Source organism: Vigna umbellata, chromosome 3, assembly GCF_029865625.1.
Source record: "Vigna umbellata cultivar VRB3 chromosome 3, Vumbellata_1.0, whole genome shotgun sequence".
Lineage (NCBI taxonomy): Eukaryota > Viridiplantae > Streptophyta > Magnoliopsida > Fabales > Fabaceae > Vigna > Vigna umbellata.
The window spans coordinates 34,787,032-34,930,340 of NC_142167.1; the positions used below are offsets into that span (position 1 = coordinate 34,787,032).

Genomic DNA, 143,309 nt, shown 5'->3' on the forward strand with positions numbered 1-143,309 from the left:
ATATTGTGAAAACATCAAAATGGCCCGAAAGTATAAGCATAGCACTTTGCATGTGATTGAACTGTGCACAGCAACTGTCCAAACAAAACCCATGAAAAACTGAACAACCGAATAATGGGACACATGACTAAGTTGTTCATGCAATGGCAGAAATTAGATTAGCCACTATTGGCGGCCAATTATTGAAGATAATGTAAAGGCACACAAAGTTGAAAAAAATTATATTAGAATAAAAAATCTATTCAACTCTATATTTATGTGAGGATGGACAAAAAATATAAGAATAATTATATCATAACACACATTTACATTTATTTAACATTCATTTAAAAAATGATAAAAAAAATGTAAACTTTTATATTATTTCAAGAAAGAAGAGAATAAAAAGTGAATAAGAGTACTGTCAAATGAATATAAAATATTTAGGTGTGTCAAAAAATTTTTACTCAAAATATAAATAAGAATTTCCATTACTTGAAATAATCCCAAGAGACACAAAGGATGCAATATGTGTCAATGATAAAGTTCCTCCTATCAAGTCTGAATCCTTCCTCTACTACATACTAAACTATTTTTGTGAATTAAAATGATTGCATATCCTTTCTAAAATAATAGAAACTAATTTCATAATTGATCAAAACGAACAAACTTCTTCTATAAAGAATATAAACTCTAAGGCTTTGTTCACTTGAATGGATTTGAGTGAGAGTGATTGAGGGGATTTAAGAGGATTTGAAAGTAAATTTTGTTGTTGTTTATTTGAGTGGATTTGGAGGTAAGTGAGAGTGGATTTGGAACTAAATTTTTTTAATTTGTTACATCAATCAAATCTTACACTAATTCTCAGAAACTTTACTTCCAAATCCACTCTCACCTACCTCCAAATTCACTCAAATAAACAACAACAAAAATTTACATTCAAATCCTCTCAATCACTCTCCCCAAATCTCAAGTGAACAAAGCCTAAAAGATTATATGATATAATTTTTACAAATGACCATTATGAAAGAATTTAATTTATTTTTATTTTTATTGTAAACATGTTGAATTACTCTAATTTACATAATTAAGACGATCATGATCAGGGGTAGGAAACTTACTTCTCTTCATTTCCATTAAATGCACAAGTTTATTGTCATATTCAAATTTATAACTTATCATTTTTAAAAATAAAATTAACTTAATTTTGTTCACTCAACATTTATCATATCCAAATAGAATTAGATAATAAACAAAGAAAACGTAAACATTAAAGAAGGAAAAAAAAATCACTTTTAACTTAAAATTTGGTAAGAACTACATAAATATATATGATTATTCTTAATTAAACATAAGGGTGAAAAAACAAAGTTGAGTCTGACGGGTCAGCCCACCAGCCCGGACTAAAGAGTAGATGGAGATGACATTTTAATTCCGTTAATTTGTTTTAGTTCATTCTGCTCAGCTCGATAGTTCGATAGGTCAATCCAGCAATCCGATATAATTTAAAATCTAAACGTTCATTCTTTAAAACCCTAATTCTATGCTATTTTCCATATCCACCATTGTCAACCTAATTCTCCTCTCATATCCTCCAGACCAGACTAATTCTGCTCTGAAATCTTTCAAACCAAACACGTGACTGACAAACACCACCTCTCCTTGCACTGCATAGCTTAACATCACTCTATTTAAGGTTAGTATTTATTCTCTGCCTTCCTCGAATGTGTTTACAATAATAGTTGTGTTATTCTTTATCAATAAACTGAATTAATTTGTGTTATTGTTCTATTGTATTAGGATTTAGTAACTTTTGATGGATGAGTCAATTAGTAAAGATAATCTGAATATTGATGTCAATGACAAAAAGGAAGATACTTCTCTCAATGAGGTTGAAGATGATAAGGAAAATGTTTAACTTAATAACAAAAATTGATAAATCAACAACTTCTGATGGCTAGAAATATTTTACTAGGATTGAGGTTGGTGATTATGGAAAGGAGAGTGTAAGTTGTAATGGTTGCAACAAAAAATACATAATTGGTTGTAAAAAATATGACACTTTCTGTTTCAAGAATCACATTGAAAAAAGTAATAAAGTTAAATATGAAGATTTAAGGTAAATGATAATGGACAAGCAAGGAAAATTGAAAGCTAGAAAGATAGATCAAATGGTTTCGCATGAGATGTGTGCCAATTTAATTATTCAGCATGGTTTACCATTTAACTTTGTTGAGGTAAATTTCAAATAGGATTTGTTTGGCTTCTGATTTGTGGATGTCTTTAACTAGTGAGGGTTATATTACTTTGACAACACATTATATGAACTCAAATTGGAAGTTGTGTAGCAAAATTCTCAACTTTTGTCACTTTCCTCCACCTCACATCAAATTTGAGTTGTCAAAAAGAAGATAAATGAATTTTGCATGTCCAGGAAATTGAGAAAATAATCTTTTCTTTGACTTCGAATAATGTTTCTAGTAATGATGTTATGAAAACGAAAATAATTGAGTTTGTTTTACAAAATATTTTGGTATGTGATGATGAGTTTTTGTACGTGTGTTGTTGTGTACATATTTTAAATTTGATTGTGCAAGAAAGATTGAAAGCTCTTGGTGATACTTTAGATCATATTAGGGAGAGTATCAAGTATTTTACATCAAGTATATTAGCTAGACATCAGCTCGATAGTCCAGTATAACCTATTTTAACCTGCCTGTTTCCCATGTGAAATTACATTTTTGATGAAAGAAAAAAAAAACAAAAAATGGTCGACTAGACTAGCTCAATCTGACTAGTTTTTGGTGAGTTAAAGTCATGTTGGGCTTAAACAGCCCGGGTTGATCCATTTTGTTACCCTTAGTCACTTTTATAATCACGATCTTTTCAAACCAAGCTACATTTTTAATAAAGTAAAGTCTTACGTCAATGTATTTAGTTTTCTAATGGTAAATCTAATGATAACTAAATATCTAGTAGTTTGGCTCTTAGAGTTAATAGTCACACAATTGTATAATTCTTAACTTTCTTATCCTTTCCTTCAACCATTGATCAAGAGATAAAGTCACCATAGATTGTAAAATTTATATTTCAAAAAATGTAAACAAACATCTGATTGGGTTGGGCTTTGAACTATGTGTCTAAAACATCCAACCTAGTAAAGTCTATTTATCTCACTTAACTTAAGTGAATTTATTAAGAATTGAAATATGAAGTAAAAAAACACATAAACTTATTGGTTTAAGATTTTGGATGAAAGATGATATTGTTCTTTTATTTATGTTTGACTTAGGCCTCATTGTTTTTATATCTTTATGGTTTTTTCTTAAAAAAATCGTTATACCTAAAGTTTACAATGTGCACATCTTGTGGCACTTGTGAGATCCAAGAAATTTAAATAATTAAAAAATATATATAAATATGGATAAATATTTTAAGTAAAAGATAAAATGGTTTGTTAGCTATAATTTAAAGGATTTATTTTAATTTAAAATATTTATTTTCTAACAAATAAGATTTGGTGAATAGTTATTCAACTAGAAAATACAATATTATTATATATTGTTAAATATTAGGAGACATTCTTGGATATTGTTATATACTAAAAATTGTTATAAATTAAAAAAATATCCTTAGGTATGATTAGATATTATGAGATATTCTTATATATTATTGTTAGATAATAATAAGTGATAACAAAATATTGTATTTTCCTTAAAAATATCAAGCTTATAAATGAGAGGAATGTTTTAAAGGTTAAGTTTTTATGGGAAAGAAGAAAGAAGTGAAGAGTAGAGGTAGGAGAACTAACATTTCAATTATGTAGCTGTTTTAATTGTTTTAACATTTTTTAACTTGTTTTTTGTGTCTTATTTGTGAATGAGTTTTGGTGGTGAATTGATGTTGTGTGGGAAACCTTCCATGGACAAGAGATAATTGTTGATATGTTTGTGTGTGTCTCAGCAAGAGGTGAAATGTTGGGTTCTTGGTAAACTATGCGTGGTGGTACTATTGGTGAACTTCACTGGTAAGTCTCTTTAAGAGAACAAAGATGCATTCTAATTTTAATGGTAAATGAATGACGAATAAGCTACGTGCATGAGTTGGAGTTGAGAATTTGTAGATTGAGATCTTTGTCATAGTCACAACACATATGCTTGTATAATATGTTATTTGAGTTTATGAATTTTATTGAAAAATATATTTTTTAACTTACAATTTGATGAAAACTATTGTTAGGATGTTTAAGTTTGTTCACCCACCTATTAGTGGTTATGGTTTCTACATGCTTATTTATATAAGAATAGATGATTATTCATAAGTTGAGAAAGATACACATACTAGAGAGTATGATCTATATTAGAAGGTAATTGAAATAGTCTTTTAATCTTATGATTTTTTTTAATGTTTATTTTTATTTATTGATATTTTATATAAAATAGAAATAAATTTTTATTTTAAATTTTGTAATTTGTGTTAATTATAAATTTTAAGATAAAAAATATGCTACAAAACCAACGTTCGTGATATAATATTTGTATTTTTTATATCATATTTTCATAAAAAGATATTTATTTGTTTTAAATGTGGTTAGAAAAATTGAATTAACTAACTCCTTTTAATTAGTGTAAAAATTAATTAATTTGATTTATATTTGGACCTTTGTTAATAATCCATGTCACAATTGATTATGAAAATTATTACTTTTAGATTTATTTGGATCTTAGTCAATCATCAATATTACAATTCGTTTTTAGTAGACCTTTGATCTTTACTTAGCCTTTTACTTATTGCACCCACAATATCTTTGCGCACATCTTCAAATTTTTGAAACGACCATTTTACTGTCAGGAAAAATGACTTCCAGAATATACATTTTGGAAACCTTTTGAAAAAAACTTCCAAGAATTTTTGGAATGAAATTTCCAGAGAAGAATTTCTAGAACAGGATTTCTAAAATGTGATTTTTGAAACAAAATTTCTAGAACGTATGAAATGAATCTTGGGATATGTTTTCTGGAATGAAATTTCCGAATTTTTTTTTCCAAAACACACTCCTGTAAAAAATGTATTTTGAAAAGAGGAAACACATAAAAATAGTTTTCAGAAACAGCTTTCTAGAATGATTTTTATTTCTCTCTTCTTCCTCTGCAGTATACTCTGATTTTACATATATGTATCAAAAGTCCATTAGTAGAAATAATGAAAGGGGACAAACTAAGACATTGGCCTACTATTGCCTATACAAAACATGATGATGGTCCCTCAATATCATTTTTTTATGACAAAGTTAAGAACCACTCATTCTCCCCTGCCTACTCCAGTACCTATAATCTACACCTTTTTACTTCTTCCAAAAAAACACAGGGCATGCCTATCAAATGTTGGCAAGTTAATCCCTCAGAATTTGGAATAAGTTTGATCTTAAATATTACAAATCTGTATGCTCAGCTAAGTTCGTATATATCAAGAACGACATAACCTGCTTACTTAATATCGATCAAAACAAGAGTCTAATGGACTTGATATTGATTTACCTTTGTGATGACTGCCTAACACAATTAGTAAATAGCATTTGCACAACTTAAATCACTGAAATATATAATTTCAACATAATGGTAAGAAAGTAAAATCCAACAACAACAGTACAGCACTGCACCGAAAGTACGGTGTTTCACCTATGAATTATTGATACAAACAAGAACAAGAAACACACAGGGTTCTAAATGCACCTTGAGTTTGGGGAATGAAAACACCAACGTTTACAGTCATAGATTTATTTATTTTTTAAAGTTTAAGTTATTTCACACAAAATCTATGGCTATAAGCTGTTTGACCATGGGAGCACCCTGAACATCAAGGTGCATGTTAGACCATAAACACTAGCACGCAGAAGATAAATTCATATATATATATATATATATAGGAGGTATAACAGAAATTGGTTTAAGTTAGAAGCTCAGCTTCTTATTATTTTCATTGTTGACCTTCATGTAATTGTGGTGGTGGCGCTTGGCACGAGCACATAACAGCCTGTGAAAATGATTCCCAATAATGGAAGGTACACTTCTGTGAGTGATTTAGCAGAATTGACAAGCATAAAAGTGGCCCAAAACATTAGCATTGAACTCTGCATCCCAGAGAATGGTGCACCATTAACAATCATCGCTGCAGTAGCTGATACGTACGCCATGAAACCGAACAGCTTGAGAATTGTGGACAAAAACAAAATGGGGCCAGATTTTGGCTGAAGCTGGATGATTGATAACTGGCTGCACATTTCCATGGCAACCGAAAGAAAAACAATGGACGCCATAACAAAAGATGAAACACGATGTACGGTTTTCTTGCGTTTTTCAAGAGGACTGAAGAGTTCGCTATTGTTGTTTAGATCAAAACCTGTGAAATTGTTTCGCAGTTGAGAAGTCTTTAACGTTATCCTGGTGAGTAAAGGATTACCATCATATGGTTCATTGATTAACTCCAAGAACTTGTTTTCTGTGGTGAAACTTTGATTCACCTTTTGATTTTTCACGTTGAAATAACAGAAACCACTCGTATTAATAGGCACATACATTCTACGCCGTTTCTGCAGCATATAGAAAGTCCCAAGAGGGATCAGAAATGTTACAGAAATCTCTCCTAGTTACAGCAGGCTGGTTAGAAATCTCAGTATTTTTCTAAATTATTTAAATATTTTCAGGTAAGGATATGCTTAACTCCTTCTACTAAACTTTAAGAGGACAATACGAAATAGTAAAAAATAACAAAATAATTTTTCTTCAACTTAAACTTAATTGATGTGTTAGTTTATATATCCTCTTACATGATAACATAACTCAGAAAGCAAAACAACATCAAACAACAAAGCTATAATCTTACCAACTTACCATGTGGCTTTTTGTTGTGCTGTGATATCGAGCAGTACATGTGAAGAGTAGATCCCAGAGCATCATGTCTGAGAATGGATTTTCAGCTTCAAAAAACAAGTTATCCTCAAAGCGAAGGGTTTCCTTGGCATCCTTTTTCAAAGGGCAATGCACTCGTTCCTTCTCAGCTTCATAAGTATACATCTCTTTTTCAAGAGGCTGGTATTCCAACTGAGGCACGAGAAGAAGTAGAAGTGGTAATTCACATATACTTTCAACTCAATCCTTATAAACAACATTGTGCCATCATTACAAATTAAAGGCTTTAAAAAAACAAAACATAAGAAATTGGGAACAAAAAAGTGAGCTACGGATGAACAAGTGAGAGGAGTAAGAAGAAAACAGAAAAAAGTAGAAACAGTTGGAATGGATGTAAATAAAGTAACACATACTAATTCACGGATCGTATATGTATCCTTCTCCGATTGACGATCCATCACAGGGAAAGAAATGAAAGGGTTTGAGCTAGATCCACAAAACACAAGCGGTTAGTTTAGTTCCAGTCTTTCCGCACAATGAGAAACCAATATTGCAGAAAACAAAATGATAGTACCTCCTTGTGGCCTCCTAAAATGATCAAGATCGATGAATTCAAGCTAAGAAAACGCGTTAATCTGCATCCATCGAAACTTCAAGAGAGTATGAAAAATATTTAGTTTATTGCTAAAGTCTTCGGCCGGTGAAGACTCAGAATAAAAGAAGGAAGAGAGACCCTTCGCGGAGTTTGAAAATGAAACTCACTAAGCCAAGAATAATATGAGGAGCAATCTCATCAAACTTCCATTTCTTTTTATTTCAATGTCTTTTGTTTGGGTAGGAATTTGTCTGAAGGTGACGAAGGTCTGTGCTTTCAGTGAATGGAATCTAAAACTTCATTGGTAATTGACACCACACGCAAACGCGTTTGTTGCTTTGATTTGACTTCAAAATGTCGTCTTTTCCAAACCGCAACTCGTGTTTAGACAAATTCCTAAGCTTCTGCTGCTAGCTTTTCGAAGGAGTTTGTCTCTAACACAAAGGTGGAGACGAGAAGAGCGTTCCTGAAAGAGATAACAACCCTAACGTAATAAACAGTGTGACATACTTTTTTTATCCCGTAGGTTATTGTCTATGTTTTCTTTGTTGACGCTGATGTTCGCTAACTTACGTAGTACTGTATATATTGGTTAACTCTTGCAGATACTGCCCGTTAGGCACTCAATCAGGTAAGTGATGAAAAACTTCCTACTGAATCTATTCTGTGATCATGAATATGACATGTTCATTTCGCTTATTTCTTCGTCATCCTCATGTTGCACTTGTTCTTTAGTGCTAAATCTTATTTACCATTATATGTATCTTGAAAACCTTGTGCTCTGATTAACAGCACTACCTTGGGTATATGGAGATTGATATGAAGATCCAATATGAAGAACACGGGACAAAAGTAATAAATGCATTAATCTTTTACATTTATTTAACAGTATTTTTTTTCACTTTTTATTCTCTTTTTTCTTAAAAAAATATTCAAATTTATTCTTTTATAATTATTTTAACCTTGTATTAATATTCTATTATGTATCAAACAAAAGTAATAGTGTTTCATGATTTCATTAATTACTCAAACGTAATAATTACTGAAACCGAATCTGTCTGATCTTGGATAACATATATAAGCATTTCACTTGTTTTCAGACATAACTGTCTATCGTTGTGCGCTCATATGAATCTAGAAAAATATTAAAGCTGAATAAGTAATGAAAGTATGTTTGCTGTGTTTGGAGTAACTGTGGAAATTATTATTTTAATAGTTTATTATTATTATTAAGGATAATTGTTCATTATTACTTAGTTATGTATCCACCTTTTTATTTTCTTGTAAATATTTTATCGATGTTTATGTAATTAAGTTATGAAAAATGATTTTTCAAATAACTATTTTGTTTGGATAAAAAAAATTACAATGAGAGAAATAATATACATATACATTAAAAATATATATTCTTTTAAAATTCATAAAATACAAACTATCAAATAAAAAAATATTTTTTTATAGTTATTATAAATTGCAAGAATAATGGACTTAATTATGATCAGTATCTTACTCTTTGATTTTGTTGTTAATGGAGATAACATCATAACCGCATTGATTGGATTTCTTTGTTTTGCCAGGTAAACACTGAAGACCCTCCTCCTAAAACACCACCAAGAAATCCTCCTGAAACACCGCTAAGACACACTCCTATCAGCTTCATGAAATGTATAACTTTAATAGTGTTGAGCATAAAGAATATCCCTATGAATCTTCATTACATGTTGCTAGTATCAGGTGGTGCTTTTCTAAAATTTAAGGCAGAAAAGTTGACGGCTCAATTTGATTTAAAATTGGAAAATTTATATGACGTACTGTTGACCTTTGGGGAAGCCTTTGGAGAGTTTAATCCAGAGATCACAGATAAAATGACAATCATGGTGGGTTGTCTTCTAGTTTTGTTGCTGATTTGGCCACTGCAACCAGCGTATCAGATTTCTATCATGCTAATATTGATTTCTGAATCACTTCACTATATTTTTAAGTTGTTCGGCACGTATCAGGGGTTGGTGTGACTTGCGGCGTTTTCAAACTTCCTCTCCTCTGGTTTACTACTACAGCGGCTTTTGCGCTTTCTCTCATTGTTTGTTTTATGATGTTGCTCATGATTTACCTTATCCAGAGATATGTAGGTGCAGGGAGATCAACAGTGAGAGAACCTGATTTTACTTTCCAAGATTTTTCGGTAATTGTTCAGCGGATGGTTGGTGAAGTTGAATCATACAAATAGCTTTATGTCCTAGTTGATTAAGCTCTCAACAATTATACCCATTTGTTGACATATATCCAAAACTTATTACGTACCTTGTTGCATGATGTTGAAACTCATTGCTTATGATCTGCCTGGTATTGAGTATTTAGTATTGGACTTCTTAAGGTCGAATAACTCATCAGTTTCGTTATTATTCTGCTTGTATTTATATCTTATCTTGCATGTATTTTATGAACAATAGTGATCTTTTGCTTTTGTGTCTGATAGTTTGTTTTTGTGTATGATAGGCCTTTGTGTCTGATAGTTTGCTTTGTGTATGTTAGCTTTTTCGTCTACTTCCTTTTGTGTTTGTCTTTGTTCTTTCATTTCCACGAAGGTATGAATTCTCAATATGGTATCTGCATGTTGATCCTGCTCCTTTTTTCCGTTGTGCCTTCTTCTCCTTCTACTTCTTTATTTCTTGGACCTTCTTCTTGCTCTATCTTTGTGCTCAGTTGTTCGTAGTTTTTTTTTTCCCATGAACAATGGGAACATTGATCTTTCACAAAACCCTTCAAGTCTTACTTACATTCAAGTGAGAATCCTACTAATTCTTCTTGCTCCTCGTCTAAACGGAACAAATTATCCCTCATGAATAAATGAACGTGTTCTTTTATCGATGACAACAATACAAAACTGACACAAGATAATTTTATGTTTGATACATTAGTATCATATTTAGTTATGTATCGCTTAATATTATAAGAGGTTGGTTTCCATTTTGTTATATACACAATTCTTTGTAAAATTTGAAAATACACAATGAAATAAAAGTATTTTCTAGTATAGTTGTAAACATAGACATAGCCTTTTATGCTGAATTACAAATTTTTTGTTACATTTATTTTTCTTTTTTTTCTTTTTCTCTCTTTTTACTGTCTTGTTCTTAGCATGATGGTCCAAAACGAAGTAATATATATCATGGATAATTTTGACACTTCCCAGAGACACCGTATACATTGACAATGCACATATGCAAAGATTCAAGGGAAAGATTTTTCAAAGGTAATTATTTTTGGATCTTTGATCTGGTACAAGAAATAAATTCGATAAACAAAGTAGAAAGAAGAGTTTATTATTATTATTATTATTATTATTATTATTATTATTATTATTATTATTATTATTATTATTATTATTATTATTATTATTATTATTATTATTATTATTATTATTATTATTATTATTATTACACATTGTTTGGGAAGAATGTTGTTAATCATCTGGGAGAAAGAAATGTTTCTTGGCATGTGTCAAACAAAAATGATTCTCAATGGCCTTAGGTTGAAATTAATTAAGTTATGAAATTCTTACTTGAATACTCAACCAAATTAATCCTTCAATCTGTTAAAAATAAAATCAACCATATTAACGCTGCTACTGATGAGTCTTTAATTAGCAAGAAAAAAAGTGATATACATATTGATAATACTTTTTTCCTTCCAACTATGCATTGCAATTGCTAAGTTTTAGCGATTACCTGAATAATCAACCTTGAATCATTGACTGTTGTATTTACCTTGGTTTTTCTCTAATATCAGAAATCTAAAAAGCATAGCACGAGTTCATATCCTCAAATAGAGTAGTTTGTTCCGTCTTCTTCCTTTAAAGAGAGTTGATTAATCAACAAATGGTTTTATCAAAGCTCTTGATCATGGAATTTTTATCATGTACATTTCCAAGCTAGGTATGATGAATATTATCCTACAAAGAAAGTGCTCGAACAAGAGATAACTTTGTATGTACTTTATGAACAAGAGATAACTTTTACTATTTTAGATATGATAGTTTGATTTGAGAAAAATGTTATTTGATATCATTTGACACTATGTAAGATTAAATAGTCATAAAGAAAGTAAAATTTTGTACTTAAAAGGTAAAAGAGGAAGTGAAAAGTATATTGAAAGGTGTTGTGAAATCGGTATTGCAAAAGTGTTGCGTGGAGGTTGCACGATATCGGTACTGCAACAAATCCAACCCTCTATTCATGCTTTATTCCTTCCTCGAATGCCTCCTTCAATTTCAACCATGACTATGAAACAAAATTCATGTTGTTGTGTAGGTTTGTTACACCAAACGTGATCTTCATCCTTAAAATGGTCTAGTTTTTTTTGTTAAGGTTGAGTTGCAAGTTGTGGTTTCCTACAAATAAAGAGAGTTGATTGTTCCTCAGCTGAAGAAACTGTTGGAAATGTTAATAACATTCAAAACAAAACTGTTTAAATTATATTGCAATTATATTTGTTTTTGGTGAAATGGGATGAGAATGATTCCTGCGTAGCACTATTCTGGAAGAGCATTCGCTTCTTCGGTATTCTGGGTGATCGATTTGTTTGAGGGGGTTGACCTGCAGAAGAACTTCGATCCTTAAGTCAGAATTTTTCTCTGTAGGTCTAAAGTAATTCAATTATGAAAAAAATGTCAATTACCTCGAAATTAGACCTCTATTTAAAAAGTTTAAAAGAATCTGACCAATTAATTTACCTCTTAATGATCATTAATGTCAACCTTAATCAATCATCAATAGCAGTTACCATATAGATTGCGCTTTAACTTTTATCAACTGTTGTCGTGACTGAACGTCTGCGAAGTCTTTTTCTGTCTGTACCTTGCTGATTGGTTCATTCAACTCAGCACGTAGTAATACCCGGTCATATCTCACCTCATAGTAACAATATTATTGATAAAAAATAAAAATTACAATACCACTTTTCTCTCTCTTTCTTTATTTCTTCTCTATGTTGAAATTTCTTCTCAATTTGTTTTTTCCTTTACACCTTTTGTTATCTATTTCTTTTTTTATATATATTAACTTATTTTCTACTTAATTTGTTGTTTTTCTTATACTTCTCTCCTTCATTGATTTTTATTGGATAAAATCTTATTTTACCAATTCTAACAAGAGCAAGTTGGCTACATCATATTTGTCAAACAATTTTTCCGAAATACAATTATTAACTCCTTGACAAGTGCAGCAAATTATTCAAGTAATATAGATTGTAAGTTCAAGTATCATCTCCCATGGGATTTGTGTTTGTTTAAATAATTACTTATTAGTTTAGGCAATGTAAATAAATAGTGATTGGTTCAAATGAGTTCCAAACACATAAAATTACTAAATATAAAGATTATAAAGTGATACGAGTAAAGATTCATCGAAGTTGGACATCATGATCCAAATTTTATCCACTCATCCACACAATATATCTCTAACATATTCAAGTGTTCACATGACAAGTATACAAGCCCTAATTCCTTAAAGACAAGTTCTAAATCTTTATGTGAAAATATTAATCCCTTAGATATTCAAACACAATATTTACATTAAGAAAAGGTGTCTAGAATGACCAAGAGCCTTGGTCTATGTCTACAGTCAAGCCACTTGGTTGTTCTATTCAGGTTTAGGTTCCAAAGCATTTTTCAATGATTAGACACCACCAAAATAGCATAGATATTTCATCATGCAAGTGAATAAAAGGGATAGAACACAAGTAATATGGAAGATATTATACTGCATAGAAAGAACTACAAAGAGTTTAGGTACATTACATCCAACCTAATGAAATCGAGTTTAGCTACTCTTATACATCTAGAACACAAAAATGGATTGGAATTATGAAAATGATGGAGGAAGATGCACTAGAGTAGAAATGACCTTTAACGTCACCCCTTAGACGTCGGATCCCACAATATCCAACGTAAAAGATTGACCGGTGGCATTTTGGTAAATAAGTTGGCCTTGGCGACATCGGTTCATGGGGGGTCCGACGTCTATACTTTAAACCACGTCAGTTCGTACAATTAGACACCAAAAGGGAGCGCCAGAATGGGAAAAGTCATTTTTTTTCGCCATTTAGACGTCGGATCCCACCACACCAACATCTAGAGAGTCATTAAGACGTCAGTCCCCCTTACATCCGACGCCTAAATGGCCTGACAGGGTAGGTGAAAACTTGTTGTGGACGTCGACTCCCCTTACATCAGACATCTATATACATCGCGAATATTAATCTTTAAATCAAATGGACATCACATTATTGAGGTCCCCGACGTCTAGTCGCGAATAGACGTCGGGCACTGGGGGCACCGACGTCTTGATTCATGTTAAATCAGAAATCGCGAACCCGCGGTTACGCGCACTTCATCATCTTCCTCCTCGCCTTTTTCTCTCTACGGCATTGCATTTCCAGGTGCGTTTTATCTCTTTTTAACCGTTTAAACTTACTTTTACTTCGATTAAATTAGTCTTTGATGGATTATCTTCCATTTGAACCGATTAAAATGAGTTTTCGTTGTGCTTTGGTGCAGTTTTTCTCGTGTCTTTGGCTAGCGTAGTAGTACCTTCTCCCTTTGCTAGTTTTCTTGTAAGAAAAGCTTGCGTCTTTTGGATCTCTTATAACATTTCAACCCAAAACCAAACCTGGATCCTTGCCTAGTTCTCATGTCACCGTATTCTTTTTCATTGGCGGTTGGAATGGAACTAGGCAAGGATCCAGATTCGGTTTTCGGTTGAAATGCGATAAGAGGTCCAAAAGACGCAAGCTTTTCTTATGAGGAAACAAGGAAGAAGGTGCTACTACGTTACCCAAAGACACGAGCTACAGTAGACGTCGGTTAATGCCATGTCCGACGTCTATAGTGCCTTTAGACGTCAGTTTTGGTTAACATCACCCATAAAGACGTCTGATCGAGATCTGAGGTTAAAAGCCCAAAATAGCATACGTCTAAAGTCTTTTCTGCACTAGTGATGAAGTTCTTGAGCCCTAGAAATGCCTTAACCCGTGTCTTGAGCCTCTGGTTCGTTTCCACGTCTAAAAAATATCTTTTTCTTCAACTCTCAACTCCTATTCTAAGTAAAGGAAAATATCTAATAAAGCTCACAACTAGAAACACTATGGCCTTTAGTGATGTGCTACATGTGTCATTAATCAAAGTTAATTTAATCTATGTAGCCTTGTTAGGAAAAGCTGGAGTTAATCTAAACATTGTAGAGAGCTTTAAGCACACAGTTATTGATTAGTTCGGCATATCATCCTCATATTGATGGACAACCTGAAAGAACCATTCAATCCTTGGAAAACTTGCTAAGGGCGTGTGTTTTGGATCATCTTGGAAGCTGGAGTTAGGTTCTACCATTGGTTAAGTTCACCTACAACTATAATTACTATGCTAGCATCGAGATGACGCCCTTTGAAGTTTTGTATGAAAGAAGATGTCGAACATCGTTGTGTTGGTTTCAGGATGGAGAATCTGTAACAATAGGCCCTGAGCTGTTGCAATAGAGCACCGACAAGGTGAAGATGATTCACGAACAAATGAAGGCGACGCGGAGCAAGCAAAATTCTTATGCATATAAAAGGAGGAGACCGTTGGAGTTTGAAGTTGAAGATCATGTGTTTATGCGAGTGACACCAATGACAGGAGTTAGGAGAACAATCAAGTTGAGGAAGTTGTCTCCGAAATTTCTTGGACCATATCAAGTACTTAGGAGGATTGGTTCAGCAACATATGAGATAACACACTACCACCTTTGTTGGGGAACTTGCATAACATCTTTCATGTATCTCAATTGAGGAAGTATGTCCCAAATCCTGGTTATGTGTTGGAGGTTGATGACATTCAAGTTAGGCTTAATAGCCTCTTTTGTCCCCAATTTTGCTCGATTATGTCAATTTGGTCCCTGGTTTTAAAAAAGTATCAACTTGGTCCTCATTTAATAAATTTTGCGTCAACTTCGTCCCTTCCGTTAAATAGAAACAGACGGAGTTAAGGATTGATGATATGGAAAAAACTTTTTATTCTCTTTCCTCTGCTTTTCTGAACACATTAGTTTTTTTTATCAGTGTTTGCAACATTGGTGATTAGTGCAAGTGACACCTAACTCAATTTAATACATACATCTCTTATTTCTATTTATTTAATTAATGCTTCAACACCATAATTATTCACTTCCCCATTCCAAAATGATTTAATATACTAAATTCAAGTTTTCTCTCCAATAAAAAAATAAATTAAGTATACGTAAGAAGATGATAAAAAACAATGAATTATATTTCACATAAATCAAAATTATTGTATTTTTCCCAGTAAAATTTAATATACTTCACTGAGTATTGAAGTCAGAAAAATTAGAGTTATAAATAAAAATTAGAGTTATACTTCACTGAATTATATTTACACTCTTATTTTTTTAATTATATTACAGTATAATTAAAATAAATTGAAAGTCTTGCTAATTAAAAGAAATTTTTTGAAAAATTGATTAAAAATAAATCTAAATATATATTTTTAATTCCTTTAAAATAAGTGAGTTTATAATTTTTTTAAAAGGTATTTATTTCTTAATTACTCTAAAATTAAAAATTAAAAATTTAATTTTTTAATAATTTTATTGTTTTTGTTTAAATTTTATGATCAATATAATTAAGCATGCATTTAGTAAGTGAGTTTATTAAAAAATAATCATTATCAACATATTAATAATTAGTTAATTTTGAAACAATCACTAATTATTTTAAATTTATAAAATAAAATATATATTTTAAAAATTAATATATATTAATACTAATTTTACTTTTAATAAATATATTTTTTTTGGCTTTAATAATATATGTAACAATTCAATTGGATCAATAGAATTCAAACAAAATTAATAAAAGTAAAATTTTCTACTAAAACTTTAATTATAATTATTTATTACATTAAAAATAAAATATATTAATGTTGATGGTACTAAATTGATTATTTATCTAAAAAAATTATAATTACCATAATCAAATTTAAGTAACTCAAAGAAATTAAAATAAAATTATATTTAAATTTTAAAAACATAATTAAAAATACACTACTATATATGTAGTCTTTCCAGTACAACCACTTTTTCTTCCAACCTTAAGCTTCTTTTCAGGAAAAAAAGGCATTACCATGAGATTAGGAACTACCCCTCGAACCCTTTATATGCTATATAAAAACAGAAATCACGTTTTAAATATATTTATTCAATTTTTTAAGTAATAAATATGATATTATATAGTTTAAAAAGTCCTGATCATGTTTCTGAACATAATCCAAAGACAAAAGAAAAGGACCTGAATATAGGTCTGACAAATACTGTTGTTTGCACAGAGGAGGATAGGGGAGAGAAAAAAAGTTAATGGCGTTCCTGTGTACTTAACGGAAGGGACTTGATTGAGGCAAATTTTACTAAATGGAGAAACGATTGACATTTTTTTAAAAGGAGAGACTTAATTGACACAACTCACCAAAATTGGGGATAAAATAAGCTATTAAACTTTCAAGTTAAGGAGGACTTAACCATATATGTTGGACCGGTATGAGTGTTAAATGAGCAAATCAAGAAGTTGCGAGAAAAGGACATTCGTATAGTGAAGGTTCTTTGGGATGAAGCTACACAAGAGATGACTTGGAAGTTAGAAGAATTTATGAAGGAAGAATATTCCTATCTTTTCGATGTGTAGATCAATTTTCAGAGACGAAATTTTTTTTGAGGTGAGGCGAATGTAAGACCTGAAGGGTTTATGAATAGTAGTAACAAGACTTGAGTATGTTTTATTATAATTTGCGTGAGTTCACAAAATGTTGGGTAGCGTAGTTGATCAGAGTTCTTTGATGGACTAAGTGATCACGTGTTCAAGTCTTAAGTAGAATATAAAATTTTATGTTATTTATTTTTGTTTATATAAGTGCAATACATGTTATTGAGTTGTTGTTAAATTTGTGATGTGTAATATTCTTAATGTAATATGTTGGTTCTTTGGTAAAGATGATTGTATAGGATTAAATGGATGTGAGTTCAAAACTTAGGGAAAGAGGTTTGAAAAGAAATCTTTGTTTGATTTTAGTTATATTTTTGCCTAAGGGCAAGAATATATTTTTTTCTTTGTGTTTTAAGGTGCAAAAATTATAAATGGGGGTGTAGGAAGTTAAGACCTTGAAATAAAATAAGCTAAAAAATAAAAACTTTGAAATGTAGTAGTTATGTTTTTAAGAAATAGTTGAGATATTATAGGAAGCATTGTCTAGGTGGTTACTTTTAATTTATAATAGATTTTATTTGAAAATAAAAGGGATTTTATTGAACGAGAAATAAAAAGGGAAGGGAGAGAGTAAAAGGGAGACACACAAAAATTGAGAGAAAGAGAGAACACAGTGTGAGAAAAATGGACTTGAATTTTAAAGAGGAGAAAGGAATTCCTAGATAAGATAGCAGAAACACGAAAGTTTGTGGTGGATTGATCTTGTATAAATAAAGCCCTAAAATTCACGTATGGAAAGATCACCTTATTTAACTATTGATCTTTGTAGTTGTTAATTTAGTTTGAATGAAGATGGTTGGATGCTTGTGCTTTAGTTGGGGTGTTACACATTATTAAAATGTTAAACTTTGTAATTAAAATTTTATGTGTTGTAAAAATTTTAATTTAAACAAAGTTTTTAATGATTTTCATATCCTTTAGGGGTGATGTATGATTTGCAGAATACATGAAATCTTGGCATGATCTCTAGAGCACTTATAAATATTTGACATGCACATGACTTAATAAGCGCAACAAAACAATAACAACAAGAATTGTGAAGATGTATTGTGATTGATAAAACGCTAACACAGGTCAAGTGTCTTTGATTCATATAGCTTGTTATACTAACTACATTATGTGTTAAGTTTCTTAATTTGGATTGGTTTATATAGCTTATTATATTAGCTCTGGTGCATTACATCTTATATGATACTCAAGATTTTCTTCTTTCATTCTTTTCATATCTTATCTTTTTTAATATGTGATGGATTGTTATAAAATAAAGCATTGAAAAAATAATGCAAAAGCTAACAAATAGTTAGTTGTAAATTTTAAAACCTTATTCTTGATTAGTGAAAGTTATGTCAATTGTTGCTAGATTTTTTTTCTTTCTTCTGCAAGGTGTGATGGTTGTGAACTTTGAGCTATTGTTGGATTTTTCTTCCACAAACCTTGCGATTTTTGGCCCATCATAAAGCATTCCTCCACCTATAAGGTGTCCAATAGTTTTTCCAAAATCACTCAACTCACATCTCTTCTATCTCTTCCTCTCACATTTTTTTGGTTATCTCATTTCTTTTCCTATTTATTTATTATCCTTAATATATTTACTCTTTAAAAGAGTTTATCTTGCTAGATTTTGAGTAACTTAACAAATTCGAGAAGTTCTTATATAGTAAGAGACGTGCATAATATAGCACAAATAAGTCTTTAAAAGTAATGAATCTACACGTTTCAAAAATCAAGTTTTATTCGTATTTTTATCCGTATTTATAACAAGAAAAAATGTGATAAAACTTATTGAGGACACATATAGAGGTCTCTACTAATGAAAAGATTATCAACAATTATCATACATTATAAATACTAAAACAGTAATTATTTTGTTATTCTTTTGTTAGCCAAATTGTGTTGTAATTTACAATAACATAAATGAATGAAAAAAGCCGTTTAGAAAAACACACACACAGAGAGTGACAGAGTGAAAACAGGAGAGGCAACATATTTTTTACCAGAGTCCAGATTTAATTTCCCTCTTGATTTTCGACCCTTAATATATACACTGTAAGATTTCTGGATTTGACTAGGTATTGTTGCCAAAAGGTAGCTACCTCCATACGAGAAAACATTCAAAATTTAACCAAGAGTTTCTTTTTTTCTAATATTTTTGTCTATCCCAAAGTTCTTCTAATTAAATTCTTTTATGTTTTTTTATTGAATTGTAATATAGTATTGATATCTTCAAATCTTATTGATAATAAAACAATCATTTGAGAACAAATTAATATTGATATTTCTTTATGTTTTAACTTAAGGATTAATATAATATATAATATATATATATATATATATATATATATATATATATATATATATATATAATTAAAACAAAGTTCTTAAATAGGTGTTTCATTTTCACAGAGGTTGTCTAATATAATTTTCTATTGTAATATTATAATAAAATAAGAGCTAAATAATATGATAATAAAACATTCTCATTCATCATTCACTATAAATTATTTACATCAGACAATATATTTCTACAATAGATTTCTTACTACATATTATAATCAATTTTAGATTTTGGCTAAAGTTATTATTCATGGATGATGTGGAAACACTCTATTGGAAAATATACTTGATCCTTATTAAAAGGCTAAAATGTTTCTTTAGTTTCTCTTCTTATTTACACGATTCAATTCAGTTTCTTTCAACATTTACTTTTCAAATATTTAATTTGGTTATCTATTTTATGAAAGAAATATTTCAGTTGATGTGTTTCTTCTTCCTAAAACACTGCTAACATTAGTAAAATTAGATGGAAGAACAACACTGAAAATTGAAAGATGAAATTGAATGTTTCAAAAATAAAGATACCAAATTTAAGAAGAAAGAAAAAAAACATCTTTTTAAAACTTCCAAAATTTCTCAGGTGGAAGAGGAGATTCGTTTGATAGTTAAGAAAAATGTTCCCCAAAGGATGATCATTTGATGGTTAAAAAGTATTTCAAAAACATGTATAAAGTAACAAAAAAATTAACTAAAGACTGGTACTTGTACAAGTGTTGCAAGTGTACTAATGGAGGCAAGAGAAGACTTGGAGTTTTATCCATGTCGACTCCTTTACAAACTCTGCTATCTTTATATTATCTTGAGTTTGAAAAACAAATGTTCTTCTTCTCTGAACTAATCTTTAACTACGACTTTTAACTATGAAAAAGAGCTGTTTAAAACCTTAAAAAGAGAAGATATACAAATATAAAATAGCTGAGAGTGTGGTGCCTTTTAAAAAGAAGGGTTTTGATACTTTTATAAGTGGATTCAATTTGTTAGATGACGTGACATTTCTTTAGTTGAAAGATAATGGATCGCGGAATTCCTTCACATTCACGAATCAATGGTGAATCTCTTTCTCATGAGAAAGCAGAGTTTCCAATTCACTGCTGCTACTGCAACACCGTTGCATCCTCCACTGTCACGAACCACCAATGACCAGAGACTCTGCGATCTTTGAAAGTGTGGATGAAATTATTACACATAACAATTTAATTAATCCACATCAAAACTCCTTACTTTAAAGGCCCTTACTTTAAAAGGGTATAGAAGGATCGCCCAGTAAAAAGTCAGCAACTATGAAGGTTTTACCAGTAAAGATCTCACGCATGACAATCCTTTTTTATCTGATACTCTTTTGGCTGACAAGATCTCTGAGCATTCAGAGCACCTTTTCTCTCAACATGTTTTTTCGTACAATAACAAGACTATTTTGATGTTATTACTGAAACCATTTCTGAGGAAATGCTTATACTTGGGTTAAAGGAAAGATAACCCGTAAATAAATTTTTGCGCATTTTGAAGTTATCCTTAAGTTTATAATATGTTTGTATTTTTTTTTTTGTCGTCCAGTTTAATCTGATCAAGACACATGAAACATGAAAAGAGATTCATGTATTTCAGTTCAATCTCCATCTTAACTCATTATAAATGCTTCAAAATCCTCTGCCAAATTCCTTCAGTTTTTGTCCCCAGTTGAACAATTTTCTTTTAAACACAAGGCACCCACATAATTTACTACAACCTGAATTGTATTTTTAGAGCCTATGTGCAACTTTAGCTTAAGTCAAGGCAATGGTTTTGGTCTTACAAACAGAAAAATGTTATTGAAAGAGAAAATATTATATAAACATAAGGGGAGCTAAGAAGGTAATTAGAATAATGAAAAAGTAGAGAGAGTTAGAGGTAATGAAAGAAAAGTACGAGGAGGAAATTTGTAAAGAGACAGAGAAATAGCTTAAGGAGATGAAAGGCTTAAAAGCATATTGACCGAGCCTAGAGTATTGAACATGAATAAACAGATCCCAGACAAGAGCAAAAGTTGCAGGAGAAGAGTATAGAAATATGAACCTACCTAAAACAGAAAGAGAACATACTAATCACGATTAATCAAACACCTTAGAGGCATAAAGCACCCAATATTCATAATCAGGGTTGCGACGAGGGAGAAGGCGTGGACTTGCCCTTGCTCCTCTTTTGTGAAACGGCCCTGGCGNGACTATATCGTTCATCGCTAAATCTTACAACAACATTTTTACCGAAAAATTTCAATACGCTGATAATCCATCGAAAAACATTGATTACCGACATATTTTTATTTTACGACGGATATTAACAATAGGTAAATCCAGTTTTTTTTAATGGTTCTTAAATAAATTTAGAATTAAACTTAAATTAGGGTTTATGTCTTTCATAAAAAAGTCCCTAAATTCATATCTTTATTTGAGAAAAACATAACTTAAAAACAAACACCATATAGACACTTGAAAACAAACATAACCCCTTGTTCTGATAGCACATGTAAATTAATTAATTTGTAATTTTCCTATTTCCTAATTCATTTCATAAAATAACTTTAGGATATTAAGATTCGTCGTTTTCACACATTCATAGAAATAAACTATAATAGGATACTAATTTTGATTCATGAAAGATTCAATGAAAATGCATTCTTCAATATTTGTTCTTCCCAGCCTCTTTTTTTCAATCTATCTCTTTACTTTTATTTCTTCTCTCACACTTTCTTGATGATTTACTGTAAAAGAATTTTATGACAAGAGAGAACCTTAATTCCCTTTTATTATAAGCCAACGTCCATGAGATCAAATTTTATTTAATATTTATTTTATTTTTATTAAAACTTCCCACAACAATCATAGATATTTATTTTATTAAATTAATATTATAATATTTTTAATGAATCACAAATTCGAATTTAAGTGATGGTCCAACTCAAATTTAAATTTTAAGATATGAAGTTATTAGATAATTAAAAAAATATCTATAAAATTTAATGTTAGAAAAATATCACAATAAATAATAAAGAATTATAATGATACTTATTTTTTAATATTTACAAAAATTACATATCCTTTTTTAAAATATTTTGTTATACATAAAAATGAGATTTTCTCTTTTGTATTTGGTCTAACTTACACAGTGATGTTGTTCTATAGCTCACTAAGTTTTAAGTATTTTTCCTTAACTTTAACGCCGTCATAATTGACTTTCAACAACGCTGAGAATAGATTATGGTTTAGGAGTTAAAAATAAAACAACAAACAAAACTAACAATAAAAAATAAAAATATTATATATATATATATATATATATATATATATATATATATATATATATATATTTTGAGTAAACATATTGAGTCATTTTTAATGTTTTATTTATTAATTTTGTTTTGGATGTATTCAAACAATTTTTTTCATTTTTTAACTTTCTTCTTTATTGTTAGGATTTTTCAACGTGTAGCAATTAAAAATATTTTGATCAATTAAACATAGATATTTAAGTCAGTTCAGTATTAATTGATATAAAATTAATGTTGTAATAAATTAGTCTAAGCTTTTTATCTATTGTAAATCCTACCACTGTTGCTGTGTTATGAAATTTAATTATGCAAATTGTAAAGTTGACATTACTGGTAGAGACAACGTATGATAGCACAAACTCCACAAAGGTTATAGTATATTAATTCTAGTATAGGATTCCTATCCCACTAATAATAATTAGAGTCACCATCGCAAACCAATACCATGAATATCCAAATTTAAAATATATTATCATTATGTATACATGCTTTTAATATTTTATTTTGACCATATATAAAATTATATAATGTTATGTCAGCTCTAAGTCTAACTTAACAACCATTTTATTATTTTCCTGATGATCTCAGACAAGGGATGTTCAATCATTTACATCCTTTCAATAAAGATTAATAGCAATTATAATGCATTGCATGTTTGGTAACTGTTAAAAATAATAATTTTTCAAACTACTTATTCATAATTATCATTAATAGTATATTTCACCACTTAATTTGTAAATTTTATATGAAATTTCAATTTGTAAATTTCACACCTGGATAAAAATTATAAACATTTTACTTTTCTGTTAATTGATTGACTGTTAAGTTACTAATGGTTAGATTAGACAACCAATGTGAATTAGTGTAAAGTCCGCGTTATATTTTAAATTATATATATATATATATATATATATATATATATATATATATATAAATCTAACTGTTATGTATATATATTTTAATTATAACTTTTACTATTAACTTTCATTTTTAAGAATTTTACTGTTAATTTTTTTTATTTTGTGAATTTTCCTTATGGTATTCAATTTCATCAATTTTTCTATATGAATTTCAAAATTAAACATATTTTATACATTTTTTAAATGTCAAATACTAGTAACATGATTATATAACCAATCTTTTTATTCTTAAGTGAAGATTAATTATATGCAAAAATACTAATATTGTTATCGTATAACCTAATCATTCCTCAACAACGAATTCAGGGGAAATATATTTCTTTCCATTATCTAAAGATCTAAAAAATACATTCTAGAAGTTATATTAATTTAAAAATAGTGAGATTTGATTATTTTAATATTAAATGATTTTAATATAAATAGTTTTGTGATGAATGAATTTCATAATTTAAAAACACATTATCTCTCCAGAAATAATTCTTTTAGAGAGTTTCATTCTTTGTTTGTTTAATTGAAAAACCAAGATCGTAGGATTGATCTAGTGGCGAGCTCTTCAATTTGAACCAATAAGTTTCTCATATAGAGTAAGTTGGTTTTTTGCTCATCTTCTTGGTCTGTTTTGTCTTCCTTTGCATGCGAGCTTGTTGTGGTTACATGTAACGTTTGAGTCTTCTATAAAAATCTATGTTGATCAGTGATCCTAACGATGTACTCTGATCGTGTTTATATAATTAGTAGAAGTAGATAGGACTTCCTGTACGTTTGGAACTGCTATAGGCTTTGTAGAGCGATTTGGTTATTTGTTAGGTAAGGGAAGCTAACTACCATTTTTTAAGATTATTTGTATGTTTACCATCTGTTGCATGTTTGAAATGGTTTGGAAATTTGTAGTTTGGTATACTGAAATCGTGTTATGATTTCTTGTTGTATGTTACTAGTTTTGGCACTGGTAAAAAATATGAATTTTACCTCGTGCATTTGAAATCAGTTTCATTGCAACCGAAGCATAAAATTGTGCAGTGGTATTTTTGAAATTATCGCAAACATATATGTCTCGGTTCACAAATAATCAAGGCCTAAAGGGGTCTATGACTTCAAATGTTTAGAGAACCGAGGTCATAGAGTATTTATGTCTCGGTTATGCCACGAACTCAGGCATAAAATAACTATTTTTTTAGAGGCTTTAAGCAGTGGTTCTTAATATAACTAAGGACACAGAGCCTTATTGTCTCGGTTAATATGATAACCGAGGTAATAACATGTTTCTAGGGTTAAATTTGCAAACAAAAAGTCTCGCACATTTGAAACATAGTCTTCTGTTGTGCCGTTGTTGCTCTCTCCATGTCTTCCAGACCATCAACTTCCATTTCTTTCATTTTTCGTTGATTAATTGCTTTCTCTACCATTTTCTTTCGTTTTTATCGATGTGCACATGTGCTATTTGGATTTTTTTGTTTCGTTTAGTTTTTTGTTCTTCATATACCATAAGTATAGGTAAAACTAAGAGTATGGTCAAATGAACTCCAAATGACTTTAAAATTTGTATGAAGGACCAAAAAATCATGAAAGCCCCTCTCAAAAAATTTCAGCTCAAAATTCAAAGTCTAACTATTTAAATATTTTTGTAAAGTTTGAAAAAAACCAAAATAAATTTACAAAAAACAGAAAACAACGTTTTCTGGGAGATCTACCCGAAATGCATATATAATAATAGGAAAACGGTTAATCGGAATGAAAGTTAGGGTCATTTTAAGATTTTAAATGCAAATATTTCTTAAACTTCATATTGATCCGAATTAAGGGCTCTTGAAATTTTTCTCCTCAAATATGAGTTTAAAATAGTTTTCAAAAAAAATTTCTTTCAAAGATAATGACCATAGCTTTGAAACCAAAAAATCACATTAAAAATCGAGGATAATTAATTAATTAAGGGTCTACATTAAAACCAAAAATCATAGACCCATTAAAAATCGAGAAAAATCACATTAAAACCATAGACCCTTTAATTAATTAATTTTAAGGGTCTAAAACCTCGGTTGGAACCAAAATCGAGGTAATAGACCCATATTTTTTTTTGGTTTATTGCTTTGAGTTTTTTTAATTGAGACAAAATTGTAACCTTTATTTTCGGTTCTTGAACCGAGGCAAAATGTCCCCCACTTTTTATCTCATCTGAATATATCTCGATTCTATAACCATTGTCATAGATCCAAAATAATCGTTGTTGTATCCTTTCGTTGCGTTAGTGTGGTGATCTATGATTGATGAAATTGTTGGGTTAGCTAGTTGAATTGCTGTTGAGATCTGATTGTATCACATAGTTGTGTGTTGCTTGAAATTTATTAAAATAGGATTTAAATTGATGGACTGAGTATCTAGCTAATTAAGCAAATTGATATTCACTTTTACATCAAAACATCTTTTTGGACCAAGCACTGAGTTAGGAATACTAATTTGGTAATCTAGATAGGTCTCTAGTTCATGATATCATAGTTCTAGAGTTGCAAATTTATGGTATAACACTCAGTGTCAATTTTCACTGTTGAGAAGCCCATATGTGAATGGTCTAGCATTAAGTGTGATAAGGTACTGCTAAGCGCCAGTTACCACTGTAGGTCTCGAACCAATTTCACCCTTTTTCGTTGAAGGAGAGGTTGTTTGTGCTGAGTGAGAGAAAATGTGAGAATTTTGGGTGGACAAACTATTCCACCACTACAAGTGCATAACCCTAGAGTTGATATCAATACTTGTATCAGAATGGTCAAGTCTATAATGAATGATTGTATGTCTTAGGATTGATTATTTCACTTGTGTTATGTGCTTGCTTCTATAAAAAATGTTATATAATTATTTTTGGTACATTAACTTACCCTTCTTTTTTGTCTCTTTGCGTTCTTATGTTGTCTTTTGCAATGATCACCTGAATGGTGTAAGTAGATGATAATGTCTTTGTGAATCAGGTGTTGAATGTTGATGTAGTGGAAGATTCAAGTAGGATGTTAGTTTCTTTGTAGCTTAGATCTTTTGTAAAACTATGGTATTGAACTTTTAGTTTTAGTGTGATAGAACTCTTAGTAGTACAGGACTCTTATATATATATATTATATATATATATATATATATATATATATATTTGATGTTATAATTATGTATGAGATAACTGTAATAATCTTATTATATATCTTCTTGAAGTTATATGTTCTTTCAACCAGTTATATGTGATGTCTCTTTTATTAGTTGTGTATTATTAAAATGAGATGTTATACATAGAATTAAAGAAATTAGAATAAATATGAAATATTAATTTTTGTGCAAAATTTATTATAACAATAATTTCTGGGTTTTTCATTGCATAGTATGATATTTTTTATTATTTAATAAGTTAGCTCGATCTGTATTTTTTTTTATAGTTATCAGATATTAAAATAAATTTTAAAAGATTAAGTGAGATAAAATAAAATTGCGTATTAGAATAGTTTTAAGATAAAAGCAAATATTAATTATAATATATAGAATTTGGCAAAGGAGGTAGCTGAGACATGGAGAGTTGGGTGTGTTGGCGTGGGGTTGCAATGGTGGGGCAAGTAGTTAGCAAGAGAAAAAGCCTCGTTTTAAATATGTTCCTCAGAAGAGACACTTTCATTTAACAATCACACCAGAACAATTTTAATTATTTTTATTTTATTCAATTATATCATTTCACATCAAATTCAAATGAAAGACACTTAATAAAACAAAGAAAACTATTTTTTAAATATCTCTATTACCTCATCACTTTTGCCTAAAAAAACGTTGACACTTGTTAATCGTAAATGAACCAATTTATTAATAAATCATTCAATCTTAACACGTTCAACTTGTTTATTTAATTAAAATAAATAAATTAAAGTTTGATTATTTCAATGAATTAAACTTAAATCTAAAAATTTTAACATTCGAAACTCGCCTTATTATACACTTGGTTAACTAAAACTTAGTGCTATTAGGTTTGACATTAGTTTCTCTCTAATATATAAGTTTGTTGCTTCTAAAGTAAAATGATGATGAATATTTTATTTGTTTTTATTGTTTATATAGTAATTATGGAGATGTATAAATTGAGTTTTACAGAAATTGTTAGATTGATGTATAAATTCTAGGCTTCTTCCTGATTATAAACAATCTGAAGAATCAAGTAACAAAAATATATCAGACAGTAAAGAAAAAGTAACATAAGGGAAATGAAAATTCCTAGTACCAGTGAATGAACATCCCAAACTGTGAACAACTAATTTTCCAACAAACTGATTATTATGTCAAAAGATGAGGCACTCAAAAAGACTCAAACCTTTTATTATATATAATGAATATGCTGGATAGAAGAAACAAATATTGTTGGATGAGAAAGCTAAGAAATAAAACAATTGCCATGATCATTACAAGATGATTGAATACGTGACTAAGATATGCCACTTTGCTACATACATGTCATCAGTTACCGGCATCTCGGTTGTAGTACTGATCAAGAGTCTTTGCGGGAATACGATGAAGAAGTTCACGAGGGAAAATCCGCAGCAAAGTCCATGCAAGATCTAGTGACTGGAAGATGTTGCGTGTGTCATAAGCTCCTTGGGCAACAAACTTCCTCTCAAACTTTTCCAAAAATTCCAGATACAGCTGTTGATCAAAGGGAATAAACATAGTTAGTACCCCACTTCAAGGACAATATATCACTATACTAAAAAGAGAATAGCTAAGAGAAGAATAGTAAGAAACCAGATCCTCAGATGAAAGTGCTTCTTCTCCAACCACAGCTTTCATTGCCTGGACATCCTTTCCAATGGCATAATTTGCATAGAGCTTTAAAGAAACAAAAGCACACCAGTTAGAAGGTCTATAAAATGTAAATTATAGCAGTGTGAAAACAAAGCAACACCAGACCTGGTTGGAGACATCAGCATGATCCCTTCGCGTCATGCCCTCACCAATAGCACTCTGCAGAGGAAACCTTATAACTTAATTTTCGAACAAGGGTGTTGTTGCTTTAGTCAGGAAAAAGAATAGTGATTGTTGGATGGAACAAGGGTGTTGATTGAACTAACATGGGTATTGTTAGTATTTGGTCACTCACCCATCGATGAGTAAACAGAGAAAAATGTATCTTTTGATAGAACGTGACATCAGGAAGCAAGAGTTAACCTCACCTTCATCAAACGAGACAATGAGGGAAGGACATTGATTGGTGGATATATCTGCCAACACAAAAGGAATTGAATGTTCAGTTTCAAGCAAATATTTCATAAACAATTTGCAGAGTGGATTTACACTAATTTGATAGACAAATAAATCAATAATGGAGCAAATCATTTAAATAAAAAACTGGTTTCATTTAGTGATGCAAGAATGGGCATAATGATTCGCTATTGATCTTACAGGTGAGCCGTATTTGGTCATAGCATTCCATCTTATGTTTTAGCAGTGTTTGGTAAACGTGTTAAAATGAGATGGAACAACAAAGCGATTAATTTATCTTTGCTGCATTTTAAAAATAGCATGGGATAGAACACGACGCAAAAATAGGGTACATTTTCGTTCTACCAAGGGGAACCAAAAATAATAGAACAGAAACAACATTTATGATTCCAACTAAACTATTTTTCATTTATTTCTACTTATTTATCTATCTCCTCACATCTTCTTTATTTCTCTTCAACCAAACACCTTTGATTTTCACTTTATTTCTCATCTATTTTCATTCATCCTTATTATTTCCATCTCCTCTATTCCTCTCCTCTCAGTCAAAAGGACCCTTAATTTATCTATGCAAATATAAAACTAACCCATTTCAAAATATTTAAGTCAATGAAAATTTACATGTTATTCAAGTAATATCATGTGTCAAACGTTAAGATTCATTCTGCACCAAATTCTATTGTACATAATTCAGTTTACGACTAACCCAGCACTTTATACAATATAATAACAACCAAATGCTTAAATAGAACCCACCTGCCTGTTATACAACTGCCTGTCAATATATATCTGTCCCTCAGTGATGTATCCAGTAAGATCAGGAGTTGGATGCGTAATATCTGTACAGAAAAAGTTTAAGAAAGATAATCAGACAGAATTTATAGTGTATAACGCAATACAGTCGAAGAAATTCAATAATATACCATCATTAGGCATGGTTAGAATAGGAATTTGTGTAATAGAGCCTTTCCGCCCCTCAATTCTTCCAGCACGTTCGTATATTGTTGCAAGATCTGTATACATGTAACCAGGATACCCACGTCTACCAGGTACTTCTTCTCGAGCAGCAGACACCTACAGGATCCAGAAGGGATCAATAGTTCCAGGGTCAATTCTAACTATTTGCAAAAGATCTAGTTACTTATTATACTCAGAAATAAAAGTCCATTAGTAATTATTATGCAAGCCTAAAATACTATTCGTAGGCAAACAAGGAAACTATAATGCCAAGGGAATGAAATAGGCTACAAAAGATTCCATATCTCTTTGCTTTTCTTTTGCTACATCATTGGAGAAGTTACAGTTTTAGATACATTACCTCACGAAGAGCATCAGCATAAGAACTCATATCAGTGAGTATCACAAGAACATGCTTGCCACATTCATATGCCAAATATTCGGCAGTTGTAAGAGCAATACGAGGAGTGATGATACGCTCAATTGTTGGATCATTTGCCTGTAATAAATCACAAGCAAGAGATATATTTTTAATGATCAGCTGCTGCATACAGGTCATGAAATTAAATTTGAAAATAGCACTTCGATCATCCATAAAAGGAAAATAAATAGACATTTGTAGAGTCACAAATCCACCAATGGTACTTCCTAATTTTTTCTATTTCAAAGTTTTACAAGTAATTCAGCTTAACAAAACAAAAAAGGTTTTTGTACTAATCATACACATTATCAATTTGTCTTAATTACACACAACTATCGGATTACAATAATCTTTCCACACCCTCCAGATCAAGAAAAAGTCCAACATCCCACAGAAAAATCAACAAAATAATATTATATCTGTAACTTTCAATTACAAGGCATTACTGCCGCAAGGGAATTTTTTTTATTGCCTCAACCACATAGACAAAATTACAGAAAAAGAAATTGAGAAGGTAAGAAAACAAATAAATATGAACAAAAGAACAATTGCATACTGGTTCTAAAGAATACCAGATTAAGGAAAAGGGTCACTCTCTCCATCGAGCCATTCTCCTCAAAGTCACGTTTGAAAAACTGTGCAGTCTCCATGTTAACTCCCATGGCTGCAAACACAATGGCAAAATTGTCCTCTTCTCCTCCGCCCTGTATTCAGACAAGGTTTGATGGAAAATTGACTTTCTTCATGTTATTGAAAAATAATATGTTTCAATAAATGAATAAGCTGGAAATAGCCTAACTAATTTGAAGGCCATAAGAGGAAAGCTAGATAACTACATAATGTGTAAGGGATATAAAACAAAAAGCAAGATCGTTTAATATTTAAACTTCAACTTTTAAGTACATGAAGGTAACAGTAATAATATAATTTTGATTCAAGTTTTTAAAGTCCCAAGGAAACAACCAGAAATAAGCTTATCTAAAAGCCGTGTGCTTAATATAAAAACCAAGCAATAATACATGTGTAACAAGTAATACAGGTTTAATTTTTTTATAGAAATACTCAAACATAGCAAACGTTTTAAAATCCACATTTATTGATGAAAGTAACCACATCTTACAATACACCTGTTACTATGCATCATATAAAAACCTTAAAGCAACAAAACTATTGGTAAATATAGGTACAAGGAATGAACTCAACTTTTATCGTAGAAATTAATTCTTTAAAAAAAGGCACAACTCTTCCACTGCATGAAAATGAGTGACTAAAGTTATGCGCGCACAATGAGCATTAACAGGAGGTGCGAGGTAAAAAATTATGGCCAAGGACAAGATGTCAGTCAAACAAGTCCATTTTCTTTTCAAGTCCTCAAATGTGCAGCTGAATGATACATACACTAAAATTGCCAATGCTAAGAAGTAATGATACAAAATGTGAAGTCCTAAATTTATAATTCAGGAGCACTTAACATAGTAAATTCACTTTAATACATTGGATATACCTCGAGAAGATTATCAGACTTTTCTAGTCGCTTAACTAAGCCAGCCTGACGGCATATCTGTGCAGCAATTTCATTATGGGGGAGACCAGCAGCTGAGAATAGAGGGATCTTTTGACCTCTAGCAATAGAATTCATGACATCAATGGTAGATATTCCTGTCTGTATCATTTCCTCTGGATATGTTCGTTCACTGGGGTTGATGGAACTTCCTGAATTACAGCAAATATATTAAAAAAGAAAAAAAAACATGCATATTCAGACCTCCTCAGAAGAAATAGTATACCTGATATGTCCAAGTAAGCCTCAGGCAATATGGGTGGACCATTATCAATTGGTTTTCCAGAACCATTAAAGATGCGACCAAGCATATCCAGTGACACTGGAGTTTTTAACACCTGTGACAAAAATAATAATAGAGAAAAATGGGAGTCAACATTTAAACTAGTTCAAAGAAAACCAAAGACTCAAAATGAAAAAGTATTCCATAATCAATAACGTAAATAGAGTGGTAGAAGGGGATAAAGTAATCATAAGGTATCAGATTGGAAAGGATAAGACTTGGAAAGTATCCTTCTAGATCAAATTTAATATGTAAACATTACACAGAAGCTGAACTATAAATGCAACAAATTTGGCAAATCATAATTCTTCCTCTATTTTCTTTTGGAACCTTATCTTCTCAGTTATAAGACTAACCAGTAAATATATCAAGATACCCTTTTAGAAACAAACTCATAATACAAAAAATAAAAAAATAAAAAAATAAAAAATCATTTAATCAATATGGATACCAAGGAAACCACCCTTCAATGTTTTCTGAACTAAAGTTTGGACAGGCTTTCTGAACTAATGAATATAATTTATTTACTATTGTAATTTACTAGGGAGCGTATTGAAAGACTAGCCACTTATTGACCCAATTCTACATTAACAAAAAACAAAGTAAAACTCTTAAACTAACAGTTGACATGTTATCTAGGTGCAACACCATTAAAATTATAATGCTGCTAAACCAAGTACCAATCAACAGGTATATTGACAAAATAGTTCCAAACAAATTTGACTTACATAAATTTACATTTAATTTAAGTAAATAATTGAAAACAACTATACCTCTCCAGTAAATTGCACAGTTGTAAATTTATTGTCAATCCCAGATGTACCCTCAAAGACCTGTTAAATGGTACAAAATGGTAGATAAGCAAGCCCGCTGTTTGTGATACATCAGTTTCAGGATAAACAATTGACAGAGAAAACATTACAAAGTAGACAACAATGATGGGTTTCTAACTAATAAGAACATCTGGTAATAATTAAAATTATAAAGAAATAATCATATCAAAGATAAGGTGAAGTATCTCCTCATGACAACCGACTTGTGCAATTACCATCACCAGTCTCAAAAGAAGCATAACAGAATAGGGCAGTAGGCACTCACCTGAACAACAGCTTTTTCACCATCAACTTCAAGCACTTGTCCACGCCTAGTAGTTCCATCGCCTAAGCGAATATTAACAATCTCTTGAAATTTGGGTCCCTGATGCAGTTGATCGGTACAAAATCCAGTCATCATATAAAAAAAAAGTCCAAAATTATAAAATAAGCAATATAAAGCTATGACAAATAGAGTATTACACTGTGGCCATTACCTTAACTTTATCAAGAATGACCAATGGCCCGGCAACTCCAGACACAGTTCTGTATTCTGCAGCACAAAGAGACAACTCACAAAGTTACCAATTTAAAAAACTCATCAATCAAATGCCCCTTCAAAAAAATGTCATTTCTTCCATAATGACAGAACATAGCTCTTCGTTGATTTACCAATCATTGGTGCATATCCACAACATCAAAATAGCAAAACTAACGCAAAATAGATAAACAGAAACGAGACCCACCCATTCCAATCTCCAAGGTTCCCTCCTCCGCATCATAACCGTTTTGAGCCACACCCATTTCTGGAACTGGAAGAAAGAGTCAAAGGTGAAAACACAGCGAGTGAGAAATTGAGCACAGCAACAGGAAAAGCTAAAGAAGAAAAGTTGTGAGTGATTATTGATGGAGTGATTAGAGTGTGAAAACAAAAACAAGAATTGAAGGAATGAAGAGAGTAAGAAAAACCTGAGAAGAGATTGATTTGAAGAGGGTAACTGTGATGGTTTGATCTGAAGATGAAGAGAGAGAGAGAGATTCAGAGATTTGGTTGATGTGGTTGTATGTGACAGATCTAATTGATGGGCCAAACAAATTCAGGAACCATCCTGGAAATAACAATTATTGTCAGAAACAGACTATAATTTTAAATATATATGAATTTTACTATTATCTTCTTTTTCATTTGTTTTTTCATTATGGTTATTTTCCGAATTTCATCTCTCTTTTAATTTAAAGTATATATAAAAGTGTTAAGAACTCGAGAATAAAATTAATTTAAATTTATTTTCTTTCTTATTCAATGGAATTTTTTTTCAAAGAAATAAAATTATGATGAAATTTTAAAACAAATAATACCTTAAAAATCGTGGTTAACTTTTACTATAATTTAATAATTAATGTACTTTAGATAGAAACACTTCTAATTTAATTATATATTTGGTATTTTAATGATAACTTGACATAAACATTAATAAAAAATATTAATATCCACAATGTAATATAATATCAATAAACTAATTTTGGTAAATATTAGATGGTGAATAAAAGGGTGATAAATAATAGTTTAAATTTGTAAGGAAAATAGAGAAAAAGATATTTGTAATTTTTAAATTTTTAAAATATTGCTGTGTTTATTTGACCTAAAAGATAAATTAAAATAGAGAAAAAGATATTTGTAATTTTTAAATTTTTAAAATATTGCTGTGTTTATTTGACCTAAAAGATAAATTAAAAAGTGTGGTCAAATAAGACATTTTAATCTTCTTTATTATAGAGCAGTCCAATCCTACTTTATTTGAGTCATATTCACATATTATAATTAAATATCGATAGTTTAGTATTATCATACTATTATGTTATAATATTATTATATTCCTTAATTAAGTATTATTCTAATAGGATTATAGACTCACAGTTCATGTTAATCATATAAATATAATTAGTATTCCTCGAAGAATATTCACTCTCTTTCATAAACATTGATACACAATTTATACAGAGATCATAACTCTTTTAGTGACTTGAGTGTGAGATAGTTTTTTGTGGGTGTAGCATCTTACTACTTGTTCGCAAGTCCATACTCAATATTTGGATAAGAACGTTGGCGCCCACCATACATGAGATCAAAACATTCAATCCTTTAAACCCTCCAATGAGGGATGACAAATAATTCCTCTTAGAACTCAGACTGTGGGGCTTATGTTCCTATCACTTCTAATAGTACCACATCGTTTAGAAGTTAAAATCAAGGGTAATTTAAATAATTCTTTCTCTTTTCAGTCTCTAAGATACTTTTTAAGGACAAACCCGTGACTGAACTACACATCCTAAAACAAATAATACATTTGTTTCCCTAACAACACAATGAACAACCAAGACAACATGATGATCTCTATAAGTTCACATTCAATATCCGAGTAAAGAACAATTGTATATTTTATTCCATTTTCAACAATAAAACCTAAAGTATTTCACTTAATTTTCATGCACACAAAATTCTCTAAAATAAATTAATTTAATTCATCGTGGATTATCCTATGTGAGTTATTATATATGTTTATTTAATTTTTATAAATAAATATCTCATAAGCACAATTCATCAATGAAATGACATATTGGATTATGCACAAATTCATATACAAAACCCATCTTGAATTCCTATTAACTTGTTGCGAGTGAAATTAGTTTATGGTAAGTGAATTTGAAAACATTATGTGACTAAGACAAAAGTAATTAAATTCATCTTAATCTTGATCAAGTGCAAAATTGATTTAGGAAACCATTATATTTCCGAAAATATAATGATTGGTTTGTTAAAATGCGCATTCAAAGAACCTAATTAGAATGACAAGAAACTTTATTTTATGTTCATATGAACACGTTAATATTGAGAAGAGTATCAAAATATAGTTTCGCTTGTTTTTACTTAGGAAAATAAGAAAATTCAAGTGAAATAAATGAAAAAGATTAATTTATTGAAATAAAATTACCGTGAATTCAGTGTTAAGTAAACACGCATTCAGCTTTAAATTTTTAAGTATTTTTTAGTTTTCGGTCTCCGTTGATAAAATAAAATAATATCTATAAATTCCAACATTTTCCTTTTAGTTTCCGATACCAAGCTTTGTTCCAATAATATTAATTTATTGACTATACCATCACGTGTTAATATTATAAAAAATAGCGCGACAATATCATCATGTCATAATATCAAGTTATGATAAGTGGACTACAAAAATTGCATGTAAAAATATAAAAATAAAAAATAGATGAATTAAAAAAAATAAAGTGGTATCCATAGGCATAAACAAATCTTTAAACTTAAATACAATTATAAGTTGGATTTAAAATTGATATAAAATAAAAATATTAAACAGTAATATTTTTTTAATAATCAGACGTTCACTTGATCTTTCTTTACACTTCTTTTATTATAAGATTGCTCGTATATAATGAATCACCAATTCCTCGTTCATTCCTTTTCTCAGTCAACACTAGTACAATCACTTTTTTACACTATTTGTCTTTTATCATCACTGCAAGGGTGAAAGTAGGTCAAATAGTTGGTTCATGTTTACATGACTTTCACAAGGACTTATCTTGTGTATTAGAAAAATTAAATTTAATCTTTTGAAGTGAAAAAAAAAAACGTTGTTCTATACTCAAAAAATAAAATTATTAGATCCTATAATTTTTAAAAAAAAATTTAAAGGTTCTGTCGAACTTTCAAATTCGAACGTGGGTTACTCAAACATCACAAATGGCTTGGTCTATTTTCATCTTTTGACAGTAATGATAGAGTAAAAGCAACAAGGACTCCTACTATTTCTCTCTGGACAACATTCTTCGCTTTTTTTAGACTACATCCACAGCCATTATAAGAATGTTTCCAGAAAAAAATTCCAGTAATAAAATAAAAAATACTAATAGACAAACAGAAAAGCACAAAATCATTGAATTTACTTTCATGTGACTTTTTATGTTTCTTTCAGTTATGTTTACACAAATTATCGAGTAGCACATCTATGATCCATTACTATACAAGAAAGTATAGTGCTAAGATGTTCTCTTAAATGCATTTCAGTGCATTTTGAAATGAGAAGTGTAAAACAATTTGAATGGTGTTCACCACTCTGCTCTAATCATGGAAAAAAAAAATATACTTGAATAAGTTTTAGAAGACAATGTTTAATAAACTCCATAAATAGTGAATAGTTTATCATAACATTGGATAAGGGAAGTTCATAGGAACCTAAACAGCTCAACACTTTCAATGATAAAAAATTTCAATCCCTATGTATAATTAAAGACGTTTGATCTCACTTATAATTAAGTTGTTCTTTGAAAAAAAAAAAGTAATATGTATACGACTGACATTTTAAGAAGTTATTGTCTCATAATATTTAATATGATTTAGAATTACAAATAATAGAGAATAAAAGAATGTCACAATAAAATAGATTTGTTCAGACTCAAATAAAGATATAACTTTGGAATATCTTAAATGCTTTAGAAATGATATTTTATTGAAGAAAATGTTTTAATGGCGTGGTTGATTTTTTGCCAGCTGCCAAAGACAATTTGTAACGAGACCCACTATAGTTGTGCCATAAGTCACAATGGCGTATTTCTATGGCAGAATTTTTGGCCTCCCACTAATTAATAAACTGGTAAAGAAATAAATCAATCATCAACCCACCTAATGCCACATATTTTGTTCGGAGGGGTAGGGGTCAATAACAGATTTACGTTCAATCATATGAATAAATATTAAAAGCTCAAATTTGTGTAAAATCAAATGCAATGGTTTCAAATTTGAACTTAGAATTTTGTTGAAAATGTTCCTAACTCTAAACATTTTACCAATGCTAAAACTACAAGGCAAGAACTTAGAATAAGAAAGAAAAGTTTTGTGCCAGATATAGACAAAGCATCGTAACTCGCACCAGTTGAAAATGTTCATCCAGCAGAACTGAAGCCAAATGACTTGACAATTGTGCTCACTCTTTCTGCAAATGTTTTGGAGGTTATCTTTTTGCCTGGCACATGGAATGGGTTTGAAACTGCATCTACATATGCGGCATGGAACCTCCTAAAAAACTGTACAGAAATACAATCCACCAGAAGTTAACAAGAAAATAACATCAAATAGAACAATATTTCATCCATACGAGCATATTTCTGAGTAAGGAGACAAGGAAAAGATAGTAGCTAAATTCATGTATTTCTATCTCCTACAACCATAAATATTACCCGTCAGTTTGCAATTAACAAGAAAATGCACATGAAAAGTGGTATCATAACATAGTGGCACTTAAAATTGAAAAATTTTAAGCAACTTATTGAAGGAAAACAATAATATAAGGGATCTTAAATGTAGACAGCAAAAGTCATAAACAAAATAAACTACTTCATAACGGAGAAAATGACAACAGGGAATCACGAAAACATCGCATTCCTAAGTAAAACATCCTTGTCAACAATTAAAACAAGTAATTCAAGTTTTTTTAATTCTTTATAAAACAAACATATTAATAAACAGAAGGATGTCGAAAAGAACAGAGTACAACGAAGCAAGAAAATCCATCAGCAAAAGAATGTACAAATCCCTTTGCATTTCTCAGTTTAACAATGAAATCCCTTGAAGATGTGGAGTCCATCAAAGCTAAGCCTTGAAAATGAACCTATAAGAAAACGCGGTAGTCTCTCACCTCAACACACTGCATCACTTCTATATGATATATAGCCGTATTGCGCTCAATATTAAATTTAAATTCATTCACGTAGCTGTGCAGAATTATAGAAATAGTGAAAGAGAAAAAAATATACATAAACCAGTAATAACTCACCCTAGTGTTTCTTACCTCTACTATCTCCCAGCCTCCTTTTATATTCTACCGATTCCCTCCCTTACCTTCCTAGTCCTACCAGCCTGTCATGGGTGCAGCCATGCAGGGTAACTGGTTACTTTTAAGATAACTAAGGTCCTCCCTCCTTGCACTTTCCCTCATCACCACCAAGGGTTAATAATCCACTGCCACCCTTTCTATTTCCTGTAACACCCACTTTAATAACTGGGCCAAACAAGACCAGATTCTAAAATAGCATAGCAACTACATATTTCAAACATCGTAATACCATTTACTGATCATGATCAAGAAACATCAGCATTTCCTTTGTCAGAATTGATATGTGCTCCAACTCATAAAAAGTAATTGGTAACAACAGTCAACTTACGTGACAGACAAGATATCCAATATCTTTCGACCACAATATAATGATCACAGGACTACTAGTACCACCCATCAGTATTTACTTCGATATATCCTAAATACCATTGCTAAGAGAACTATTACATCACCCAGTAAGACAGGAAATTACACCCAAATGAAAAGAAATTTCATACTCACATTTCTTACATCCGCATCTTTAACATCCAGATCAGTGGTCACCAATATAAACTTCACCTTCGTATTAGTTAGATATCCATAGCTGCAAATCTCGTCACAGGCAAAGCCACAAACTTTTCATTTGTTGGATTAAGCATGAATCAAACAAAACTCTAACAGAAAACAAATGCACTCACACTTTGTAATTCTCGATGGGATAAAGCAGTCCAAGAAACGTCTCATTGAGCATAGGCCCAGACCTTTTAGGATTGTTCACTGCCAAGTAAACAACACATTACATCAGATTCAGAGTTCCACCTAAAACTGGAGGCTCTTGCTGAATTATCACCAGGCTTAAAGATCTCAAAACCCCAACCATTTGTTTAAAAACAAAACATCACAGATAAATTAAAATTTACGAAATCTCAAATAAAAACTTTGGGATCTCCAGTTCATAGTAAACAAAACGCACCTCGCTCGTCGACCACATCCAGCGAGCAATGGACGATGTGGTGGAGCTTGAGAGCATCATCGGCCTCGGTGAAACTCTGTATGTATAGCGGATTGTTCTGCACGATTTCATAGGAAAGAAGAGTTTGACTTCAGATCGGAGATCGGAAAACCGGAATTTTCGCCGGCGAAATTGAAATCGAGTATGGAAAGGTGAATGGGACTCACCTGGTGACCGACGACGGCAACGCAGACGATCATGTTGTACTCCGGCCGTGTGCCGATGACCGATCAGAATCTACCCGGTTTTGGTTGCACCCACCCAATCAGTGAACTGAAGGAAATGAAGGTTTGTAAGAAGTGTTCTGCTGTGCACGGGTCCAGTGGAATTAAACTACACATTATGTTTAAATTTTGTTATTAAATTTTTGGCTTAATTGCCTATTTTCTCGGTTTGCTCATTTTTTTTTCTTAAAAATTTCTTTGTTCGAAAAGAGTGTAAACTTGATCTTTATTTAGTAAATAGTTTTTTCGATTAAATAAATAAATTGTGTTAATGAATTGATAATTTGACAGAAGATAATGGTAATATGTTATTTTTAAAATTTTATGTATGGTAACGTGTTTAGTATTTTTTTTAATTACAATTAATTTGAATTAATGTTATGAATTTTAATTAACAATTCTGAATTAATTCCTAAATCTTAATCCGATACATAAGATTGAATCTACATTAACTTTCAAATGGATGACTCAGGTTTTTATAAGAATTTAGATCTTCTTTTCTCAACTTTTGGTTTTTGGTTTTTGAAAACCCTTGGCTCGTTTTTATTTTCTCTCAATCAAAACCAGTTTGGGTTGGTTCTTCTTCGCGCAATGAGCATGGCAAGGAGCAGGCCTTCGTCTTCTCCATTTCGATTTGAGTTCATTTTTGGCAGAGAAGGGAGACACCTTTCTTATCCCTCATCTCCGTTGTTGTTTCAATCTTGCAAAGTAGCCTTCTTCTTCTTTTTCCCATTTTGGTTCATTTCGCAAGGAGGGAGCCTAGGTCCAGTGGCTCAGACGCGACTTATGTCCTTGACGTGTGGGTTTGTTTGCCGGCATCTCTACAGCAACGAGGGTCTTAGTTAGTGGGCGTTTTCGTGGCAGTGCATGGCGTTGGATTGGGGTTTCGTTTGGGGGATCTTGGGGTTCCTTTTGGATTTTCGTTTTCTCCTTCTCTGATTCGACTTTGCAGAGGACTAAGGTTTATGAAATATGGAATTTGGGGATTTTGGAATTTGGTTCTTACGATTGGGTTTTCCTTAGGTATTTGGGTCTACGAATTGGGTTTCTTGAATCTTCTGTGCAGGTTGCGTGATTTGGGGGCGAGAGTGTTGATTTGGGAATCTTTGGTTCTTCCCTGTTATCGCGAATGGGTGGAGATTTTGTTCTTCTCTACGATTTAGGGTTTGATTGGGGTCTTGGTTATTCTTGGAATTCTTGGTTCGTTTGATGTAGAGGGCTTTTGCATGGAGAGACTTAGTGGTTGTTGTGAGTTTGGGTTTCTCTTAGTCATGGAAGAGGGTTTGGGCTAGTCATGGAAGAGGGTTTGGGTTAGATTGGCAGTGTCCATCCCTTGGCGCTAACGAGACAATGTCACCAGTGATCTTGGTTGGGCAGTTGAACCTAATTTGGCATGGAAGCCCAAAGTTGAATTTAGGATTGGATACTGAAACTGCAATGGCAGAAAAAAATAAGGTTTAATAGCTTATTTTGTCGATATTTTTCTAAGTTGTGTCAATTAAGTCTATTCTTTTAAAAAAGTGTCAATTGTATGCCCATTTTAAGAAATTTGTCTCAATCAACTCCCTTCCTTAAATACTCACAAACTGTATTAAATTTTTTTCTCTTTCTTTTGCTTTTCTGTGTAAGACAATTTGTCAGTATTTTTTCCTCTGCAACTCGAAATAAAGTGATACATTTCTATATTGTATTTTGTTTTGGAATTACTACTTTATTATTCTTTTATTATATTTTCTTTTTCGGATTTTAAAATATTCTTAGGTCTCCCGTGTCCAACAAACAACCTAAAAAGTCGTTTTCAAAGGTTTTTAATAGATGAATAATTACCTCATTTAACACGATACACTGAAAAAGTGACAGAAAAATTAATTTAAAAATATATTTTAGTTGTATAGTATAAAAAAAACTTAACTTTAGTAGCTGTTAAATCGATAAGTTAGTTTTAATTTTCTTAAATGAGAATTTAATATGTTTAATTCTGTACGAGTAAAACGATTTGACTGCAAAATGTATAAGTTGACTAATTGAGTACATTTTCAAATAGGAAAATATTTCATGTATCTCTACACCTCACCCATTGGAGAGACAAAGTAACATATGTTAAAAAAGATAAAAACTGTATAAATTTATGAGTGATAAGGGAGAGATTGAAAAGACTAGCGATGTACAAAAATAGTTTATAAAATAAAGAGGTTTATACGTATATATTTCGTAAAATATTAAAGAAGTAAATCAGGAATTTGAACGACAGTAAAAACATAATTTTCTTGATAAGGTAATATTTTTGTAGAATTCAGAATGAGATGATTGCGAAACAACGTCACGTAGCCATTAACAAGCAAAGAGATTGAAGAGTGGAAAAGAGTCGAAGTGAGTAGATAATTAAGATGATAATGATAAAAAGAAGAAGACAAAGAAAAGAAAAAGGGACTCGAGTAAACGACGTGGTTGAAGACATCAGCGGTGGTACCCCGTAAGTGGCAGGCTGGGGGAAGTTTTGCATCAGAAGCTTGCAGATGAACTTCACACTATTTCCTCATTTCAGAAAGCGAATGATGAGAAGAACCAAACATATAATGGAAACAGAAATGTATAGTAGCGGTACAGATATTACAGATATTAAGGAGAATATGAAAAACAGAGAGATAGAAGATATGCAGTAGTATATTACAAAATGAAATAATAGTGTTTTTATACAAGAGAAAACTAACTGTAAGAATGAGCTAATTGACTTATAAACTAAGGACTTGAATTATATATCCAATACACTTCCTTAATTCAAGTCACTTAGAGCTAATACACCTATTCCAGATCAGAGACATTCAAATCTGTCATGTTTGAGTGCTTTATTAAATAGGTCAGCCAGTTGTGATTCAGTTTTGCAGTAAATCAACTCAACTTTGCCTTTATTCACCATATCACGTAAAAAATGATATTTCACATCAATGTGTTTGCTTCTTCCGTGGCTCACATGATTCTTAGCCAAACTTATAGGAGATGTGTTGTCCATCTGTAGCACAAATGATCTCTCAATTTGCACCTTTAAATCTTTTAGAACTTCATTCAACCACACACCCTGACATACCGCATGACAACCAGCTACATATTCTGCTTCACAACTTGATAGAGCAACAATAGTTTGCTTCTTAGAACTCCATGATATAGGTGTTGTGTTCATGAAAAAAATATTCCCTGACGTGCTTTTTCTCTCAGTTTGATCTCCACCAAAATCTGAGTCAGTGTAACCAACTAGTTCCAACTTATCCTTCTTCACGCCGTATGGAAACAAAATACCATATCTAGTTGTACTTTTAACATACCTTAGAACACGTTTAGCAGAAATCAAATGGCTCTTCTTTGGATTGCTCATAAATCGGCTCAATAGACCAACCTCATACATCAGATCTGGCCTGCTATTACATAGGTACCGCAAGGAACCAATGAGTTGCTTATAAGCTGTCTTATCCACGATTTCTTCATTTATATCAAATTTTAGCTTAACATTAACCTCAATTGGATTCTTGGTAATGTTACACTCAGTCATCTTAAATTTCTCCAACAAATCCTTCACGTATTTTCTCTGGTGCATAACTAAGCCTCTAGTTGTGTGCTTAAATTCCATTCCCAGAAAGTAGCTGAGCCTCCCAAGGTCTGTCATCTCGAATTCTGCTTCCATCCTCTGCCTGAATTCGTCAATACAATGTAGACTGGAACCCGTCACCAGTAGGTCATCGACGTACAAACATACGATCATTATATCATCACCACTCTTCTTCACATACAGGCTATGTTCAGCAACACATCTCTCAAGTCCATAGCTTATAAAAAATTCATCAATCCTTCTGTTCCATATCCTGGGAGCTTGCTTCAATCCGTAGAGCGCTTTGAATAGCTTATACACTTGATGCTTCTTCTCTTTGATAAATTCTGGAGGTTGTTGTACATATACTTCCTCCTCCAACAAGCCATGCAAAAATGCAGACTTAACATCAAGAGCAAACAATGACCACTTCTTAGCACATGCAATAGCAACAAGTAAACGAATAGTTTCTAACCTTGCAACAGGTGCGTAAACTTCCTTGAAATCAACTCCTTGTTGCTGCAGAAATCCTCTTGCCACAAGCCTAGCCTTGTATTTTGAGATTGTACCATCTAGATTAAGCTTAGTTTTGAAAACCCACTTAACTCTAATGCATTTCTTTTCGGGTGGCAAATCGACCAGCTTCCATGTTTTATTCTTCTCGATCGATCTAAGCTCCTCCATCATAGCTTCCTTCCAGAGTGGTTGTGATAAGGCATCATCAACATTCAAAGGTTCACTCCCGACCATTAATGCTAGGTGAATTATATCACCTTCTTCATCCACACCAGCATCAGAATACATTTCATATTCTGTAAACCGAGAAGGTCTTACCACTTGTCTTCTCGATCTCGTTGAAAACTCTGCATTATTATCGCCGCTTCCAGTATTGCTAGTAACTATCGAATTATCAACTTCTTCTTTGACTTGCATAGGTATTTGCAATACTACTCTTGATTTCTTCATACTGGTTTGATTGCATTCCCAGTCCCAATTTTCATCTTCGAGAATCAATACATCTCTGCTAACGATCACTTTCTTCCTGATAGGATCAAATAATTTGTATGCTCCAGTAGGATGATAACCCACAAACATCATTGCTTCTCCTTTCTCATCCAGCTTCGTTCTCTTCTGCTCTACAACATGACAAAAAGCCAAAGAACCGAAAATCTTAAAATGCTTAACAAAGGGTATAGTACCTAACCAAACTGCATGTGGGACGTTGTCTGTCAACTTCTTTGTAGGACACCTATTCAGTACATACACAGCTGTTGCCACCGCTTCTCCCCACAATTCACGCGATACGCCCTTCTCTTTAAGCAAACATCTGGCCATATTCATTATTGTTCGATTTCGTCTTTCGGCCAAACCGTTATGTTGTGGTGTATAAGGGGCTATAATCTCATGTGCTATTCCCTGTGCCTGACAAAATTCATCAAATTCACGCGACGTATACTCACCTCCACCATCTGTCCTGATCAGCTTTATCTGCCTATCAATTTCTTTTTCAACACGATTCTTGAACTGCTTGAAAATTTCTAGAACCTCACTTTCCAGTCTTATGAAGTATACCCATATCATACGACTGTATTCATCTATAAATGTAACGAAGTATCGATTACCAGCTAGTGTTGATATCTCAAGTGGACCGCACACATCTGAATGAATTACTTCAAGACGTTCTTTAGACCTCATCTTCAAGTGCGTTTTGAAAGGTCTTCTCGTTTACTTTCCTATGATGCAAGATTCACAAGCTCTCTGAGGTATAAATATATCTGGTAACCCAGAAACTATCACCTTTTTGCTTAACAGTTGCAGATCTCTGAAATTCAGATGTCTGAATCTCAGATGCCATCTCCAATTCTCATCCACTTCCATGTAGATAAACACTGCAGATTCTCAATTATATCCATATGAACCTTGAAGGTACAATTCTTAGAAATCTTACTTTCCAGGACTAGCCTTTTGTTTTTATCAAACACTTCCACTTTTCCTTGATTGCCCATCATCACAGTGAAACCTTTCTCTACCAGTTGATCCAGACTAAGCAAGTTGCATTTATCTCTAGTACAAAAAGAACATTTTCTATCGTAGCCTTCAGTCCATTCTTCTGCTTTATGATAATATTTATGATCCCTTCAACCTTCAATGTACTATCATCGGCAACTCTGACCCTGTTTTTCTTTCTTTCGTTCAGATTAATAAGCCACTCTGTATTGTATGTCATGTGGTTTGAACATCCTGAATCCAGATACCATAATTTGTTTGTTTGGTATGACATAGCAACGCTTTCTGAAGAAGTTGTAACCATAAGGATTAATGGCTCTGAGTCAGACTCGTCTTTTACAAAATGATCTTGCTTGCTTTGATCTTTCTTCAACTGTCTACCTTTGTTGAAATAACACTCATAGGAGAAATGTCCCATCTTATGGCACGTAAAACACTCTATATTTCTTCTGTCTTTCTTCTTGTAGTATTTGTTGTCTCTTCCTATGCTTTATGCAGAATCACCTCTTTCCTCTTGTTCTTCAACGCCATCATTCTTCCACTTCCTTTGTACAGAATTATCATTCTTCCATCTACTTTGTGCAAATTATCATTCTTCCATTTACCTGGTACATTGGATTTACCTTTCCAAGTCTTGAATTTCTTCTTCCCATCACCTCTAACATGTTGCACCTTTAATGCCTGATCATCAGCTCTGACAGGATCTCTACCAAGAAGCCGCATCTCGTGAGCTTCCAAAGAACTCTGAAGCTCTTCGATTTTTATCTTTTCAAGATCTTTAGATTCTTCAATAGCAACAACGATGAAATCAAATCTCCGAGGTAATGATCTCATTATTTTCTCCATAATCAACACATCACTAAGCTCTTCCCCACAGCTCTTCATTTGGTTTGTAATCGTTAAAACTTTGTTGAAGTAGTCATTGACCTTATCACCATCTTCCATTTACAACAATTCGTACTGCCTCCGCAAAGTTTGTAGCCGTACTTTCTTGATTTTCTTTCCGCCGACATGACAACGTACCAAAATATTCCAAGCCTTCCTCGCCGTATTCGCATTTTGGATCTTCTAGAAGTGTGTATCATCTACACACCGATGAATGATCAAGAGCCTTATCGTCCTTCTTACTAATCTCCGCCTTCTGATCTTCTGTGCCACAAAACTCAGTTGCAGACTCCACCCCTTCTATCACGCTGCTGACTCCTTGTACCCGAAACAGCACCCGCATTTGCGTGCTCCATCTACTCGAATTCTTTTCGGTTAGAATAGGAAGATTTGTCGTGGAAAAATCTGCCATCAACGCTTACTTTTTGCTTCAAGAGCCTTCTTCTTTAGACGCTTCTTGGTTAACCGCACTGAACCAAACACTCAAACACCTTACGTCTCTTTTTCAAGAACCTAGGCTAACCGATACCACTAATGGAAACAAAAATGTATAGCAGTGGTACAAATATTAAGGAGTATATGAAAAACAGAGAGAAAGAAGATATGCAGTAGTATATTACAAAATGAAAGAATAGTGTTTTTATACAAGAGAAAACTAACTGTAAAAATGAGTAACAAAAATAACTAACTAACTTATAAACTAGGGACTTGAATTATATATCCAATAACATACACAACGCTTTTCCTCCGCTCAGTTTAAGCTCCTTCACTTTCTTCCCCATGCCTACACCTTCTTTATCCTCCATCACCCTTCTCACCCCGTTGCAGGATGTTCCAGGATCTTGGCCTACGAGGCTCACATGGGAACCACAACCCCCACCCCCTCCGACCTTTTCAGAAACCCTTTCGGCAAGTAACTCATTGCAGCATCACCGCCACTCGCGTCACTTTTGCAAGGTGGCCGCACCACCCAAACAAACCTATGTTGGCTCAGCTCTAACCTCAACGCCACCTCCCTCATTTGGTTCCCCGACATTGTCCCACCGCTCCCAAACGACACGTAGACCATCGACTCAGCCGATTGCTCGTCCATCCATTGCAAAACGTCACCCTTCTTTCCATCCTCCTGTTTCTTCTCCACCCTTCTCACCAACGGTCCAACCGCGTACACCTCTTCCTTCCTCTTCCTTTGTAAACCGTCCCAAAATCCCATCCTCTGTCAGCGCCTTCGTCATAGCGGGCTCCAGATCTTGCCACGTATTCATCAAAATTCCATCAAAACATACAATAAAAGAATAATAAAGTAGTAATTCCAAAAAAAAACTATAGAAACAATTTTTTACTTATTTTGTATCACTTTATCCAGAGGTGCAGAGAAAAAAATACTGGACAAATTGCTTTACACAAAAAAGCAGAAGAGAGAGAAACAAAATTTAACACTTTGTGAGTATTTAACAGAAGGGACTTGATTGAGACAATTTTTAACAAGTGAGGATGCAATTGACACCTTTTTAAAAGGAGGAATCTAATTGACACAACTCACCCGGGGACAAAATAAGCTATTAAACCAAAAATAATAATAATAATTTTAATTGCGTTGTAGGTCCAGAGTCTGTACTATCCACCTCAACCTCTAATTACTTAACACGTCATCACACATATAACCTTAAAAATGACACGTTACCATTATCTTTTGCCAGATTATCAATCCATTAACGTTGTTTGTTTCTATTTAACGGAAAAGACGATGTTGACGCAATATTTACTAAGCGAGGACCAAATTGATACTCTTTTCAAACGAATGACCTTTTTGAGAAAAATCAGCAAAATTAGGGATAAAATAGGTTATTAAGCCTAAATTTTTTATTTGAATTTTTACCAAATGTTTAAAATGTTTACATATTTATTTATAAACAGAGAGTGTACTCCAACACAGTTTTCACCCTAATTCATTGATTCCAAGAGCTTAAACAATAGATTTTTTGTGTCATGTGTATAGATTTTGTTTACATGACAATTGATTTTAAGATTATTCACTTGTGAAAATCTTTATGTATGAAAATTCTCACTTAGTTAAAAAGAACAAGTAAAGATTTTTCTACAAATATTCATGTTTTTTCTCCAAGATTGCAAAAAATTTATTTTAAACGAAAGTCGTCACTCTAATTGACGATTTAAGTGTAATTGACATTTACGATTTGTAATTGATTTTAAACTAAAGTTATTATTAACTTCAATGTAATTAATTGCCATTTCTTCTCCTCCTTGCACAACTTACTTTTACAGAATAAAGTCGTTTATAAACATGACGACTTCTTCAAAATATAATCATGTTTATATAACGCAATTTAATGGTATTTTTTTTAAAAGAATCTATATTAATAATTTTGAACAAAAATTAACCCCTTTTTGTTAAAAAGTCATGTCTAGGCGTTGTTATCCGTAAACATACGGCGTGTGACTACATTTTTTTGTTTATGAATAAAACAATGTTACAATTTATTTTATATTATATTAATTTATAGGATTGTTCATCAGTTTTAATAAACCCAACTGATATGACAATCCAGACCAATTAGATTAGTTCAAATTTGTAACTTAAATTAGTTTTATATGAATTTGCTTCAAATGGTTCAATCATTTAAAACTGAACTTAATACTTGACAATGTACAATTTCAAAAACACGATTATTATAAATAAAATTAAATATATTTTTTATTCTTTAATTTTCAGTAAAAATTAAAATTATTCACTGTTAGTCCAAAGTTTTAAAAAAACTAATTCCAATTTTCACTTAAAATAAAAAATATATTTAACTTATAAATGATAACTCCCCTCATATAGTTAACGTATTAATTCAAAATTATTAATTAAACTAAAACGATCATATAATTAGCCATGTCCAGAACATTATTTCTTGATTTTAATGTATAGTTAAATTATATAATTAAAAAATATACAACAAAAACAAAACTATGCTTTGTAGCATATTTTTAAGATAAATTATGCCAATATACATATAATATTGTGTTAGATAAAGCTTATTTATTAAATTAAGAAGTTGTGTTATTAATACAAAATATATTTTTTTAATTATAAAATATACATTGGATTGAATTAATCAAAAGTGCCAAAAAGGTAATGAGGCTAACTGAAAGGAGCCTCCTTAATAAAATAGCATACTCAATCTGGACAAAATAAGCAAATAAAAAATCAAGGAGTTTAGACATTTTACTATACTTTTAATTAAATTGAAAAATCCAATTTATTAAAGACTCTTTAACATCCTTCCAGTCCTTTTGTTTTTTTTTTTATGAAACAACTTGGATTCAATGCTACTCTAAATCTACAAAGCATCTGAAATCTCATGAGTCATCATAACCCCCCACTTGAATGAGAATATATAGTTTTATATTAGAATGAATTAGTGTAGCTAGGTCATTTTTCCCCTGAAAGCATAGAAAAACAATACAATCAAATAAAGTTACTAATGGAAAAATAAAATCAATTCAAACTTGTGCTGAATGCTTCAGCTAAGTCCTTCACAACCCACCCCTAAGCCCAAAAATATGGCTCCTAAGGCCTTAATATGACATAATATTAAACAATTTTCTGCCCAAGGAAGTTAAACAATTGGCTCGTGTTGATGAGATGAAGTGTTTGTTTTATGTGTGTTAACGAGGTGAGTTGCCATCTGAGAATATGATCCAACAGAAGATGGAGAGCATAGCATATTTTCAGTCAATCAAAATAGTTCAGAGATTTGGCAAAACAGCTATTCATGTAACCATCATACCAAGGTTTTGTGAACAAGGAACAATTGCACCATAGATATACCTTCAAATAAACCATGACAAGGTTTCAAAAAATAGTGATCATCTTAACAATTGAGGATACTTATTGTTGGCTAAATTGAAATGAGCATATGATATGATATTACTGTTCTATTCAGGACAAGAAGAACATTCTTACTGTATACACCATTTGACCTATCTCAATTTCAATCACCTAAAGGTCACCCTGATAAACTCCACATTCATCCAAGGATTGGATGCTGAATTCAATCAAAGATAGGATATATCAATTAGTCGGCATCTTGGGAAATTTCCTACTCCATATGGACTAAGAGTGCAAGAACTACTCATTTTCAATACGCCGGTACCATCTCAGTCCAAAATAAAGCAGGACACAAAATGCAACAGTTTAAACTCAAAATACAATACTTTAGGGTTAATCAAGTAGCAATCAAATGATCTTATACCCGTAACGATCAAATAATCTTTATAATCATGTCCACTAAACTATCCACATTCTTGGGATAAAAAATCACCATATATCCAGCTCTCATCACAAATAAACCTAAGCCTATACACTGATTTGGTATTTCTATCCCATCTACTTCTTTTCCCTTTCTTCCCTCTCTATTTACCTGAAACAATGCTATGTGGAAAAGCAAATTCATTAATTCAAAATTTTATTCCTTATTCCAATTTTACTTCTAAAACCATGAAAACGAACTAGACACAAGTTACATGTCTCATCATTCTCACTGTTACAAAGTATAAAAACGTAATTTTAACCAATTAGAAAATTTTGAAAGGATAAAACAGACTAAATTTTGTAAGTGCCTTTGGCGATAACCTCTAACATCAATGGAACTTTAAGTTGGCAATTTGCATCATAAAAGTTTGCATTGAGTTGCACAATAAAAGTTTTACATAAGGAGAGTGTATCCTCTCTAGTACAGGGTAAGTTAAGTTGATGAGAGATACACACAAACCTATCCCTCAAAATCATCACACTTATATTAGTTTTTGTGTGTATTTCTTTCCAACTAAGACTCCCATTCTGATGATAGAACAATATCAAAATGACCTTTTAGAATTGCACGTAAGTTTTGTCCACTCGATTACTCCAGCCAACCCAATGAATTAAACTAAGTATATACCAGGACCTTTATTAAGCAGAAAAACTAGTTCTTAGAAAAGTAAAACCCTTTTGTTATTCCACTTTCAGGTCTCAAAAAACCCATCCATGCAACAAGGTATACTAATATAAATATAATCTCACGATCCGCGTCACAAGAAAGAAGAATACACCACGCACCGAATCCAGGTCAGACACCGCTCTTGACGATGTTCCTCCGCGCCAGGAACCTTGCGATTGGGGGAGTGAGCGCGACGGTGATGGGAACGCGCACGGGGAACAGCGCCTTGTTGCAGAGGATCGCAAGCGTGAAGGCTCCGCCAGCGGAGGCGGCGAGCTGCGCCGTCCGGTTCTTAGGAGGTTGAGAGGCGTCTTCGTCGTTAGGGTTAGGGTTTTTCTGGTCGGAGACGGCACCCATGTGGAACTTCTCGAGAATGGCTTCGACGTCGACGTTGTTCTTTATGGCGACGTATAGACTGGCAATGGAAACTGTGGAAACGCTCAGGTGAACGCCGAGAGCCACTTTGCCATATTTCTTCATCAGTTCGCGGAATCGACCACCAGCCATTGTTTCTGTGTGGTTTTACTTCTTTGAGATTGATACAACGTTGTTCCACTGAGGATAGCACCGTGCTTTGTGTATGCGAGAGAGATAGACAGAGAGAGAAAGAGAGTGAGAGCGAGAACAATGGAAAATTTTAGCTAGAATAGGAACGGTGGCGGTGAAGAAGGCGGCGGCTTCTCTTCGGTGAGTGGCTTAGGGTTTTAAACTTCTAAAGGTAACTAACCCAGCATTACGACACCGTTTCAGAAATATGAATATTAGCTTTATATACACGTGGAAATACATGTGTCCTTTACATAATTAATTTAATAATTTAAATAAATAATGATTCAAAATACTAAAATTATAAAATAATTATTTTAATTTAAAAATACGTAAATTAAAATTGATAATCATTTAGAAAATAAAAATTTAGTTTAAAATAGATAAAATTTAAAATATTTATATAATAGAGAAGGAGAATTTCAGTTATATATAGGTATAATAGATACACACTCATAATTACTTTAGGACAAACTTCACTTATTACTGAATCATTAGAAGAATTTTATGCTATGCAATAATTTTTTGTATTAACATACTTATTTTATTCCAATTTATAATTGATTTAAACTAAATTAGGTGAATTAAATTTTATTTTTTTATTTTAAAACTTTTTTTAGTCTTATAAAAAACAAACAAACTATATTATTTAATACTTGAATAATTTATTATAAAAAATATACACTTAATTAATATAATAATAAAATAAAATAAGTTATCATTGTATTATTATTATTATTAATTATTAATGATATTTAATAGTTGTTTTTTTACTTAATACTCTTTCATCATATAAAACCCAGTTTTTCTTCTTACACACGTATATTGTTTCCTTTCATTCGCATCATATAATAAATTTTCAATCCATAATCACTTTGAAACTATATTCAGAATATATATATATATATATATATATATATATATATATATATATATATATATATATATATATATTATGGTGGTAATGGAATAAAATATTAAGATAGAGGAAAAATACCTATCCCCCACCTCAGACAAAATTGTATTGGATTTGATTTCATTAAATCTTAAAAAAATCCAACCTACTTTATTTTTGTTGGAGTCACTAATGAACAACAAGACAGACAAGAAATAGTAATGAACAAGTCTAAAATAGTGGGCAAGAAATAGTGATGAACAAGTCTAAAATAAATTGGTTTTAACAATTTTTCTCTTTTAGATCTCTTAAATATAAAAGAAAATTATTTAAATCATGACATCATCTTTGATTCAAAATATTAAAATAAAGTATTTATAATTTTTATATTAATTTAAATTATTTATTTCTAACCAATGGGTCACTTTGAAGGAATATTCAGATTCTTAATTAATCATTTTCATATAAATTATTGTCCTTACCAGAAGACTTTTGGTAAACCTTAGAAAAATCATTGCTAGAGGATAGTTCCATTCATACGTAGCATGTGTTTTCCATTACTTGTCTTATTCTTATCCACTCTTCGTACTATAAGAATTTTGGTAAACTCTATCCCTATTCTGCGGTTCCTCTGCAAGGCGTGTACATTGGAACTTCCTATTTCCACATTTTGTTTGCTGCCAAATTCAATATCAAATTTCTCCAATAAGAAAATTAACACCACTACTTTTCTCTTTGATTTTTCCAACCTGAAATATAGTCTATAAATACGACACTCAACTAAGCAGCTTGAATAATCTTAGACAACAAAAAAAAATGGTTACTGTTCCAGGCACAGGGAAGAATTGGCTAAGATACTTTCAGTATGAAGAAAGAAGAGACACAGCAACCGACACAAGAAACATTCTTCTAATCGTGTTTACTTTGGTTGCTGCAGTGACATTTCAGGCTGCAGTGAATCCTCCCGGTGGAGTGTGGCAACAAACTGAGGGTGATAAAAAAGCAGGAGAGGCAGTATATGCTTTGGATACAAAAGCTTACTATGTTTTCCTCATCTTCAACACTTTGGCCTTTGCTAATTCCATGTTCATCATTCTGTCACTGACACACAAGTTTCCTTTCCAATTGGAGATATGGGCAGCCACTGTTTCGATGTCTGTGAGTTATGGATCAGCCATTTTTGCAGTCTCTCCAAAGGATGCTATCCGTTTACGCTTTGTCCTTATCGCTGCTGCTGGGCCCTTTGCCCTTAGATTTTTGATTCTTATGTTCAACTTGTTCTTAAGGAAACATTTGGTGAAGGAGACACACACTACACCAAACACTGTGCAACTCTAGCAAGGACTACCTTCATTGTTTTTTCTATAGCTTGGAATGGATTTTGGATGAAATACTCCAAAACTTGTTTTCTTCTTGGTGAAACAGTGACTGTTAACATTCACGATGGATAATTATTTCTGCACTCTCCTATTTCAGTATAAATAGTTTAGTGTACAAAACTAGGTCTCAGATACTTCAAAAATTATATTATGTACTAGAAGAATTCCATATTTATTTATGAATTTGCTAGAAGCGGTTTTCGCTATAAACTCTTTCTGCGTGAGAAAAATCTCTAAAATAATTTTTTTCTAAATTTTTAGTTTTATCCATAAGTTACTCCTAGTTTATAAAAAAGTTATTTTTCCTTTACTTATAAAGTCAATTTTTATGTTTTTTCCATTATTGAAATTGTTAATTTTTTATTAAAAATATTGGTGCATGAAAATATAAATTTAGGTTTGTTGATGGATGCATTAATTCCTGCACCAGGCAAATTGGATTCAATGTTTGAGTGCTGGGAAGGATGTAATGTGTTACTTTAAATAATTATACTTTAATTTTGACCCGTGCGATTTCTTTTAAGACAAATGTTTCTATTTTTATTAAGAACACTTGAAATTGGATTGTAATTTATAACTTGTCATTGTCGACCAGGTAAGTTGATTTTTTAGTTTTAATTTTTTTTCTTACCAAATATAATATCATCAATATTTCTATGTTTGGTTTCGATGACGGTTAGTTTGTCATTGTTATAGCTATCGAACTGTTGTACTTTGGTTTGGATGCGTGTCGAGTTGTTAGTGTCATAATTGTCAAACTGTTTTACTTTGGTATGGATGATTGTCGGATTGGTCGTTTGGTTTGGTCTGGTCTAAATGAGTGTCAAACTGGTTTGGTTGAATTGAAGATCTTTAGCAAAAAATACAATAACTTTCTTCATGATAGTTGAGATAGTCAAATATTGTGACAAAAATGGTAGATATATGCACATATATGCACCAAAGAGATACCACATGCAAATATATGTATGGTGGTCAACGAAAAAAGAAGAAAAAGAAATAGTAGAATTTTTGGTGGGCTAACCTTATGTTGTATATGGATTGAGCTTGTCTCCACGTTTTTCATGTCGAGCTTGTCTCCTATCGAGTTTACTAAGGTTGTCTCCTGCCTAGCTGGTCTCCATTTTCTCCTGTCAAGCTTTAATGGAAATGAGTTTGTCTTCTTACCAACTTTGTCAATCTCTCTTTTAAGTCCAACACGGGATCAAAATTCCAATTATATCTACATAAAACAACAAACAATTAGAATAATAGAGATGAGAGGAGAATGTAGGGTTGTATTAACGGTGGAGGGAAGTTGGGTTGTGTTACTGTTAATGAAACTGGATTGTTGAGATAGTCTGACTTGACCCGTGGACTAACTTATCGGGTTGCCAGACTTGGCGTGCTTGGTTGGTACGGACTCCCGAGTTTTAAACAGGGAGTTGCTCCCTCCACCACCACCAACCTCCCTGCACCTCCCCATACCTAATTTGCCCTTCTATAAAACGGATGTCAACATCCGTTTCACCTTCAACGGATGTTGACATCCGTTTAATAAATTTTTAAAAAGTATTTTATTTATTGTTTAAATAATAATATATACATTAAATTAATAATAATTATTTTATTAAATAAAATAAAATTAATTTATAAATAATTAAATAATAATTTTTAAAAAATTAAATAACATTTATATATTAATTTAAAATATAAAAAATTAAAAACAAAAAAACAAAAAAGGTAACGGATGTCGCCACATCCGTTTTAATATATTTATAACAAATTTTTTAATTATTATTTAAATAATAATACATAAATTAAAATTAATAATAATTATTTTATTAAATAAAATAAAATTAATTTATAAATAATTAAGTAATAATTTTAAAAAAATTAAATAATATTTATATATTAATTTAAAATACAATAAATTAAAAAAAAAAAAATTAAAAAAAAAAAACTCAACGGATGTGGCACATCCGTTGAAGAATTTTTTCTTCAACGGATGTTGACATCCGTTGAAGAAAAGAGGTGGGGTGTAGGATATTTTAAAATATAAAGGATAGTTTTGGAATTTTAGAAAAATGTGGTGGTACAGGGAGCAAAGTGGAGTGGTGTAGGGAGTAACACCCTTTTAAACACTATCTTGGCCTGAATATTTTGGTCGTGCTAGCCCATCATGCCTAGCCTTTTTTTTCCATCCTTAATATTATATTTCATTTAACATAAACTAAATGTTAAAGAGTAATAATTGTACGTACCAACTAAATAATTAATATCAAACCCATGACCAGTGGTGGTAGAAAAAGGAATTTATTAAGGTTTCTTTTTGGGGACTAAGTTACAACCAACTAAAATAACTTGCGTTCCATATTGAAAGTTTATTTTATAGTTGTGTGTGGTAGTTTTATAAATCATTGTTATCAGAAACACTGAATTATTGGATGAAGTAAACTTTGTCCTCATTGATTTCAGATTTGAATTTCTATATGAGTGTGCGTCTTACCGAGACATGAATTAAGACACCCTACAGTCATATTTTCAGATAGATATTGTAAGTACAAATACCTTGTGAATAGTTTGTATTGTACTATGCCTCTTTATCTTATAGTACAATTTTCATTGAAAATAGAGGTTTGATTTAGTATAATCTTTAACGAACCATATCCTCGTCACTTAAACAATGATATTCTAATTTTTCCTTTCAAGATTCATTTCCGCTATGGAGTGACATTGTTTTTGCACAATAGACATAACCAATAGTGAACGCAACTCATTAATTTTACAACACAAATAATGTCCACAAGTTTATATACAGAGAAAAGGAATAGAGAATAAGCGCCAAACTACCCGTGGTGCTTTTGATTTTCAATTTGAATTTGGTTTATGAACTGCTACATGATTTGTGTATTGTGGTCATATATTTGCCAAAAAAAATTACAAAATTTGACATACAAACGAAGCACAAAACCCTTTTGAATATTTATATATTACTAAAATGGTAAAATATAACTGCAAAACAAATAACACAGAACAGAACGCAATCTCGAACAGAGTAGTTTCTTCAAAACAATTTTTTTAAAACAATTTTATAGAATGTAAGATGCAATAATTAAGAAGGTTGAATTAAAGATCTTTTGAAAAAAAAATACAAAAAATTTCTTCATGACACTTGACATTCACGAATGTAAAAAAATGGTAGAAATATACACCATAGAGAAAACAATAAAATTTTGATAGAAACATGAGAGAAAAACATCTACGTGTTCACACAGAAATAAACAAAATTTAGAAATAAGTAAACTTTAAACAAACCTATTTACTGGTGGCCGAGCTTATGTTGTACATGTGTCGAATTAATATACAGTAAATGTTTCCTTTCATCATATTACTGTCGTTCAACAACATTTTTTTCGTCCCAGTGATTTTTGTTCATATTTTTATATATTTTAGTGTCGAATTAATTTGGTCCTTCTTATTCATAAGTAACACAATTTATTATAATTCAAAAGATTTTGCGAGTAATTATAAGTTCGCGAGTGACATAATTTATTCTAATTTTATAAAATTTAAACCATAATTAATAAGATTCCTTTTGTAAGAGATCTTGAGTAGATAATGACTTATTTTTGTTAAACAGTTCTTTATTCTCGTATCATTTGAAAAAATATATATTTTTGATAAATTTTAAATTTTATAATTGAAACATACCACTTCCCAATAATGCAAAATGTTTATTTTACGAATAATCAGTTTTCATTTCTCAATTTATATTTGTGTTTATGTGGACCAACATGTCTTTTTCTTTATTTTTTTTGTGCTTAAAATTTGTTTTTTTTGTTGGTTTAGCATGATGGGCTACAGAAAAAAGAGAGAGAAGTAGCACAAAATGAACAAAAAATGTTTGGGTGTTGCTCCCTCCACCCCCACACATCTCTTCCTCCACCTCCCCTTTACTATTTTGCCCCTTCCTCCACCTTTCCTTTACTATTTTGCCCCTCAGTAAAATTTTATTTTTAAAATTGTTGTTTTTTAATTTTATTCATTTATAACATATTTCACTGATAACCTACGTAGTTCCTTGTATGAGTAAAATATTTTTCTAAGCTTGGTGATCGTGAAAAGAATTATCAAACAATCTTCTTCTTGTTCTCGGTGCAGTACGTGGTGCAGTGCGTTTATGGTGTAGTGTCCTTGTCGTGTGTCCTTGTCGTGGTTCCTCTCCAGGTACGTAGTCATAATCCTTCCAATAATCCTAAACCCTAAATCCTTCCCATACTTCCAATAATCCTTTTAATATCCAAGCCTATAATCCTTGCATGAGCCGCAAAACGTAGTAAAATAAAAACGAAACGTAAAAGGAACACTGCCTATGGACGGATGACATCCTTCAACGGATGACATCCTTCAACGGATGTCAACATCCGTTTAAGGCAAAACGGATGTCGACATCCGTTTAAGGCAAAACGGATGTCGACATCCGTTTTGCCTTCAACGGATGTTGGATGTCATCCGTCCAGAGGCAGTGTTCCTTTTACGTTTCGTTTTTATTTTATTTGTTTATTTTATTTACAGTAATTTATATTTAAATTTATAATTTTAAATGTTATATATGGTTAGTTTTTAAACGTAATAATTTTGTTAAAATATGAATTTGTTAAAATATGAATTTGTTATAGGTGGAGAAGAAGCTTAACGGAAGAGAGAAAGGTAAACGAAAATGGAAGAGAGGAAGAGGTGCAGAGGGAAGTAAATCAGAAGTTTTAAATAAATTAAAATATTAAAATAATAAAAATAAAAAGTTTTAACTTTTGAGGATATAGTTGTCATTTTAGAAGGATATAATTGGCATTTTAGAAAATTGGGGAGGTGGAGGAAGAGACGTGTGGGGGTGGAGGGAGTAACACCCAAAATGTTTAAGGCCCGAGTTGTTTTCTAACAAAAAAAACCCTTATGAAAATTTTTCTTTGTCTACAATATAATACGAAAAGTTTCCTTTGCGTTTTAAGTGGAAGCAGGAAGTGTGACTTTGTATTCTACATTGTATTAATCAAGAGATAAATTATTTGCTAATCATGTCACACTTGATTGACATTTTAATATGCATTAATATTGTATTAAATTTTTTATATAAATATAAGAACTGTTGTAGTTTATGAAGAGTTATGTGTATAATAATTTAAGCCGTTTTACTCAAAAAGCATGCTTTAAAGAATATTATATCACAATTGTTTATTTCTCTAATAATGCATACTTAAGTCATTTATGGTTAAGAAATTATTAAACAATGTTCAAGATCATTGGTTTTCTTTTTTAACGGGCTTTCTCTTATAATCTATTATTTTATAATATTAAAGATTATAACTGATCATATTTGTAAAATCACTTTATTAATCATCCTTTGCAATTATACCAATTTCTTCTAGTGAAGTAGGACAGATATGTTATCAATAATTAAGTATATATTTTAACCTCTTAATTTATTAATTGGTTGAACTTATTTTTCTTCTCAATTTTCTGACCTGCTGAATGTAATAATTACTCAACATGATTATGGCTTGCAGATGCAGCAAGTACCAACTATTCTGGAAGGAGATAAGAAAGATAATGTGCTCTTTAATTTGGAAGGGAGTGGTAGACATAACACATACATTAGGAATCTAGAAGAAGAAGATAGAACATGTGACTTCTATCCATAATTTATGTTAATTATCTCAAATAAAATACTAGTTCAACAGAAAAGCAAACATTATAAAAAATTGTGTTACCAACTAGTTTTAATTCATTGTGTACTGAACTATTAGTTGTAAGATTCTTAGAGTAACAGTTCGGATAACATTTAAACTATTATTTGATACTTCAAAAGAAAACATGTTTGAGTATAAAGTTAAAGTCATTCTTATAACTTTTGGACATTCATGGTAAAACTGAAAATCTACATTAATTTATCACTTTTTTAATCATTGATAGAATTTTATCGAATAAAATAAATTGTTTGTAAGACAAAATTTAGTGTCGAAATTTACTTATAAGAATAATTTTGTTGATAAAATTTATCGATAAATTAGTATATTCTATCAGTAACATGATACTAAATTTTTTGTTTCAAGCTTTGATCATTTTGTAGTAAAATCCATCAATATATCTGATGATTTAATTTCTTAAAATTCGTCAATAAAATTTGTTTGTAAAATAAATGTTAAATTTCTCACTATATCTTACGAAATATATTTATAGATTAATTAGAGATGTGTAAGAAACAAAAGAAAAAGAGAAGAAAACAAGAAAAAGGAGGAAGAAGAGAAGGAGAAGAAAGAAGAGAAGGACAAGAAAGCAGAGAAGGAGATAATTGAAAGTAGTGCAACAAGACGATGACAATGATGCGACAACCTAGAAAAGAAAAAAAAAAGAATGAGAAAAGAGGAGAAAAGAAAAAAAAAATAAAGAGGAGCCAACAACTCTACTAAAGGAAGAGTCAATAAAATTCTACAACGAGAAGAGGATAAGAAAAAAAATAGAAGATGAAATAAAAAATAAAATAAAAATGAGAAAGAAGAGAAAAAAAACAAATAACAATATTATTAAAAATTATTGACAAATTTAATTATCAATAAATTTATAGTTCTTGATTATTATTGACTTTTTATTTGTCAATAAAATTTATTGAAAATGACATTATTAACTAATTTTTATTGTAAAAATTGAGTTTTGTTTATGATTTCAAAACTTTATTGACAAGTTTTTACTATTGATAATATCAATTTTTTCTCATAGTATAGATAAAGAAAGTACTATAGAAATAATAATTATAAGACCAAACACGGTTAAATATAATAAACTTATTAGAGTTACTTTATTATCTTCTAAATATAATTCGATCATATTTGACATTTCATATTTCACACTCATAGATAAGCTTCTAAGCCTTATTGCTTGAATAGCTCTTACCACCTATGAACCAAAATCGCCCTAACGTATAATGTTCTAACACTTCTCTATTGTATTTACTACACCTTTTCATGGTTTCTGAAACAACCAACTTTATCTACAAATCATGGTCAAGCATAAAAGAAGTTTTTTCAATTTCTTTTCCAAATATATGGTTACACACCATTACCGTGGAAAAATCATCTTGATTTGTTGGTGTTGTTGTTACCATACATATTGAATCTTTAATAACTCAAATTGTTATATATATATTGAAAAAAACTTATACCAAGCAGTCAAATTTTCCACTTGGTAGTGGCACCATTATCTTTCTCTGTCTCATTCTATATACATGCAGCCAACTAATTCTGGTTGACCTTTATTGCACATGTTTCTTCACTTCCGCAGAATTAGCCCAACTGTCAATTAGCATGCACTATCTGTTTGATGTTGAATGGAATGTCGGTGATTATGCTTGTGATGTATAGCTACCATAGTATCAAAAACTTTCTAACACCCCAAGTGAACATCTATGTATACATATCAGTAGATCAACAATTCACATAATTTGTGTGGATACAAAGTAAAAGACACTTTTGAGACAAGCCACAATCATATAAAGTATAATCCCAAGATAATCTTGAATATTCTTAAAAAGATCCTAGTAATTCATATACCCACTTGAGCATAGAAAAGCAAAAGTATACAAACATGTATATAGTATTTTTTTTTTATATTATATTATGTGTATATTGTTTTTTTCATGTCAATTGGAATTAAGGTTTCAGCGGTCTTTTTCCATTGAAGTAACATGTTGAATCTGTAATTGATCCCTGGACCCTATTCCTTGTAGACTAGCACAGAGTTTCATTAAAATAGTACCTATCTATTGAACTGTGCACATCATTCTTTTGTCTTCTAATGGCCAAAATGGCCATGCACTCCTCAGTCACCACACATTTCTGTCTAAAATGTTGTTAAAAGCTTTCCCTTTGTTTAAGTGACAGTTCAATTTGCAAATCCCCTATGGAATCCAAAGGTGGACGAGAATCGGTCTCAACCATACAAAAAACCATTGATTATTATATCAGAAGAACTAAAATACTAGACTTATCTAGCCAGACTGTAAAGAAGAGACAGTTATCTGTAACTCTGTACAATACCAAATAATTTAATCAACCAGAATTCAGAAATAGAAAACAAAAACTAATTGGAGACACAAAGAAAGGAGCAAAATGATTTAATTTGCAAATCTGTAATAGGTTCACTACATCTACAGCTAGAGCACTGATTACATGCATTGAGAAAATGCAAGAAAATCAAACAGCTAATTGTTGTTGCTTTTGATGGGAAGATGATTCATCCTCGTTGAAGCATAAATGTGCCTTTAGTGATTTTCCTAAACTTAGGGAAGAATCTGCCAAAGTCAGTGGTTGCATCAGCAACATTTCTCTTTGGAGATGTGCACAGTAAGCTTGGAAGGTACCAGGGGTTACATTTAAATGGAAACCCAAGCCAAATAAGAAGTCCACCTCAAGAAAATTCATCTCTATTGTAGTGATTCCTCCAACTTTTGCATAGTAAGCATTGTTGTAGTACCTAAGGATTTCAAGAGTGACAGAAAAGTGAAAGAGTGAGGAATTTGCTGAATAGCATGTAAATTTTTTAAGATGAAACAAGCGAGTCAATAATCATTAAGAGTTTGGCATTTCCTTTTATGTCTTGTGCTAAATTCGACCATAGATTTGTGTAGAGACATTGTTTTTCAGGAAGTTCATGATTGTCTTTAAAAGTTAGCTGCTGCGTACATGCAATAAAGTGGTGGGGTCACATGGGTGGGTTGTCTCTTTCCAAGGTAAAGCCAGCCTGGACATAGTAGTGTTCACAAGCAAGACTATATTCTTTTAAGAAACATGGTCGTTTTCAATTTACCACTATGTAACAGAGAATTATTATGGTAGAAAGTGAAAATTTTACAGGGAAAAACTAACATGCAAGATCTGCGTTTATTACAGATTTTATTTTCTTTTTCTCCTGAAATGAAGTATTTCACAATCAACACGAGAAACATCAATCTCCAAACACGGGAATGGCAGAGCAATTCTATTGTTTTTTCTCTGATCTGGTTGAAAGGATCTGATCATCTGACCTCTTCAAACAAATGTTATAACTTATTTCATTCCGAAATTACCACTACATACTTAAATCACATGATTAACCGTTAATCATACCCCACCATGTTAACCACAACAATTTGTTACTAGGAAATTCAAGCACTCCTCAGAATTGTCTTAAATTTGCTCTTCCATTCCATGTCAATTAGATTGACCAGATGAAAGAAACATCTCACTGAAATTTCAGAGTGGACTAAGCTTTACAATTCCTCATTGATTATGACAGACTTCAAGGGTATTAGATTTGAAAAAGAAAAGAAAAGAAAATGTATCAGTGTTTTGATTATACTAAGATACTCACAAGTCATCCATGAATTTTGCAGCCACCATAACGCTGGTGATGAGTAACCGATGCACATTGAAGGAGTTGATAGGCAAGGAGGGTTGCCTCTGAGTGAAGCGATCAAGATAGACATATGCAACAATGAAGCATGATGGACTGCAGTTTGCATACTTGAAAATTCTCTCAAGATAGCTTTGAATAGAGATGGTGGGGCAAGTCAAGCCATGAAAAACGGAGATCTTTTGGTGGAGTTGTTGCTGGTTGAGATCATTAGATTCAGCAACCCTTTTGAGCAGAGAAGAGAGAAAAGATATCAACTTAGGCATAACAGAAGGACTCTCAAGCTCTGCCATGGAATCAATTGTAGGAAGTAAAGTGCTTGGAATTGATGTCAGACAGAGAGGGTATATATAGCAGAAGGGTTATGATAAGCCAGTGAAAGAGGTTGTTTGTTAAGGGTAGGTACTTTTGTTGGCCAAAATGCCCCTTTGTAATTTAAATTATCTGTGTAAGTTGGCATTTGTGGTGGCTTGTGTCCTTTTCGGCTAAAAAAGTTTTTGGGGTTTGAGTTGGGTAATGATTTTAGTTTTTGCTCTTCTTTGTTTCAAAACTTGACTTGCAAAAGAGGGAAAAGAGAGTGGTGCTTATTGTGGATTGGTGGTGTCTCTTTGCTGCAAAGGAACTGTGCTGTTTTTTTGTGTGGTGGTTCATTTGTGACAAGGGTTTGGGCATTCCATACCCATCATGTGATTACATGTGGGAAATTTTAGATGGTATTCTGAGGGTCCCACGTTTTAGGCGACCTTTGCATGTGTTTTGATTCTGAACAAGTGGGGTGACATAACATGGATTTGTTGTGTTGGTCCATGGCATTACTATATGCTGCTTTTGTTCCTTCCTCTCTGCTCATACCCTATAAAACCAAAGCAGAGAAAGGTGGTGCTTGGATTCAAGATAGATTTAGATATTTTGATTCTTAAAGGGTCCTTTAATTTTTCAAATGGGTTGGTGATTTTGGTGAATTATCAAAACAATACAAAAGGGAAGTTAATGAAAGTAAATATCTTATTACTGATAGTAGAAAACTATGAATACAACAACTGGGCATCTTAAAGTTATATTCTTTAAAGTTATCGTTGAATTACTGAACATTCTTTGGGGGAACTACAGAGCATAGGAACAACATGGAACCTTAAAATTACAGCTAGAATGAGGTGGATTTAGGCTACAAATTAGATAACCAAGCTGGAAGAATTGGCTGTAACTGCAAATAGAAAATGGTTACATGAACTTTTTGTAAGACCTTTTATGGGCATCTATGGAGCTAGAAAACAGAGAGATAGTATAATATTTTTCTGATCCATTTCCTTGTGCTTCTTGTCCAATTCCTTACAACTATGTCCAAGTCAGAACTACCGAGGAAACCATTATTTCAGACATTTTCTATAAAACAAACAAATTAAATAATCCAAAGTCCAAATAAAACGACAAATGCTTGCTTTGTGTAACACCTACCATATCTAATCTTCTCTGGATTAAATCCATTAAATACAGTTATTGTGAGATCTTCTGCTGATTTCTATATATATATATATATATATATATATTTAAGTCAGATATACTTAAGTTGCATCCACTCATTAATCTGAACGGCTAGAGGAAAGTAAAACACACTCAACCTAAATCATTAATGCAATATTTGATACACTGATTACTATATTTTTCTATAAATATATTATATATGGTATTTTGTATAAATATAACATTAAAAACACCTTTTCATCCATTGTATTAATTACTTATTTTTTATCTGATACTATGTATAATTAAAGATAAAATAATATTATTCAATATTATGTTTTCATTTGCTCTTAGGATATTTAATATCATACACATGTATATACTAAAGTATGTCATAAAGTTTTTTTTTTAAGAATTTCGTTAAATATTACATTAATTAATTTTACTATATCTATTTAATTTAAAAATAAAATATAAAATGCTTTTAGCTGCTTTTTTTTTTTATGTTTTTAACCTTATTTATATGTAAAATAGAAATGTTCTCAATAATATTATTAAATATTACATTTATGAAATTTAATACTATAAATTTAATTTATTAAACAATAATTTTTCGTAATAACTATATTCTTAAATATTACTATAGTTAATATAACATTAATTTAATTTTTCAAATATAACATTCTTAAATGTGACTTTTTTATGAAATTGAAATTTATTAAGAAATTAATATTTAAAAATTAATTATTAAAATATACTTTTATTATATTTAATAAAAGAAAAACAAACAAGAAACCAGCTGCGGGAGACTTTCAAATCTACTATTTTCAGTTAGAAACTAAAATTTTAGGATTTGGTTATTTAAAATTCTTTTTAGAATCTTATAGTTTTAAATTTCTTATTATAATTTTAATATCTATTCCCATCTTAAATTTGTTAAAAGAATATTATTAAAATAAATCGTTTTATATATATATATATATATATATATATATATATATATATATATATATATATATATATATATGTATGACTATCCACTTTGAAGTATAATATTTTTATTTTTATTTTATATTTTATTTTGAAAAGGTATTGGTGATAAGAACAAATGGTACCTTTATTTTCTCAATTCTTTATTCGATATTTATATAATTACAAAAATGATTGAGTCAAATTTAGAAAATAAAATACACACAAATCAAATTTTATTTGTTAAAACTTTCCAATTATTTTTTTCTAGTAAAACAATTGAAAATAAGAGATTAAATTGATTTAGTTAGAAATAATCTTGCGTTTCATGTTATAAGAATATGCACAAATTTGTTTAATTATTAATATGTATAAACAACATAATTTATGGTAATGGTTTACATAAACAAAATCACAATATGAGAATATTGTGAAAACATCAAAATGGCCCGAAAGTATAAGCATAGCACTTTGCATGTGATTGAACTGTGCACAACAACTGTCCAAACAAAACCCATGAAAAACTGAACAACCGAATAATGGGACACATGACTAAGTTGTTCATGCAATGGCAGAAATTAGATTAGCCACTATTGGCGGCCAATTATTGAAGATAATGTAAAGGCACACAAAGTTGAAAAAAATTATATTAGAATAAAAAATCTATTCAACTCTATATTTATGTGAGGATGGACAAAAATATAAGAATAATAATAGCATAACACAGATTTACATTTATTTAACATTCATTTAACATATGTTATAAGGGTAAAATGATAAAAAAAATGTAAACTTTTATATTATTTCAAGAAAGAAGAGAATAAAAAGTGAATAAGAGTAGTGTTAAATTAATATAAAATATTTAGGTGTGTCAAAAAATATTTACTTAAAATATAAATCAGAATTTCCATTACTTGAAATAATCCCAAGAGACACAAAGGATGCAATATGTGTCAATGATAAAGTTCCTCCTATGAAGTCTGAATCCTTCCTCTACTACATACTAAACTATTTTTGTGAATTAGTTCACTTGAATGGATTTGAGTAAGAGTGATTGAGGGGATTTGAGAGGATTTGAAAGTAAATTTTGTTGTTGTTTATTTGAGTGGATTTCGAGGTAAGTGAGAGTAGATTTGAAAGTAAATTTTTTTAATTTGTTACATCAATCAAATCCTACACTAATTCTCACAAACTTTACTTCCAAATCCACTCTCACCTACCTCCAAATTCACTCAAATAAACAACAAAAAAAATTTACATTCAAATCTTCTCAATCACTCTCCCCAAATCCCAAGTGAACAAAGCCTAAAAGATTATATGATATAATGTTTACAAATGATCATTATGAAAGAATTTAATTTATTTTTATTTTTATTGTAAACATGTTGAATTACTCTAATTTACATAATTAAGAAGATCATGATCAGGGGTAGGAAACTTACTTCTCTTCATTTCCATTAAATGCACAAGTTTATTGTCATATTCAAATTTATAACTTATCATTTTTAAAAATAAAATTAACTTAATTTTATTCACTCAACATTTATCATATCCAAATAGAAATAGATAATAAACAAATAAAAGGTAAACATTAAAGAAGGAAAAAAAATCACTTTTAACTTAAAATTTGGTAAGAACTACATAAATATATATGATTATTCTTAATTAAACATAAGGGTGAAAAAAAAAGTTGAGTCTGACGGGTCAGCCCACCAGCCCGAACTAAAGAGTAGATGGAGACGACATTTTAATTCCGTTAATTTGTTTTAGTTCATTCCGCTCAGCTGGATAGTTCGATAGGTCAATCCAGCAATCTGATATAATTAAAAATATAAATGTTCATTCTTTAAAACCCTAATTCTATGCTATTTTCCATATCCACCATTCTCAACCTAATTCTCCTCTCATATCCTCTAGACCAGACTAATTCTGCTCTGAAATCTTTCAAACCAAACACGTGACTGGCAAACACCACCTCTCCTTGCGCTGCATAGCTTAACATCACTCTATTTAAGGTTAGTATTTATTCTCTGCCTTCCTCGAATGTGTTTACAATAATAGTTGCATTATTCTTTATCAATAAACTGAATGAATTTGTGTTATTGTTCTATTGTATTAGGATTTAGTAACTTTTGATGGATGAGTCAATCAGTAAAGATAATCTAAATATTGATGTCAATGAAAAAAAGGAAGATACTTCTCTCAATGAGGTTGAAGATGATAAGAAAAATGTTTAACTTAATAACAAAAATTGATAAGTCAACAACTTCTGATTGCTAGAAATATTTTACTAGGATTGAGGTTGGTGACGATGGAAAGGAGAGGGTAAGTTGTAATGGTTGCAACAAAAAATACATAATTAGTAGTAAAAAATATGACACTTTCCGTTTGAAGAATCACATTGAAAAAAGTAATAAAGTTAAATATGAAGATTTAAGGTAAATGATAATGGACAAGCAAGGAAAATTGAAAGCTAGAAAGATAGATCAAATGGTTTCGCATGAGATGTGTGCCAATTTAATTATTCAGCATGGTTTACCATTTAACTTTGTTGAGGTAAATTTCAAATAGGATTTGTATGGCTTCTGATTTGTGGATGTCTTTAACTAGTGAGGGTTATATTACTTTGACAACATATTATATGAACTCAAATTGGAAGTTGTGCAGCAAAATTCTCAACTTTTGTCACTTTCCTCCACCTCACATCAAATTTGAGTTGTCAAAAAGAAGATAAATGAATTTTTTTTACTTCGAATAATGTTTCTAGTAATGATGTTATGATAAAAACGAAAAAAATTGAGTTTGTTTTACAAAATGTTTTGGTATCTGATGATGAGTTTTTGTACGCGTGTTGCTGTGTACATATTTTAAATTTGATTGTGCAAGAAAGATTGAAAGCTCTTGGTGATACTTTAGATCATATTAGGGAGAGTATCAAGTATTTTACATCAAGTATATTAGCCAGACATCAGCTCGACGGACAGTCCAGTATAAACCTGTTTTAACCTGCCTGTTTCCCATGTGAAATTACATTTTTGATGAAAGAAAAAAAAACAAAAAATGGTCGACTAGACTAGCTCGATCTGACTAGTTTTTGGTGAGTTAAAGTCGTGTTGGGCTTAAACAACCCGGGTTGATCCATTTTGTTACCCTTAGTCACTTTTATAATCATGATCTTTTCAAACCAAGCTACATTCTTAATAAAGTAAAGTCTTACGTCAATGTATTTAGTTTTCTAATAGTAAATCTAATGATAACTAAATATCTATCAGTTTTGCTCTTAGAGTTAATAATCACACAATTGTATAATTCTTAACTTTCTTATCCTTTCCTTCAACCATTGATCAAGAGATAAAGTCACCATAGATTATAAAATTTATATTTCAAAAAATGTAAACAAACATCTGTTTGGGTTGGACTTCGAACTATGTGTCTAAAACATCCAACCTAGTAAAGTCTATTTATTTCACTTAACTTAAGTGAATTTATTAAGAATTGAAATATGAAGTAAAAAAACACATAAACTTATTGGTTTAAGATTTTGGATGAAAGATGATATTGTTCTTTTATTTATGTTTGACTTAGGCCTCATTGTTTTTATATCTTTATGGTTTTTCCTTAAAAAAATCGTTATACCTAAAGTTTACAACGTGCACATCTTGTGGCACTTGTGAGATCCAAGAAATTTAAATAATTAAAAAATATATATAAATATGGATAAATATTTTAAGTAAAAAATAAAATGGTTTGTTAGCTATAATTTAAAGGATTTATTTTAATTTAAAATATTTATTTTCTAATAAATAAGATTTGGTGAATAGTTATTCAGCTAGAAAATACAATATTATTATATATTGTTAAATATTAGGAGACATTCTTGGATATTGTTATATACTAAAAATTGTTATAAATTAAAAAAATATCCTTAGGTATGATTAGATATTATGAGATATTCTTATATAGGTTTAATGTCTCAATAGGTCCCTATTTTCGTCCAGAATCTCAAATAGATCCCTGATTTTTTTTATGTCTCAATTGGGTCCTTATTTTTGTTAAATTCAACAAACGGTGTTAATGAATGTGTCAGGTGGCATGGTGACAGTGTAATTTTAATAAACGTGTGATTAAAAACGTGGGCCAATTCTATTTATTTAAATTTTGAATTAAAAAATTAAATAAACATATTGGAAATATAATTAAAGAAAGGGCAAAGTTGGAAAATCTCATTCAACTTTCTGCTGAAAGCCCCATTCTCTTTACAATTACGAAATCAGAAATGAAATTGGGAGAATTAGAGTTTCGGTTGTCTCTCATCCAGAAAAGCGTTGTTGTTCGAGTGGATTGGAAAAAATAAGGGTATACACATTATGCAAAAATCAAAATTGTTGAATGGTTGATGCATATAATGTAACAGGGAAGGATACCATAAACAGAGACAAAAGCGGGTTCGGGTTGACCCAAGAAGAGGCAATCCACAACCTACTTTTCGTGCTAGGGTCATTCCTTCGGGGGTTTCACCATTTTCCTCCCATCTTTGATTGATGTCATAGCAAAAGACTCCGCGTTACAGGAGAAGCTAAAAAAGGAAGCCAGAGAAAACGACGGCTCAACGCTGACGTTTGACTCCGTCAAAGAGATGCCTCTCATCCAATCAGTGGTCTACGAAACACTGCGTATGAACCGTCCAGTTCCGCTGCAGTTCGGTCGTGCCCGAAAGGACATCTGTTTAACTTCTCACGACTCCGTTTACGACGTGAAGAAGGGGGAGTTGTTATGCGGCTACCAGAAGCTCGTCATGAAAGACTCTCTCATCTTCGACTAATCGAACCTCTTCAAGCAGACCGGTTCACGAAGGAAAAAGGGGCCCAGTTGCATGATGACGAACCTAAAACTCCAATTCCCCCAATTTCATTTTTGATTTTGCAATTGCAGAGAAAACGCGACTTTCAGCAGAATGTTGAATGAAATTTTCCAACTTTGTCCTTTCTTTAATTATATTTGTAATATATTTACTTAATTTTTTAATTTAAAATTTAAAAAAATAGAATTGACCCACAATTTTAATGACACGTCTATTAAAATTACACAGTCACCATGCCACCTGACACACTCATTAACACCGTTTGTTGAATTTGACGGAAAGGATCTATTTGCATCAATTTAACAAAAATAAGGACTCAATTGAGACGTAAACAAAAGCAGGGATCTATTTGAGATTCTGGACCAAAATAAGGACCTATTGAGACATTAAACCTTCTTATATATTATTGTTAGATAATAATAAGTGATAACAAAATATTGTATTTTCCTTAAAAATATCAAGCTTATAAATGAGAGGAATGTTTTAAAGGTTAAGTTTTTATGGAAAGAAGTGAAGAGTAGAGGTAGGAGAACTAACATTTTAATTATGTAGCTGTTTTAATTGTTTTAACATTTTTTAACTTGTTTTTTGTGTCTTATTTGTGAGTGAGTTTTGGTGGTGAATTGATGTTGTGTGGGAAACCTTCCATGGACAAGAGATAATTGTTGATATGTTTGTGTGTGTCTCAGCAAGAGGTGAAACGTTGGATTCTTGGTAAACTATGCGTGGTGGTACTATTGGTGAACTTCACTGGTAAGTCTCTTTAAGAGAACAGAGATGCGTTCTAATTTTAATGGTGAACGAATGACGAATAAGCTACGTGCATGAGTTGGAGTTAAGAATTTGTAGATTGAGATATTTGTCGTAGTCACAACACATATGCTTATATAATATGTTATTTGAGTTTATGAATTTTATTGAAAAATATATTTTTTAACTTACAATTTGATGAAAACTATTGTTAGGATGTTTAAGTTTGTTCACCCACCTATTAGTGGTTATGGTTTCTACATGCTTATTTTATATAAGAATAGATGATTATTCATAAGTTGAGAAAGATACACATACTAGAGAGTATGATTTATATTAGAAGGTAATTGAAATAGTCTTTTAATCTTATGATTTTTTTTAATGTTTATTTTTATTTATTGATATTTTATATAAAATAGAAATAAATTTTTATTTTAAATTTTGTAATTTGTGTTAATTATAAATTTTAAGATAAAAAATATGCTACAAAACCAACTCGTGATATAATATTTGTATTTTTTATATCATATTTTCATAAAAAGATATTTATTTGTTTTAAATGTGGTTAGAAAAATTAAATTAACTAACTCCTTTTAATTAGTGTAAAAATTAATTAATTTGATTTATATTTGGACCTTTGTTAATAATCCATGTCACAATTAATTATGAAAATTATTACTTTTAGATTTATTTGGATCTTAGTCAATCACCAATAGGGTGTTGCTCCCTCCACCCCCACACATCTCTTCCTCCACCTCCCCTTTACTATTTTGCCCCTTCCTCCACCTTTCCTTTACTATTTTGCCCCTCAGTAAAATTTTATTTTTAAAATTGTTGTTTTTTAATTTTATTCATTTATAACATATTTCACTGATAACCTACGTAGTTTCTTGTATGAGTAAAATATTTTTCTACAAAGCTTGGTGATCGTGAAAAGAATTATCAAACAATCTTCTTCTTGTTCTCGGTGCAGTACGTGATGCAGTGCGTTTATGGTGTAGTGTCCTTGTCGTGGTTCCTCTCCAGGTACGTAGTCATAATCCTTCCAATAATCCTAAACCCTAAATCCTTCCCATACTTCCAATAATCCTTTTAATATCCAAGCCTATAATCCTTGCATGAGCCGCAAAACGTAGTAAAATAAAAACGAAACGTAAAAGGAACACTGCCTCTGGACGGATGACATCCTTCAACGGATGTCAACATCCGTTTAAGGCAAAACGGATGTCGACATCCGTTTTGCCTTCAACGGATGTTGACATCCGTTGAAGGATGTCATCCGTCCAGAGGCAGTGTTCCTTTTACGTTTCGTTTTTATTTTATTTGTTTATTTTATTTACAGTAATTTATATTTAAATTTATAATTTTAAATGTTATATATGGTTAGTTTTTAAACGTAATAATTTTGTTAAAATATGAATTTGTTAAAATATGAATTTGTTATAGGTGGAGAAGAAGCTTAACGGAAGAGAGAAAGGTAAACGAAAATGGAAGAGAGGAAGAGGTGCAGAGGGAAGTAAATCAGAAGTTTTAAATAAATTAAAATATTAAAATAATAAAAATAAAAAATTTTAACTTTTGAGGATATAATTGTCATTTTAGAAGGATATAATTGGCATTTTAGAAAATTGGGGAGGTGGAGGAAGAGACGTGTGGGGGTGGAGGGAGTAACACCCTCACCAATATTACAATTCGTTTTTAGTAGACCTTTGATCTTTACTTAGCCTTTTACTTATTGCACCCACAATATCTTTGCGCACATCTTCAAATTTTTGAAACGACCATTTTACTGTCAGGAAAAATGACTTCCAGAATATACATTTTGGAAACCTTTTGAAAAAAACTTCCAAGAATTTTTGGAATGAAATTTCCAGAGAAGAATTTCTAGAACAAGATTTCTAAAATGTGATTTTTGAAACAAAATTTCTAGAACGTATGAAATGAATCTTGGGATATGTTTTCTGGAATGAAATTTCCGAAATTTTTTTTCCAAAACACACTCCTGTATAAAATGTATTTTGAAAAGAGGAAACACATAAAAATAGTTTTCAGAAACAGCTTTCTAGAATGATTTTTATTTCTCTCTTCTTCCTCTGCAGTATACTCTGATTTTACATATATGTATCAAAAGTCCATTAGTAGAAATAATGAAAGGGGACAAACTAAGACATTGGCCTACTATTGCCTATACAAAACATGATGATGGTCCCTCAATATCATTTTTTTATGACAAAGTTAAGCACCACTCATTCTCCCCTGCCTACTCCAGTACCTATAATCTACACCTTTTTACTTCTTCCAAAAAAACACAGGGCATGCCTATCAAATGTTGGCAAGTTAATCCCTCAGAATTTGGAATAAGTTTGAGTTAATCCGTGCAAACTCTGAATGGTGTTAATTGTGTATACTGAGCTGTTGACCGCATACTGCTTGATATAAATCATCATGCATGCTTAAGAGCATCTCGAATTTCACTCAAGATTGAAAATTTTATATAAAGAATTGGGCAATATAGAAAAGGGTATGAATGAACACGGAGACTTCATTGATGAGATCTTGAGGTACCCTTTTTTTGTACAATGTGTTGGAATAATTCCATCACTAACAACATATGACGTGCATGTTTTAATCTTAAATATTACAAATCTGTATGCTCAGCTAAGTTCGTATATATCAAGAACGACATAACCAGCTTACTTAATATCGATCAAAACAAGAGTCTAATGGACTTGATATTGATTTACCTTTGTGATGACTGCCTAACACAATTAGTAAATAGCATTTGCACAACTTAAATCACCGAAATATATAATTTCAACATAATGGTAAGAAAGTAAAATCCAACAACAGTACAGCACTGCACCGAAAGTACGGTGTTTCACCTATGAATTATTGATACAAACAAGAACAAGAAACACACAGGGTTCTAAATGCATCTTGAGTTTGGGGAATGAAAACACACAATCTATGACGTTTACAGTCATAGATTTATTTATTTTTTAAAGTTTATATATATATATATATATATTCTATATATATACCTCTTATAAATTCATATATAAGAGGTATATATACTTCTTAGGAGGTATATATATAAGAGGTATAACAGAAATTGGTTTAAGTTAGAAGCTCAGCTTCTTATTATTTTCATTGTTGACCTTCATGTAATTGTGGTGGTGGCGCTTGGCACTTGGCACGAGCACATAACAGCCTGTGAAAATGATTCCCAATAATGGAAGGTACACTTCTGTGAGTGATTTAGCAGAATTGACAAGCATAAAAGTGGCCCAAAACATTAGCATTGAACTCTGCATCCCAGAGAATGGTGCACCATTAACAATCATCGCTGCTGTAGCTGATACGTACACCATGAAACCGAACAGCTTGAGAATTGTGGACAAAAACAAAATGGGGCCAGATTTTGGCTGAAGCTGGATGATTGATAACTGGCTGCACATTTCCATGGCAACCGAAAGAAAAACAATGGACGCCATCACAAAAGATGAAACACGATGTACGGTTTTCTTGCGTTTTTCATGACTGAAGTGTTCGCTATTGTCGTTTAGATCACAGCCTGTGAACTTGTCTCGCAGTTGGGAAGTCTTTAACGTTATCCCAGTGTGTAAAGGATTACCATCATATGGTTCATTGATACGCTCCAAGAACTCGTTTTCTGTGGTGAAACTTTGATTCACCTTTTCATTTTTCACGCTGAAGTAACGGAAAACATTCATATTAATAGGCAGATACATTGTACTCCGTGTCTGCAGCATATAGAAAGTCCCAAGAGGGATCAGAAATGTTACATAAATCTCAGTATTTTTCTAAATTATTTAAATATTTTCAGGTAAGGATATGCTTAACTCCTTCTACTAAACTTTAAGAAAACAATACGAAATAGTAAAAATTCAACTTAAACTTAATTGATGTGTTAGTATATATCCTCTTACATGACAACATAAATCAGAAAGCAAAACAACATCAAACAGAACAATTATTCACAAAGCTATAATCTTACCAACTTACCATGTGGCTCTCTGTTGTGCTGTGATATCCAAGAGTATCTCTGCGGAGTCGAGCCTTGAGTGGACGTCCTAGTCCCATGTGTGAGAGTGGATTTTTAGCTTCAAAACACAAGTTATCCTCAAAGCGAAGGGCATCCTTTTTCAGAGGGCAATACACTCGTTCCTTCAGAGCTTTATAAGCATTAATCTCTTCCCCCAGAACATTAACAGTATACATATTTTCCATCAGATACATCTTTTCCTCCAGAGCTTCAATATACATCGTCGCATTTTCCTTCAGAGCTTCAATATACATCTTCACCTTTTCCTTTTCCTTCAGAGCTTCAATATACATCTCTTTTTCAAGACGCCGGTATTCCAACTGAGGCACGAGAAGAAGTAGAAGTGGTAATTCACATATACTTTCAACTCAATCCTTATAAACAACATTGTGCCATCATTACAAATTAAAGGCTTTAAAAAAACAAAACATAAGAAATTGGGAACAAAAAAGTGAACTACGGATGGACAAGTGAGAGGAGTACGAAGAAAACAGAAAAAAATAGAAACTGTTGGAATGGATGTAAATAAAGTAACACATACTTTTTCACGGAAGCGTTCTATCAGATATGTCTCCTTCTCCGATTGAAGATCCATCACAGGGCAAGAAATGAAAGGGTTAATTTCAGGCATGTGATAGGTTGAGCTGATCCACAAAAACTCAAGCGGTTAGTTTAGTTCTAGTCTTTCCACACAATGAGAAACCAATATTGCAGAAAAAAAATGATAGTACCTCCTTGTGGCCTCCTAAAATGATCAAGATCGATGAATTCAAGCTAAGAAAACGCGTTAATCTGCATCCATCGAAACTTCAAGGGAGTATGAAAAATAGTTAGTTTATTGCTAAAGTCTTCGGTTTATTGCTAAAGTCTTTGGCCGATGAAGACTCAAAATAAAAGAAAGAAGAGAGACCCTTAAACCGCGTAATTTGAAAATGAATCTCACTACAAGCCAAGAATAATATGATGAGTAATCTCATCAAACTTCCATTTTTTCAATGTCTTTTGTTTGGGTAGGAATTTTTCTAAAGGTGACAAAGGTCTGTGCTTTCAGTAAATGGATTCTGAAACTTCGTTGGCAATTGACACCACACGCAAACGCGTTTGTTGCTTTGATTGACTTCAAAATGTCGTCTTTTTCAAACGGCAACAAACTGCAACTTGTGTTTAGACAAATTCTTAAGCTTCTTGAAGAACTTTGTCTCTAACACAAAGGTGGAGACGAAGGAGTTTGTCTCTAACACAAAGGTGGAGACGAAGAGCGTTCCTGAAAGAGCTAACAAACCCTAACGTAATAAACAGTGTGACATATACTTTTTATCCCGTAGGTTATTGTCTATGTTTTCTTTGTTGACGCTGATGTTCCATAACTTACATATACTGTATATATTTGTTAACTCTTGCAGATACTGTCCGATTAGGCACTCATTCAGGTAAGTAATGAAAAACTTCCTACTGAATCTATTCTGTGATCATGAATATGACATGTGCATTTCGCTTATTCTTCATCATCCTCATGTTGCAGTTGTTCTTTAGTGATAAATCTTATTTACCATTATAGTTGTATCTTGAAAAACTTGTTGTGCTCTGATTAACAGCACTACCTTGGGTATATTTGCATATATGGATATTGAGATGGAGACCCAATATGAAGAACACGGCACAAACGTAATAGACAGTAGTAATCTAATTTTCTTGTTTATTTTGTGTGCTTTCTTTGCTTATGTGCAAACTCTGTAATTCGTAGCTAATACATGTTATATTTGATGTTGATTGTAGATACTGCGGGACAAGGAACACGATCTGGTAATTACTGAAACCGAATCTGTCTGATCTTGGATAACATATGAGCATTTCACTTGTTCTTCATCACAACCTTTTCATTGTTCTTTAATGTTTTATTTGCCATCGTCGTTTTCTAACATAACTGTCTATCACTGTCTATCGTTGTGCGCTCATATGAATCTAGAAAAATAAAGCTGATAAGTAATGAAAGTATATTTGCTGTGTATGGAGTAACTGTGAAAATTATTATTTTAATAACTAATAATATGAATAGTTTATTATTATTATTAAGGTTAATTGTTCATTTATTACTCAGTTATGACCATTCTACATATTATCCATCTTTTTATTTTCTTGTAAATATTTTACCAATGTTTATGTAATTAAGTTTTGAAAAATGATTTTTCAGATAACTATTTCTTTTGGACAAAAAAATAAATTTTACAATAAGAGAAATATATATAAATATACATTAAAAATATATATATTTTTTAAAATTCATAAAATACAAACTATCAAATTAAAAACTATTTTTTTACAGTTATTATAAATTGTAAGAATAATGGGCTTAATTATGATCAGTATTTTACTCTTTGATTTGTTGTTAATGGATATAACATCATAGTTACTTTTATATTTTGGTTTCCCACTTGTTGGTTAACTTGCCTTGAACATTGAATTGACCAATGAACTAAAAAAAACATTAGATAGAGAAAAAAAAACAAATTGATTTATAAATAAAAGATAAAAAGACAAAAATAATAGAAAAATCTTAAAAAAATGAATGTTCACTAAAATAAGTTCTTTTAATAAGAATTCAATTTTAAACATTCAAATTAATTATACTTATGACGTGCTTCAATCTTGAACTTTTCAAATATTTTAACTTTTGACATGACAAACAAAATTTAATAAAAAAAACAACATAAACAATCTTTCTTTTTAATGAATTAAAAGTATCTTAGGTATAATTTTACACGAGTTTTTTTTCAAGAAGTTGTCTTTCTTTTATTTTCTTAATAATGTTCATAGAGAAATCAATAAAAATCAAATATAATAAAATGAATGTCATGTACTGTTGGATTAGAAAACCATGTTACTCTAGGTAGATATGGTAGACAACAGTACAGTTTTTTATATGTAACTATAATTGGTTCCTTTATGGCACTCCCTTGTGCTAAATTTAACATTTTTTACACAATTTTCACTGAAACCTCTTATACAGTAAAATAAGAAACCTCCATTTTCCCAATTTGTTTTTCACATATTCCTTATTAAAATATATAGTATAATCACATTGTTTTAAAGTATGAGTTTTCAAAAAATTGTTTTTGTTATAGATGAAACTTAAATAATTATTGAATTAAAAAATATAAAGAAGGAAAGATGTTTTTTACTTATTTGCTTATTTATTATTAATAAAGAATTTTAGCACTAAGTTGTCAATATTATATATTCATTTAGTTTAAAATTTTAACTTCAATAATTTATTGTTAGTGTTCTTAATCATTTAAATTTAAATTATATCATTATTTGATAAGAATAGGAAATATATTTTACTTGAATAGAGTTTTTTTTTTGTGTAATGAGTATTATTAAAACAAAATTGTGAAATAAAATGAAGAATAAATTTCTTACACATTATATAATTATTTACTTTGAAAAAAAGATATAACTTAAAATTTTAATTTTGATTTAATCATTCATGGATTCAATAATTTTAAAAAAAATCTATTAAATATATACAATTTCTTTTATATTGAATTATGTTTTATTTTTGTTATATTAGTAACAATAATAAAATATATAATTTTTAAGTATATTATTTTGAGTCCTTCAATAATGAATTTTCTGTTATTAAATTTTTTTAATATAAATGTTGGGCAGAAAATTAAATTGTCTCTTATAAAAAAAAACAAAACATTTAGAAGGAATGGGTAAGTTGAACTACATTAATTAAGGGGGGCAAATTAAATTGTACTTCACTACGGATTTGTTTAAACTGAACTAAAAATTAGTTTAAATAAATTAAACTACTTTTTTTTTCTTTCAAACTCTATTATACTACCTTATCATATTATTAAAATTAAATTAATAACTATAAGGTTTATTATTAATTTAAAGATATAATATAAATTTGTTTATATATTATTTTATATAGATTAAAAACTTAATCTCTAAAAAATGTTTTGTTTATTTTTGTTTTGCATTATTTGAAATATTTTTATTTTGACAATTATCTAGTTTAATACAAATGCTCTCATCTTTCTTCTCTTCTCACCTTTCTCTGAATTCTCTCTCTCTATATATATATATAATATTATATTTTATAATTATTTACTTGTATAAGTACTTTTATCCTTTTATTTTTACAATTATAATTAATTTTATTAAGTTATAAAAATAATTACCGGTTCTTGTAATATAACTACAATATAATAAAATTTAATTTTTTTAAATATATAATTATTTTAGTATAAATTTAATAACATTATTTTATTTTAATAATTATTATAATAATAGTTAACTTTTTAAGAAACTTAAAAAAAAAGTTTATTTGTTTATCCATATTTTATATATAGAGAGAGACGTGTCTTTATTTTTTAGTGAACTATAGATAAATATAATTCAGTTTTATAAAAGTAATTTAGTTTTTATAGATAATATAGATAATACATAATTTAATATAATTTAGTTAATTATGTCCGGTACTAACATTAATTATATCTCTTACATTAATTTGATTTCTTTGTTTTGTCAGGTAAAGACAGAAGATTTCAGCTCCTGCTCTATGTTTTCTACTGAAACAGCTACAAAACCTCCTCCTAAAACACCACCAAGAAACCCTCCTCCTGAAACACCGCTAAGACACATTCCTATCAGCTTCATGGGGTGTATAACTTTAATAGTGTTGAGCATAAAGTATATTCAAACGAAATTTCATTACATGTTGCTAGTGTCGAGTGGTGCTTTTCTAAAATTCAAAGCAGAAAAGCTGACGGCTCAATTTGATCTCAAATTGGAAAACTTATATGACACAGTAGTACTGTTGACCTTTGGGGAAGCCTTTGGATTGTTTATTCCAGAGATCACAGATAAAATGACAATCATGGTGGGTTTTCTTCTAATTTTGTTGCTGATTTGGCCACTGCAACCAGTGTATCAGATGTCTATCATGCTAATATTGATTTCTGAATCACTTCACTATATTTTTAAGTTGTTCGGCAAGTTGTCAGGGGTTGGTGTCACTTGCGGCGTTTTCAAACTTCCTCTCCTCTGGTTTACTACTACAGCGGCTTTTGCGCTTTCTCTCATTGTTTGTTTTATGATGTTGCTCATGATTTACCTTATCCAGAGATATGTAGGTGCAGGGAGATCAAAAGTGAGAGAACCTGATTTTACTTTCGAAGATTTTTCGGTAATTGTTCAAGGGATGGGTGGTGAAGTTGAATCATACAAATAGCTTTATGTCCTAGTTGATTAAGCTCTCAACAACAAATATTCAAAACTTATTACATACCTTAGTTTCGTTTATTTGCATGATGTTGAAACTCATTGCTTATGATCTGCGTGGTACTGAGTATTTACTATTTGTTGATCGATGACTATTGGAAATTTAGAAATTAAAATAATATATTATGCTATGTTTTAGAAAAATAAAAGTCATATTGACCGATAAGATTTATTTGGTATTTTCTAGACATTAAGAGTACTAATCTGTTAGTGGTTATAGATGTCAACATTTACATGCATTTACGTTTATAGTTATTTGTTTTATAAAAGCAATAGCACTCCTCAATAAAATATTAATGCAGTTTTATATTTCTGTGTTCCTCTCTCTCAACTTTTTCTTCAATAAAATAACCTACACTATTGGATTTCTTCAAGTCCAATAACTCATGAGCTTCGTTATTATTCTGCTTGTATTTATATCTTATCTTGCATGTATTTTATGAACCATACTGATCTTTTGTTGTTTTTGTGCATGACAGACCTTTGTGTCTGATAGTTTGTTTTGTGTGTTAGCTTTTTTGTCTACTTCCTTTTGTGTTTATCTTTGTTCTTTCATTTCCACGAAGGTATGAATTCTCAATATGATATCAGCATGTTGATCCTTTGTGCCTTCTTCTCCTTCTTCTTCATTATTTCTTGGACCTTCTTCTTGCTCTATCTTGTTCGTAGTTTTTTTTTCGTGAACAATGGGAACATTGATCTTTCACAAAACCCTTCAAGTTCTTACTTACATTCAAGTGAGAATCCTACTAATTCTTCTTGCTCCTCGTCTAAACGGAACAAATTATCCCTCATGAAGAAATGAACGTGTTCTTTTATCGATGACAACAATACAAAACTGACACAAGATAATTTTATGTTTGATACATTAGTATCATAGAGCTTAATTTAGTTATGTATCGCTTAATATTATAAGAGGTTGGTTTCCATTTTGTTATATACACAATTCTTTGTAAAATTTGAAAATACACAATGAAATAAAAGTATTTTCTAGTATAGTTGTAAACATAAACATAACATTTTATGCTGAATTACAAATTTTTTGGGTCATTTATTTTTCTCTCTTTTTACTATCTTGTTCTTAGCATGATGGTAAAAAATGAAGTAATATATATCATGGATAATTTTGACACTTCCCAGAGACACCGTATACATTGACAATGCACAAGAATTATGCAAAGATTCAAGGGAAAGATTTTTCAAAGGTAATTATTTTTGGATCTTTGATCTGGTACAAGAAATAAATTCGATAAACAAAGTAGAAAGAAGAGTTTATTATTATTATTAGGTTTAATAGGTTCGGAGGTCCCTATATTTGCGGGTTCGTTTCATTTGGGTCCTCCAATTTTAGAAGTGATCAATTAGGTCCCTAATTTAACAAAATTGAGTCAATAATACCCTTTCCGTTAAATGCAATGGACGGCGTTAACTTTTTAAACAGGTGGCATGTTGAGGCATCATTTTATTTGCAGGTGGCAGAGTTTGAGCTTAATACGTGGCAGAACCAAGAGTGACGAGAGGCCTTCACAGATATTTTTTTCTCTTTCTCCGTTTTCTTCAAAGCTTTCAGTCTTTTGTGGTTCATCTTCTTCTCCTTCTCCCCCCCTCTCTGCAACACCCTGCTTCTCTGAATCCCTTTCTGTTAATCATCTGTCTTTCAAACTAAGATTTTTGGGTTTGTCTTTTAACTCACCAAGAAGCAAACTTAGAAGTATTTCTCGAAAGCCAGGTGTTTTCAGAAACGAGATCCAGGTTTTAGTGTCAAAATTCGCTAGTAAAATTTTGATCCCCTCCCCCATTTTTTTCCCTTTGAAACTAGTCAAGAGGGTTATTTTTGATCCCTCGAAGTTTAATCTTATATTAAGACCACAGGATCAAGGAGGTTGTCTATTTGAAATCTCCTTCATCCTTTCTTTGTAGAAAAAAGTTTTTTAGTTTTATCTTTGTTTTTTAGATCCGGTGTTTTAATTAACCAGTTGTTCTTCAGTTTTAGAAAGACGCAGGTTGAATTGATCTGATGGCAGCTATGATGGGTTTTTACAACAACACAGAGTTTCAGCTTCCCTCAGATCCGTTCAGGGGTGAACTAATGGAAGTTCTTGAACCTTTTATGAAGAGTCCTTCCTCAACCCCTTCCTTTTCTTCCTCACCTTCAAACTCCTCTTTTCCTTCTACTTCTTACTCTCCTTCTCCCATCTACTTCCCCTCTTCACCCTCCTTCCCTGTTATATGTACTCAAACAACTGCTCCGCATCGATGACCCATGCATTTGCCGACGGGTTATCCCTATCCAACACCCAAAACATCATAGGCTTCGCGCATGGACAACCAACGTCTCTTCTCGGCCTCAACCACCTAACCCCCTCGGTGGGCGGAGGCTTCGGGGAGTACAAGCCGCTCCATTCCTCCGTTGACGCGAAGCTTCAGGCCATATGCGAAGGCCTGGCTGAGATGCAGAAACAGGGGAAGACCGAAAAGCCTCAGGGTTCGTCGAAGAGGTCACGGTCCAAAGTGGCTCCTCCGCCAGAGAAGGGTGATTCTGAGAAGGGTTCGGACGACAACACCAGCAACAAGTGTTGCAAGGTGGAAGCTTCCTCGTCTCCTGTTACGACGGAGAGCGAGGGGTCTGAAGGTTCTTCGTCCAGGAATGGATCTATGAAGGATGTACTGAAAGAACAAACCTTGTCCCAGGAAACTTCAGGATTAAACAATTTGGCGAATTTTGAAGGCGAGAGGTGACCGTCCTGGTGTGGCTGTTGATGGTTAACGGATTTACCCTCTTTCATGGTGGAAGAAGAAGCAACGAATAAGAATAAAAAACAAAGTAATCGGGAGTGAAAAACTTCACACAAAATTCGGGATTTCGACAACGCTGGAGGGTGAAAAAATAAAATTAGGGTTTAGGATTAGAAAGGAAAAGGGAATCTGAAGGCAAATTAAAAATTGTAGAAATTGCCACGTATTAACCTCAAACTCTGCCACCTGCAAATAAAATGATGCCTCAGCATGCCACCTGTTTAAAAAGTTAACGACGTCCATTGCATTTAACAGAAAGCGTATTATTGACTCAATTTTGTTAAATTAGGGACCTAATTGATCACTTCTAAAATTGGAGGACCCAAGTGAAACGAACCCGCAAATATAGGGACCTCCGAACCTATTAAACCTTATTATTATTATTATTATTATTATTAGTATTATTATTATTATTATTATTATTATTATTATTATTATTATTATTATTATTATTATTATTATTATTATTATTATTATTATTATTATTATTATTATTATTATTATTATTATTATTATTATTATTATTATTATTATTATTATTATTATTATTATTATTATTATTATTATTATTATTATTATTATTATTATTATTATTATTATTATTATTATTATTATTATTATTATTATTATTATTATTATTATTATTATTATTATTATTATTATTATTATTATTATTATTATTATTATTATTATTATTATTATTATTATTATTATTATTATTATTATTATTATTATTATTATTATTATTATTATTATTATTATTATTATTATTATTATTATTATTATTATTATTATTATTATTATTATTATTATTATTATTATTATTATTATTATTATTATTATTATTATTATTATTATTATTATTATTATTATTATTATTATTATTATTATTATTATTATTATTATTATTATTATTATTATTATTATTATTATTATTATTATTATTATTATTATTATTATTATTATTATTATTATTATTATTATTATTATTATTATTATTATTATTATTATTATTATTATTATTATTATTATTATTATTATTATTATTATTATTATTATTATTATTATTATTATTATTATTATTATTATTATTATTATTATTATTATTATTATTATTATTATTATTATTATTATTATTATTATTATTATTATTATTATTATTATTATTATTATTATTATTATTATTATTATTATTATTATTATTATTATTATTATTATTATTATTATTATTATTATTATTATTATTATTATTATTATTATTATTATTATTATTATTATTATTATTATTATTATTATTATTATTATTATTATTATTATTATTATTATTATTATTATTATTATTATTATTATTATTATTATTATTATTATTATTATTATTATTATTATTATTATTATTATTATTATTATTATTATTATTATTATTATTATTATTATTATTATTATTATTATTATTATTATTATTATTATTATTATTATTATTATTATTATTATTATTATTATTATTATTATTATTATTATTATTATTATTATTATTATTATTATTATTATTATTATTATTATTATTATTATTATTATTATTATTATTATTATTATTATTATTATTATTATTATTATTATTATTATTATTATTATTATTATTATTATTATTATTATTATTATTATTATTATTATTATTATTATTATTATTATTATTATTATTATTATTATTATTATTATTATTATTATTATTATTATTATTATTATTATTATTATTATTATTATTATTATTATTATTATTATTATTATTATTATTATTATTATTATTATTATTATTATTATTATTATTATTATTATTATTATTATTATTATTATTATTATTATTATTATTATTATTATTATTATTATTATTATTATTATTATTATTATTATTATTATTATTATTATTATTATTATTATTATTCTTACACATTCTTTGGGAAGAATGTTGTTAATCATCTGGGAGAAAGAAATGTTTCTTGGCATGTGTCAAACAAAAATGATTCTCAATGGCATTAGGTTGAAATTAATTAAGTTATGAAATTCTTACTTGAATACTCAACCAAATTAATCCTTCAATCTGTTAAAAATAAAATCAACCAAATTAATGCTGCTACTGATGAGTCTTTAATTAGCAAGAAAAAAAATGATATACATATTGATAATACTTTTTTCCTTCCAACTATGCATTGCAATTGCTAAGTTAGCGATTACCTGAATAATCAACCTTGAATCATTGACTGTTGTATTTACCTTGATTTTTCTCTAATATCAGAAATCTAAAAAGCATAGCACGAGTTCATATCCTCAAATAGAGTAGTTTGTTCCGTCTTCTTCCTTTAAAGAGAGTTGATTAATCAACAAATGCTTTTATCAAAGCTCTTGATCATGGAATTTTTATCATGTACATTTCCAAGCTAGGTATGATGAATATTATCCTACAAAGAAAGTGCTCGAACAAGAGATAACTTTGTATGTACTTTATGAACAAGAGATAACTTTTACTATTTTAGATATGATAGTTTGATTTGAGAAAAATGTTATTTGATATCATTTGACACTATGTAAGATTAAATAGTCATAAAAAAAGTAAAATTTTGTACTTATAAAGTAAAAGAGGAAGTGAAAAGTATATTGAAAGGTGTTGTGAAATCGGTATTGCAAAAGTGTTGCGTGGAGGTTGCACGATATCGGTACTGCAACAATCCAACCCTCTATTCATGCTTTTATTCCTTCCTCGAATGCCTCCTTCAATTTCAACCATGACTAAACAAAATTCATGTTGTTGTGTAGGTTTGTTACTACAAACGTGATTTTTATCCTTAAAATGGTCTAGTTTTTTTTTGTTAAGGTTGAGTTGCAAGTTGTGGTTTCCTACAAATAAAGAGAGTTGATTGTTCCACAACTGAAGAAACTGTTGGAAAATTTAGCAGAATTTCTCTTAATCAGATTTGTAAGAGAAAATATAAATGTGAAATAATAACATTCAAAACAAAACTGTTTAAGTTATACTGCAATTATATTTGTTTTTGCTGAAATGGGATGAGAATGATTCTTGCGTAGCACTCCTGTCTGGAAGAGCGTTCGCTTCCTCGGTGTTCTGGGTGACCGATATGTTTGAGGGGGTTGACCTGCAGAACAACTCTGACCCTTAAGTCAGAATTTTTCTCTGGAGGTCTAAAGTAATTCAATTATGAAAAAAATGTCAATTACCTCGAAATTAAACCTCTATTTAAAAAGTTTAAAAGAATCTGACCAATTAATTTACCTCTTAATAGTCATTAATGTCAACCTTAATCAATCATCAATAGCAGTTACCGTATTGATTGCGCTTTAACTTTGATCAACTACTGTCGTGACCGAAAAATCTTTTTCTGTACCCTGCTGATTGGTTCATTTCAACTCAGCACGTAGTAATACCCGGTCATATCTCACCTCATAGTAACAATATTATTGATAAAAAATAAAAATTACAATATCACTTTTCTCTCTCTTTCTTTATTTCTTCTCTATGTTGAAATTTCTTCTCACTTTGTTTTTTCCTTTACACCTTTTGTTATCTATTTCTTTTTTTTATATATTAACTTATTTTCTACTTAATTTGTTGTTTTTCTTAATCTTCTCTCCTTCGTTGATTTTTGTCGGATAAAATCTTATTTTACCAATTCTAACAAGAGCAAGTTGGCTACATCGGATTTGTCAAACAATTTTTCCGAAATACAATTATTAACTCCTTGACAAGTGCACCAAATTGTTCAAGTAATATAGATTGTAAGTTCAAGTATCGTCTCCCATGGAATCTGTTTTTGTTTAAATAATTACTTACTAGTTTAGGCAATGTAAATAAATAGTGATTGGTTCAAATGAGTTCTAAACACATAAAATTACTAAATATAAAGATTATAAAGTGATACGAGTAAAGATTCATCGAAGTTGGACTTCATGATCCAAATTTTATCCACTCATCCACACAATATATCTCTAACATATTCAAGTATTCACATGACAAGTATACAAACCCTAATTCCTTAAAGACAAGTTCTAAATCTTTATGTGAAAATATTAATCCCTTAGATATTCAAACACAATATTTACATTAAGAAAAGGTGTCTAGAACGACCAAGAGCCTTGGTCTATGTCTACAGTCAAGCCACTTGGTTGTTCTATTCAGGTTTAGGTTCCAAAGCATTTTTCAATGATTAGACACCACCAAAATAGCATAGGTATTCCATCATGCAAGTGAATAAAAGGGATAGAACACAAGTAATATGGAAGATATTATATTGCATAGAAAGAACTACAAAGAGTTTAGGTACATTACATCCAACCTAATGAAATCGAGTTTAGCTACTCTTATATATCTAGAACACAAAAATGGATTAGAATTATGAAAATGATGGAGGAAGATGCACTAGAGCAGAAATGACCTTTAACGTAATCCCTTAGACGTCGGATCCCACAATATCCAACATAAAAGATTGACCGGTGGCATTTTGGTAAATAAGTTGGCCTTGGCGATGTCGGTTCATGGGGGGTCCGACGTCTATACTTTAAACCACGTTAGTTCGTACAATTAGACACCAAAAAGGGAGCGCCAGAATGGGAAAAGTCATTTTTTTCTCCATTTAGACGTCGGATCCCACCACACCAACATCTAGAGAGTCATTGAGACGTTAGTCCCCCTTACATCCGACGCCTAAATAGCCTAACAGGGTAGGTGAAAACTTGTTGTGGACGTCGGTTCCCCTTACATTCGACGTCTATATACACCGCGAATATTAATCTTTAAATCAAATGAACGTCACATTATTGAGGTCCCCAACGTCTAGTCGCGAATAGACGTCGGGCACTGGGGGCACCGACGTCTTAATTCCTGTTAAATCAGAAATCGCGAACCCGCGGTTACGCGCACTTCATCATCTTCCTCCTCGCCTTTTTCTCTCTACGGCATTGCATTTCCAGGTGCGTTTTATCTATTTTTAACCGTTTAAACTTACTTTTACTTCGATTAAATTAGTCTTTGATGGATTATCTTCCATTTGAACCGATTAAAATGAGTTTTGGTTGTGCTTTGGTGCAGTTTTTCTCGTGTCTTTGGGTAGCGTAGTAGTACCTTCTCCCTTTGCTAGTTTTCTCGTAAGAAAAGCTTGCGTCTTTTGGATCTCTTATAGCATTTCAAGCCAAAACCAAACCTGGGTCCTTGCCTAGTTCTCATGTCACCGTATTCTTTTTCATTGGCGGTTGGAATGGAACTAGGCAAGGATCCAGATTCGGTTTTCGGTTGAAATTCCATAAGAGGTCCAAAAGACGCAAGCTTTTCTTATGAGAAAACAAGGAAGAATGTGCTACTACGTTACCTAAAGACATGAGCTACAGTAGACGTCGGTTAATGCCATGTCTGACGTCTATAGTGCCTTTAGACGTCAGTTTTGGTTAACATCACCCATAAAGACGTCGGATCGGGATCTGAGGTTAAAAGCCCAAAATAACATACGTCCAAAGCCCTTTCTGCACTAGTGATGGAGTTCTTGAGCCCTAGAAATGCCTTAACCCGTGTCTTGAGCCTCTGGTTCGTTTCCACGTCTAAAAAATATCTTTTTCTTCAACTCTCAACTCCTATTCTAAGTAAAGGAAAATATCTAATAAAGCTCACAACTAGAAAGACTATGGCCTTTAGTGATGTGCTACATGTCTCATTAATCAAAGTTAATCTAATCTCTGTAGCCTTGTTAGGAAAAGCTAGAGTTAATCTAAACATTGTAGAGAGCTTTAAGCACACATTTATTGATGAGTTCGGCATATCATCCTCATATTGATGGACAACCTGAAAGAACCATTCAATCCTTGGAAAAATTGCTAAGGGCGTGTGTTTTGGATCATCTTGGAAGCTGGAGTTAGGTTCTACCATTGGTCAAGTTCACCTACAACAATAGTTACTATGCTAGCATCGAGATGACGCCCTTTGAAGTTTTGTATGAAAGGAGATGTCGAACATCGTTGTGTTGGTTTCAGGATGGAGAATTTGTAACAGTAGGCCCTGAGCTGTTGCAATAGAGCACCGATAAGGTGAAGATGATTCACGAACAGATGAAGGCGACGCGGAGCAAGCAAAAGTCTTATGCATATAAAAGGAGGAGACCGTTGGAGTTTGAAGTTGAAGATCATGTGTTTATGCGAGTGACACCAATGACAGGAGTTAGGAGAACAATCAAGTTGAGGAAGTTGTCTCCGAAATTTCTTGGACCATATCAAGTACTTAGGAGGATTGGTTCAGTAACATGAGATAACACTACCACCTTTGTTGGGGAACTTGCATAACGTCTTTCATGTATCTCAATTGAGGAAGTATGTCCCAAATCCTGGTTATGTGTTGGAGATTGATGACATTCAAGTTAAGGAGGACTTAACCATATATGTTAGACCGGTATGAGTGTTAAATGAGAAAATCAAGAAGTTGCGAGGAAAGGACATTCGTATAGTGAAGGTTCTTTGGGATGAAGCTACACAAGAGATGACTTGGAAGTTAGAAGAATTTATGAAGAAAGAATATTCCTATCTTTTCGATGTGTAGATCAATTTTCAGAGACGAAAATTCTTTTGAGGTGAGGTGAATGTAAGACCTGAAGGGTTTATGAATAATAGTAACAAGACTTGAGTATGCTAATTTTATTATAATCTGCGTGAGTTCACAAAATGTTGGGTAGCGTAGTTGGTCAGAGTTCTTTGATGGACTAAGTGATCACATGTTCAAGTCTTAAGTAGAATATAAAATTTTGTTATTTATTTATTTTTGTTTATATAAGTGCAATACATGTTATTGAGTTGTTGTTAAATTTGTGATGTGTAATATTCTCAATGTAATATGTTGGTTTGTTGGTAAAGATGATTGTATAGGATTAAATGGATGTGAGTTCAAAACCTAGGGAAAGAGGTTTGAAGGAAAATCTTTGTTTGATTTTAGTTATATTTTTGCCTAAGGGCAAGAATATCTTTTTTCTTTGTGTTTTAAGGTGTAGAAATTATAAATGGGGTGTAGGAAGTAAAGACCTTGAAATAAAATAAGCTAAAAAATAAAAAATTTGAAATGTAGTAGTTATGTTTTTAAAAAATAGTTGAGATATTATAGGAAGCATTGTCTATGTGGTTACTTTTAATTTATAATAGATTTTATTTGAAAATAAAAGGGATTTTACTGTGAGAAAAATGGACTTGGATTTTAAAAAGGAGAAAGGAATTCCTAGATAAGATAGCAGAAACATGAAAGTTTGTGATGGATTGATCTTGTATAAATAAAGCCCTAAAATTCGCGTATGGAAAGATCGCCTTATTTAATTATTGATCTTTGTAGTTGTTAATTTAGTTTTGAATGAAGATGGTTGGATGCTTGTGCTTTAGTTGGGGTGTTACACATTATTAAAATGTTAAACTTTGTAATTAAAATTTTATGTGTTGTAAGAATTTTAATTTAAACAAAGTTTTTAATGATTTTCATATCCTTTAGGGGTGATGTATGATTTGCTGAATACATGAAATCTTGGCATGATCTCTAAAGCACTTGTAAATATTTGACATGCACATGACTTAATAAGCGCAACACAACAATAACAACAAGAATTGTAGAGATGTATTGTGATTGATAGAACGCTAACACAGGTCAAGTGTCTTTGATTCATATAACTTGTTATACTAACTACATTATGTGTTAAGTTTCTTAATTTGGACTGGTTCATATAGCTTATTATATTAGCTCTGGTACATTACATCTTATATGATATTCAAGATTTTCTTCTTTCATTCTTTTCATATCTTATCTTTTTTAATATGTGATGGATTGTTATAAAATAAAGCATTGAAAAAATAATGCAAAAGCTAACAAATAGTTAGTTGTAAATTCTTGATTAGGGAAAGTTATGTCGAAGACCTTGGTCCAATTGTTGCTAGATTTTTTTTCCTTCTTCTTGCAAGTTGTGATGGTTGTGAACTTTGAGCTATTGTTGGATTTTTCTTCCACAAACCTTGCGATTTTTGGCCCATCATAAAGCATTCCTCCACCTATAAGGTGTCCAATAGTTTTTCCAAAATCACTTAACTCACATCTCTTCTATCTCTTCCTCTCACATTTTTTTGGTTATCTCATTTCTTTTCCTATTTATTTATTATCCTTAATATATTTACTCTTTAAAAGAGTTTATCTTGCTAGATTTTGAGTATCTTAACAAATTCGAGAAGTTCTTATATACTAAGAGACGTGCATAATATAGCACAAATAAGTCTTTAAAAGTAATGAATCTACACGTTTCAAAAATCAAGTTTTATTCGTATTTTTATCCGTATTTATAACAAGAAAAAATGTGATAAAACTTATTGAGGACACATATAGAGGTCTCTACTAATGAAAAGATTATCAACAATTATCATACATTATAAATACTAAAACAGTAATTATTTTGTTATTCTTTTGTTAGCCAAATTGTGTTGTAATTTACAATAACATAAATGAATGAAAAAAGCCGTTTAGAAAAGCACACACACAGAGAGTGACGGGGTGAAAACAGGAGAGGCAACATATTTTTTACCAGAGTCCAGATTTAATTTCCCTCTTGATTTTCGACCCTTAATATATACACTGTAAGATTTCTGGATTTGACTAGGTATTGTTGCCAAAAGGTAGCTACCTCCATACGAGAAAACATTCAAAATTTAACCAAGAGTTTCTTTTTTTCTAATATTTTTGTCTATCCCAAAGTTCTTCTAATTAAATTCTTTTATGTTTTTTTATTGAATTGTAATATAGTATTGATATCTTCAAATCTTATTGATAATAAAACAATCATTTGAGAACAAAATATAATATATATATATATATATATATATATATATATATATATATATATATATATATATATATATATATATATATAATTAAAACAAAGTTCTTAAATAGGTGTTTCATTTTCACAGAGGTTGTCTAATATAATTTTCTATTGTAATATTATAATAAAATAAGAGCTAAATAATATGATAATAAAACATTCTCATTCATCATTCACTATAAATTATTTACATCAGACAATATATTTCTACAATAGATTTCTTACTACATATTATAATCAATTTTAGATTTTGGCTAAAGTTATTATTCATGGATGATGTGGAAACACTCTATTGGAAAATATACTTGATCCTTATTAAAAGGCTAAAATGTTTCTTTAGTTTCTCTTCTTATTTACACGATTCAATTCAGTTTCTTTGAACATTTACTTTTAAAATATTTAATTTGGTTATCTATTTTATGAAAGAAATATTTCAGTTGATGTGTTTCTTCTTCCTAAAACACTGCTAACATTAGTAAAGTTAGATGGAAGAACAACACGGAAAATTGAAAGATGAAATTGAATGTTTCAAAAATAAAGATACCAAATTTAAGAAGAAAGAAAAAAACATCTTTTTAAAACTTCCAAAATTTCTCAGGTGGAAGAGGAGATTCGTTTGATAGTTAAGAAAAATGTTCCCCAAAGGATGATCATTTGATGGTTAAAAAGTATTTAAAAAACATGTATAAAGTAACAAAAAAATTAACTAAAGACTGGTACTTGTACAAGTGTTGCAAGTGTACTAATGGAGGCAAGAGAAGACTTGGAGTTTTATCCATGTCGACTCCTTTACAAACTCTGCTATCTTTATATTATCTTGAGTTTGAGAAATAATTGTTCTTCTTCTCTGAACTAATCTTTAACTACGACTTTTAACTATGAAAAAGAGAAGATATACAAATATAAAATAGCTGAGAGTGTGGTGCCTTTTAAAAAGAAGGGTTTTGATACTTTTATAAGTGGATTCAATTTGTTAGATGACGTGACATTTCTTTAGTTGAAAGATAATGGATCGCGGAATTCCTTCACATTCACGAATCAATGGTGAATCTCTTTCTCATGAGAAAGCAGAGTTTCCAATTCACTGCTGCTACTGCAACACTGTTGCATCCTCCACTGTCACGAACCACCAATGACCAGAGACTCTGCGATCTTTGAAAGTGTGGATGAAATTATTACACATAACAATCTAATTAATCCACATCAAAAACTCCTTACTTTAAAGGCCCTTACTTTAAAAGGGTATAGAAGGATCGCCCAGTAAAAAGTCAGCAACTATGAAGGTTTTACTAGTAAAGATCGCACGCATGACAATCCTTTTTTATCTGATACTCTTTTGGCTGACAAGATCTCTGAGCATTCAGAGCACCTTTTCTCTCAACATGTTTTTTTTTCGTACAATAACAAGACTATTTTGATGTTATTACCGAAACCATTTCTGAGGAAATGCTTATACTTGGGTTAAAGGAAAAGATAACCCGTAAATAAATTTTTGCGCATTTTGAAGTTATCCTTAAGTTTATAATATGTTTGTATTTTTTTTTTGTCGTCCAGTTTAATCTGATCAAGCCACATGAAACATGAAAAGAGATTCATGTATTTTCAGTTCAATCTCCATCTTAACTCATTATAAATGCTTCAAAATCCTCTGCCAAATTCCTTCAGTTTTTGTCCCCAGTTGAATAATTTTCTTTTAAACACAAGGCACCCACATAATTTACTACAACCTGAATTGTATTTTTAGAGCCTATGTGCAACTTTAGCTTAAGTCAAGGCAATGGTTTTGGTCTTACAAACAGAAAAATGTTATTGAAAGAGAAAATATTATATAAACATAAGGGGAGCTAAGAAGGTAATTAGAATAATGAAAAAGTAGAGAGAGTTAGAGGTAATGAAAGAAAAGTACGAGGAGGAAATTTGTAAAGAGACAGAGAAATAGCTTAAGGAGATGAAAGGCTTAAAAGCATATTGACCGAGCCTAGAGTATTGAACATGAATAAACAGATCCCAGACAAGAGCAAAAGTTGCAGGAGAAGAGTATAGAAATATGAACCTACCTAAAACAGAAAGAGAACATACTAATCACGATTAATCAAACACCTTAGAGGCATAAAGCACCCAATATTCATAATCAGGGTTGCGACGAGGGAGAAGGCGTGGACTTGCCCTTGCTCCTCTTTTGTGAAACGGCCCTGGCGAAAGCCTCAACGATCCGCTGCTGAGAGTCCAGGATCATCTCCGTGCGCTTCATCTCCATCTCCATTCGCATGCTCTCAATCTCCCTCGCCATCTCCATCTTCATCTGCTCCATCCTCACGAACCCGTCACGCAACACCTTTATCGCGCCCACCATCTCGGCCACCGCGTCGCTCTCACGCTCCCTCTTCGCGCCGTTGCGCGGCACCATGCCGGGAGGAGGCGCGTTGAAGAATTTCGAAGAGGTGTGGTTTGGCACCCCCGCCGGGATCCGGATCCGGAACCCGGAGGCGGATCCGGATCCGAAACCGTTCTTGTAGAGTTTATTGAGGCTGCGCGTGTTGGATCCGGGGGCGTTCTTGAATTCCTCGTACAGATCGTCGTCGTCGTTGTCGTCGTCGGGGAAATTGAGGTTGTTGGTGGGGGTGTTGGGGTTGGTGGCGGTGGTGGTGTCGGCGTGGGGTTTGTTGGGGCCTTTTTCCATGGAATCCATGGATTTGAAGTGAACCCAGGAGGAGGGGGAAGCGGTGGAGGAGTTGTTGATGAGGCGAGGGAGAGGGAGGGAGCGGAGTCGTTGGATTTCGGTGCGGTAGCGTTTGCGGAGTTTTTCCATCTTGTGGCGGCACTGGACGGCGGTTTTGGCAGTGGGGGAAGCGTTGGGGCACTGGGCAGTGACGGCATCGGCGACCTCTTGCCAGTGGGTGGCTTTGAGGTTGGTGCGGCCGAGGGAGTACCACTTGTCGCGGTAGGCGTCGATGAGGGCGGAGGTTTCCTCTGGGGTCCAGCATGGCGGGGGGAGACGGCGGGAAGAGGTGGAGGGAGGGGCGGCGAGAGTGAGGGGGAGGGCGGAGGGGGGGTTGGAATCAGTGGGGGAAGAAGGGGAGGCCATGGGAAGAAAGGTAGTGTTTTTAGGTTAAGGGGGAGGGTGAAGGATAGGGAGGAGAGGGGCGGAGGATAAGGAGGGGAAGAGGAGAAGAGAGTGAAAAGGTTGTTTGGGTTGTTGTTGTTGTTGTTGTTGGGTGTGGTGGAGGGAAAGGAGCATGGTTGTTGTTAAAGTGGGGAGGGATGTGCGGCTGAATTTGTGACGTGGGTGGATGAGGAGGCCACCACCGCTTGGGAGAGATGGAGAGGGGCTAACGTGCGCCGCGGGGGAGAGAGGTCCACCTCTGACTTTGGCCATGACCAATTCCCTTTCCCTTATCATCAAAATTAGCTGTTTGTGGGGTGGGCACTTGGTGGGTGTTATTAAAGTTACCCACCGCCAAGGGTGGGCTGTGTGCTTTTCCCAACATTTTTAATGCCTTCTTGACCCAGCACTCACTTCTACTACTACCACTGCACTACTACCACTATACCTCCTTCTTTCTCCCTTCACTCTACTCCTCTCCTCTCATCTTTCTTCATTAATTCTTATTATCAACTTTTTATTTTCTAAAATTATCAACTCATTTTTTCTTACACTGGGTTACCCCTAAAATCACCCTCTGTAAAAACCTAAGATTCCCCAATCCTACCCACCATAAACCTTCATCATCTTTTACCTAAATTCCTACTTATTTCCTTTTCTATACTAATACAAATTAAGCTTTCGTTTTTTTCTAATATTTCAACATTTTATTTTATATTTCTAAAAGTATTACAAAATTAACTTGCAATTAAAGTATTGATAATTGCTGATACTATACCGAAATCTATCCTACAATCAAACAAACATTTGTTACTCGAATAATTCGTTTAATTTAAAGGTTATTATGTAATTATTTTGGTTAAATTTATTTTAAACTGGTTCTTTTCTAAATTTGTTTAAAAAATATTTAAAGTAAAAATACTAAAGAAAAATACTGATTATTCAAAAATAAGAGTACTTATCGAGTTGAAATTTGAGAGTCTAGTTCATTACGAATTGAATCGGATTAGATTAATAAAAAAAGTTAAAATTTTCACAGCGATTAATTTTAAGTCTAATTTATTAAGAATTTGGTTCACTCGCTTAATTTTATTTATTAAGAATCTTGTACACTCACTTAATTTTATTTTTTATGTTTGTTTTTAGATTGTATTTAAAATTTATAATGATTTTGGATTCTATTGTTTTTTTTAATGGTCTTTAATATCATCTTGAGTTTAATTAAATTTAAATTAAAAAATAAAATTGGCTCACGGGTTGTTATCATTGAAGTTCCTTTTAACCACAACGTAATTCGAGCTTTCAAACAGACATAATCACACTTAAAACCTTCTGTCTCTCTCCAAAATTGTTACAGAATGTAAGAGTTAAATTCACTCCTTCTGTGACGGTCTACTGTATCCTGTTTTGTCAACTATGATATTCCCTTTTGACTCTTTCTAAAGGAACGCTTTTTTATTCTTCTCATATAATTATATTGATTTTATCAGCTTACTATTGCATAGTCTTACCACTTGAACCAGTAATTGTTAATTTAAATAGATTGATTTTCTAGGTTCCCAGAAAGTTACATACACATGAAAACTGCAAGCTTTTGGACTATATTAGAAGTTATCAGGATAGATAAATGGTCCAATATTTGTCAATATCTTATTTATATGAAGCAACTTGCCACGTTGATATGTCAAAAATTGAAGTTCCTTCCAGAAATGTACAAAATATTACCTAACAAGAGAAAATACTAAAACTTCAAAAAATATTTTTGTGTGATGAAAGGCAAGAAGTGCAAGGCACAAACTTCAATACAATGAGTCAATTATTCTGTTCTATGGGTCCACCTAATCTGATGGTGAATGAAGAAATGTTCACTAGTTTTGTAGCACACAATAATGCCTGCAAATGGGTGTCATCAGCTAGTATCTTGGGACATAATCCCATTTCCAGTATGCTTTTGTTGTCTACGATGATGAGAATGATGCTGCCCTTTCTTCTACACTAAGTTATGTGCAAGGAAATATGAAATAACAGAAGCACGAAATATCCACAGACATACCTATAAAACTTGTATACTCACTCACTCTACTCCATTTGATTTGCAATCAGCTAGAATGGCTGAAAGCAACTTGAGCCCAAGATCCGTATTGAACCCCTTATCACTTAACAAATAAGGAAAATTTTGAAAGAACAAATCAATGAAACTGAGGATTCAAGACTTTGTGTTCATTCTTCGAAAACGTAATGAAACTGGGTTCTCCAAGATAGAGATCTTAATGCTATTCCAGATTTCAGATTTAGTTGGAAGCTGAGAAATTTTCTCTAAGACTTCCATATCCTCAGATAGAACATAGCCAAAAACGGTGTATGGATTTCTCCATTCCTCGTGATCCGCAAGGCTGATGAAGAATTCTGGACCAGAACCAACCCATGCTACAGATCCTCTTCTTACGGTAGGGCAGTACTCTTTTGGAATATCCTTGAAAATAGACCCATGGGATTCCAATGTTCCTTGAATAAGTGCAAAAGGAGGACCATATGGAGTCTACATCAACATTCAAATTCAAAAACACAAAAATAAGGGGGTTGTCAATAATCAATAATCTGGAGGTAAGTTGTACAGAAATTAAATTTAAGAACAAAGCAGCCAGCAGAGGACAAGTTTCCACCATTCAGGAAGAAACTTCAACTACTTCAAAACAAGAAAGCTAGGATAAAAATTAAGCAGATGCAGGTATAGGATAGAACCAGTATTAAACACAAATGGATCCACTACTTGATTTATCCTCTCTTTTTTTTTTCCTTTAAATGGCCGATAGAAGAAGCAGAGGGCCACAAAAAGTTGAGTTAACCATGAATAAAATGCAGAAGAACAGAGTGTAACCAAGTCAAATATAATTACCACGAAATATTGCTATAAAGAATCCCGAAAAGGAAAAAAAAATCATTTAAGTAACATTTGCAGGCAGTATAAAAATACAGCAACCAGTCATGTGATGAGCAGATGAGCAGATACATTGTCAACCAAAATCAATTCATTCACAAGGAAATTGATTAAAACAAGCAGCAAATCTATGCAGAACTTATGCACAATTTTCTATAGTTATTAACATAATAAATCTTACCCTTTTTATGTGATTTCCTTTTGAATCCCAAAAGCTTCCTCGGCTTTCAGCTCTATGAATCTGACAACCAATACAGTGAGGCAGTGCCAAGAGCTCAAGAATGTAGAAGACAGAATTTGGTGCGCATTCGGGTAAAAGCTGTGGCAATGAAAGTTTAGAACACATTTTTTTCAGTTTCCTCCTCTCAATCTATCTATCGCATAACTAGGAGAGCATTAGACTGTCCCAGATACATATATCTGTAGAAAGTCAAGCCATTATATCTAGATATTGGTCATGATATAACTTTGCATTTTACTAGAAGGCTAGCAACATGATTAAGGCTCAGAGAAGACAGAATCTTCATCAAATAAGGGCAAAAGTTGAAGCAGAGTTCAAAATTAAAAAATCCTTCCCCCTCCTATCCAGTGACACTCTAAACTAAAAGTATAAGGCTGGATGACAGTATGTGCAAGTGCAACATCTTCAAGCTACACCTACTACTTGGTACAGAATATGTCAACACAGAAATCACTCACTGCGCTATCCAAAATTGCATTTTTAATATTGAACTTGACTTAAACACTGGTCGACAAGTGCACTTAGCATCAACCCTAGTAACAAGCCATCTTCCTTGGAACTAGATAATCCTGTATTCCAAGCTTGTATGCATTAAAAGAACTACCTTTTCAAATGTCTCTGAACCTAAATCACTCAAAAAAGTCACATATGTACATAATCTGCTCAAAGTTATTTTTTTCCAATAGCCTGCTTTACATAATCTGTTCACAAAATATGCAACTTATGCTATCAGCTTTTTCCAAACCTTTGGCTGATGCTATCAGCTGCAACTTATGCAAAGCTTCACAAAAATAATCAGACCAAGTAGATAATAGATGAATGATTCAAGCTGAAAAATAATCAGCATGTGAAAAGCATGTGATTAGATACTGCTTTGGAAAAAAGGCAAAAATAGGTGCAGTTACTAGAAATTCTAAACAAAGTGTAAAAATCTATGTTCTCTTTATCTCCAGGTACATTTGAACAAGCATCTCTCCACAAAGATAAGTACGAGAGAAAAAAAAATTAAATGAGATTTTCTAAGAGTTAAAACTAACTTATGCAAAAGCTAATTTGTAGAAGCTACTTCATATAATTTTCCTAAATTTTTATTCTCTATTGCAAGATAAATTTAGCTTTTAGAGATGCTCCTTTCCCATTCTTTTCCTTATTTCTCTCTCTTAGCAAGCCAATTAACAAACTTCTTATGCATAGTCAAACTTCTCCTAGTCCATCTGTAAAATGACTAAATGATACAAAAAACAATACTAATAAACCAAAACATGTATGCCATCTATCGGTCCCTCCCCTTCACACACATTAATACATAAAGAGAAGCAATTTAATAAGAGCTAGATGACTTCTATTTTTTCAAACACATTGGACGTGTCTCGTTTGTTTGTTAGATTTAACATTAAGAATTACATGATAGAAACAACATAAAAATGAAAAACATATCTGGCATACCAGATGTAAAATAACAAGGGTAAAAAGGTGCAAATGAAAATGATATAATACAGTGGGTATGTAGAGAATTACTTACTTTTATACGAAGAATTCCATGGTCCGTTTCCATACCAACGATTTCCTAAAAATACAAGTGTATAAGGAAAAGTTATATGTTGCTCAAAGATCTAGTATTCAACAATCACATAGCTTCATGCTGAGCAGAAAACAAAAGGATGTTGAGAATATATATTTGAGCAAATTATGTGAACATAAATCATTGCATAATGCTTACACTTCAATTCAATTATGATAAAAAAGATGGGATACAATTAAGGGCAAAAACTGATAAGCACATTAGAATGAAGTGATTCTAACCTAAAGAAGGATTCTCAAAATACATATAGGGAGTAATGCGGCATCATATCAGAAGATCCTCCCAGAGTAATTGAGAAGATTTAAAAGCATTAAGGTCGAAACATTGACAGATTAACTGGCAGGAAATACAATACCACATATTCATTTGTATAGCAAAACTCTGCCTTTTATAACAATTCAAAGAGGAAAAACATTTTGCAGTTCTTTCTACCTTGTTTCTCATCCATAAACAGGTTACTCCATGACATAAAATTTCTACAATCTAATGCATATGGTTGGAGCTTAACACCGGATTCTTGAGGAGGTTTCCATGACAAATCTCTTGTTTTCTTTTTCTAGTTTTTCACTTGTTGCAATGATTTTTTTAATCAGAAAAGAAAATACTTTTACAAACCAAATAAAATAATTTGATAGAACAAACTATAATAAATAATATTCCTACCTCTCCCTTACGAAAGACCAACCCAGAAGTCCACATTACAAGATCTCCCGAGTCTCGTCGATCGGGATTTAAAGCATCCTGTTGCTTTTTTAACCAACACTGAAACGAAAGCAGGAAAATAGAATCAACTATCAAGTACCTCCAAAATTCTATTCTTAAAAATAAGGATTAAAATTTCATTCTTATTCAAGTGTTAATTCAAGGCAATGATAAAAAACTACACCAAGCTAGAACAGCAATCTTTACAACGATGATACTCTTATGCCCAACCAAATTCCCAAATCAAGCCATTAAACTAAAGCACAAAGGCATGAAGCAACTAGATTCGTATTTGTGATAATCTCCAAGTGTTCGCCATGTATCAAGTATTCAGCAATCAGAATATAAAGTATGATAAAACCCAATTGCAGGCAGGAAAAAATTGAGAACAGCGTCATTTAAATTCTGAGGATAGGAAATGTTGGCTTTAGGTTCATTGGCATGAGAAAATCGGACCTCCAATATGGAGCACGAGTACCCAATACACAACCACTGGGGTCAGGCTTTGGGAACAAGTGGCACAAAAACTGAATCTTGGGCAAGATCTAACATTGGGAAGTATACCCAATGAAAACTGCACACTAACAATAAAAAAACACTACACGTGAAGCCAAAAGCAAGTGCAAGAGCTAATCAACACGCTAAATATCCTACATCACATGCCTAATATGATAAATTAAATCTAGAGTGGCAAACAAAAAGAAATGCCACGATACCTCACCAAATCTAGGTCCACACGCCTCTCTATCTCCACAATAAACCCAGGAATTACACAAACAGGGTCCTCCCTCACCGTTACACATTCTCTTACACGCCATGCAACATTCTTCGGAGGAATTCAAAACAAATTCAGAACCCCATTTGACAGCCTCACCCCAAAGCTCCAAATTCTCAACCCCTCTGCAACATTGCTCTTCTTTTGGACCCTCATCTTCCACCGAAGGCAGAGATTCACTGTTGGGTCTCAAGATCACGGAAAGGAAAAGGTACACCGCGGAGCAGGAGATTGTGCCAATCAAGAAGAGGGCAAAAAGCGCGAACCTACCAAAATCTGAATCGTTTTGGCGACGACCCATTTTTCAGAATGCAGAGAAATTGCAAAGGGGTGGCTTCGTTCTTGGCTTTTCCTTTTTTCTACGTTTGGGGGATGGAGAACAGAGGAAACGTGAACATCAACAACAGCAAAGAGGACGAGATCGTTGGCGGCTTTTTCATTATGAAGCTGAAACAAACAGAAAGGTGATGCTTCCACTGCAAATAAAAACCACATGTTATTTCTCATCAATCTATCTTTACCTCTTTTCCTTCTTTTTCCTTTTCCTTTCTTTGTGATTTATGCACTCAGTTTTGTCTTCTGACTCTTGTTACTATTTTCACCTCACATTGCGTGCCTGCAAAGTCCATGCAAAACAAGATTACTGTACAACCTTTGACAACAACCTACTTTCCACCCAGGGAATGATGACGCATTGCTTAGCTAATAATGTTTTTTATAATATCACTAAAATAGTTTTTATTGCCATTCAAACTTAATTTACTAATTCTTAATTATATTTTAATGTTATTCTCTTGTCAGGAATGGAAGTTTGCTAATTAAGGATAGTAGCTCTAAAATTAGTCTTTAAAATTATAATAATGTTGTTTAATGATTAAAATTATTAAATAGCTATCATTTTTCCCTTTTCTAGTTTCAAATTAAAAAAAAATCACCTTTTAATGTTTTGGGGGATTATATGATATTTGTATACTTTCAAGAGATGAATTATAATATCATAAATTCAAAAGACTGAGTAAGAATTAAAAAAAAAAGTATAAAGCAAAGGTATTTGAATTAACGCAATTCAATTGATTTAAGTTACAAAATACTTTTTTATAACAATGTCAGAAATTTTGGAGAATGTGATGTTTTTGTATTATTGTATGAACATTTGCACATTTGTACTGTTCACCATATATAATATCAATATGTCCTTGTTGTAATATCCCATACTCAATAATCAATTCTACTTGCTATTATATCTTATAATTAATTCATCTATATCCTAAAATATGTAATCCAGGACATTTCTAAATTATTATATTTTAAAGTACTTAATTTAGAATATTATATTATACAATTATGAATTATATTTCGGATTAAATAATCATGTTTTAGATTATGCAATTTAAATAGTACTTTGAATTACTTAATCTATTATCATATTTTAAATTACATTTATGTAATCTGAGAAAATATTACAAGTTACGCAGTTCAAAATCATATTCTAATTACATAACTTTGTTTGAATTATAAATTCTGAAATTATATTTTAAATTACTTAATCTAAAATATATTTCAGATAGGACTGAAGTGAAAAACTGTGATGCGCAAGAGTGCAGGAAAAACAACAAATTTGAGTGCAGAAAAAACAACAAAAATCCACGTGCTAATGTACAGAAGTGTTTTCATATTTAGCTCTGTTAAATAATTACCTTTTTTGAATTGAAATTTTAAATAGAAAGATATAATTTCACTTTTTTATTTTAAAAACAAAACTATTCTTCGAAGTTCATTTTACCTAAATCAAATTTTAAAATTAATTCCATTGTAATACAACTTTACATGTACTCACCCCAGTTCGTGTTTGGATTCATTTTAGGCAACATTCAGTAGAAGATCAACTGTGTTCATACTCAGCAAAAAGTATCTATTGTAATTTCTTTTTTTGGCTTCCACTGTAGTGATTACAAATAAAAAATCCGGTACTTTAGTAGTTCCGGAGATTTTATTGGCTATGCTTTACTCTTAAGTTGATGATTGATTTGACAAATGAGTCAAACATCAACTACAAAATGTTAACAACCATGTCTGTATTTAATCAGAAGCAAACATAACTCGCCCATTAAGAATTTTACAAAACCCCATAAAAAACAATAGCAGTTCGAGAGTGTGTAATAGCACACATAACCACAACACGAGACTGGTAATTCGAAACTTAGCATTATATGGTATTTTACCCAGAATTACAATGTCATGAATGAAACAATTTACATAATCTGTAACGAGATCGTCGTGTCAAATAAAAACCACAAAAAATTCTAGAGCAATGCAGAAACAAATTTTATAAAAGAACTTGGTGAGGGGCAACACCCTGCAGTGCAGAAAAAGAGCACACTGGAAACTAAAATCCAACAAGTCAGTTAAGATCCCACACACCATGAAGGGCAGTGAAATGAAAGCCTTTCAACAAAAAAGAATCTAAGAACAATGCAAATCCAGACTGAGAGACCAATCATTCAAAAGAAGCACAAGGATCTAAATAAACATAAAGCAATGTAGAGAATTCGGATTTGCATGAAATATAACAGAAAACATCATTATATTAAACCTAGTATGGATTAGAAGCACTTTTGAAAGGCAGGTGAACTGTTAAAATATCCTAAGAATCTTTTAAATATAAAAAAGTCAGTAATTTGAATTCTAATTTCACAGGCATCAGCTTCCAAGGCCTTTTAAGACTCCAAAAATATTAAATACTTAAAAAGTATTTGCTACTTAAGGCGACTTGGAAACTAACTAGCCAACTGGAGTTAAAAAATTCACGAGAAGACAGTTTTTAGTATGACATTTTGGTTAGTTCTTGTTTGTCATTGGGGCATGAGTTTAGTTAAATCATGCAGGATATATAACCTGGATATAAAACGCCAATCCCCTTAATTTCTTGAAATTCAAAATCTTCCAGTAACACAGATGATATTGAATCCATTCAGCTACTTTACAACCTCGTAAAGTTGCATTTTCCAATGATATAGCATAAGGGTAATTGGTCTTCCAGATATTACGCAACTGGATTGGATAGTAATGAAGTGTGGAAAAGAGATGCATCGCAAAAAGAAAAAGAAAAATTCCGAGGGGGGCAAGTAAAGGATCTCAAGGAAAATTATACAATGCTCCATTTGGATCTTGTACTCCCCCTCTCCGTACAAGATATCATGTTAAACACTCCAGCAACACACTATCAGTTCATCATGCTTTCTAGGATGTGTTACTATTTCGTAAACTTTCCTTTATTTATTGCCGAAGTAGTGCTCATATTACTACTATCAATGGTAGCTCCACAAAGTGCAGCGTAGTTCATTCTTGTTCGTGATCATACCACTGGCGAATACATAATCAATCCAAAGAAAAATATCTCTGTTGTGACGAAAAAAACCGACTTTATGACAGCAGGAAAAAATCCAATAATCCGTAATCAAAAAGTAATATCCAGGGCCTTGGTTCTTTCCAATTGTACAGGACATGGAGTGTGATCTTTCACATTTCCCACCCATGAGGGAACCTTATAATACGAAGTTAAATTATACATCATATGCTCAGCATTTCTCTTTCCATTATAATCAACTTCAGCTTACAGCACAAATTCAAGAAGTAGGAATTTGTCTTGTCCATCGAGAGAAGACTTGAATTGACATAACCCTTCAATTAGTGACATTCCTAAACCAGGCAATTACTTAGTAATGCTCAGCTCCAAATGGTAGGGCGTCATATTGAGTATAAGCTTCAAATTCCACACCCTACAGCAGTCTTTTTGATGTATTTAGATCTGTTCATAGACAAATTCACTAGTGACCAGGTGTTCAACCTTTACCAGTCATCCCTTACGAAAAATATGGAGATGCCATTCGAGGATAGAGAAACCTCAGAGAAAATGAGATTTACATAGTCTGGTGCTTCTGCATGTACTTTACAAAATGCAATGGCATCAAGTTAGAAAACTTACCTCAATAATAAGACCCAGAGCCGCCACCACCACCCATATAGCTGCTGCTACCACCACCCACACCTCTACCAGAGTACATGGACGAATATGAGCGGCCCCCAACCTATAACATCAACAATACACTTAAATATGCGAATGTCGCAGATAGATAAATATAAAACACACTACTTATAATTGAGAAAGACAAGAAACATTACATCACTTCCACGAGATTCGTATTCACCACCATAACTTGATGTGTACATACCACCATCACTACCACCAAAAGAACCTGACATGCAACACACAATAAGATGTAAGCCCTTAACAATTAATGTTTAAGATAACACTTAAGACTATATGTGCCACAATATTCACCTCCACCATAACTTATGCCCTGTCGACTGCCATACGTCCCATGTAATTCTTGACTAGAAATGGAAGTTCTGCTGCCACTATATCCCAGACTAGACCTTCCAAGTCTACAAATCAAAATGCGGGATAAGTTACTAAAAACACCAGGGTTGAGGCAAGGAGAATGCAAGAACCTTGTTCAGATAAAAACTAACCTATCACGATAAGCATCTCCATATTGTGAAGCACTACTTCCGTATTCATAATCTAAACGGGATCTTGATTGGCGAGCACCAGTATCATACCGTGGAGGAACATCATCCTGATGAGATAAATTAATGTAAAACATTTCATTTATCAAAAAGAAAACTGAAATGACAATTAAAATGATCTAGTTAAAATAAATGTATACATTTAAGAAATAAAACTTACTATAGCAGTATAAGGACGTTTTGAGCCAGCTATAGTTTCATAGTCACGGGGTCGTCCTTCTCGATAACTTAGATGGGGAGGAGGAGGCCTCTCAAATCTTTGGCCATAGCCATCATCAACATAACCCCTCTTTGGTGCAGCACGAGAACTACTTCTATGTAGCTCAGGGTAGTCAGAACCACGGGCAGGATAATCCCTATAAGATGTGTGCCTCTGAGATGCTATCCTAGAGCCATAATCTGCAGCAACTCTGCTTCTTGGAGGCGGTAGATCCTCACGTCGACTATAGTCTCTTTTCATGCCACTTTTTGAATATGCAGGAGCTAACAGGCAACAATACAATATTATTATTCATAAAGACACACTAACAAGGGGAGGTCTGATATGTACACATGTATAGATAGATATATAATTCATACCAGTCAATCTCCTTTCAAAGGTTCTAGCTGGAGGAGCAACTGGCCTGTCTCTTTCTAGCATGGATGTGACAGGACGTCTACTTCTAACACTAACAGGTCTAACTGGTGGAGCACGACTTCCAATGCCTCTAACCACACGGGTAGGATAACTAGATGGAGCAGGTCGACCCCGTGAAGGTCTTGCCAATCTTCCAGAGTTGCGACCAGAACGAAAGTCTGTCCCATGGTTATTGTGTTTCCCACGGCCTCTCTGAAGAGGTTTGGAAAGGGGCCGTGATAATCTTGCCCTAACTTTTGCCTGAAACAACCAAGAAGCATTATATAATGACACATTTAACAGTTGCAAATGAACAATGTATTTAAAAGTCAAGCTAACCTTTCTGTCACCTTCACCTAACCCTGCACTAGTTATGCTATCAGCACATTCCACAGCAGCAGCATGTGTACTAAATGTAACAAATCCATAGTTCTTCCTGCGTGCAGCTGGCATGTTCCTAGCAAGCTCAATTTTTTCAATCTCTCCATATTTCTTGAGAAGATCCCGGACATAATCTTCATCCCATGACGGAGGTAGTGAATCAATAAATACAGTTTTAACCTGCAGTTACATACACATGATCATTTCAAGTTATTAACAGCTAAACACCCATGACCATCACAGAGACAGAAAATATTCTTAAATATGATAAAGTTTAACCTTCCTCCAGAGTAAATTGGATTAAGTTTGTGGAAATTTTTTAATTGAACAATAAAGTCAAGCCACAGTATTGTTTTTATAAATCAGTAGAAAACTAAGTCATAACCCTAAAGTACTGTCATTCAAAAAACTGCTGAAGCACTACGTTGGAAGTCAATGTAGATTTTATGCTTCCATAAGATCAAAGAACCATACTTTTTGTATTTCCTATGTAATGACCCTTGGCAAAAGCAAGGAAATCAGATTCATAAAGATACCTGTGCCATAATTTCATCACCCAGATCAATAAAGGAATCAGCAAAGGAAACCTTCGCAGGCTTATCAACTCCAAACACAACATCTCTCTTTTGCAATCTCCTGTAGGCTTCCTTAGCATCTGAACGAGATGAAAACTCTAAAAATGCAAATCCTCGGTTCATCCCCTCATTGGTATCATCTTCTACTAAAGTCAAATCCTCCACATTTTCTACTCCATAATGTTTTAGTTTCTCCTTCAACTGGCACCAGAAGTTGCAATTAGCAGTAAGTCAAGCCTCGAATGTGGCAAGAAATAATACTAGAAAGGATAACTTGAGTATCAAAGGCAGCAAGAAATAGACCAAGAGAAAAACTTACAGCTTCCTTTTTCCAAGTCTTGCATATGTTACCCAAGTAGAGAGTATCACTGTCCTGACTTGGAGTAACACCACATTGTTTACCATTAATCTGAAATTGGGGCAATAAAAACACGATTTAATATGCTAGCAATTTTAAACCTGCTTTAAACAATAAGATAAAAAATTACCACTGGATTTTTTAGCTCCACCACAGCTCTTTTTGCTTGCTCAACAGTTTCAAAACGCAAGAATGCAAATCCCTTGTTTCTTCTAGTCTGGGGATTTATCATCAGCCTGACTTCAGTAACTACCCCAACTTTGCTGAAAACCTTCTTCAGATCATGCTCGGTAGCATTCTTATCTAGTCCCCCCACAAATACTTCAAATTCCTTACGCTTTCGCCTCTCCTTTACAACTTCGCGGTGTTCCTCTTCCTCCACGTCAGGCACCTGGGCATGCTCATCATGCTCATGCTCCTCACCAGCATGTTCACCATCATCGTCATCCTCAACTTCTTCATAAACATATTCAACTTCTTCATCACCTGTATCACCCTCTTCGTCACCTATAATCTCTTCAGGTTCTTCCTCTACTTCATCTGCCTCATCCTGACCTTCATCTTGTTCAATTTCCTTTTCATCATAGTCAACACCACCATAATCCTCTGCTTCATACTCAGGATAATTATCCTCTAAATCTAAATGTTCACCTTTTTCATATTCATCTATAGACTCCTTAACCTCCTCTTCATTGTCTGCCAAAAAATAAATATTTAAAACCCCAGTCAAATACACAACCCTTCTATCATCACATTAATTAATAAAATAAGGAAGTCCGTGTTTCGCAATCAATCCTCATCATTCTTGGTCTAATACATCCACCAGTGCAGAACACAGCACTAATATGCATCAGGAAAGGAACTATAGAAAAAATAAATCAATAAATAAAACCCATCTTCGTAGCATATCCATCCCATATAACGGCTTCCATCTTAAGTTACACAATGAATACAAAAAGGAGCAATAAGAGGCAGCACCATCCAAACTAATACATCGTAAGAATGTTTTCCATAATTTTCAAAAATGGTTTGGGTGGACGGGCTGTATCAATTTCTCCTTACCACAACCAAACTATATTTTCACCAGTTATTTCCTAATCAAATTAAGATATTGACGAAGAACCAATACACGGATGCAGAACACAAGGCTTTAAAAAACTGTCTGAAATCATAATTATGGCTGCATCGTCAAGGTTTTGGGGCTCTCCACAATCTCACAATTGTCAACCACAGCTGTGGTCATCTTTGTCTGCAATTTTCCGCAAAGCCAATGATTGTGATGAAACAATAACTACCGCCATGTCTGCAATTTCCCACATGCCAAGGATTGTGAGAAAACCACAACCTTCGATTGTGATGAAACCACAACTGTCTCCAATTTTCCCCAGTGTGAAGTATTGGGAGGAAGCTATGACCATAATTACAACCGCGATTTAAAACCTTTGCAGAACCGAAATTCACACGACCCCCGCCTTAAAGTCCAAGTAAAATTTTGAACTTTCTACAATCCCCATGACACATAATTCAGAACATGCAGCAAATAATGAAATACATATAACACTGCACGCATCTCACCCTCCAAAGATCCAAATAAAAAATCTCAAAAATATATAAATTAAATAAAGAAAGAGACTTACTTTCCACCTTAGCCGACCCATTTGGGGCTTCCGGAAGCTCTTGGTCCACGTCAAAGTGTTTTTCTTCCATTCCAACATCAACAGCTGAATTTTCTGCATGATTTTTGGCCTCCACTTCAGCAGTTTCTGGCTCACGCTGGTTATCAGGTGCAGCCTTCGAGGATCCTCTCGACGCCCTCTTCGCTGCAGCGCCTCTCTTCACTACCCTCGGAGGCATTGTCGCAGAGTTATTGAAGCAGATCGAGGAAACTATCCCCGGAGGAAAAAATACCCAATTGAAAATAAAACCCTAATTCGCAGAAGAAGGAAGGAAGGGTTAAAGTCGAAGACCAATGAAAATTGAAGTGAAACAAAATGCGAAAAAAGGATAAGAAATTTGGAGAAGAGGGAGACAATAAAAAAGCACAGAGAGAGAGAGGTTGAGAATCAAATAGGGAACAAACTCAAAAGCAAAGGCAAAACCCTTGGAAAGGAATAAGTGGCATGTGGTTATTAAGAATGTTTTGTAGGGTGAAAATTAAATAAAATATGCAATTAATAAAATAGAATAAGAGATAAATTAGGTATAAAGATATGAGATTAATTAAATTTAAAAAATAAAGATACTAACATTGTGAGACAGACAAGATTAGCAGAAATAAATAAAAAATTGAATGAGATATATTAAATTCAAAGTATAAAAACACTAAAATATGAAACAAATTAGACCTGGAGGAACAAAACTTAGGTCAAAAGATATAAAAACATTATAATAAGCTAAATTAGGCAAAAAGTTGTAAGAAAAAAAATTAGAAAACGATGACGACATCAGAATATATAAAATCAATAAAGACAAATAAGATACAAGCTCTCTTGGATTTATACCTAAAGAATTTCTTTGAAGATAACAATTTCATCAATGCAGGAATGCTAAAAATATTTACACTGGTGGGTACTTTCGAATAAATTTTGTCGCTTTTGACTGTAGTCGATTCGATTCGGCTGGATCGATTTGTTTGGCTCAACTTGTTTGGCTTGATCTGATTTAGTTCGGTTTGGTTTTGTTTGATTTGGTTCAATCAGTTTTAGTTCATTTCAGTTCAATTCAATTCGATTTAATTTCGGCTGGTTTGACTAGGTTTGGCTAAGCTCATTCGACATGATCGACTCAGCTCGATTCAACTTAGCTAGGCTCAGTTCAGTTTAATTCAGTTCGACTCAACTCTACTCAGTTCGATTTAGTTCAACTTGGTTCGACTTGACTCAGTTTGACTCAGCTCGATTGAATTCGATTCAACTTGGTTTGACTCAACTTAATTCTATTCAATTTGATTCAACTCAATTCGATTCGTTTCACACAACACCATCTCAGTTTGATATGATAATTATTTTTAAATTTCTATAAAATAAAAAATAATTAAAAGAGTATTTAAAACATCACATGATAAAATTAACCTAATTACTTTAATTTTCCAAAATAAATACTCAATTGAAGAAAAAAATAAAGGACAAAAAAAGTCATAAGAAATAGGAAAAGTCTATATGATTAAACCAAATATTGATATATTAAAATAAACTACTTTATAAATTAAGTTAATTAATTATTAATAAAATATTAGCTAGGTAATCAATTATATATACCGTTATAACTTATTATAGTGTAAATCTTTTTCAGTTTTCAACGGCAAGTTTGGAGAAAACTAAGTTTTGCTTCTTTATTATATCTCGTTTTACGAGCTTTTTCTTTACTTTGTAAACAGTTTTTTCCAGCTTAAAATAATTATGTGATATTTTTTCTTCGAATTTCTATCTTCCTTGTGTATGGAGAATTTTGATTATGAAACAAAGAAAAATCTTCCTCTTTTTCCTTTTTCTTTTCTTTCTAATACCTCATCCCAAGAATGCATTAGGTCAACGTTGATTACATTTAAATATCTAAAAAATATTTTTCTTGCAATAATTTATTTCTTTTTTTTCTTCCAATAATTTATTTTCTTATTTTCCTACAATATCTTCACACTAAACAAGACATATATCCTAATTCGTTATTTTAAAATATTGTCAATTGAATTCATATTTTATGTACTGAGTGGAAAACATTTTACTAAGTCATTCATTAAAATAAATATTAAAAAGAACATTTAAAATATTTATTATTGAAATCTTAAACTTATTATTCTTAGGTTGTATTATTCACATGAAAAAGATGGGTTTAAGAAAGAACTGGCAGATGAATTGAAAAATAAAGTTTGTGTTTTTTTAAAAGATTTGAAGGTGAAAATGAGTAAATTTGAAAATAAAATTTGTAAAAGATTTGACAGATATAATAAAATAAAATAATTAATAAATTAAAATGTAATATTACTTTTTTATCTTTATTATTATTATTATTTATTATTATTATTAAAATCTTCAAAACAATGCAAAAAAAAAAGTTAGAAAATCAAACCAATAAAGTTGGGGATACAGTATATGCTGGAATCGGTTCCAACATTATGAATATCATCTGCCTCATGGACAGCAATAGTTTCATGTGAAAGGGTAACACTGTAAAATCTGACTCTTCACCTCCAAATCTCCTTCCCTATGTGAAGATTAAATCTCTTTCCAATCTTGCAAATCCTAGATCGCACTCACACTCAAATAGTTACAATCAAACATAATGGTCAGTGGCATATCTATCTGTCTTAAATGTACATCCTTCCATACGAACACAACAGTAGTGTAGACTATTTACTCATCCTCTATTATCAGTTCTGAAATTTCTCCAAAAAAGTAAAGAATATCCTTAAGCTACTTGGCTAAAATTTTATACACCAGACCCAATTTACTTCGTGATATTTTAGTAACGGCTTGAAAATGTTCAAGAAAGTACTTGGAGAAATGGCAGAAAATAATAAATTAATCTCCTGAGAATAAATTTAGTTAATAAACAGTGTTCAATTAATTGTCTCATCTTTAACAATTGATATGATTTAGGCTACACACGATATTTGACCAACATTAGTTGGTGCTGTTACCCCTTCAGAGTAACAAGCATAGATTCAACCTTGAGCAATCTTAAAAGATCAAAACTCACATAATCATATTCAGCACGACCGAAAGCCATCACCTGCAAACAAAGTTCGGGTTAGAAGATGTGTATGCATTTATACTTTAAAATAGGTAAAATCACTTCCAATTTATCTCAAATCACAATAGGATAATCAGTTCTGAATTCATCATTGCATTCCTGGTCGTGTTTTGCATTAGAAGTTTCTGGTTATTTAAAATCTCATTCGATGTTTCCGTAAGTTTGATAACAATCTAGCGATTGCTCAGTGTTTAATTAAGTGTATGGATAACTTGTACAAATGGTTGACTTTTAAAGTTCAAATTTGATTTTATCTTTATCAATGGATATTTCATGTAGTACGTTAAATATTTTGCCTTTAGACCCTGTGAAAATGGCTTTAAGAACATGCTTTCACAATAAGATGTGAAATCACATACTTGCAGGTTATAATTTTAGTCAAAAATCAACAAAGAAAAAGGGACCTTAACTAGCTGGAGAAACAAAAATATAAATGAATATATGGTGAAAGAAAAGCATTTCTTACCATCATTCACGAAATGGCGTGAGGTCAATTTTGAACTGTTGCTTCCCTTTGCTTACCTTCTACAAGATATCAAACTGGAGTTAGTCGAATTCAGGTTCAAAACTACATAGCAGCTTATTGACTCCAACCAACCGAAAACCAGTTTGACATTGTTCCACCCCCTCTCCTTACATACCAACACAGGGTACAAAGGATTGAATGTTACAAGATAAAATTTTTCCATATAACGTAATCTTCCTTTTTTTTCATATATATAAAATATACATCAGCTGAACTAGGAATTCTGATTTTTCATCACATCCAAATTCTAGAGATTAAATCCTTTCCTTTGAGGAAGTTGAATTTGCCAGTAAGTAGTATTTCTCTTTGAAAAGTTGAACTCAAGAGGAGTTTGTTTATTTTCAAACTTATTCTAATATGGAATATAGACCAATCACATAAGTCCATTAAATTTTTTATACTGATAGAAAACTGAGAAGCTCAATCCTTTTAATATTGCGTAAGTGTAACAATCTTCTGATCTCCAAGACCAACTTAGGATTCACTCAAGAGAGTGAAAAATTCAGCTTGTTGAAGATCTAACTCAAAAATAAAAAACAGATTCATTATCAACCCTTTTTTTTCTTATAGGTCAATGACCATTGATCTCATAACTAGAACCCTAACCTTCTTGACGTACCAATCTCATCAACCAACCTCCCAATCACAGAACAGAATAGATTGAGTTGGAAATTTATCCTAAAAGAGGATTTATTATCATCTTTGTTGGTAAGATGTTTAATAACAAACAAGCTTTGATATATTTTCAATAATATATTTCCTAGGCAGTAGGGGTATGAAGACTCTTCCCAATTGCCTATTTAGAGGTTATATCATACGACTTAGAATCATAAATTTCAAGTAACAACTTACAGCAATAGCTACAAGCTCCTCAAGCAGCTCCTTCAAATGGCGCAAAGGCTGTCACATAAGAGGATTTTGAACATAGTTCATTAAGTGCCCTAGTTTAAAAAAAAAATACAGGGAACATCCAAAGGAAAACAAATATCGAGGATATTATGTGTATTAATCTGAATAACTGCGATAAGCAACAACTCACCCACTGTGTTGGTCCATCAACAGGAGCATTCAGTGGATCATCATGCACCTGAAAGCCCAAGAAAGCTTTTAGAAGCTCAGCGATAACAAACTAAACAGATAAAGACACTCTTTGAATGGAAGATATTGGAATTGCAAGCGAAAATTATATGGATGAAATTTTACTCTAAAACAGCTTATTTTATAAAGTACTACTAAATTATAATTGGCATAGCCTATTCTCTATACCTCCATGAAGATCCCATCCACTCCAACGGCAACTGCTGTCCTTGCAATGCAAGGTATTAGTTCTCGAAGACCTCCACTTGCAACACCTCCCCCATCCAACTATTCATGAAAACAAAATCTTAATCCAACCAAACTGGTGTAAGACTTGGAAAGGTCATTTCAGAATGTCAATGAAAAGCTTGAACTACAGAAGTCAATATACTTAAACATATTAATGCAGCATAGCATAGAAGTTTATACAGTAAACACACAGAGAGTGAAAATCTCATCGGTCAAAGATACTAAATGATTCTCAGTTCCTCATAAATGAGCAAAGCATAGAAGCAATGCATGAACTTTTGGCAATGTAAATCTGAATACTGTGATCCCTAATTCTCCCAGCAAAATTGAGTGAAAGTTGGCCTATGCTATATTCACATACCAACATGCCCAACACAAATATATAAAAGAGATGGTTGAAATTGAGATGATTTATGTGAAAGAAAAAGGGGAGAAAAAAACTTGTCAATGGCTGATAGAAGATTAAGGTGTTGTATTTTAAAATACATACTGCAAACAGCCTACTTGTGTGGTTTTACTAGTAATCTCGGTCATGTTTTAGTGTAGCAAACTAAAATAAGCCTATAGCCCAAAAAGACTGCTAACATAATAAGACTTGGAAAATAAACTAATAATTCAAATATTCTAACAGATAATGTCAACACCAATACTACAGCAGTGTTTATTCCACTATTTTATGTTGCAAGCTAAAATTGTATCACATGAAATAGACTGCTGAAAATGAAGTTAATATCAAACAAATATGAGTGTCAACAATAGTAAACATACCTTCTTTCCAGCAGGCTGTTGTAGCGAATGCGTTATATCAGCTACCTGAGGCAAACACCAACATCAAATATTTGGGTTTTCCAAAAACCAAACAACATCAAAGATAGGTGCAAGAAACATCACCATGAGGAAATTTAAATTGACATAAAAGACTGCATAAAAGAATAGTTCTACGTAATAAGGGAATAATAAAGAACTAAATTAAGTCTCACTCTTATAAATACTAAAAATAAATGCATGCACTCTAGCTTCCTCCTTTTTTAATTCATAAATTGAGTAAATAGCTAATATATAAATTTGAGACTGCAAAAAAGTGAAATGTTAATACACCTCTTTGACTAAAAGATCAACAAAAAATGAATTATACCCTCTAAACCACACTAGAATCAATTCTTTGAATTTTATATTCAAAATAAAATACTCTAGTTCTACCTTTTTAAGGATATTACTACAGACAATTGATCAAAGTCATCTACATGTTAAAACTAGGGTAATATATCCATCTGAAGAAAAAAATATTTTCAGGAACTATGGAATCAACCTTATCCTAAGTCAGTGTGAGTTGCAGAGAAAGGAGAGATGGCAGCATGAGAGAAAATGTTCATAGGGTAAGCAATTGAAGAAACATCGTCCATATTAAAAGTTGTGTATCAGGTTGATTGTGTTCACAGGGAATTGTCATCCAATCAACTAAAATATTTTCATCAAATAAATGATTGAGACAATGCCATCAAGAAAAGCTGCTGGAAGAAAATGCCCTTTCTCCACTTTAATCTTTCACTCAGTAAGAAAGAATATAAATATTCAAATAATTTATCCTAAAGCATGCTATAAAAGAAAGGTTTACATACAATGGGACAATTGGCTTCTCTCATCCACTCCAAGTTACGTGGATCAACAATCAAATCATCTGCATGAAAAAGGAAAAGATTTTAATCATTCTGGGTTTTGTAAACAAAAATGCAAAAAAGCAATTGATTTCAATGATTGATTTTCTAAGGCAATATACATTAGAAGTTTTGATTAAAAATGAGAGGCCAAGAAGGCGGGTAACAGATTAGTAAAACAAAATTGAGATTTCAATTTAAAATTAGACAAGCGAAAAGAACACAAGACTGCTTACAACAGGTGGGCATATAACAAATCACATCTTGCAGTACAGAAAAATGCTCTAGAAATGAAGCATTAGAGATTGAAAGGGAAAACAATAATTTTCTCCACATAAAAGCAATTACTCGTCAATTTGTTAGGTTCGTTAATCAAGAACCTAATGTAACTCACTTCTCTTCACTCAAACACAACACAAGAGTACTGAAAAACAATGATTCTTTATCCATCAAACAGTCAAAGATACAATAGTATTTACTTCGCTAACCCCTCAACCTACCCTCTCAGCCCCTATATACAAACCTCCTAACTACCCACTCTAACTGCCTTGGCAGTTAGGTTGTGTACCGGTATGTGTACCGGTTTTCCTTCTACTATATACCAGTAAAGGCCTATCACAATTATTGAATGTTTCTTGCAAGATTCACATAATTCAGAAACATACAGAAAACCTCAATAATTACTCACTGTATCCAAACATTGTTCCTCTCTCACAAACCATCACATTAGGATTTCCAGCTAACCGAACCTTTTCAGCTGAATTTGCCATGACCTACAGACATGAAAACAACGAAACCATGATGGTAAAAGTCAGTAGACACAAATTCCGAGACTTAAGTTAAGTCATTGCTAACTATTGAAATTGTAACTCATAAAGTTGGATAGTATACTTACAGAAGGAGCACAGAACTGGCCCTTCTTAATGTTGATAATTTTCCCAGTTTTGGCTGCTGCAACTAGAAGATCTGTCTGTCATTAGAAGCAAAATGAATGAAACAAGTAAAGGTGACACGTCAACTAAATTTTAATAGCCAATTATAATGGATATTGAAATTGAATGCAATATCTATTTACTTGGCGACACAGGAATGCGGGAATCTGAATGATATCTGCAACTCTGCCAACTGCTTCACACTGGCAAAAAAGATATGTGTCCAATGTAGATTATGAGTCAGAATCTAACATAACAAATACCACACAGCATTCACAATTATAAACTGGAAGAATAAATTTGATCATTCAATATGATAACATTAAAAAAAAAAAATAAAGGCACTAAACATTTTAATTTTCAAATTTAGATGGGTACAACAAATTGTTAAGGAAAATATCACGTAATAAGAGAGCCAAACTTGGATTTACAAGATATAGTTTCATACCAATGAAAGATCCAAGCAAAATGTTTTATAAGTTACTGGTTCTACATCAACTGATTACACGAGGGGAAGAACATATACGAATTTAAACCAGGTATCAACTATTTCATGATGCTCATATTCCATTTATCAAAACAATTAAGAAAAACTTTTTGCCATTTCCTTATTTCGGCACTAACAAGTATATAATGATATCCTTTTGAAACAACATATAATTAAAATCAAACTAGTCTGATTGGTATGCCAAATAATGTCAGTACTCAACACCTGCAAGAAGGCCATGAAATATGAATTGAATAAAACTAAATACTTTACCTGGGTGGTCTCATGCACATCTGTCACTATAGGGATGTCATAAGCTATTTTAACCTTCTCGAGTATCTGAGAATAAAACAGAAAAATAAGAAAAGGAAAACGTTCAACTAGGATAAATAGCATCATCCAACACAAATACGATGATTTAGGTAACGGAACTTACATTTTCAACAAATACACTAAATGTCTATTACTGTACCAGTGCCAGTATCAACGGCTAATATAGGTCATAAAGAAACATACTACAAAGATGACTTCAAATTCAACTAGTATCACCAGTATAATATCTTATCGTTTTGGCACTGCAAGGTGACATCACTGCTAATTCAGAACCTTGAAAGTCCTTACAAGGAACCTAGAAAAATGAGATTTTTCAAGGCCCTGCAATAAAGTGTAGAGAAGCTACCTCCAACTCTGACAACATTTAACTCCAGAATCTCGAGGATAGGTGGAACCAGAAAAAACATAAAGGACCGTGTTAAAATCATTAGCAGGACATATGGCCAAAGTACCCCTTACTATGATTTGGAAACTAAACACCCCTGCCTCTCTCAAGCTATATTTTGGGGTTAGTTTAAAGTCATGAAAAATTCACACAGATCTAATATAGTCTCAAGTTATTGGACAATTACAACACCTAGAATCCTCAAGATACCAACCACAAGGGATATTATCATAACAGAACAGCAGAAATATGAACCTTTAATCCCTCAACCATCCCCGGGCCACGAAATGATTTTGATGATGTTCGGTTAGCTTTGTCAAAGCTTGACTTGAAAACCAAAGGTATTCCAACTCTGAAAGACACACATATATTCTCGTTAGCCATCAATAATTAACATCACATCTACTTATCATTTTCATTCACGATTTAAACTTGGACAATGATGTGTAAGTTGCTGCACCATCAGGAAACCATGTGTTTGTCATGTTACAGTTTTTCAATTAGTTCTTACCATATTCATACCCATACTTTAACAGTAACGCACACTTATACCCCCTGAGATTTCGTTTAATCCCCTCCAATAACCCTACCTCTTTTATCTTGAACGACCACCTCTAATTGTTTGAAATATACTACATCAACACCCCTGATACCCAAAAAACATTAAAAGAAAAAACACAAGATCATGCACAACCTAAATAAATCTTATGCAGTGTTACTCTAATTTGCTTTTACTTTAAATATTAAGAAGGAGAAAATATTTAACTTCATACTGAAGACAAAATAGAAGTTTGCTACAAACCAATGAGTATTACTCCAGTATCCATCTTTTTCTCATGAAAAGGAAACATCTAAGGTGAGTTGCCAAAATCTACTTTATTCTAAAATCAACGCCTAATACGTGTTTGAAAATTCATAGTGCTATAGTAGCAGTGTCCTAATGCATTTCCATCAAATGACATTTATTTTCCCATAGACAAAAAAATTAATCATAAATAAAGATAGCTACATACTCAGATGCAATGCTTTTGACGTGCTTAGCCATCCGCAGAATGTGATCCTCTGATTCAATCACATTAGGTCCCGCTAGCAGGAAGAACGGGTCTGCAGTCTGATGAGATTCCAAGAAACACAACCCTTAAAAAAATTCAAAAAAAGAAGTTGTACCCATGACCCAGAAAAATTCAGAGTCCAGAGACTCATAATCAGCGAGAAAAGACGAACCTTGAGGTGGCTAAACAGCAATGGCGACGGATCCATCTTGCAGAAAATGAAGCTGCAGAGAGGAGAAGTAAGAAAAGATGCAGTAATTCAGCACGACATTGTCAATGTTTGAGAAGTAAGGAAAGTTTGTGGGACATTTCAAACGCGTGAGAAGTGAGAAGTTAAACAGATCTGGAGAGAGAAACAAACGTAACTTGTACCTTCGTCTATTCAGTGATAATGCTACAAGGAATCGCTCCTAAATATTACTATCGAGTTTCAGTTATCATGTGAGTAATGTTTCATTCACCACAATTTTTGGACAATATTTACACTTCAATCTTAAGAAACATTATATAAAAATTATATGATAAATATAAGTATAAAACTAAGTTTAAGGTCTCTGGGATATTTTTAATTAAATTCTTATTAAATTATTTTTGTTAATTGAGTATAACTTTTTAATGTTTTTTAATTAAGTCTTTTTCATTAAATTTTTGTATTAATTAAATTAACATATTTGTCTCCATATAGAATTGTGAGATTTTTTTATTAATATAAATAATATTGTATTTATTTACCATCTCAAGTAATTTTTATTATTTTAATTAAAAATTTTGTTTTAAAGACTTCTATATTATTACTTATCATAAGCATTCAGTGAACAATTATGGTTATCACCAATGTAAGGGACAATCTTTACTATCTTTAATGAAAATAATAAAAATCATTTATCATTTCATATTAATTAGAATTTTATATTATTTTACATTAATTACAAAATCTCATATTTTATGAATAAGAGAACACAAATAAACAAGGTGACGATAGTTATGACAATAAACAAGTCACCAAATTAAAAAAATGATAAAAACTTAATTATAGAATAGAAATATTTTAAGTACTTAATATTTTACAAAAATTTAATACAAACTAGTTAAAAAGTATTCAAATTTGTACTAGTTAAAAACTAATTAAGGCATTACAATAAAATTCTCTTGATTAAGATTAATAATAATAATAATAATAATAATGTATATGATGTTCGAGAGTATAAGTGTTTATATAATGTAACAATATTTCACGAAAAAGAAATCAGAGAAATATTGAAAAAAAGTGGGAGATTAAATAAGAGTATGTACATTCAGATATGCATGATTACATTATTGTACCAGTATAATCCTAGAAACTATTATACTATTCAAACAATTTTAATTCAATAATTTATTTTGAAAACTCAATATTAAATTAAAAATCTTTTCACTTTAATTATGTTTAGAAAAACTATATTAACCAAAAATTATTTTATACCCTGTTTATACATTAAGAGTGACATGATATTATCTTTTAAAATATAAACACACTTGAATCATTTTACTATCATCTTATTTCTTCTGTGTATCTTTGAATACTATTATCATTTCTAATTTGCTAAGCTCAAATTGAACGAATCCACCATTCCATTTTCCTGAATATGGCGTTGCTTACTAGCAGTTTAATTAGCTGGCTTGTACTAATTTGAGTCATTGGAATATAATAAAGAGGTACACATTTGATTCTACTTTATCAGCACATGATGCATTACTTCACAAATGCTTGACAGAATATATTCGCTTATTCTGATTTTCTGCAAGTGGCAAAACACTTCAAAGGAAAGCTTTACCTGTGTTTGGAACTTTGATTTTTCCAGATCAAATTATTCAGATATTTTTGTCATTGATAAGTTCATTAGAGAGACTTAGTTACTATAATTTAACCATTAGATTCGGTTGAAAGTCAAACTATGTAACCCAGGTGATTCATAACTATATTATCATTTCAAAGCCCTCTAACATAGTTTATAAATTGAGAGAACATCCACTGAAATGATCTCCAACAAGCTAACTAGCAAAGCTTGAGTATCCAAATACAACACATGGAAGTGATAGCATTATTGACATGTCATAAGATGCGATTATAAAAATGTTCAATGTGCTAAACCTAAATCCATCAAATTTCTTCAATCACATTTGATTTCTTAATGCATGTGAAACAGATGCTTAAATGTCTAACCAAACACACATACTCATCATTCACATGAGTGGCTAATGCAACATCACTGCAGAACAGCTAGCAGAAAACTTGAACCATAGTTTATATCAAGGGACTCAAGTGATTAGTTTATAATGTCTTCTAAAGAAAACATTCCATCTCAACATGAACTGCTTTCTACCATTTATTTGTAGCCCCACAGTACTATCCACTACATTTTTGTAGCCAATAAAGGGGTAAACGCAACAAATATGATCAAACTAGCTGCTGTAATGTACAACAAATTCTGGTTAGTTATATAAACAAATGAGCACATAACGATTTAAGCCAAAGAATCATAATGAGTTTAAATTACTTTCTACAGGACTATTAAACAATGTTTGAAGAGTGGGAGCCTCATGCCAGAGATCAACCCAACATGCAGTGGCAATTAGGCCCGTGAGAACCAAGCAACAATTTGTTGACGCAGTGCTTTGAATCTGTGTCATAATCTCTGTCTGGCAATGGCATTTATAAGAGTTGCCAATCATCCTCATTGGTTCCTGCATCGTTAACATGGTCGGTGCCAAGGAAAGCATCCTCTTCGAATCCAGTGTTGTCACCTGAGACATCATTACTAGAGACTTGCTTTGAGAAACTCCGAGACTTAGCTACAGTGAACAATGGTGCCCCGTTTGATTCTTCTGCAAGCTTGGAAGCATGGGAGCAGAAATCGTCAAAATCATCTGCCAAACACCATTGACGATGAGAAAGCTTACATATTAGCCATAATTATTGAACTCAAGAAATTAAGCCAAAGTAACCAGCAAACCTTTGTCTCGGCAGTAAAATCCAATAGCCAAGGATGGATCGATTGAATCTAGGGGTATGTGCCTCATAACACTGATAAGAGTTTTGAAAAACTTAGACAATCCAGAGTGAACGAATTATAGGTAACAGAATAAAATCAAATCAATAAATGCTCATATAAAGCCTACTTGCAATGGTACGATGAAGTACTATTAGGCTCCGGAGTATCCCCGCTGATATTAACTACCTGAAAACCATTTCAGACATACTTAGTGAACTATTAATGCTTCAGCAACCCAATAACAACCTAAACATTGTATGATTGAAGTCATACTTAAACAGAAAAAAAAAAAGAATCTCATTCCCTCCCAACAACTAGGTTATCATGGATCCATATGTTTGCACACTTCCTTTCCTTTCAGTGATTACAGGTTCTTTTTTGGTATTTTGTTTAGAAGAACTCAAGATTGGCAAAGAGAGCCGAATTTCCTCTACATACCAAAAACCATATCAAGCTCTGCCAATCTCAAAATATGTGTATAACTACATTTTTAACTGAGTTCTACTAGCCTTTTCCTATATCATAGTCAACAACTTGTAACCAAAAGTTCAAGATCCCCTTGTCGCCTACCCATTACAAACTCAAGATCACAATATGGCACAATAACTAACAAATTATGCATGGTTTTATTTCCTGCAAAACATTTAGGAAGATCATTGAATTCTAAACTTAAATATATGTATATATATATATATATATATATATATATATATATATATATATATATATATATATATATATATATAAAGATTAACAAGTTAGAATATTTTTTTAGTGGAAAAGAAAACATTTATTATATCAATACACAAAAACATCTAATACTAGCTTTTTTTCAGTAATTGATAACAGATTTGAAATCAAGATGGAGCATAGCGTGCCAGTAAATTATACATTCAATAAGTTAATTCATATTGAGAAATATGATACAATTTTCACAATCTCAAAAGTATATAAGGTGCAATAAGCATAATTTTTATACTTTCTTACCGTCTGAACATCATGTGGATCAAGGTAGAATGCCTTTTCACTCTGAACACCAATAATGTATGTTGAAGCACCTGGTTTGCCACCCATGATGCCAAGGCTTTGGGGAAATTTAAAAGTCGAGTGCAATAACGGAATATACCTGACAATAGTTTATACATGCAACTATCAGTGATTGCACTGCAGTAAACATTGTTTTAAAAACTTCATGTGCCAAACATATAACATATAGGTAAATTTACCCATAATTATGGGACTGCATACAACCACCTACTACACCTAATTATTATCTTTATTGGATACTAAATCTTTAGAGAGTTAAAGACAGCAATTATCTGGGTTACATCACTTTGCAGAAATGGCTTAAGTTTAAGCCAACAATCATTTCTGCAGGGCTACAGATGAATAATTACAGGAGTCTACCTGAGTGATCAGGTTTGTCCATAATAGTTGTTAAACACTTAAATAGTAACAATGACCTTGAAGTGTAACACACCTTGGATTGACTTTATCGAGTCCAAGAACCAAAGGAACCAACAAAAGAAGAGGTGTCCAAGCAGTTTGGCCCCTTGAAAACTCAGAACAGTGTTTGAAGGCGTCTTCAATGCAGACAACCGGTGCTCCACCACGTTCCCCATCCTCATCTCCAGAAACAACATAAATAGCCATTGGAAGTGGTGGTTCTCCAAGGTCATTTTTCTCCCTCTGGATACGGGCAAGAACTTCCCAAGTGCGACACATGGCATATGGTCCCACCCATGACCCAACAGCAAGGCCATAACCTTTACCAGCTTGAAGAAGATTGTGAATAGAAAAGGCAGAAGCCTCTGAATCACCAAAAAGTTGCAAGATTTTTAAATATTCTTTATCCACTGGCTGCAAATTAAGGGAATAGAAAAAATACAACAATGAGTCAACCCAAGTACAATATATCTCAAGGCAAAACAAGACATTCAAATAGATAAACAAAAGAAGGGTAGAAGAGAAAAAACAGTCCAATTACTGAAACAACACATTGCATATCAATCACCTGACCTTATCAACAGATTTTCTCCACGATCTACCTAATTTATGAAAAAGTAATGCCTGCACACCACAAGAAAACCACATTAGTTGCTTCACTTTGAAAAACAACAGAAGCAGGACGAAAGAAGACAGATTATAATAAGGTACTGTATTACAATTCTATCGTCAAAAGCAATCGTTGAATGGTAGACGTAATACCTGAGCAACAAGCATCTGACTGCTTCGAAGCATACAGCCCCAATTAACATCACTAGTATACTTTGAATCTCCAATAGCATCAAAGCCTATAGAGTACGCATATTAAAATTTGTTAGTCTAATATCTATTATCTTAATATGTTCCAGAAAAAAAGTAGTACATACTCATCATACCTTTCCGGTAGGTAACTAGGATTTTTGAGGAAAAATCTTGTTCAAATGATGCCAATCCATTATTGGTATCTACACCTCCACTTGATTCCTGCTGTGAAATTTGATGACAGACACCTAGAAGCCATATATCACCATCAGAACTTGAAATGTCAGTCCTGCTTGACCCTAGTACACGCTCATGAAATCTCCTCATTGAACCACTGGTTACAACTTTCCTCACAGCAGCTGCCCACCCACTACTTCGAGAATGAACTGCTTTCTTTTCAGAAGCCGATGATTCACTAAATGATTCAACCACTGAAAAACCAGATGTAAAGATGCTTGACCAGAAGGAAGCCTTGGGAAACTTACTGTCACTAGACCCTGCTTTTAAATAAGCAGGCACCTGAGTAGAATCTACAGTCTCGGTTGAGCTTTTAGAAGTGCATTTCGAAGCAACAATCCTTTCACATAAACCTTTCAATACCATTATGAAGCTGAAGAAAGGACCAGGATTGGCTCATAGAAGCAAACCAAGTTTGTGCCAGTATCTGCTAGTAGAAAGGTAAATAATGAAATAAAGAAACTTCCCAAAATACATGCCCATTACTATGCCCTAACAAAAGTTGAAAGATATACCAAAGAACATAAAAAGAAAAAAAAAAATCTTAAGCAAAGACATTCCATAGCCAGCCATCAAAGACATGATAATCTGCATTTCAGAATTCTACAGTTTCACAAAGGGATGATCGAGGAACAGCCGATACAGGTTGGGTCAAATAGTTATAAAGATAGAAACAAAGCTTTATTTCCATCAGGAGACAGAAGAAATGTATTATGAATAAAGAAAGAAAGCCAGAAAGAATAAAAGCAAGGAATCATGACAGAAAACAAACAACAATAAGAATAATAATAACCTATGGTAACCTCTACCAAGCACCACAAATATCTATTCACGACTTCTTCAATCCCCTAATCAAAACAATAACAAAAAGAAGAAAATTTGAGGTAAAGTTAGAGTCCCAAATCCACATAATATCTTAAATACAGGAGAAAAAGCATTACACTAACAATAAATCGATGCCAAGAATCAATGATATCAATACACATGCTGAAATTTCCCCAGAGCTTCACATGTATTGAAAAATCCATACCAAACTATGCATCAGCCTCGGAAATTCGAAGGAGAGAAATGTATTAAGCCAAACCAACAACACGAAACAAAACCCAGAATGGAATTTTGTTGAGAGACCCAATTTGAATGGGTTTCAGGACATTCAATCAAAGGCTCAGGGAATAAACTAAAGCAGTTGTACCAAGAAAAAAAAAAACAAATTGTGGGATAAAAAAATAATTTTTTTAATTTGTGCCCAATGGGAATTTAAAGAAAATAAGGTAAAAAAAAACAGAGGGAAAAGGTAATTTACAAATTTAAGGTTGTAGGTGAGCGACGACGCAGAGATGATAAAAAGCTGTGACAGAATTCCAATCCTAAACTCTTAGCTAAGAGACTTGTTTGGGACTCTACTTCCTCTCTCTTCTCTCTCAAGGTCTTAGGTATGTTACTTCTTTTTTTCTTTTTTTCAGAATTTTAAGGTATGCTCCCAACAATGTTATTAAAATAACTCAAGTCTCAAACTATGGCAAACAACAGTTTCAAAACAAAATTGAGTTTATTTTCTGTCTTTACCCTTTTTGCAAAACAATTTTTTTAAAATCAAAATTTATAATCCTAGTTGATTTGAATAAGTTTATCTTTCACAAAAATTAACACTGTTTGAAGTTGGATTTAGGTCTTATTTAATGAAAATTGTTTTTCCTTTTACTTCAGCATCATTTAATAGTAATCAATAGGAATATATGGCGAAGATTCTTTTGGGAAATAAGTAATTTTTCCTTAAGAAGAAGACAATAAATTTTTCCTATGTTATAATAACTTTGTGATATGAAATTGTAAAGGATGGTTTTGTAAAATGAATGCGTGCAAGCTTTTATCTTTATATCCTTAACGTTTTCTTAAAGAAGAAAAATAACCATACTTCAGAAGATAAATGTTTTTTTTATAATTAAAACTAAAATGTTTAACAATAAATGACCTAGCAAAACCAACTTGGAACAGAATAATTTAAATAATTTACATCAAATTTTATTATATCGGTCGTTTTTAGACAGAGAGAAAGAGAATAAGGGAAATTATAATACTTTGAAAAAGATTTAGATTTTTAAATATGGAATAAAATCTTGTTTAAATAAATATTTGAATATTTATAAAAATTATTTTAAATAAACCAATCTAACTACTTTTACTCCTTATAAAGAGTAATATATATTGTTTACAAAATTTACGATTTTTTTTTGTTATCATTTTAAACTTAAACTCAAAATAACGGATTAGAATTAGTTAACAAAAACTACAAATGGTTACAAAAACTACAAATGTGGTTGATATACACAATAAGGAATGCAAATGGATTGTTTAATAAGTATCTATTTACTTATTAATGAGATTGAAGAAATAACAAAATTTTAATCTTTGTAAACCTTTATAATTTGGAATTATTAAGGGTCTGCCTCAAAATTAGTTAATAATTAGTTACCTTAACTGATATTGGTTTAAAAATGTTTGACTGAATGATAAATTAATTTATCAAAATAAAAATAGTGAGTAAAATTAATTAAAAAAAACTAAGCATAAAACAACACAAAAATGTATAAACAATGTCTTATAACATAATGCAAAATAAAAAATATAAAAGAACGACTTTAAACAATTGGAGAAAAAACATAAACAAAATAAACATAAGAACTATAATAGTATATAATTGAAGAAAAAATGAATAAAAAAATATAAATAAATTAAGGAATAAAGAAATCATTATATCATGAAAGTAAATTAAATAGAAAGAACAAAAATAATTGAAATATAGAAGAAAACAAGTACTTATTAGAAATAAATTAAATAAATAATATATAATATATAATGACTAGTATATTATTAAATAAAGGTTAAACCCTTTAGTTGTCCTTATTTATGTAGGATTTTTTTATTTTGATCCTCGTTTTTTAAAAATCTCCAATAGAATCCTAAATAGTGTTAATTTAAAACAATTGAGCCCCTGCCATTAAATTGGCTTAACGGGTTAAGTTTTAGCTGAGGTTGGAGGTTGACGTGTCAATTTTTTTAAACGTGGCATGTTGAGAGCTTTATACGTGGAAATTGGTAAAATGTGATAATATAATATTATGGAATTCTTAAATGGGATTTAGGGTTCAATAAAATTGAAATTGGGATTCAATTTGGGATTAAAAAACTGAAAGGAGAGTGCATTGCAACCTTACGCGAAGTCCTTAGTGGAGACGATACAAACTTAATTAGGGCTTTGGAGCTTCATCATTGGAGTTTCAACGTGAATCGCAAATTCGTTCAACGTGTGCGTGAAGTGGTTCGACTAGAATTTGGTGGAAGGTTAGTATCTCTACTTTAGATAGATATGAATTTAATATTCGGTACTTTTTGTTGTTATCTGGCGATGCTTTTTTGAATGTGGAGTTGAGGTTGTCTAAAAATGTGGTGTTTGCATACTGCGCTTGTGGTCCCCATGTCCCCCATAGTTACACTTCGTTTGTTCTATCATTATCACTTTAATAAGCGGTGTTTTTTGTCGTTTTAGGATTATTTCTAGGTGTAGAATATTCTTGATTGTGTTGTCTGTGATGGACGATGATATCGAGGTTGTTATTCATCATGGGAGAAAGTTTGTGAATGACGGTTACCTGAAGTATGAAGGGCAAAGTGATACAATGTTTTTTTATCCTGACTTATGGAGTTATTTTGTTGTAGTCAGTGTAGTCAAAAGTCTTGGGTACGATGGATTTAAGGACTTAACTACAAAAAAGCAGAAATTACCGGCGACCTATTACCGATAGCCCTTAGGTCGTGGGTAATTCAGTGGTGATTTTAATTACCGACGGAACATATTAGGATAGATTAAAACCAAAATTTCTTATTTCCCTCTCATTTCGAGCTCGTCGGTCAAAAGCCTTATTTCCCTCTCCCCTGCCAATCGTTTCCTCAGGCGCATTATCTCACTGTCGCGGTTGTTCTCAGGCGTAAGTGCGTCATCCTTTCTTCCCGCATTGTCGTCCTTCATTCAATCGTTGTAGTGAGGCGATACAGCGGTTGTCGTTGATGGTGTGAGGACGGGTTGGTGACTGAGGCGGCGCATTGGACGATTTTCGGTATGCTTGGAGCTTTTGTTGAGTGATTCTCCTAGAAGGGTGTTGGTGGATGGTGATTGGGGCATTTACTGCGGCTGTCGTGGAGTAGGGAGGGTGTTGCCGCTGCTTTGTTGCGTTGAGGGATTGCAGTAAAGGTTAGTGTGTTCTTTTCATATGAATTTTAGCTTTGGCGCTTGGTCCTTAATTGATTGCTTTTTGTTTTCCTGCTTCCAATTCCTTGCAAGTCATTCTATATTGGATTGTGGTTGTGGCATCAGGGGTCATGCTTCGTGGATAGCGTGACGAGGGCATTGCGGTGGTGACGTGTTGTGGATGTTGCGTTGAGTGGTCGAGGTGTACTAGTCTATTGGGGCTGGGGCTACCATTACAGAGGTTGTTGTCGAGCTCTTTAGCAGGTTTGTTAACTTCCACCGCTCCATAACTGCATTTCTAAAACATGCATAACCATTAGTTGCAAGCACAATTCGATAATTGTATTTAGGAACTTTTGAAACTTAGAATGATTAAAGTATTCTTGATGAATATGAATGTTGAATGATTGCATTTGAATTGCTTGGATGAATTGACATTTGGGATTATTGATTGGTTATTTGTAGGTTTTGGGTATAATGTAGAAACAAATTGCACTGAAAAAACAATGCACGTTAGCAACGGCCTAAACCCGTCGGTAAAACCTATCCAGTTTCCCTCTGCATTATCGAGGGCTTTTGCCCCTTGGTATTACCGGCGGCCTAAAGTTGTCGCTAAAAGGATTGAGTTTCACCTTCAATTACCGAGGGTCGTTGCCCTTCGATAATACCGACAGCCTTTTGGTCTTCTGCATTACCGAGGGCTTTTGCCCGTCGGTAATACCGAAGGCCAAAACGTCGTCGATAATGTTTCAAACACGCATATTATTGACAGCTTTTTGGCCCTCGCCAGGCCGTCGGTAAACACACTTTACCGTCGACTTTTTGTCATTACCGAGGGATATTGACCATGGGTAAATCCCTTCTTTGTTGTAGTTGTGGTTTTCTGTTGGATGTGGTATTGTATTAGATGATAGGCTAGAAGCCATGTGTGATGACTTAAGTGTCATGCATATGGTCACTTTAGCTCAGTTAAATGGACAAGTTCATTTATATGTTGTGCACATTGTGTCTCAACCTGATGTCATTCACATGATTGAATACAATGTTGATGAAAGAGGTGACGAAGTTGCACCTGAGGTGAATGAGGGTGGTGAGGGTGCACAGTTTGGTGAGGCTACAGATGATGGTATCAGACAAAAGTTGGATGAGGGGGTAGGTGCTGATGGTCAGAGGATAAAAGTTGTTGTTGGTCAGGCTGAGATAATAAAACCAGATGGTGTTGAGGGTCACAGAAAAGTAGTTGATGAACGTGATGTTGAGAGGAGAGAAGCAGATGAAGTTCAGGTGGAGAGAATAGAAGTTGACGAAGGTGATGGTGATAAGACAAAAGCAGATGAAGTTGAGGGTGAAAGGATAGAAGTTGAGGAAGCTCATTGTGAGGCTGAGAGGACATAAGTATATGAAGTTAAGGGTTTAAGGATAGAAGTTGATGAAGGTCATGTTGATGTTGAGAGGACAGAAGCACAGGATGGTGATAAGACAGAAGCAAAGAGAATAAAAGTTGACCAAGGTGATGGTGATAAGACAAAAGTAGATGAAGTTGAGGGTGGGAAGATAGAAGTTGAGGAAGCTCATTGTGAGGCTGAGAGGACAAAAGTAGATGAAGTTGAGCGTTTAAGGATAGAAGTTGATGAAGGTCATGTTGAGGTTGAGAGGACATAACCATAGGATGGTGAGGCTTACACAATAGAAGTAGAAGACTTGGAGGATATAGAAGAACAAGCCTATGATTGGAGTACATCACATGATGGTGATGATGGTGAGGTGAATAGTAAGGATGTGTTAGTAAACATAAATGTGCAATGTGGCTTCAGTGAAAGTTCTGGTAATATGGAGGTTGAATGTGTTTTACTTGGGTCTGAGTCAGATATGGAAGAAGATGAGATTAATGATTCTAGTTTGTTCAATGATGAATGACAATCTGAGGACTTAACTTCTCCTGACATAAGTGATGAAGAAAGTGAAGAAGGAGAGGGTTATGGAAAACTTTCTACATTTAGTATACCAAGAAATATGGTTGATTTCAAGTGGGAAGTGGGAACATATTTTGTGCATAAAGAAGACATCTTGGATGCCATAAAAAGTTATGCAGTAGAGAATGGTAAAAATATGAAACTTGTTAAGAATGATAAAAAGAAAGAATAAGGGTTAAATGTTTGGGATCAAAAGGAGAATGTCCGTGGGTGGCATATTTTGGTTTCATGGATGCAGTAAAATCATGGCAACTGAGGACTGTGGTTGACAACCATACATGCAGTAGGGAACACAAGTTGCGCCTATTCAATGCAAAATGGCTAAGTAAAAAATTGGAAAAAAAATAAGAGAGAATCCTAATGTAAATGGAGTTGATATGAGAGATAAAATTAGTAGGAAATGGAACATAACAATATCTAAGAATATGGCTTACAGGGCTAAAGCCTATGCATCAGACGAAGTGGAAGGGTCCTTCATTAAGCAATATAATAGAATTTATGATTATGCTCATGAGCTATTAGCAAGAAACCCACGGTCCACAATCAAGGTCAAAGTTGAGCAAAATGATGGAAAACCAATATTCTAGAGGTTTTACGCATGCCTAAAGGCATACAAAGATAACTTCCTGTCATGTAGGCCCATCATTGGCCTTGATGGAGCCTTTTTAAAAGGCAGACATCGTGGTGAGCTATTAACTGTTGTTGCTAGAGATGCAAACGACCAAATGTTGCCACTCGCAAATGCTATCGTAGAGGTCGAGAACAAGGAGACTTATACATGGTTTATGGAGCTATTGATTGAAGACCTAGGTGGACCTGAGGTGTGTTCTTCAATGACATTGATATCAGATCAACAAAAGGTAAATTGCATTATATTCATTGTCTTTTATCTTATACAAATGACTTTAAATCAATATCATCTAACTTTTTGATCACTCATTCACAGGGCTTGTTACCAGTTGTACAAGATGTTGTTCCTGGAGTTGCACACAGATTTTGTGTAAGGCATTTATATGCCAACTTCAGGAAGAAATTCCCAGGAAAGAATCTTAAGAAGCTTATGTGGAGGGTAGCTACAGCAACCCACCCACAAAAATGGGAGAATAAGATGAGAAGTATCAAAGAGGTGAACTAAGCCGCTTTTCGACATTTGATGGGTATTCCTCCAAGGTTTGCCTATCGCAGTTTACATATGTTTTGCTTACTGATTAATTTACATAATCATTGTATGACATACATCTTCATTGAAGGTTTTGGTCCAGATCAAGGTTCACATGCACAACAAAATGTGACACCTTGGTAAATAATATGTCAGATGCCTTTAATTTGGTTCAAACGAGGACAAAACCAATTATTACAATGTTAGAGGAAATCATAATTTACATGATGAAGAGATGGGCCACTAATAGGTCAAGGGTAAGGTCATTTAAGTCATCAATTTGTCCAAAAATACTCAGTAGACTGCAAAAGGAGAATCTACTAACAAAGAATTGGATTCCCAAGTATCCAACTCAGTATCAGATATGTATTTCTTTGTTTATATTATCCCATTAAGCAATATAACTAATGTTTCTGTTTATTTGTTTATGTTGACAACTGGTCTGCACAAAGGCTATTTGAAGTCAAACATGTGTCCCAAAGTGGGGATAAGTTTGTGGTGGATATAGATCAATATTCATGCTCCTGCAGGAAATGGAGCATCAGTGGCATACCTTGTGTTCATGCATTGGCAGCAATGAGGTTTCTCAACATAGATGCAAAGGACTACATAAATGTATGCTTTCAAAAGTCCACGTATGAAGAATGTTATTCCTCCATTATCTATCCCATTAATGGAAACAACCTCTGGATGTAACCGAATATCCATATGTCATGCCTCCAACAAAAAGAAAGATGTCTGGTCGTCCTAAGAAGAAAAGGAGGTTAGACCAATGAGAGTTGAAGAAAAGTAGCACCAGAATGTCAAAATGGGGATTACTGAAGAGATGTAGCATGTGTAGGGAAGTGGGTCACAACAGAAAACGCTGTCCCAAGAAAAACCAAGTACAGGAAGAGGGAGAAGAACCCAATTCATTGTCTGAGGGTCAACAAGATGGAGAAGAACCAATTTAGAGTTGAAGAATGTTTTATGCTTTAAGGAAAGCAAATGTAATAGATGAAAACAAATGTTTTATGTTTTACGAATTTCTATTGGCTGCCACGTCAACTAATTTAGGCCAACTCATTGCACACCTCACATCCACAGTAACTTCAACGTTATCAATTTTAACTTCGTTAAATGGATAAGACTGAAGTCATACACTTTTCATAACATAGGGATCCAATGTCTTCATTTTTAAAACCGGGTACTAAACAGAAATTCACCTCTTAACATGGGGACGAAGTAAGCATTTAAACCTATTATATATATAAACTAACATGAATAAAATACAAGGAATGTATATGTACACAAAACAAATTATTCTAAACTTAATTATCGAAATACATGTTTTCAACATTGGAAATCATGGACGGTGTGCACTATAGTAGTATTCATGCTTTAATTATAAAGAACTTTTTCTTAAAATTCCTTTAACATCATCATTATCATACATTTTCACAGCCATAACATCACCTTAATTAATAATAAACAACATTATAAACATCCATTAGTTCCATCACATATCTATCTAAAATAATACAAAAGAAAACAGATCCAACATACAAATTGACGCTTAGTGTCAAACCTTTTGCAAAAAGTGACTCTCAACAACAATATTGACATTCAACTTTATTTTTCTCGCAAAAGGTTGTGCTTAACAACACTTTCTAACGCTAAAGTCCTGGAGCTAAAATGCTACAGATCTACAGTATAAAGATGACGCTCAATAATGCCATGTTGCTCAACAACAAAACATGACACTCAATTGTACAAACTAACACTCAACATCTTGGAGCAAAAAAGCTTCCAGGCCTTCACAACAAGACTGACACTCAACGTTAGTCTACCACCACTCAACTCTACATCAGATATTAACAAATAAAATTTTGTGATTTAGGAAAATGAAACATGTTGAATTGATAAATTTGGTACTCCTCTCTTAATGGTTTGGTAAAAAAATAATTTTAAAACATTGGAGTTCGTGCCAATTTGTTTAATTACATCATCATATTCTTATTTCCTCAATCAATACAAAATGAACCAAAACATTTAAGCATGGATAATAATCCAAATCATACAAATCAAACCACTCATACATACCAAATTAAGTTCATAAAAAAAATGAAATTGCATTTCTAGTATGCGATAAAGCAACAACATACAAAATACTCAATTAATAAAACTCACACCACATAAATTAAGATTAACATCCCTTATTTGACCAAACAACTAACAATATCCTAAGCAATGAAACTCTTCCTAATTTGCAGATACTCTATCTATACATAGAAATATCCTAAGAACGATCATAATATATTATTAGGATTTAATTCAAAGAAACTTGTAATGATGACTAAAAAAATGCATGCAAGTGGAAGACTAAATTTACGCAAACATAAAGTTTATCCATTCAAATTGAAGAACACGTCGCAAATATCAATCTTACAATCTTAGTTCTTTAATCAAACCAGGATAAAAAAAACATTTAGAAAAAAATAAGAAAATTATAAAATAATAATTTATAGAAAAAAAATACGTTTTAAAATAATAAGTCTTATTAATAACAAAATTATTTATATTAAAATAATTAAATTTTATTATTTTTAAATTATCATACTTTTGATAACTTAAAAAAATAAAATTGTGATTCGTGTTGTTGTGTATAACCTTTTCTTTGCCACACACATCGTTTTCAAAATAATTATGTTCCATGCATAATGAAAACATAGATATGAATGAATGTATAAAAAATAATAGTTATGAACATTTTTCTCTAACAAGAAACTTAATTCAATGTTTACGAAAAATAATCCTTTCTGAAAGATTTCCCGTCCATACTAAATGGTAAAATTGATTTCTAAACTAAATAAGATATTTTAATATGTGAAAATAAATTTTATTTTATAGTTATTAGTATAATATATAAGTATTACAGTTATTTCATATATTATTTCTGGAGTATTATCATTGAAAATAAAAATAAAATAAGAAACATGTTTAAACCGAAAATCCTCAAATATTTATTTTCAATTTCATGTGCCTTAAATTTAAATGTATAGACTTCCATAACTATTTTCAAAATTTAACTCACATTAATGGGACTATAATAATTAAATAACATATATTTCTTATTTTGTGTATGATACAATATAAATATTGTTTTTATAATTCAATTTATCATAAATGTTTAAATTTATTTATAATTAATTATAAATTAAAAATTCAGTAAAGCAATTAAAACTCAATTTATTTTGTCAATCACCGGAGATACCATAATAGGTACCGGAAATCAAGGAGGGGGCTTTCGTAAATTCCCAAGTAATGATTGCACTTCGCATATTGATTCCTTGACGGTCGTTATTGATTCTGTGACGGTAACGGTGACGCCGCGGCGGCTGTCAAATCTCTTTTTTCGCGTGTTCTTTTCTCTCTCCAAAATCTTTTTGTGGCCTCTGAGAGACCCTCTGGGAAGAAACGCCAGAAAACTCCCAAAGTATTGTTCTTCCTCCTCTCTTTGCAATATCTATACAGAAGATTTATGGATAACAGGTGCAAATCACTGCAGCACTGTTCCGTCGCAATTTTTTTCCACCGACAAGTGTTTGACTTTGTGGTTCCGTCGCTTTTTCAACCCTTCGATAGATTCATTCCTTGGCTACGCTTTCTGAGTCACAGATAACATTAAAGCAACTTTCTTTCTCCTGAATTTTTCTTCTGAAAAGATAAATAAGGTTAGTTTTCATGTGGGTTTTCATCTTTTAGCTGGATTCTTTTCTTGTGTTTTTATATTTAGTTTTGGGTTTGTTAAGAACGATGTATGATGGTTTGTGTTGTTTTCAAATTATTAAGCATACTTATTGTATCAGGCTTCGATTGATGGTGTTTTATCTGGTTAAGGGTGTGCTTGGACAAATAAGTTGTTATCACGTAATCTTGTATATAAGTTGTTTTTATATGGAAGAATAAGTTTAAATTGTTACTGCATAAATTGTAAATTGTTATTCAAGCTCTTATTTGTATTTATTGAAATAAGTTTATGAATCTGTTTTTATAAGATATTCCTCACACATACGCAAGTAGTTATGTCATAATATAGTTCGAGGTTCTCTTGCATAAACTTCTTTGAAACTACTTACAAGAGAAGAAAATAAAAATGAAAAACGCATTGAGTTCTTCCCCAAATTGAAATGAACTAACTTAATTAACATCTGCAGAAGTTAAGGGGCATAGGTTGATTTTAACCTGTAGGAGAAGCTTACTTCATTTACCATCTGATTTCTTTTTCTATAAACACTTATAGAGAAAATTCTCTAAGCGCAACTTAAAATGCAAATAGCTAACGCACCAGAATTTTAAAATTTAGCCATTTTAAAAACTATATCCTATGATATGAAATATTTATCATATCACGTTTTCATCTATATATAATAACGTGATTATCTAACATACTGATTCATGGTATGGTGCTTACAGTTATTGACTTCGACCTTTTGCAAGCAAGATCTTGACATTGTGGCTTTCTGAGTTCTATATCTGCATAATTATTCTGACAGAGATATTGCAAAGTGATTTGAGTTCCAATTATGCTGTAAAACCAAGGTGACTGCTTCAGCCCAATCTTCCGTTAAGAAGATGTCGTGGGCTAAGGGTCACTCCGCTGGTTGGACAGCTTTTGATCTCAAACAGAAAAAGAACAGCAATTTTGAATCTGAAGTTGATAAAGATCATTTCCCAGCTATAGGCACTTCTGAATCTACAGTCAAGAAGAACCATCTTCCTGCAAAGCCTTTCTCTTCAGTACTTCTGCCGACTAAACATTTCCCACCGTTGAAAGAGGGTTTGAATAACAAAAAGGCAGTATCTGGTTCTGATTCTGATGAAAAATATTGTGGTGCCCCTTCTCAGGAGGATGTTAATTTAGCTATCAAAAAGCTTAGAGAGCAGAATCTTTGGGCTGAACATACCTTGATAGATGATGTATTGGCTGCTGTTAATAACAATGTTGATAAGGCCTCAGCTTTATTGGAAACAATGGCCTCTGCAGTTAATTTTGAAGACTACAAAGTATCATCTGCTGTGATAACTACGACATATGATACCCCATATAAGAATAAAACTAATGAAAGTCTTACTTTGGGAAAGGTCAAGGATGATATTCCCTTTGATAATCACCAAGACAATGATAAAGACTTGGAGAATAGAAATGTTTCCCCGATTCAAAACCTCTTGAATTCTGTTCCTGTAGAGCCTGAATGGGAGGATGATGATATTTACATTAGCAATCGAAAAGATGCATTAAAGACAATGAGGTACGAATTCTAACAGTTGTATTCTTTCTTTCTGGAGCGGTGGTAGTTGTTATGTCTTACTTGCTTTTACGTGTTTCTGCTGTATGGTTATTTATTTATCAGCCTATCCCCCCCTCATGTAATATATACTTATTTATGTATGAATCTATGTTTTTTCTTCTGTTGTCTATTTTTAATAAGATGACCGTGAAACGCGTTATTGAAGATGGGATCTACGTGCAATGAAACATATTGCTCAATGCTTGACTTACTTTGAACTTATCAAGAAGTCTCCAAATTAAACACATTGTAATTTAGTTGATAACTTGCACAAATTCCTGTATTGTTATCTGATATACCTATAAAGTCTTTGGTCTCACAAGTCAAACTACTATTAATTAACGAATTAACAGATCACCTTAACCTTAATCATTTACAATGAAAATGTCCTTGCGTAACGAGTTAATTTCCACGGTGGTGCCTGCTATTTTCTTTATGTCAGTAAAAAGTAATATGGTTTTAGATTGATTTGCAATAACTTTTTGAGAAAGATCTCTAGAAATACTAATTCTATGTGATAGCATTTCTAGTTTTGCACATTCTTTTAGAATCGAAGGGACTAAATCCGTGCTATTATATATTTTTTCTTCATAAATTTTCATTTGTAACACTTTCAATCATAGAGTTTTCATCCTTGTCCATAATTCGAGATGAATACGTTTGAGAATTTTACAATGGTTGTTATATTGAAAAATTCACATTTCTGTATTCAGATCATCACTCTGACTTGAGACTTCATTCCTTTTTAATGAAACAGGTCAGCATCGCGACATTCTAGGGCAGCTTCTTTTGCTTTTTTAAGAGGTGATCATTTTTCAGCTCAACATCATTCAATGAAAGCTCGAGTGGAATGGCATACTGCTGAAGAGCTTAATTCTGATGCAGCCAGAAAAATTTTAAGTATCAGGAATAATGAAAATGATATCTGGAGACTTGATTTGCATGGTCTTCATGCAACTGAAGCTATTCAAGCATTGCAACAACATCTCTACAGAATTGAAAGCCAAAGCTTCTCAAAGAGTTCAGCCAATGGAATGAAACAAAATGGGATTGGACAATCTACTCTTATCAACAGTGCGAAATTGGACATCCAAGCACCATTACGGCTTAGACCATTGGCATTACATGTCATAACAGGTATGTTGGCTTCTTTTGACCATGGATATACATAGGCTATTGTGAGGGTAGCTTTCTATTTTCTTTTATGTTTCTATCTCCTATATTGTTTATTCTCTTTCAACAGTTTTGTTTCATGTATATTTGGACATTAAATTACATTTTGTTAGTGTCTGTTAGTTGTCATTTGATTGAAGCAAACATTCTTCAAAGTCTGACTAACCCTTTCATTAGTCATATAAATAAGCATCCATTCATTGTTTTTGCGCTCTCTTTATTTTGTTGGTCAACCATTTATTTTCTCAGATTTGATAAGTTGGTATTCTCTTGTAAGTTCTTCATAACGTTTGGAAGATATGTCAGTATGTCATATTCTCCCAGTGATCACCTTGCTTCTATATTTTTTAAAATCCTGTGTAATCTGGCATTTTATCACTTTTAGACTTCTCTTATTCATGGAATAATGTAATCATCTGTTAAGATTAATAATTTTTTTTCCATATAAATTAATCATGCAATTCTAACAATTTTAAAGGTGAAAATACTAAGCATCATTTTGCATGCAACTAATCTAATTGTCACTGTAAGTCTCAACTTGTTTCTGCTGATAGTTCTCTTCTACTTATAGGAAAGGAACATTTTATTCAAGTAAACTCTTCTTTGTTATTCTTTAAAACTTTTTCTCCCAATCTCTAGTTATGATTCTTGTTGCTTCCCTAGCACCATTCAATGCAACTGTTTATTTTGTTGAAAATTTATCATTTTCTTGAATAGAAAATTAGGATTTTAACTATTCATTTAGAAAACCTGTGTCCTTGGTTGGAACCATCAATCATCTTTGTGGACCTTAATTGTGTTTTCATTTTTACAGGCGTTGGTAATCACAGTCGGGGACAGGCTTCCCTTCCTACAGCTGTTAGAAGTTTCCTCAATGAAAACAGGTAGCACATCTCCTCATGCCGTATGTTATCTATATGGCTTCCTTCTTGATGAGTAAACGTATCATTTTAGGGATTCTTCACTTCTCATCCTCGTACCTGTATTTAAGAGCATTGAAAACTAGTAAAAAAAAGTGTAGCCTAGTGCATGAGATACAATTGCGTGTCTCTAGGAACAAGGTTTGCTTTAATTCTTATTTCATTTGTTTGTATATATTGTGATGCAGGTACCGTTTTGAGGAGATGAGACCAGGAGTAATTACAGTGTGGCCTAAGTTTCGTCAAAATTGATCGTTAAACCCATTAGAAACTTGTTCTTGTTTTGTATGTATCATTGATAGGGATCATATTTAGTCATGGTGATACTAATATTCTCCCTTGTTGATGTTAATTATTTGCCCGTGGCCGTGGAAATGAATTGAATACAGATGAAGCTAGCTTATTCGAATATTTGAATTTTGGAATGAAGCCTTTAGTTGTAGGCTTTCTTTCCTATTAAATTTGATTTCAAATTCTTATTGTTCTCAAAACTTATCAATTTTGTTGAATTGTTTTGCGTGTTGTAACATTGCACATCATAGTCAAAATAGATAAGAGTGTGACCAAAAGGATGTACTTGTTTTCATTATTTATTCCAGACAGCGTCTTCTTTAGGCGATCAATTTTGAAGATGGTATCAGAGCTCAGTCTAAAATTTTACATTCGAAACATTTCTCAAAGTTAAGGGCTGAATCTCTCTCCCTGTGTTTTCAGTCTGGGATTCTTGAATATGATCGTAGAAAACACTGAATATGAACAGTGGTTTAAACTCCTCTTTTAAGTACACACATTTCATATTAGTCCTCTGTTTGATAGATATAAAAATAAGATACCCTTTTTAATACTTATCGCAATTATTACTGACCAGGTGATTAAATATGTGTTTGCAAAAATTTATTTTAGAAACATTTTTTTTTGACAATATAGTTTTAGTGTAAATATCACTAAATCCAAGTTGGTTTGTCTAAACACATTATTTTCATTCCTTACTCTTTCAAAATTATAAATTAAGAACAACATTTCTTAAATTTTAAGCTACTTTGGATGGACACAGTCACAAAGGTCCAAAAAGTTAAACTGAGAGCAACATCAGAAACAACAAAGAAGCTTCCTAATGTTGTGCATTTCTTTACGAAATTTCCTTGATGACATTCTCCTAGTCTTTATGAGAAAAAGGTCTTGTCCTGGACTAGAAAATAAAATCAATAGCAAAGCTTCTATATACCTATATGAATTTCATTCAATTACACAACATGTACCCACCATACTTCTACCCTTCTACTTTCTGTGGTGCATTTGCAATAAACTTCACTAATTTGTGGTTTAACAGAAGAGGTATTTCTATTGAGCCATTCTGTGATCCTCCAAACTGCACTTCAAATCTTATGGCAGACTTTGGAGCTACACAAAGAACACCCTCCACCACCACGACACCTTCATCATCCACCTTAGACACTTATGAACCAAAAGGGCATCACGAAAAGTTATACACTGATTTCAAAATTTACTGGCCCTTCAACATGCCCTTGACCTCAGAAGTTGCAGCACTTCGTGTCATCAGAAACTTGGAGAACCTTGGCTTATACTACACACTCTTTGTGTGGATCATTCTCTTCATTGTCCTCATTCCTCATCGTAAGATCTCATTGATTTTGCTGGTCATCATGACCTATGTGACAGTCCTTTACTGTTTACTTCTAAGGGCATACCCGAAATCTGTTTTCCTTCACAGAAGCATTGATAAAAGGTTTGTCTTGGCTTTGCTAGTGTTTGCAGCAATAGTGCAGCTGATTTTGACTGAGGCTGGGATTCATCTTGCAGTGACTTTGGCTTGTGCTGTGCCTTTGGTTTTGGTGCATGCAGTTTTGTGGGTTAGTCACCATGCCTTTGAGATTGAGGATGATTCTTGTACCAGAGAATTTGCTTCTGTTGCTTGTCATAATAGATGTACGTGTGGAGCTAAGGGCATAGATAATGTTTAAAGTTTGATTTGTTGTGTACATATGGTTTTAAATTGCCATTGCAAGGTGGTAGGTAGCTGCGGATTCTTGCAAATTAAAGGAAAAATGTTCATAGTTATAATATCTGTTTACTTATATATAATTTTCTTTGTAGTTGATTCGAGTGAGCTTTCGAATTTTTAAACTTTGAAAAAACAAATAAGGATTTATGTAGTTTTTGGGTAACCAGGGACTTATATAGTTTAAGAACATAATTTTAGAAAAAAATAGTATTTATTTTCTTGATTTCCGAAATGATAATAACAAAATATGTGCTTGGTTTAACTAATTTTAATATTTTAAAAGGTTATAAAATAATTTTACCACTTTTTTTTTTAAATTCATCAAAATAAAAAAATTTAAGAAGTTAAATATATATCTATTTAAACGTATTTTTAAATTTTTTTGTCAGTGTTGACTTTTAAATATGGTAATAAGAAATAACTACTTAAGTTGATGAGATATTAAAAGTCTTTAAATTCATTCTCGGCTTTAGTAAAGCTAAAATAAACATGAATTATTTCGTGGAATATTTTTGTACTGAGAGGAGCACATACAATTGAGGTAAAACATTACTGGAGAAAAAGAAATATAAAAAAACATTTATAAATGAAACGAAAAGTTCACCAATTCAAATAATTAACTTTTATTTTTGCT

General features: G+C 32.0%; 16 protein-coding genes and 1 pseudogene across 26 annotated transcripts; 5 read left to right on the forward strand and 12 right to left on the reverse strand.

The window, feature by feature from the left end:
* Positions 1-5,568: 5,568 nt before the first annotated feature.
* On the reverse strand, positions 5,569-7,606 carry LOC148202383 (uncharacterized). The gene is made up of 4 exons (XM_088110590.1): positions 7,462-7,606; positions 7,301-7,373; positions 6,870-7,079; positions 5,569-6,568 (listed from the first exon to the last, which is right to left on the reverse strand). Exons 2-4 carry the CDS (start codon positions 7,343-7,345, stop codon positions 5,969-5,971), a joined length of 855 nt encoding a protein of 284 aa, XP_087966716.1. The 5' UTR covers positions 7,346-7,373; positions 7,462-7,606; the 3' UTR covers positions 5,569-5,968.
* A 683-nt stretch (positions 7,607-8,289) lies between these two features.
* On the forward strand, positions 8,290-9,709 carry LOC148202384 (uncharacterized; annotated as a pseudogene).
* An 18,453-nt stretch (positions 9,710-28,162) lies between these two features.
* Positions 28,163-34,219, reverse strand: LOC124849162 (V-type proton ATPase subunit B 2-like). Its single transcript, XM_047327049.2, has 15 exons — positions 34,080-34,219; positions 33,857-33,922; positions 33,608-33,663; positions 33,397-33,495; positions 33,072-33,131; positions 32,242-32,353; positions 31,959-32,167; positions 31,027-31,158; positions 30,395-30,532; positions 30,000-30,150; positions 29,833-29,915; positions 29,028-29,075; positions 28,765-28,818; positions 28,600-28,683; positions 28,163-28,500 (listed from the first exon to the last, which is right to left on the reverse strand). The coding sequence occupies exons 2-15, from the start codon at positions 33,912-33,914 to the stop codon at positions 28,315-28,317; spliced, it is 1,470 nt and encodes a 489-aa protein (XP_047183005.1). The 5' UTR covers positions 33,915-33,922; positions 34,080-34,219; the 3' UTR covers positions 28,163-28,314.
* A 3,638-nt stretch (positions 34,220-37,857) lies between these two features.
* On the reverse strand, positions 37,858-40,343 carry LOC124849161 (uncharacterized). The gene is made up of 5 exons (XM_088110037.1): positions 40,181-40,343; positions 39,975-40,071; positions 39,700-39,778; positions 39,524-39,605; positions 37,858-38,213 (listed from the first exon to the last, which is right to left on the reverse strand). The coding sequence occupies exons 1-5, from the start codon at positions 40,211-40,213 to the stop codon at positions 38,073-38,075; spliced, it is 432 nt and encodes a 143-aa protein (XP_087966163.1). The 5' UTR covers positions 40,214-40,343; the 3' UTR covers positions 37,858-38,072.
* A 5,964-nt stretch (positions 40,344-46,307) lies between these two features.
* Positions 46,308-46,769, reverse strand: LOC148202385 (uncharacterized). Its single transcript, XM_088109606.1, has one exon. It carries the CDS (start codon positions 46,767-46,769, stop codon positions 46,308-46,310), a length of 462 nt encoding a protein of 153 aa, XP_087965732.1.
* A 4,585-nt stretch (positions 46,770-51,354) lies between these two features.
* Positions 51,355-52,426, reverse strand: LOC148202386 (uncharacterized). Its single transcript, XM_088108668.1, has one exon. It carries the CDS (start codon positions 52,202-52,204, stop codon positions 51,827-51,829), a length of 378 nt encoding a protein of 125 aa, XP_087964794.1. The 5' UTR covers positions 52,205-52,426; the 3' UTR covers positions 51,355-51,826.
* Positions 52,427-53,905: 1,479 nt separating this feature from the next.
* LOC124849164 (uncharacterized) lies at positions 53,906-54,600 on the forward strand. The gene has a single exon (XM_047327051.2). The coding sequence runs from the start codon at positions 53,955-53,957 to the stop codon at positions 54,474-54,476; it is 522 nt and encodes a 173-aa protein (XP_047183007.2). The 5' UTR covers positions 53,906-53,954; the 3' UTR covers positions 54,477-54,600.
* Positions 54,601-62,653: 8,053 nt separating this feature from the next.
* On the reverse strand, positions 62,654-64,478 carry LOC124845962 (cyclin-U4-1-like). Its single transcript, XM_047323152.2, has 2 exons — positions 63,902-64,478; positions 62,654-63,025 (listed from the first exon to the last, which is right to left on the reverse strand). The coding sequence occupies exons 1-2, from the start codon at positions 64,234-64,236 to the stop codon at positions 62,746-62,748; spliced, it is 615 nt and encodes a 204-aa protein (XP_047179108.2). The 5' UTR covers positions 64,237-64,478; the 3' UTR covers positions 62,654-62,745.
* Positions 64,479-74,780: 10,302 nt separating this feature from the next.
* LOC148202387 (uncharacterized) lies at positions 74,781-76,930 on the reverse strand. 3 transcript variants are annotated; one of them, XM_088111029.1, is made up of 5 exons: positions 76,782-76,929; positions 76,592-76,694; positions 76,011-76,370; positions 75,060-75,748; positions 74,781-75,025 (listed from the first exon to the last, which is right to left on the reverse strand). In XM_088111029.1, exons 2-4 carry the CDS (start codon positions 76,679-76,681, stop codon positions 75,107-75,109), a joined length of 1,092 nt encoding a protein of 363 aa, XP_087967155.1. In that variant the 5' UTR covers positions 76,682-76,694; positions 76,782-76,929; the 3' UTR covers positions 74,781-75,025; positions 75,060-75,106. The 3 variants fall into 3 exon arrangements, with proteins under 3 accessions (XP_087967155.1, XP_087967156.1, XP_087967154.1); XM_088111030.1 differs by having other exon boundaries at positions 74,781-75,695; positions 76,003-76,370; positions 76,782-76,930; XM_088111028.1 differs by having other exon boundaries at positions 74,781-75,748.
* Positions 76,931-77,119: 189 nt separating this feature from the next.
* On the forward strand, positions 77,120-81,434 carry LOC124823077 (uncharacterized). 4 transcript variants are annotated; one of them, XM_088111032.1, is made up of 5 exons: positions 77,120-77,371; positions 77,454-77,480; positions 77,646-77,715; positions 77,827-77,853; positions 80,594-81,434. In XM_088111032.1, exons 3-5 carry the CDS (start codon positions 77,671-77,673, stop codon positions 81,293-81,295), a joined length of 774 nt encoding a protein of 257 aa, XP_087967158.1. In that variant the 5' UTR covers positions 77,120-77,371; positions 77,454-77,480; positions 77,646-77,670; the 3' UTR covers positions 81,296-81,434. The 4 variants fall into 4 exon arrangements, with proteins under 4 accessions (XP_087967158.1, XP_087967159.1, XP_047151165.1 ...); XM_088111033.1 differs by having other exon boundaries at positions 77,120-77,348; XM_047295209.2 differs by having other exon boundaries at positions 77,120-77,338.
* A 13,535-nt stretch (positions 81,435-94,969) lies between these two features.
* LOC148202388 (uncharacterized) lies at positions 94,970-96,592 on the reverse strand. The gene has a single exon (XM_088108141.1). The coding sequence runs from the start codon at positions 96,112-96,114 to the stop codon at positions 95,161-95,163; it is 954 nt and encodes a 317-aa protein (XP_087964267.1). The 5' UTR covers positions 96,115-96,592; the 3' UTR covers positions 94,970-95,160.
* Positions 96,593-97,871: 1,279 nt separating this feature from the next.
* LOC124831587 (uncharacterized) lies at positions 97,872-103,097 on the reverse strand. 2 transcript variants are annotated; one of them, XM_047305614.2, is made up of 6 exons: positions 102,892-103,097; positions 102,312-102,817; positions 101,557-101,655; positions 100,834-100,878; positions 99,252-99,389; positions 97,872-98,671 (listed from the first exon to the last, which is right to left on the reverse strand). In XM_047305614.2, the coding sequence occupies exons 2-6, from the start codon at positions 102,669-102,671 to the stop codon at positions 98,339-98,341; spliced, it is 975 nt and encodes a 324-aa protein (XP_047161570.1). In that variant the 5' UTR covers positions 102,672-102,817; positions 102,892-103,097; the 3' UTR covers positions 97,872-98,338. The 2 variants fall into 2 exon arrangements, with proteins under 2 accessions (XP_047161570.1, XP_087966238.1); XM_088110112.1 differs by having other exon boundaries at positions 102,312-103,097.
* Positions 103,098-104,556: 1,459 nt separating this feature from the next.
* LOC124831588 (uncharacterized) lies at positions 104,557-111,000 on the reverse strand. The gene is made up of 12 exons (XM_047305615.2): positions 110,528-111,000; positions 109,021-109,586; positions 108,852-108,941; positions 108,494-108,733; positions 107,916-108,137; positions 107,540-107,837; positions 107,121-107,443; positions 106,904-107,010; positions 106,713-106,816; positions 106,553-106,626; positions 106,356-106,458; positions 104,557-106,178 (listed from the first exon to the last, which is right to left on the reverse strand). Exons 1-11 carry the CDS (start codon positions 110,742-110,744, stop codon positions 106,357-106,359), a joined length of 2,343 nt encoding a protein of 780 aa, XP_047161571.1. The 5' UTR covers positions 110,745-111,000; the 3' UTR covers positions 104,557-106,178; position 106,356.
* A 2,381-nt stretch (positions 111,001-113,381) lies between these two features.
* Positions 113,382-120,713, reverse strand: LOC124831589 (2-dehydro-3-deoxyphosphooctonate aldolase). Of its 2 annotated transcripts, none has more exons than XM_047305617.2 (14): positions 120,508-120,713; positions 120,297-120,394; positions 119,539-119,635; positions 118,839-118,904; positions 118,222-118,281; positions 118,042-118,116; positions 117,835-117,919; positions 117,111-117,169; positions 116,260-116,304; positions 115,432-115,530; positions 115,205-115,252; positions 115,018-115,065; positions 114,106-114,164; positions 113,382-113,618 (listed from the first exon to the last, which is right to left on the reverse strand). In XM_047305617.2, the coding sequence occupies exons 1-13, from the start codon at positions 120,541-120,543 to the stop codon at positions 114,108-114,110; spliced, it is 873 nt and encodes a 290-aa protein (XP_047161573.1). In that variant the 5' UTR covers positions 120,544-120,713; the 3' UTR covers positions 113,382-113,618; positions 114,106-114,107. The 2 variants fall into 2 exon arrangements, with proteins under 2 accessions (XP_047161573.1, XP_087966245.1); XM_088110119.1 differs by having other exon boundaries at positions 120,297-120,420.
* Positions 120,714-122,677: 1,964 nt separating this feature from the next.
* LOC124831591 (cysteine protease ATG4-like) lies at positions 122,678-127,321 on the reverse strand. 4 transcript variants are annotated; one of them, XM_088110724.1, is made up of 10 exons: positions 127,155-127,320; positions 126,100-126,278; positions 125,749-126,000; positions 125,576-125,661; positions 125,387-125,437; positions 124,848-125,227; positions 124,355-124,493; positions 123,495-123,553; positions 123,329-123,399; positions 122,678-123,242 (listed from the first exon to the last, which is right to left on the reverse strand). In XM_088110724.1, the coding sequence occupies exons 2-10, from the start codon at positions 126,215-126,217 to the stop codon at positions 123,028-123,030; spliced, it is 1,371 nt and encodes a 456-aa protein (XP_087966850.1). In that variant the 5' UTR covers positions 126,218-126,278; positions 127,155-127,320; the 3' UTR covers positions 122,678-123,027. The 4 variants fall into 4 exon arrangements, with proteins under 4 accessions (XP_087966850.1, XP_087966849.1, XP_087966851.1 ...); XM_088110723.1 differs by having other exon boundaries at positions 125,749-126,003; XM_088110725.1 differs by lacking the exon at positions 127,155-127,320 and adding an exon at positions 126,882-127,093 and having other exon boundaries at positions 125,749-126,007.
* Positions 127,322-136,514: 9,193 nt separating this feature from the next.
* LOC124831592 (uncharacterized) lies at positions 136,515-141,161 on the forward strand. Its single transcript, XM_047305626.2, has 5 exons — positions 136,515-136,942; positions 137,685-138,520; positions 139,317-139,696; positions 140,547-140,616; positions 140,841-141,161. The coding sequence occupies exons 2-5, from the start codon at positions 137,844-137,846 to the stop codon at positions 140,902-140,904; spliced, it is 1,191 nt and encodes a 396-aa protein (XP_047161582.2). The 5' UTR covers positions 136,515-136,942; positions 137,685-137,843; the 3' UTR covers positions 140,905-141,161.
* A 134-nt stretch (positions 141,162-141,295) lies between these two features.
* On the forward strand, positions 141,296-142,771 carry LOC124831597 (uncharacterized). The gene is made up of 2 exons (XM_047305633.2): positions 141,296-142,287; positions 142,420-142,771. Exons 1-2 carry the CDS (start codon positions 141,882-141,884, stop codon positions 142,632-142,634), a joined length of 621 nt encoding a protein of 206 aa, XP_047161589.1. The 5' UTR covers positions 141,296-141,881; the 3' UTR covers positions 142,635-142,771.
* Positions 142,772-143,309: the final 538 nt, after the last annotated feature.

Excerpts from the sequence above, each read along its gene's own strand:
- LOC124831588 (XM_047305615.2), bottom strand. The coding sequence starts at position 110,744 with ATGCCTCCGAGGGTAGTGAAGAGAGGCGCTGCAGCGAAGAGGGCGTCG. Across the intron at positions 108,734-108,851 it reads AGACTTGGAAAAAGGAAGCT|TTGAAGGAGAAACTAAAACA; the intron begins GTAAGTTTTTCT and ends TTCTGGTGCCAG. Across the intron at positions 107,011-107,120 it reads AACGTCCTTATACTGCTATA|GATGATGTTCCTCCACGGTA; the intron begins GTAAGTTTTATT and ends TTATCTCATCAG.
- LOC124831587 (XM_047305614.2), bottom strand. The coding sequence starts at position 102,671 with ATGGGTCGTCGCCAAAACGATTCAGATTTTGGTAGGTTCGCGCTTTTT. Across the intron at positions 99,390-100,833 it reads ATGGAATTCTTCGTATAAAA|CTTTTACCCGAATGCGCACC; the intron begins GTAAGTAATTCT and ends TCATTGCCACAG. Across the intron at positions 98,672-99,251 it reads AAGGAAATCACATAAAAAGG|ACTCCATATGGTCCTCCTTT; the intron begins GTAAGATTTATT and ends ATGTTGATGTAG.
- LOC124849161 (XM_088110037.1), bottom strand. The coding sequence starts at position 40,213 with ATGATCGTCTGCGTTGCCGTCGTCGGTCACCAG. Across the intron at positions 39,779-39,974 it reads GGATGTGGTCGACGAGCGAG|TGAACAATCCTAAAAGGTCT; the intron begins GTGCGTTTTGTT and ends TTTACTTGGCAG. Across the intron at positions 39,606-39,699 it reads CCCATCGAGAATTACAAAGT|CTATGGATATCTAACTAATA; the intron begins GTGAGTGCATTT and ends CGAGATTTGCAG.
- LOC124849164 (XM_047327051.2), top strand. The coding sequence starts at position 53,955 with ATGGTTACTGTTCCAGGCACAGGGAAGAATTGGCTAAGATACTTTCAG.
- LOC124845962 (XM_047323152.2), bottom strand. The coding sequence starts at position 64,236 with ATGGCAGAGCTTGAGAGTCCTTCTGTTATGCCTAAGTTGATATCTTTT. Across the intron at positions 63,026-63,901 it reads GCAAAATTCATGGATGACTT|GTACTACAACAATGCTTACT; the intron begins GTGAGTATCTTA and ends TGAAATCCTTAG.
- LOC124831597 (XM_047305633.2), top strand. The coding sequence starts at position 141,882 with ATGAATTTCATTCAATTACACAACATGTACCCACCATACTTCTACCCT. Across the intron at positions 142,288-142,419 it reads CATTGTCCTCATTCCTCATC|TGTTTGCAGCAATAGTGCAG; the intron begins GTAAGATCTCAT and ends TGGCTTTGCTAG.
- LOC148202388 (XM_088108141.1), bottom strand. The coding sequence starts at position 96,114 with ATGGCCTCCCCTTCTTCCCCCACTGATTCCAACCCCCCCTCCGCCCTC.
- LOC148202383 (XM_088110590.1), bottom strand. The coding sequence starts at position 7,345 with ATGGATCGTCAATCGGAGAAGGATACATATACGATCCGTGAATTA. Across the intron at positions 7,080-7,300 it reads CATATACGATCCGTGAATTA|TTGGAATACCAGCCTCTTGA; the intron begins GTATGTGTTACT and ends CTCGTGCCTCAG. Across the intron at positions 6,569-6,869 it reads GCACAACAAAAAGCCACATG|AAACGGCGTAGAATGTATGT; the intron begins GTAAGTTGGTAA and ends TATATGCTGCAG.
- LOC124831589 (XM_047305617.2), bottom strand. The coding sequence starts at position 120,543 with ATGGATCCGTCGCCATTGCTGTTTAGCCACCTCAAG. Across the intron at positions 120,395-120,507 it reads TGCTGTTTAGCCACCTCAAG|ACTGCAGACCCGTTCTTCCT; the intron begins GTTCGTCTTTTC and ends GAATCTCATCAG. Across the intron at positions 116,305-117,110 it reads GAGAAGCCAATTGTCCCATT|GTAGCTGATATAACGCATTC; the intron begins GTATGTAAACCT and ends TGTTTGCCTCAG.
- LOC148202385 (XM_088109606.1), bottom strand. The coding sequence starts at position 46,769 with ATGGAAGATGGTGATAAGGTCAATGACTACTTCAACAAAGTTTTAACG.
- LOC148202386 (XM_088108668.1), bottom strand. The coding sequence starts at position 52,204 with ATGGCTGGTGGTCGATTCCGCGAACTGATGAAGAAATATGGCAAAGTG.
- LOC124823077 (XM_088111031.1), top strand. The coding sequence starts at position 77,386 with ATGTTTTCTTTGTTGACGCTGATGTTCCATAACTTACATATACTGTAT. Across the intron at positions 77,716-77,826 it reads ATGAAGAACACGGCACAAAC|ATACTGCGGGACAAGGAACA; the intron begins GTAATAGACAGT and ends TGTTGATTGTAG. Across the intron at positions 77,854-80,593 it reads GGGACAAGGAACACGATCTG|GTAAAGACAGAAGATTTCAG; the intron begins GTAATTACTGAA and ends TTGTTTTGTCAG.
- LOC124831592 (XM_047305626.2), top strand. The coding sequence starts at position 137,844 with ATGTCGTGGGCTAAGGGTCACTCCGCTGGTTGGACAGCTTTTGATCTC. Across the intron at positions 138,521-139,316 it reads GATGCATTAAAGACAATGAG|GTCAGCATCGCGACATTCTA; the intron begins GTACGAATTCTA and ends TTAATGAAACAG. Across the intron at positions 140,617-140,840 it reads AGTTTCCTCAATGAAAACAG|GTACCGTTTTGAGGAGATGA; the intron begins GTAGCACATCTC and ends ATTGTGATGCAG.
- LOC148202387 (XM_088111029.1), bottom strand. The coding sequence starts at position 76,681 with ATGCCTGAAATTAACCCTTTCATTTCTTGCCCTGTGATGGATCTTCAA. Across the intron at positions 76,371-76,591 it reads TAGAACGCTTCCGTGAAAAA|TTGGAATACCGGCGTCTTGA; the intron begins GTATGTGTTACT and ends CTCGTGCCTCAG. Across the intron at positions 75,749-76,010 it reads GCACAACAGAGAGCCACATG|ACACGGAGTACAATGTATCT; the intron begins GTAAGTTGGTAA and ends TATATGCTGCAG.
- LOC124849162 (XM_047327049.2), bottom strand. The coding sequence starts at position 33,914 with ATGGGTGTGGCTCAAAACGGTTATGATGCGGAGGAGGGAACCTTGGAG. Across the intron at positions 30,533-31,026 it reads TGACCCTTTTCCTTAATCTG|GCAAATGATCCAACAATTGA; the intron begins GTATTCTTTAGA and ends GATTTATTACAG. Across the intron at positions 30,151-30,394 it reads ATGCTGATGCTCTTCGTGAG|GTGTCTGCTGCTCGAGAAGA; the intron begins GTAATGTATCTA and ends TGGATCCTGTAG.
- LOC124831591 (XM_047305618.2), bottom strand. The coding sequence starts at position 126,217 with ATGGTATTGAAAGGTTTATGTGAAAGGATTGTTGCTTCGAAATGCACT. Across the intron at positions 125,228-125,386 it reads GGAGAAAATCTGTTGATAAG|CCAGTGGATAAAGAATATTT; the intron begins GTCAGGTGATTG and ends CTTAATTTGCAG. Across the intron at positions 123,554-124,354 it reads ATCCACATGATGTTCAGACG|GTAGTTAATATCAGCGGGGA; the intron begins GTAAGAAAGTAT and ends AATGGTTTTCAG.